This window comes from Strix aluco, chromosome Z (assembly GCF_031877795.1).
Source record: "Strix aluco isolate bStrAlu1 chromosome Z, bStrAlu1.hap1, whole genome shotgun sequence".
Classification (NCBI taxonomy): Eukaryota; Metazoa; Chordata; class Aves; order Strigiformes; family Strigidae; genus Strix; species Strix aluco.
The window spans coordinates 59,492,335-59,636,513 of NC_133971.1; the positions used below are offsets into that span (position 1 = coordinate 59,492,335).

At 44.0% G+C, this 144,179-nt stretch overlaps 1 protein-coding gene and 1 pseudogene across 3 annotated transcripts; both read left to right on the forward strand.

Annotated features, from left to right (window-relative positions):
• Nucleotides 1–4,556: 4,556 nt before the first annotated feature.
• SLC49A3 (solute carrier family 49 member 3) lies at nucleotides 4,557–33,521 on the forward strand. Of its 3 annotated transcripts, XM_074812760.1 has the most exons (10): nucleotides 4,557–4,690; nucleotides 14,500–14,658; nucleotides 15,537–15,756; nucleotides 21,732–21,808; nucleotides 21,926–22,063; nucleotides 22,631–22,747; nucleotides 24,262–24,414; nucleotides 26,211–26,368; nucleotides 27,430–27,542; nucleotides 28,996–33,521. In XM_074812760.1, the coding sequence occupies exons 1-10, from the start codon at nucleotides 4,562–4,564 to the stop codon at nucleotides 29,148–29,150; spliced, it is 1,419 nt and encodes a 472-aa protein (XP_074668861.1). In that variant the 5' UTR covers nucleotides 4,557–4,561; the 3' UTR covers nucleotides 29,151–33,521. The 3 variants fall into 3 exon arrangements, with proteins under 3 accessions (XP_074668861.1, XP_074668862.1, XP_074668863.1); XM_074812761.1 differs by lacking the exon at nucleotides 24,262–24,414; XM_074812762.1 differs by lacking the exon at nucleotides 27,430–27,542 and having other exon boundaries at nucleotides 28,996–29,200.
• Nucleotides 33,522–48,706: 15,185 nt separating this feature from the next.
• LOC141918452 (neuronal acetylcholine receptor subunit alpha-7-like) lies at nucleotides 48,707–104,481 on the forward strand (annotated as a pseudogene).
• The last annotated feature ends 39,698 nt before the right edge of the window (nucleotides 104,482–144,179 follow it).

Here is a 144,179-nt window from a genome sequence, read left to right on the forward strand (position 1 = left end):
TGTTGTCGTTAATGAGTTCTACTCTATCCGAAGGCTCTACTGTGGCATCTATCCTAGGATCAGTCCAGTGATAGAATGGGTTGCCCAGAGAGGTTGTGCAGTCTTCATCTCTGGAGGTTTTCAAGACCAGGTTGAACCCTAAACAAACTGGTCTAATTTCATTGCTGACCCTGCTTTGGAGGTTGGACTAGAGACGTCCTGAGGTCTCTTCCAACCTGAATGATCCTGTAATTCCTACCATGAGTGCTCAATACTGGAAAGCTGCTTTGGATGCAGAATCATCTCCCAACACTAAGTTGTTCCACACCCATTTTACAACCAAGGCACAAGCCTCAACTACCCCATTGCTGGAAAGCTTCTTTCACATATCTACTGTCTCAGCATTTCATTTCATGATAGAAAACAAACATGTTGTCTGGGGCTTTTTTTGTGGTTTTGTTTCTTTCTCTGTTTTGGTTTGGTTGGTTTTTTGGTTTTGCTTTATTGTTTTGTTTTGTTTTGTTTTGGTGTGTTTTTTGTGTTTTGTTTTTGGTTTTGTTTTTTACGTACTGTTTAGGGACTGTTCAGTGTACAAGTTGTGTAGCTGGGTCTGTTCAGTGTATATCACATATGCTCACACATCAGAGACCACAGGTATCTCAGTACCAGTACCTAGAAAACAAGAAACTGCTTAACTGAGAAGCACCTGTGACATCTGGCTTAAGCTGTCAGTTCCTGAAAACAAAACCCACGCTGAAAACAGAGTATAGGATGTCCTGAGGTATGGGGAAGAGAGGGCGACACTGGGGAGAAAGGGACTGGTGGAGATGTATAGGGCAGAATTGGAGCATCAGGAAAGAATGGGGAGGTACAGCACAGATGGGGCTGTTCTCCTTCAATATTAATTCTACTTCTGTCCTTGATGTGCTGCCAGTGGTGCTCCTGTTTGTGTGAGACATGGTATAGAGCAGATGAAAAGTTGCACAGAGCTGCTCTGTAATTTCCTCCCAGATGTGACTTACACAGACTCCTCTGATTATTCTGGTCCAAACAGCAAAGCAGTTCTCTCCTGTTGCAGCTGTCTTTTTCCCTTTCTGTGGCCCTGCTTCACACATACTTTCTGATGTCTGCATGCAAGGTGACAGAGCTCTCAGGCAGCATCTCCTTCACTGTCTGGCTACAACTCACTCCTGGACCCTATTTCAAGAGGAGAACAGCACACCATGTTATGGTTAACACACCACGTTACAGGCTGGAGCGATGGGCTAAGGCCAACTGGAGGAGTTTCAATAAGGCCAAATGCCGGGTGCTGCACTTCAGCCACAACAACCCCCAGAAGGGCTACAGGCTTGGGAAGGAGTGGCTGGAGAGCTGCCAGTCAGAGAGGGACCTGGGGGTGTTGATTGACAGCCGGCTGAACATGAGCCAGCAGTGTGCCCAGGTGGCCAAGAAGGCCAATGGCATCCTGGCTTGCATCAGAAATAGCGTGGCCAGCAGGGACAGGGAAGTGATCTTACCCCTGTACTCGGCACTGGTGAGGCTGCACCTCGATGACTGTGTTCAGTTTTGGGCCCCTCACTACAAAAAGGACATTGAATTACTCGAGCGTGTCCAAAGAAGGGCAACGAAGCTGGTGAAGGGTCTGGAGCACAGGTCGTACGAGGAGCGGGTGAGGGAACTGGGGTTGTTTAGTCTGGAGAAGAGGAGGCTGAGGGGAGACCTCATCACCCTCTACAGCTACCTGACAGGAGGTTGCAGAGAGGTGGGGATAAGTCTCTTCAACCAAGTAGTAAGTGATAGGACAAGAGGTAATGGCCTCAAGTTGCACCAGGGAAGGTTTAGACTGGACATTAGGAAGTATTTCTTTACAGAACGGATTGTTAGGCATTGGAATGGGCTGCCCAGGGAAGTGGTGGAGTCCCCATCCCTGGAGGTGTTCAAGAGGCAGGCTGACATAGCACTGAGGGATATGGTGTAGTTGGGATCTGTCAGTGCTAGGTTAACGGTTGGACTGGATGATCTTCAAGGTCCCTTCCAACCTGGATGATTGTGTGATTCTGTTATCTCAACATAAATAATAATGCAGAAAGGGGCTAAACAGGGCAGTCTTGATTCTGGTCTGTGCTACAAATATGTGCAATTTGAGCTTTTCATGTTATGTTACTAACAAAATGGACAGCAGAGAACAGAAGCAGTAAAGGTATTTCACATGGGACCCTGGTTTCTGCCAGCATTATTCAGACTTCTTTGATGATAACACAGATTTTTGAGATGAAAAGGAATGGACACAGTGGACAGAACATGCGGACAGAGCCTCAGAGAAGTTAATTTTCATACAGGGCTTGCCTAACAACAGGAGAGACTGGGGTGAGGAGGGAATGATGGTTCTCCTGGTAAGCACTGACCGCTGGGTCTTTCTGTGGTCCCATTGTCGTTGTTCAAGCTCAGAGGGCAACTGAGCACCACACAGCTGCTCACTCCCTCCTTCCCCCCTAGGGCTGAGAAGGGGAAAATAAGCAAAGACACCACTGACTCCCTGCTTCTCCCCCCAGCACTGAGAAGGAGGGAAGAAAAAGGCCCAGGAACCTGAGATAAGGACAAGGAGGGATGATCTCATGCTTTAAGGCACAGGCAAAAATCAGACTCATTGCCTCATCAGGGGAAGAAAAAAAGAACATAAAATTTAATACAGACACTAACAACAACACCACCACTTAACAGACAGAGTAGGACCATGAGAAGCATTACCATGTCTTGAAAACACCTTCCCCCATCCCTCCCTTCTTTTGAGGCTCAGCTTTTCTCCCAATATCTCTACCTCCCCCACCCAGCAGCGCAGGGGTCAGGGAATGGGGGGTGCAGTCAGTCCTGCTGCTTCTTCCACCCAGGGGCGGGGGAAACTTCTCCCCGCATTCCTCCCCTGTTCCAGCATGGTCCCCCTCTCACAGGAGACAGTCCTCCACAAACTAACTCTGAGCCAGTCCCACGGGTGTCTGGGTCACCCCCACGTTTTGCAATCCTCACAGCACCGAACAGCAACAGGGGTCTTCTTCCCATGCAGTCCTGGCCTTCTTCAGCTGTAATCACCTGGCTTGCCATGGGACCCCACACAGGCTACAGATACCAAGGAGTTTCTGCTCCATCGTACCTCACCCCCTTCTCCTCCTGTCTTCCACTGACCTCAGTGTTCACACAGATGTTCTCCTCACAACTTCTCCTCACAACTCCTACAACTCCGCCCAGGTTTCCCTTCCTAAATACGTTATTGCAGAGGCACAGCTAATTGGCCTGGCCTTGGTGCAAAGACGGCTCCGACTTGGAGCTAGGGAAGCTTTGAGAAGCTTCTCTCCCCTGCTACCAAAAAACCCGTGCCACTCACTCAAACCAGGACACCCATATACCTGGGACTCTTTCTAGTGTGCTGATGAACAAGTTTCTCTCCATGTGTCAGCACTGATGGGTCAGGAGGGCAGTTAACTCATGCACACAATCCAGGTCACAGCACATCTCTTCAGGACAGAAGATGCTGTGCATCAGGCTACAGAATACAAACATCAGTGTTCTTTCGTCAGCAGCTCATAAGCCAAGGAAACCTGGTCAAGCATTTGTAGACATAGGAACAGGTCCATCTTTAATATTACCCACTTGCTATTATGAAATGTCAACCCCAGTTCCAGCTGAGGGAGACTGGAAGACACTATCAGTCAGTAAAACTTGCTCACTAGCACAAAAAACCTCCATGCTTCTCTCTACCGTGTAACAACAGGCTGGACTTGGGATTGAAATGTTTTCTTCTCCCTCCTTCTTCTCTCTCTCTCTCTCCCCTTCCCCCAGTTTTCTACCACCCCCCACCCCCCCACCCCCCCTCTGCCCATGGAAAAGGAGGTTTTTTGCCTTGGTGTTTTTTTGAGAAGGTAACAGCTAGTGTGGGTGTCTCTGCATTGGAGGGAGAAGATACTGCTGTCTGCAGCATAATCAGTCATATAAAACCATAACCATCATCCCGTGGCTGAGAGACCCCTGTGGGTCTTAAGATCCTCCCTTTATTATTCTCTAGTCCTTTTTCTACTCCAGTAAGCCATCACCCTTGATAGAGATGCTCCCACAAGGCTTCTCCCTCCTACTGACACTAGCATCCCCAACCACTGAAGCTCTCTGGCGCTGCCCCGAGGCAAGAGCTATCGGTGGCTCTTAAGATAGCGCAGAGCATTAGTGATGTTGCTGTTGCTTTAAACGACATGCGGGGCAAGAGGGGTTTTCTCTCCAAGAGCTTTAGCAGGACACTTGCCGAGCACCTTAGAAATCCCGTTTCGAAGCACCGGGCTTTTCCACTCTGCCAAGCGCAACAGGGCAAACCCGGCTTCGCGGACACCGGCAGCCAGCTCCGAGCCTCGCCTAGCACCCGCGGGGAACGGCTGTCCCTCGGGTTGGCGCAGCTCCGCCGGGCGCACCCGCACTGCCGCCCCACGCTACGGGCCGGGCCGTGCCGTGCCAGGCGGCAGGCGGTGGCATGGCCGGGGCCGCCCCGGGGAGGCCGGCGAGCGGGGCGGGGCGGGGCGGGGCGGTGCAGTGCAGTGCCGTGATGGAGGGTGCTGAAGCAGCGAGCCTACTGGGCGAGCGCGGCTTGGGGCGGCTGGCCCAGTTCAAGACCTACCGGCGGCGGTGGATCCTGCTGGCCGCCGTGTGCCTGCTGAACTGTTCCAACGCCATGGTGAGTGCGGCGCGGGGCGGCACCGGCCTGGCTGAGACCCGCCGCTCGCCTGGCTTACCCCGCCGCGGGGAGCCGCTCCCGCTGCGCGGCTGGCGGAGCCCCCGCAGCCGGGGAGATGCGCGGGCCGCGGCCGCGCAGGGCATCGGGGACTCTCCTTCGGAGGGGCAAGGGCGGCCCCGCGCCGGGGGGAGCGGAAAGGAGCTCTAGGGTAGGTCAGTAGGAGTTAGTTCGTTAGTTAGCAGCCCCCTCTCCTGCCTACTTGTGCTGGCGCTCTGGAGAGCAACTCTGGCTGCTGCTGCCGAGGGAGGATGGCGCGACAAGGCTCGCCACAGCCAAAACCACCTCCTGTCTCTTCCTAGAAGCAGCCAGCCAATCTTCAGGGCTCTGCCCCAGTGCCCTGTCTCACATCCACCGCCTCATCCTTGGAGCACCGGGACTCAGCGGTAGTCGCACAGCGCAGAGAAGCCTCAGCCTGGCCGTGCCATAGGGACCGAATAAGCGGCTTTTCTTTCAGAATTTTGTTTCTTGGTTACGCCTTCGGCCTGCACACCTCCCTTTCTGACCGGTGGGATCCGGGACGTAGGGTGGTGAGGAGGGAAGGGCAGGATGGGGCGGAGGATGTGTGTGATCTAGAAGAGCACAGCAGGAAGTACCACAGCGTCAAGCAAAATGTATCCTGGAGCACAGCTGAAATTGCTGCCGTGTCCACTTTGTAGGCCGTGGGGAGGAATAGAAAGTATTCAGCATCTGTGAGGGTCACATGTTTCAAACCAAAGAATAGGAAAACAGTGTTGAAACCCCTTGGGTAGAGAAGCAGAAGTTAGCTCTGCCTTATTGCTGGCCTATGACAGCAGATTTATCTGGTCACAAAAAGCGTCAAGTAGGTTTCCTTTTGGGGTCTGTTGCACATACAGAACAGCATATTAGTGATTCTGCATACATACTGGTATGTGAACTTCCTATTGCTTACAGGTACTTTATTCTGAAAGACCTGAAAAAAGGGAATACCATATCACACCCCACCTGTTGAACAGTTTTACTAAGTTCAGTGATTATAAAGATAACACATAAAGTTTTGCCTTACCAAGTATACAAGATGGAAACCCAAATCTTTGCTTACCAAGTCACTGAGGTCATTTTTGAGACTGTTGAGACTGATGAAGACTTATTCATGTGCTTGAGGATTACCATGCTGTGAATGCAGGCTGTCTGGCAGCCAAGATCAGGCACTGCAACCTGCAAACGTTTTAATGCTGGAAGGAAGAGTAGGTATTCCATGATGCAAGATTGCTGGAGTAGAGAAATGGAAAAACATAGTGAGAATTTGGCTGTATATGGGAAACCAAAAAATGAATGTGCCTTCTCAAGTGAAAGTCAGTGTATCCTTTAAGAGTGTAAAAAAGTGGTCTGCAGAAAAGCAATGTGAAGCCCTGCTGCTTGCTTGCAGTTAAATTGACACAGCACAAGAACATTATGTAGCAAGAAAAAAAAGCCCCACCCTGCTAGAAATGGACAGTGACAGCATGGGTGAAGGAAGCTGTACAAAACCTTTCCAGGGTGTCTTGTCACACTTTGCCTTTGCTAAAACCTTAGCAGTGAAACTGGAGGGTTACTTAAAAAGGTCATTTCAATGCATCTGCAAGTATAACTGTGTCCTGAGTCATGTTGCTGAAAACTTTGTAGCCCTGAAAGATTGTAGTGTTGTCTGTCTACTTGGTCTCTTGCCAACTTCCTGACTGTCCACAATATTATTTTCCCACAGTATGAATTTAAGCTAGAACTTCACCACTTCAAAACTGATGCTTCATAAATATCCTAGGGCAGAAATACTGTTTCTAAGCCACTGCAAAGGTCTGGAATGGCAAGTATGCTGACGTATAAAGTTGTAACCAAACATTTCCTGATGCTAAAGTTTCTCCTAAAATGTTCCTGATAAAAAGCACATTAAAATGGAGGGACTGGTTAAAGGCCATGAAATCAAAGTGGTTGGTTGCTGTTTGAAAGTTCCAGATGGAAAGATTAATTTACCAGTTCTGTGGTGTGAAAATTGGCAGGTTGTGTCCTCAATTCCTGTGCAGATGTTGCTGCCACTTGTATTCCTGTGTCAGGCTGTCTGCATGCAGCGAGGACACATGACTTGAATTGTCTGACTGGGAAAGAACACATGTGCTGGACCAAGCTTCCAGGACAATTCCTTGTATACCCCACTCTTACTCATTCACACATGCAGTTTTCTATTGTATTTCTAGTCTTCAGTGTCACAAAAAGTGGCAGACGGGAGACAATCCTGAGAGGGAGAGACTGTCAGTGTCAGAAAGACAAGGTAGAAACAACTTAATTTCAGGAAAGCACACTTGGTCATGCAGCAAGGGCAGGCTGAGAAAGTAGTATTTCTTAGTTCAGTCTGTTTTAGGATTAAAATTGAGCAAAGCCACACCAGATCATGTGGTGATGAAAGGGGCACTCTTCCCTACTTCCTCCTGGCCCACATCATCATGTGAAATCCCTCTTTTAACCACAGCATAGTGGGGTAAATATGATATAAGAGAGACTTTTACACCAACAATAAGTTGTTGAATTTATTCTTGAATCTTGATCTGAGTTTAAAAGCTTCTGTCTCTCCCTGCTGTACAAAGTGAGTCCTATCGTACCAGGGATTGGTTCTCATTTCCTAAATACAGCTATTCTGGAAATTCCTAGCTGAAAATGTAGTGTATGAAACCCTTGCATTATCTTAAGAAGGCCATAAGTAGGCATCACTGTAATTCACTTGCTGCCTGAAGTCCTGGGCAGAGAGGTTGTTCTGACCACAGCTAAGCTTAGGTGATTGTTTCCCAGCTGTCTCTTGCAGCAGTCCTGGTGAGCGGTTACATAACTATGCCTGCAGTTGCTCCTCAGATTTGTTTTGTCAAATTAATGTTGTGGTTTTGAGAGTGTGGGTTTTTTAAGCTGAAGACTTAATTTTTAAGAGTATTCACAGTGTGTTGACAGCTGCTGTAGCAGTAAACTGCGGAGGCAAATACCTCCTTCCTTGTTGCCTCCTTCCTGTGAAGCTGAACAGACGGGAACTTTGTGTTTCACAGGAGAAACTTTCTAGCCTTAGCACTGGGGACAGAGAAATGCACAGAAGAATGAAACTGAGAGTGTTTCCTGCCCTGTTCTGTGCTTGTCAGCATGAGCAAGCTGGGAAAGAGAAGGAGAGCAGAAGGTTGGAGCTGGCTCAAATTTGGCCAGGTGGTTCCTGACTCACCAGCCTGGAGGACTTCCACCACTGCTAAATGTACTGGGGAGAGGAAGGAGAGCTGCAAAGTGGAGACTGGCATGCTCCAGGGCAGGGTGCGCAGGCTTCTCGCCCACACCTGTCTGTTCCAGCAGTGCCCCTGTAGATACGCATGCACACACAGCTGCTGCTGCCTGGCTGTTGTGTCCTGCTAGTCCTCCTGAGAGCTAAAAGTGACATCTCGGCAGGGATCTGACCTTTCTGAAGATCACACCTCTATCCTAGGCTGCTTTGTCAGCACGGGCACATTCAGTTGAGGCCAGGAGCTGTTTACTTCCAGACTATGTGTCCCTTTTAACCTTGAAGATGAGGAATCAGGTGTAAGAGCTTCATAGCCTGGTCACAGGGGAAGAAAAGGCAGCCTGTGTGTCTCAAAAAGACATCCTACATCATGTTCAGAGCAGTGTCTGGGGGCATTGGAAAGAGCATGCTGCAGGCAGTGCCTGCCTGGGAATCGGCAAGCTCTGCCTGTTACAAAGCAGAAGGTCCCATTTCATGTAAGTCATCCCTCTTGGCTCCTCCTTCTTAAGCTATACATAAAAGGTATTACAGGGGGCATTGCTACACTGTGTGCAGCTATACAGTATGCCAGACAGTGAAGAGCACTCCATATGGCAGCCTTTGCTAGCTGATACTACCATTGATGGCAAAATGGCTTAATTTCCACTCTGATTGCATGTGCTTGCCATTCTGCAAACTATTTTGCTTTTCACTTTTAGAATCTTAATTTGTAGATGAGGAGGGTACACATTGGTTAATAGCCTGTCTTTCATGAAAAATAATATTTTTGGTACTGCTTCTGTCAGGGCTGCACCTGGTTATATGTGTGATGCATCAATATATCATTACTGCTCTTCGAGCTCCAAAAATCCTGAAGCTGTGTTTATTTATGCTGCTTTCTGCAGCTCACACCTATTGCTTACCAAAGTGTAGAGTCTGTGTGGAGTCCTGTCTTCAGCCATCACCTTGCTACCATTGTAGACAGAGTGGCTCACAGCCCACCAGTAACCTCCCAGGGAAGTGGGAGGGAGGTCAAATGTTGGGCTGCCATGAAGTGGGTGGAAGGAAACTGGGTCTTGCAGCTGAAGCAGGTCCTGGAGAGTCTGTGCAGGACTAAAAACATTAAAGGCAATAGGCTAAAGGAACTGAACCTTGAGAAGATGGAGATAGAAGGGTAATGAAAGCAGGAAGAAAACTAGAGGGTTTGGGCTGATTATGGAAAGAAGAGGGCTGGATCCATGTCTGAGAATCAGTTAAGGGTTTATAAGGGTATCAGAGCAACAAAGAAACTTAGAAATGGGGGCAGGATGAGAACAGCTGTAGCCTGTTCTTGGTAACAGGAATGCCTAAGCAGGCCTGCAATTAAAGGGGAAGGGAGCAGGCAGTCTCTCAGAGGTGCAGAAGAGAAAACAAAATGTCAGCTAGAAGAAAGCTAAAGCAAATGGAGGGAGAGCTGAAAGTGGAGCTGGTACCCCTCCAACATCAGTACCAGTCAGATGGTTTGAGTTTCAGTGCACTTGCTTCCCTGGTGGTTGCACATGCTTCACTGTTAAAGGAGGTGTGGAGGGGACTCTCCTGTAACTGAAGATATAAATAGACTGAGTGGAAAACATTTTCTGTCCATTTTCTTGTCACCATTGCAAGTCAGGATGAAACACTGACAAGGGGCTGGACTCTCTCAGTTCTTCTGTTGTAACATCCATTGAGCTGCCTTCAGAGGAGCACATATGGACATGGACGTAGCAGTGCAGTGTGTAACACAGACTCCCCTTGACGCCTTCTAGGGATGGGGCATGGCTATCCAATCAGCCAGCTGTATGGTGAAAGCAGGGAAAGCTGCTGCTGTAGTTCAGTGCAAGCTAGAACAGGTTCACAAGGTCTTCAAGGGACCTGCTGTCCTCTTCATCAGTTGCTGTGCCCACTGTGTAGAGCACAAGTTTTTGTAGTGAAGAGTTTGTGCTGAGGTATGACTTCCTGCCCAGACTAGCATGCACTGGAGCTTTTGCTGCCTCTAAACTCAGAAATCACAGTGAGATGAACATGCTTCCAAGGCTTAAGCTTAGGAGAGGAGAAGAATGTGGGAACTACAGTTCTTGCATTTGGAGAACAAATGGTGTATGTTATTACAGCAGCTATTTCGACATCCTGCTAGATGCATATCTGAAGGGTGGGAAGAGTCCATCCCAAATGCTGAACGATCAAATACTATGGTCTAAAACATGAGTGATGATGGCCAATGATACTGGATTATGCTACAGCAGGAGCTGTCATTTGAGAACAAATAATGCAATACCTGTGAGATAATGCTGGGAAGTGATTTTGCCACGGGGCAAAACTCACTTCCCAGCATTGAGGATTGGGCTAACAAACCCATTGTGGTTGTTTGGTGTTCAAAGGCAAGAGTCCCTGTGCTTGAGTGGCTCTACATGGTCTTCTGTGTAGACGACTTGACCTAACTATGCTGTGGCCCAGAGAGTGGACTCCTGCTGACCTCCAACATCATCCACTCCCAACTTGTTAAACAGCCCAGTTGTGTTCTGCTATGGGGACTGCACAAGGTAGTTGTTGAGCAGTCAGGGTGTGGGACCCTAAGCTGGGTGCATCTGAAGCCTCAGAGACAAAGCATGCCTGATCTGTGGGGTGCCAAGCTGGGAATTTTGTCCAAGTTTGCTAAAAGGTTTTGGTTAATTGTAGCCCTGCAAGTCTCAGAAGGGACCTAAGGCATAGTGGGTGAATAGAATTTGCTTGTCACCATTGCAAGTTAGGAAGAAACATTGACAAGGGGCTGGACTCTCTCAGTTCTGCTGTTGTAACATCCATTGAGCTGCCTTCAGAGGAGCACATATGAACATGGACGTAGCCATGCGGTGCATAACACAGACTCCCCTTGATGCCTGCTGCACCTCTAGGTCTGTGTGACTACACAGGCAATGGAGTGCAGCTTGACCAGATGACAGGGCATATTTCCACAAAGTGAGGCTTGTGCAGGGACTGAAAAAGTGTGCAGACAACCCTGCAAAGACAGAGGTGTCTGTCTGTTTCTCCTTCCTTTATCTGTCCCAGGAGCAACCAGCTTTTGGGGGCTGGCATCCTGCAACCCCACACATTATCTCTTCTCCTGAATCTGTCTCCATGATCTACAGCGAGGAGCTTTGGTACTGGTTTTGTTGTGCCGAAGCTGAGTTAAGACAATGACCCTTGGGGAGTGGAGGAGAGAGGAACCTCTCTGTCTCTGTTCTACATTTTCAGAGGTTACAGGGCTTAGACCTCACCAGGAAAGAACTGCATCATCCTCACCCTGTTCTACCTGAGGGAGACATTTATCAGGGCAGTCCCTGACTAAGTACTAGCCATGGCAGTGCAGAATTTCACAAACATGTAGGATAAGGGCTCTAGCTCCCAGTGGAAGGGCTTGCTAACTACTGTGGATGAAGTCATCGTAGCTGGGAAAACCAAAAGCATACTTGCTTAGTATAGCAATTTCCCTAGCAAAATTCCACAGTGACATCTCTTTGTGGCAGGGGCAGCCACTTTGACCACATCTACACCTCAAGCTCCATTGCCCAGTTCTTAATTTCTCTGTTAGAGCAACATATTCCCTGCCTGAATGGAGGCAGAAACATACTTTTTCTCTCCAGACACATAAAAAGAAACCCACTTCCTATTTTGAAGAACGAACTCAGGCTTGGACAGGCTGCAACTTCCCACCTTCTGTGCTCTCACACACATACACCAGACCTGGAGCTTTTGCTTGGGATAGAGATACAGGGCAGCCCAAATGCTTGCTTTTCAGCAAGGAATGGTTTTACTAGGTCTAATGGAAACATGGCAGAGTGCTTGATACCAGCTTGCCTAAGTATATACTGGCGCTGAATACAAAATGCTGTGCTCTGGCTTGTGGCATCACTTTCCTAATGATGTCATGCATGGGTGAGCGTGGTATGTGGAGAAACAGGAGGGGCAAAAATGTACTCCAAGACAGTTTACAAAATGTATCATCTCTTTAATTACACTGTTTCCTGGTAGAGTGTTTCATCACCACCACTCCCACGTGGAAGGCATCAAAGAACTGAGAATTGCTGCTGCTAGAAATACACAGCTGGGTTTTGTTCAGCAGCAGTTTAGCATCCTATAATCAAACTAATGCTTATGCCTTAGTGATGCTTGTAACATTTAAACAGATAGATTAGCATTAAGCATTTAAATTCCCATTCCAATCTGATGGGGATCAGTTCTGGAAAAGCAAAGCTGGGTGAAATTTCTTCCTGAGACAAGACGGTAACACCATTCCACTATATTATTTCAAGGAATTTTTTAAAAGCTCATTTTATTGGAAGTCTGATGCAAGTCTCCCAGTGACCTTGAATAACCTCCTTGTTGTCTAACAAAAGTACAATTCCCTTCAGCACCCATCATCTTCACTCACCTAATTGTAGAAGCTGAGTAAACACCAAATCCACCCCCTGCCGGACCTTTGACTGATCCCACATGGGTATGTCTGAGCCTAGCATGACAGTGTGAGCTTCGTGTTGAAGGCAGGAGATTTTGCATGTCAGCTCCTTTCAGAGAAGAGGAAAGGGCTGATGCCAGCGGTCCTTGCTAGGACACTGATAATACATTCATAACTTCTATGTTACTGCCACGTACTCATTGAATCCCTGCTAGGAGAAAAGCCTATCTAAACAATGATTTGTGTGTGGCTATTCTCACACAGTGACACTAAGAAAGAAAAAAATCCCATCTCCCCTTCTGTCTCCCCTTAATGTGGAGTTTTTATGGTCTCTAGCATTTAGAAAGTGAATAAGAATACTGGAAATAACAAGTAGCAAAGTGTAGGGACACACCTTCCTCTGAGGTTACCCAAGCCCTTTTTTAGTTACACATTAATGCAGCAGTTGATGCTGTCTGCAGGAGGAAGGCTGTGAAAACTAGTGGTGGCAGAGAAGGGTACCTGGAAAGACACAGTGGCTAGAGTTCTTTTGTGGCAAGCTATAGCTGAAGGTTTTGTTCATGTTTCTATGAAGTTTATCATCCTGACTATTCAGTAGCTGTGTCATAAATACAGAGGCAGAACTGGAATATAGTTTTATAAATTTATTGAAATAAGAACAAGCAAAAAAAAAAGGGCTTGGTACGCCGAGGAGCAGGGGGGACTTTCCGCTCCACACCGACGCACCCTAGGTGGAGCTATTGGAGACTTCTTTTATAGTCTATCCTATATAGTCTATCCTAATACATATTCACAAAATGGGCGTATTTCTCCCAAAAAGTTTCCACCTCCTGGCTGCGCAGGCGCAATAGAGTTTCTCGAACCTTCTCCCAGTCTGCACATGCGTAGTAGAGCTTCTCAAACTTTCCCGGGTCTTCTGGTGTTGCTAGGGACTTCTGATAGGGGTCCCTGCAGTACTTTTCCACTTGCACAGTAAGAGTCCATAGGAGTCTGTGTTTACAGGAAAAAAACCCCTCCAAACCATTTTAACAATAAAACCACGGTAAATCCCCTTTAACTTATATACATTGTGAAATACCTGCAGCACACCTGCTCCTCACATTAAAGTCACTATATTTTACAACACGAATCACCATCATATTCTTCACAGCTGCAAGATCATATTCTAACAATGGAGTAGCTTACATCCATGTAATTGAAACCTGTTCTCAGGTTAGGCCAGTCTTTTCAAGAAGCACCAGAGAGGGCATCTTCACAAGGAATCCACAGAAACATCCTTAAATTTGCAGTAGTACCCTCATTTCTTTCTTGTGGCCATGATCTCAGGACCTGATTTGAGGATCAAAGCAGGCCTTGTCATTCCCCAAAGAAACCAGAAGCAGAGAGCAACCTTATTAAACCAGTACCTTAAACAAGGTTTAGGAAAATATTTTCAGATATGGCACTGGAAGGAAAAGATAGATAGTTATTAAAGTACTTCTTGTGTTTCCATGTATGTGTTTTGATATATTGAATAATGCAAATTTCTAGGCCTCTCCTAACTGTTGAGTGTGTGTAGGACAGCATGGAATAATGTCTCTCTTGGCTGACACATAGCAAAGTTGTTCTTACAAGGCCACAACCAATGCAACCATAAACACCAGGCTGAGTTTAAGAGACTTTTAGTTGCAGAGAGGAGATGGCAGCCTCTGTTTTGTTTATGCTAACACAGAAGGATCACTTATGGTTAACATCAGGTAAATAAGTGCATCAGGGGCCAACGTGTTCAACCTGGGGACACAAAAAGGTACTGACCTCTGCTTCTGCCAGCTCCCAGCAGCAGGACTAGGGGACTGAGGATGAGGTAGTGAAATGGATGGGGTGTTCAGGGCCAAGATAATGATGATATCAGTGGTAAAATAGTCCTAGCCTGTGTAGCTGCAGACACTGGGTGCTTGAATGTTTCTTATCAGCCTTAACATCCTAAGTTCAAGAAGAGACTAAGATAGTGAGCCCTTTCACAACTCAGACAGTTTGAGGGGATGCTGAATTTCTGGTAGAGGTGTTCATGCTTACCCATCTTTGCTCTCTACTCTGCAGCTGTGGCTGACGTTTGCTCCTGTGGCTGATAAGACAGCTGCCTACTTCCACATTTCCCTGGAGATGGTCAACTGGCTCTCAATAGTGTATCTCCTCATCTCAATCCCATTTGGTCTGGTGTCAACATGGGTTCTCGACAGCGTGGGGCTCAGATGTGCTGTGAGTTGAACTGTTCTGTTTCACTGAGGGCATTTCACCTAGAGACAACAGTAGCTGCACAAAGCACTAACATGCATATTGTAAATGGGAATCTTCAGTAATAGCTGTCACATCACCTCTGAGGTGGGGAGCAGTGGGAAAAGTCAGAATAATATTGCATCCCTACTTGCCTTTTCCTGCTTCAGTTTTTCTTGTGTTAGCCAACTGACAGGAACAGATGCTGTGATCTGACTCTGTGAAGAACTTGCTGTATTTGGGTATGGTTTGCTATGGAAAAGTGTTAGCACAGCTGTTTTGTTTGTAGGGCCAGTTTAAGGAGCAGCAGGGAAGGGTGCAAGCAAGGGACCCCTGTCAGCTCAGACTTTGGTCTGTGTTAAGCCAGCTTGGGATCTTTACACAGTCTTCCCAGAAGCATGGGTGTTGTGGAATGTGGCACTGAAACACTAGCATGCTAGTGGTATAGCAGAGCATTTGAAGGACCCGTATGCTGGATGACTCATTGCCATGATCTTTGTATTGTCACAGCAAAATATGGGTGATGGCGCAAACTTCCAGTGTAGTTAGTGAACTTTGGATTTCTCATCAATTCCATGACAGTGTCTGAAGTCTTCCATAAGCCACATTGTGGTGTAGTTCTCATGTGGGGCCAGGACAGCCACCTTATTCCCTAAGGAGACAGGTAACTCACTGTTGGATCAAGAGCATCCTGCAGTGGCCCAAAGGGGTGGGGGTGGTCTGCAGGCAGCTATCCATGCAGTGATTACTAACACCCAGCGCCTCTTATAGGCATCTGAGACCCTGCTCATGCTACTCTGTTGCATTAAGTTCTGCCCTTCAGGCTTTAGCATGCAACCCCTGGCTGTTTCTGCTTGCTGCAGGTGATCCTGAGCGCATGGCTGAACATGATGGGTAGCATCATCCGGATGTTCGGCATCCTGAAGTTCCTGAGCTTGGGTTCCCAGAGTTACTGGTACCTGTTTATTGGGCAGTGCCTCTGTGCACTGGCACAGCCCCTTATCATCTTTTCACCGACAAAACTGGCAGCGCTATGGTTCCCAGACCACCAGAGAGCAAAAGCAAATATGATTGCATCAATGTGTAAGTGATAGCTGCAAGTAATATTGCTGCCTCCCAGAACTTGCTAGGATTTGTTGCCAGGAACACCTCTGTAGTATAGCCATTTGCCCCTGCAAATACATCTCCACCCAAGAGTCTCATAGCCATGTGCAATAAACCAGTGCCTTTAAGGCCCCACAAGACAGGCAGGCATTTCCATGCTGGGGAGCAAGAAGTGGACCTTACCCACATCCAGGTGCAAAGTTCAAAGTAAGCCACCCAGGCTCCCAACCTTCTTCCTCTCTGCCATGATGAGGTGATCATCTTTGCCTAAATACTGTAGAGATTGGGGACAGCCCTCAGCGTTACTAAGTCTAAAGTCTTTAGTGGCCTTAATTCTGCATCTTGTTAAGAAGGTGTCCAACTTGCATGTGATACCAGTGGTCACGGTTGCTAAATTCTGTAACTGGATAGAGGTGAGGCTGCTGCAGCAGTTTTGTCCACCAGTTTGTCCAGTAGCAAGGCTGAGCATGTATTCCTAATTGGTATGTATGCAACCACAGATAAAATATACTCAGTTGGCCACATAAACATGTTGGGGATGCTCAATGCAGCAGACTACCCATGCAGAAACCACATCTGCCTTACAAAGTGCTTGGAAGCTGGGAAGCTGGAGGGGAGGCACCAGATATGCTTGCTCTACTCTCATTCCTCTCTTGGCTCCTTTGAGCCCTGCTAGAGACAGGATACTGCACTTGACAGACCTGTTTCCTCCCCCCACGTGACATTTTCCCCAGCAGACAGAAGAGATCTTTTCCTCCTTTCTCAAAGAACTCAAAAGGTGCCCTAGAAACTGGGCTGGCTCACTGGCTTCAGCTGGGAAATCTCACAGTACCTACATGTGTGGGGGATCCCCACCTGCCCTTCCCTCAAAATAGCCAAAAATCACCTTCCCTCCCCACTGTGGGAAAGGGAAGGCATGAGGAAAGGGCAGTATAGGAGCACCCCTATACATCTTTCCCAATGCTGTTGCAAACCCAGAGCATGCTAAACTGTTGTTTAGCAAGAATGGATTTATGGTGTCAGAACAAATAAATTCTTCTTGCACTACCTTCCCTAGAATAGGGGTGGATCTGATGGCTCACCATGTTTCCCATGACTGAGACAGACTTTCACCTTCCCAGCTGGAGAAGAAGCTCTGTTATCAGTGTGGTGCAGTACAAGTACTACCAGGGACCACTAGGCACTTAGTCCTTCACTGCCCTGAAGGACCCCATCCTGCAGACAGCTTCTGTTTTTTTAAGTGAGACAGCAGTCAGAGCAGCCAAAGAGCATTTCTTTCACATAGTGTCCTCAGTCCTTACAGGACCGAATTGATCTAACTATGGGAATGAATAAAACTGAAGAGCAAGGAACACTGGAAACCCAAGAACTGAAGCTGTTGAATCTGTGGCATGTTGAGATATCAGTGTGAGGACTGAATGGGCTGTGATGATTATCTGCTGCAACACCTGCATATTGCGGTCTAAAGGACTTCTATTAGTAATGTCTGGTTACACTCACTACTGTCTGCTGTACAAAAGCAGGATTTCATTTCAAGAAAGTTTAAATATTGCCTAGAAGAAGCATCTGTCACAGCCCCCGTCATTTACTCTAGTGGTTAATTACCTCACTGGCAAATGTCTACATGTTACTTCTTGTCTTGATGCTCCTTATCCCCCAGCTATTCAGTCTTGTGGCACCTGTTTGTCAGGTAGTTATGGTCAGTCACCTCTTCTCTCCTTTGTCTAGAAAGCCTGAACAGCTCCAACCCAGTCACTTTACAAGCGCATTTCCTTTTGCCTCTCCCCATGTCTGCCTGTTGCTCACATGAGCTTTTTCTCTCAGCTTGCTCCAGTTTTTCAATATCCATTTCCTGTGTTAATGCCAGAACAGCCCTCAGCTTTGTAATGCTGTTGGTATCAGTGCTGCACACAGAAATTGCCCCTACAACCTCCTGTCAGTATCCCCACAGCTCCTATTAATGCCTCTGGGTAGGCTTCCCTGTGCTTGTGTGCAGGCAAAAGTAGACCCTGCACCCATGATCCTGCTGAGCAGCTGAAATCACTATGTCTCAGCTGTGCTTTTGAGTATTTATTGTATCTTGGTCCTCCCCATCACTTGTAGAGACATACTCACAGAGAAGCAGTGCAGGGCCAAGAACTGATCCCCCATGAAAACTGATAAATTCTCCTGTGTCAGAAGAAAGACTTGCCTGAGTCCACTGAAGTGGCCTCTGCTTCATCCGTGGGATTCTTCATTTGCTGTGCTCTATCAGCATGTCAGCATTCTTCACCCTGTAGAGTTTTAGTGCATCAGCATCACTGTCCACAAAATACACAGCCCCATTGCAGAGTACTGCAAGCTAGGACCCCTGGACCATAATGTACAGTTGATTAACTCCAGTGATCTCCTTTCCATTCTTAGTCTTGGCTCATATAATTTTTCTTCCCAGGAAGAGAAGGTGGCTGAAACCCTAAAATTACTCAGAAATTCTCACTTAGTCTTTTCAAATTTAGCCAATGCTTGCATTTCCACCCCTCATCCATACCTCCTGGAATTGCTTCAGCATGCTGATAGTTCATGGAAACACCTGACAGTAGTTTTCAGGCAGTCCCCTACAATGCCCAGGTGCATTTTACTCCAAAGGAGAAGCTTTAATCCATTTCCTTGGAAACTGTTGTTCAATTGTGTTCATGTACTTAGAAGCAGGTAACATTTCATCAGGAGCATAAGCTAGTACTTTCCCAAGTACAGAGCAGAAACACTACAGTTGTGTGCTATAGCACTATTAATGATGCCTCAGCAGAATCACAGAACAGACAAGGTTTGAAGGCACCTCTTGGGATCTTCTCATCCAACACCCTGCTCAAGCAGGGTTGGCTAGAACTGGTTGCCCAGGGTCATGTCTAGTCAGGTTTTGACTATCTCCAAGGATAACTCTATGTTGCAACTTATCTGAGCAACTTGTTTCAGTATTCAACCACCATCACAGTAAAAAAGTTTATATTCAGACAGAGTTTCCTGCATTACAGTTTGTGCCCACTGCCTCTTATCCTGACACTGGGCACCACTGAGAAAAAGTCTGGTTCCCTCATTGCAATCTCTCATCAAGGTTCTTTTCTCCAGGCTGAACAGTCCCAGATGTCCCAGCATCTTTATACATGAGAGATGCTCTGGTCCCTTAATCATGTCTTTGGCCCTTGACTGGGCTTACTCCATTAAGTGTGTATCTTTCTTGTATTGAGGAGCCCAGCGCTGGGGTCAGCACTCCAGGTGCTTCTCACCAGGGCTGAGTAGAAGGGGAATGATCACACCTTCCATCTGCTAGCAGTGCTCTTCCTAATGTAGCCCAGGATGCTGTTGCACACCTTTCTGCAAGGGTGCATCACTGGCTCACGGTCAACTTGGATACCATGTCCTTCTCTGCAAAACTGCTTTCCAGCAGCTTCTCCAGGCTGATCAGTCCAAGCTCTCTCAGTCTCTCCTCACATGACAGAAGCTCCAGTCCCTTAATCACCTCTTTGATGATAAGTCTGTGTCTCCCTCATACTGGGGAGCCCAGAACTGAACATGATACTCCAGATGTGGCCACACTAGTCCTGAGTAGAGGGGAAGGATCACCTGACAACACTCTGTGTAATGCAGCCCAGGATGCTGGTGGCCTTCATCATGAGGTTGTGCTGCTAGCTCATGGTCAGGTTGGTGTCCACCAGGACGCCTACCCCCAACACCAGGTCCTTCTCCACAGAGCTACTTTCCAGTTGGTCAGCCCCAGTGTGTACTGGTGGATGGGGTTATTCCTCCTCAGATGCAGGACTTTACATTTCCTCTTGTTGAACTTCACAGTGTTCCCCTCTGCCCATTTCTCCATCCTGTTGAGGTTCCTCTGAATGGCAGCATAGCCATCTCTTCTATCAGTCACTTCTCCCAGTGTCATCATCTGCAAACCTGCTGTGGGTGTACTCTGCCCTATCATCCAGGTTTTTCGTTAAGGTTAAACTGTATTGGCCCCTGTATCAACCCCTAAGGTCCACCACTAGTGACTGGCCTCCAGCTGGACTTCATGCCAGTGATGATAGTCCTCTAGACCCAGCTGTTTAGTTGACTTTCAGTTAATCTCACTGTCTATTTATCTAGCCAGTACTTTGTCAGCTTGTCTGCAAGGATGTTATAGGAGAGAGTGTCAACAGCCTTAGTAAAGCTGAGGTGAAAAAACATCCACTGCTCTCCCCTCATCCACCCAGCCAGTCACATTACTGTACAAAGCTATTAGGTTGGTTAAGCATTTCTCCTTTGCTGACTACTCCTGTGCACATTGTTGTCCTTCATGTGACTGGAAATGGTGTCCAGAATTAGTTGTTCCATGACCTTCCCAGGGATCAAAGTGAGACTGAAAGGCCTAGAGTTCCTTGGATTCTCCTCCTTGCCCTTCTTGAAAATAGGAGTGACATTTCCTGTCTTCCAAGCCTCTTGGAACTGCCATGGCCTTTTAAAGATAACCAAGAATGGCCTTGCAGTGAAAACACTGCACACTTCCTCACTTGCTCACTTGCAGCGAAAATAGCCTCACCTTGCAGTGAAAACCCTCAGCACTCATTGGTGCATACCATGAGTCCTATGGACTGGTGTATGTCTGGTCTATTTAATGTTCCCTAACCTAGTCCTCCCCTGAGGGCGAATCTTTCTTGCTCCAGACTTTACCTCTGGTCTCAGGGCTGAAGGCGGTCTTACCAGTAAAGACTGAGGTGAAGAAGGCATTGAATACTTTGGTCTCTTCCATGTCCTTTGTCAGCAAATCTCCTGCCCCACCCAGCAGCAGGCCCACTTTTTCCTTAACCTTCCTTTTGCTGCTAATGTACTTGTAGAAGCCATTCTTGTTGCCCTTCACATATCTCACAGACTAAATTCCAGGTTGGCTTTGGCTTTCCTAACCTCATCCCTGCTCACTAGTAGAAAATCAACTTCACTTGTTTGACCATTTGCAGAACATTGCCTTAAAGTTAAAAAATTGTCTCTGCAATTTTGGATGTTCCCAAGCTGAGTCCCAGAAGTGCTGCTTCACACACTGCTCAGCTGCAGCTCCACAACAATGCAACCCCCTACTCGAGTACAGACAAGTGTCCAAGATTCTCTTCTGCCATGTAATTTTTGTAGTTGGTAGCAGATATCAACTTGATGCCAGCTTGGGCTTTACTGAGGAAATGCATTGGCTTGAAAGGTGTCAGGAATGACCTAGTGTCACTTTAGAGAGCTGTCATAGGGCTTTCCTGCTTTTCATGCCCTCTTGGCAAAGATGACCAATTGCATCCTGGTGACCATTGGGAAGAGCATTGCCAGCAGCTTGAGGGAGGTGCCCTGTCCACATCTGAAGACCTGTGTCCAGTTCTAGGCTCCTCAATACAAGAAGGACATGGACATATTAGTATAAGTCCAGTTAAGAGCCACTAAGAAAATTGAGGGAATGAGCATCTGTCATGCCAGCCGAGGCTGAGAGAGCTGGGACTTAAGAAGGCTCAGGGGGATCTTATCCACATGTATACATGCCTAATGGCATAGGGGGAGTAAAGAATGAATGGAAAGCACCTCTATTTGTTACTGTTGCCATATAACATCAGGACAGATGATATGGATTCATCCATCTTCATTCTATCCCTTCAGCTTAGCATTTACTGAGTTGGCCTTGTGAGGGTGAGGACACTGTAATTCATAGATGAAAATCAATTTAGAGGAGTTAGGGGTTGTAGGGAAATGGGTTTATAGAATGGGGGTGAGAGAACAAATGTGGCAACAGTAAGACCACACAGTCAACTTCTCCAAATGTTTCCCTCCTGGTTTCTCCCTGTATATGCCTTGTTCTGTCCTTACTCATTGCTCTGCTGCACACTGCAGCTCTGGTGCTGACTGGCAGTAGAGGTGGACACATGATTCAGACTGCTTGCATGAAAAAAGTGTCTCTCTGTTTTATTTCCTTCCAGCCAATCCCTTGGGTGTTCTTATAGCAAACGTGCTGTCACCTGCACTAGTTCCTGAAGGAAAGCACATCCCATTGATGGTAAATGAAAACTGCATTAATCAGCCAGATGGGCTGATTGGGGTCCAGCTGATTTATTGATTTGGAGGCAGTGGACCTGGAAAGACTGGTAACATGTCTGTACTTTGTGTTGTGTAGCTGGGTGTTTATGCTGTCCCAGCAGTAACAGCCTGCGCTCTAGCTACTGTGGGGATTCACGAGAAGGTTCCTCCAACGCCTCCTTCGGCCAGTGCCACTACCTCCACCTCCCAGCCATTCCTCATGAGCCTTAAAATGGTAAGTGCCGTAGCACAGAGACCAGTGCTGGATTGAGGGATGCAGTCCCGTCAGACAGGGATATGCTGGGGAATCTGCTGATAATGCAGACTCTGAACTCCACTCCACCAAACCCACCATGGAAAGCCCCCTGAAGGAAACCAGGATCCTTTCCTTCCTCAGCAAGTGGAAGCTGCTCACAGCAAAGCTACGAGAGATGCTATCTGACCATTCAGCTGTGGGCTGATTGCTGTTCGGCTAGCTCAAACAGGCACACCTGGGCTCATCCAAGAGGATGACACAACCTGAGCCTTCTGAGCAGATATGATAAGAGGTAGGAGAGCATATGGCAAAGTGAAGGAAGAATTTGGGCACTGAATAGGTCCTTCCTTCCTATGTGATCCCCATCTTAACTTGTCCTCTGGCTGAACTGACAGGAGAGAGCCAAACTCTTCTAACGATCACAGGGTTGCCCCGTCAACATTTCCAACTGAGTGGTTAGAGCCACTGACCCTCAAGTCTACTGTCACATCCAGGCCTTTTTTCTCCCTCCACTTGTATAAATGATATGTTAACTTCTTTCTCTAGCTCCTGAGAAACAAGCCATACATCATCCTGGCAGTGTGCTTTGGAGGAGGAATTGGGACGTTCACCTGCTTTTCAGCTCTGCTAGAACAGATCCTTTGTGAAAAAGGATATTCAAATGTGAGTCTTCCTCCTTTCCTCCCCATTGTCCACATCATCTGTGATACAATCAAAATTATTTTCCCTGATAGGGGACTCAAAGCAAAATGAAGACTGTTGAATATGCTGCACTATTTCATATTTCTTATTTGCTCACATAATCTAATATGGATTAAGCAGTACATTAATACAGAGCACAGTCAATCTCTCAGTATAATGGGTGATCTGCATTTTATCACTGCCTATGGCCAGGGTCCCTTTTGCAAATCAAAAACATTTACTCCTCAAACACTTTTTAGGAAAAAAGAGTATTGTGTTTTTTCTAAGCCACTCCAGAGCACTGATATCTATGCAGCCTTCTGACACCTTTCCCAGAGTAGGATGGGGCCCAGGCAGGCCCTAGATTGAAGCTGAAGGCAGGCTGAGGCCATTTTCTCTTTGCACAGTCTTATATGAAGCCAGGACAGCAGAGAACTCAACAGCTGGTTCTTCCTGCTCTGTCCCTGCAATAGCAAGAGGCTTGCTCCAGTTCCTGCATTTCCCCTCAGGCAGGCAGCACTTCATTCCTGCTCCTTGTATCTCCATTGAGGTCCTCTTAAAACACCTCTCCAGGTGTTACGTATGCACATCTACATGTCTGGTCTCTGTCCACTCCCTCTCAACTCCCAGGTCAGATACCTGGCTCAATGCTCCATAGCCAGGTCACATTTGCACACTCCACTGGCTTTAAACTGGAAGGCTTTTAAACTTCGCAGCCTTGCTTTCTGTGCATCATGATACATTTGTCTGTGTGTGACTGGCTTGCCCTGGACCTTTAGTCCACAGAAACTATTTCAGATACCCTTTCCAGTCTGCCCCCAAGGCTCCCAAATTTGTGAAAGCTTCCCCACTTTTAGGACTGGTGTCTACATTTGAATTCTTACAGAGCTGAAGGAGTGGACAAGCAAAGATAGTCACTGCATGCAACAAAGCATGTACCCTACCCTAACTACTGCTCACTGCCTCTCTAATTAGACCTCCTTGCTACAGCCAGGAAATTCTGTGCCTTATCTAACATGCTTTGGGGCTGCCAGCCTTGTGGAAGGCATTCCACCAGTGCAGGTCCCTGGTAAGAAAAGGGCCACAAGCATGATTATAAACAAGAGCAGATCCCAAGGCAGTTGGACCTGTTGCCATCAGTGTGGACAAGACACCTGATTGGCCCCTGGAGAAGACAGGAACAGACTTATGCCTGGGCTGGAGCACTTAATGCCAGAGAACTGCTGCTGCTCTGCACCCAACCTCCCTTGCCAGGTGTGCAAAGACTTGTCATTCATTGAGACTGTGGGAGTGCTGTGACCCTGCTGTCCCCACATTTTTGTAGCAGCACCTGGGCCCTGTTATTTGCCACTCCGAACCCTGTGGAGGCCTCAGCTATTGCAACAGGCAGGGAAGCTTTTCCCAGTAAGTGACCCACTAGCAGGATGCAGATGGGTCAGTGACATTAAAACCTTCCTAACTGCTTTAGGTGCTCAGTTACTTGTTCTGCCCTCCAGGAATTTGCTGGCCTGAATGGTGCACTGTTCACAGTGTGTGGTTTGTTGGGTGCTTTCCTGCTAAGCCTGTATGTCGACCGGACAAGGAAGTTCATAGAGTCCACCAAGATTTGTTTCTGTCTGAGTGCACTTGCCAGCATTGTGTTCGCAGTGGTGAGTTCTCCCTTGCATTGCACCATATCTGTGGGCTTAGTTCTGTTGCCATCTGATAAATCATCAACTCAAACCAAGGTCATTTGGTTGTCATAGTATTTATTAAGCCATGTGTTTTGCCTTAGGATTATTCCTCTGTGCGAGGAATGTTTTAAAAAAAGTCTCTTTACTGAGGATTTCACAATCACTGTGGAGCCTGAGACAGTCTGATTCAGGATATAAATAAATTGGCATAATTTTACTTCCTTACATTAGATCACCATGTTTGCTTACTGTCCCTGAGACAATTTTTTCCAGAAATAAATGGAATTGCTAAATATCCGTCTTACAAAAATGAGCAAGAATGCCATAGTTTTCCCAAAACCTGCCTTTAATGGTGGTGGCTGCCAGGAGTGTAGGACCTAGTTATGTGCTGCAGTGGTTCCTCAAGGAGGACAAGACAAGGGATATGCAGAAAAGGGGGACACTTTAATTCAGCCAGGAGAGGAATGCAGAACCTGGAGACTTTACACCCATGGGGCTGGAGTGCAAGAACTGCATTCAAGCAGAGTCATTGCCAATGGGAGCCATCACCCAGCAGGAAACTGAGCATGGACACAGCAGGACTCCTAGCCTCTGCTTTCCCAACAGGCTTGTGCTGGGCATTTCTCCTGTGTGTTGAAAAATCCAGATTTCCCAATAGTGTGATTACACCTCCCCCTGGGCCAAGGTCCCCGTGGTGTTAGCTCCACTTTGAAGGGACAGACAAATGCAATGTCTTTCTCAGTGTAGGACAAGGTGCCTAAAGCAGACCTAGCATTTCTCCCTTTAGTACTCTGGCATTTATTGCGGGGATGCTCTGCATACAAGTCATCATGCCGGGGCCCAGGCAAAGTACAGAGCAGGCAAGAGGCTGTGTCAGGAGCAACAAGCAAACCTCTCCCTCCTCCCCTTCCCTCTGTCCCCTTCATCCCATACAGATGAACTACTAGTTCAAAGTAGGAACACTATATACCCATTCAAATCTGCTTGATGCCTTGATCCTTTGAACTCAGATTCCAGACACACAGAGTTTTCCTTGACTTTAGTTCAGCTGGGCCAGGACTGCTGCAGCCATGCCAGGACAGACACCTTGTGTTCCTCTGTGGGAATTTATTACATGGTTAAGGAAGGAGATACCAGCACTGCAGCTGCAGGATTTATGCCTTTGACTTTACTAGCATTGGCTGGACAAGGCCATGCTTTTTCCTCCAGTTAGGGACAAGGCTCTTCTAGGCACTAAACTAATCTCCAGGGACTGTGAATGTTTCAGGTTGTGTTGTTTGTTTTATGGAGTTGTTTTTGTGGTAAAACCACAATGTTACAATCTGATGTCTGACATGATAAGGAGTAATCTTATCAGTGAGCTACAGCAACCCACTAAATTCTCCTATGTAACCCAATGCAGACACCACTTCTGAAATGTTAGCTTGCACTGGGAGGAAGGTGTGTGTTTCACTTGGTACTGGAGATATGCTGAGCACACTCCTGGTAAGTTACTGACCAGGAAGTCAAGTCACTGTAATATAACCACACCAGTGCTTTTCAGGTAATTCTGCTGATCCTCTTCCCCCTTGATTAAATTCAACAGATAAGTCTCCATCGTGTAGCCATTTGTTGACTCTAGAGGGCTGGAGGTAAAAGAGAGATTTCAGGAACAGATAGGGAAGGTACTGGTGAGAACAATGAGCCCTTGGGACTTCCTGCAGGTTATGGGTAGAGACCTTCTGTGCAACAGTGCAGACACTGAGACTTTGGTGTTGCTTTTCTGCCTGCAGAGTTCTCGGTTCAGACATCAGGCCATCACGCTGGCTATCACCAGCTCACTCTTTGGATTTTTTGGTTTTGCCATCTACCCCATTGCCATGGAGCTGGCTGTGGAGTGCTCGTACCCTGTGGGAGAGGGCACATCTACAGGACTGATTTTTGTTGCCAGGTAAGCAGGCAGTTTAAATCCAGTTGACAGATAAGCTTGGGTTCAAACACACACACACACAAAGGGGTGTGGGTGCAGATAGAGAAGAGCATGGACATCAGTGCTAGCTATCTTGCACCCTTCTCCTAGCACAATTCTCTCTGGTGTCTCTGCACATGACCATGGCAAGGGGCGAGCTAGCTGGCTGAGCCTCAGAGCTGAAGGTTTTGAAGCATGGAGGAGTATGTGGAATCGGTGTGAGAAAAGCAAGAAGGAAGATGAAGGTCTCCCTTGCTTGGCACAAAGTGAGATTTAACCATGCCCAGCATCACCTACTTTTGATGCAGATGGGGACTGTATGCCTGAGAAGGCCACCCATTCCCATGGCAGTACAGGTTGTTGTCAGGTCTCAGTGCTCTACTGAGGGACATGGGGCTCATCACTCACAGGGCAGCTGGCCACAACAGATGGGGCAGTGACAGTCCTTCCTGTGATCAATTTACATGCCTAGGATGGCACTAGACTGCAGCAGGAATGACTTGTAGCCTTAAGCAGCGATATACGTAGCCTGCTGCCATATGTATGCATCAGGTGGAGCTGCAACAGCAAGAAACATTAGTGGAAAAGGGGCATTAGACTGCCTTTGAAGGCTGTTGTCTGCCACTGGTGGTGGACTTTGTTGCTGCTGCCAGCCAGCTATGAATGAGGAGGAGGCTGAAGTCAGTCTGACTTTTTCTCATCCTCAGCTCTGCAGAGAGAGGTATTTCCAAGTCTCTGCCTAGTGACTAAGCCTCATCTCCTTGACAGCTATAGTTCAACACCTACCTGCCTTCAGAGGGAGTATATAGTGATCCTGATATGCTGGCACCATGCTTGGGGGTTTGCTGAAAAGTAGACCTGGACACCCTGTGAGCCAGGGCCAATTTATCAAGCACCTGGGTCAGAGGAAGCCATCAGTACCTTTCTCTGCTACAAGGACCCAGAATCAGGCCTCATTTTCTTCCTGCTGAGGAAGCTGGACTTGTCTGCAGCAGTGATGAATTGGGCCAGCACCATGACTGCCTGTTGGCTTCTCCCCACAGCCAGATTGAAGGTGTGATTTTAATGATTCTGCTACAAGCCTTCACTGTGCGTGTTTCTGAGGATCCATCCTCCACCTGTGCCCTTGACCAGGATGGAGCCCTGGACTGGACAAGTAAGTATGTTCTTGAGAAATGATGCTGGACACTCAGTTGCACTCCACATAACCCCCACTCTCCTGCAGGTCTCACTGTGAGGGAGCCTGCAAGACTGATTCCTATTGTAGCATATCTCTTAGCCACCTTTCCCAACCTGATGGTGCACTCCTTGCTGCTCCTGCTAAATCAGGCCTGCAAGATTGAAATGAGAAGATGTCTAAGTTGCCATGAATGCTGCTGCTGGCTCTGTGTTAAAATTTCTCTCACAGCCACCCTGCAGAGACCTGAGCTTCACCGAGCTAGAAGGCAGCTGTTCTGGGGGAAGACACTGTCCATGTAGCACAGCCTGCGCTGCTTTGCAGTGTGGGAGGCCAAGACTAGACTACAAATGCATTGACTGAAAGAGACTTCCCTTGCTTCTGCACACACAGCTGCCTGGGTTTGTAACATGCCAGTACAGCTTTGTTCTGATTTGTTCCACATTTCCCTGCCTTTCCTAGCTGGTCAGGAGAACAGACAGCAACTGAGCTGAACAGGAGCACAGATGTGTTTTCACTGCAGGCTAAACCCTGGTCTCGAACTCTCAGCTGGTTCATATTTACGTAATATTGACACCAAGTCCTGGGGACACACCATAAGACAAAGGCTGGCAAACATCTTTTAAATATAACCATCTTGGCTGAGCAGAAATTCCCCAGAACAAGCTCCACTAGCTGACAGGGAACCAGGCTTCACAATAACTACTTTCAAAAAGCAAGTTGACTGCTTCATGTCCAAAAGTCCACAATTCTCCATCTTATCAGATCAGAGCTGGATCTCATGGTTAGGTACCCATTCCTACTCATTTTGTGGTCTGATACATGCAGGGACATCAGTGGAGAAAGGCATGGAGATATTTATTTGAGACACTGCTGGAATAAGAATGTAACTACTTCTAGGCCTTGTGCATAGCCTTTTAGATTTAGTTTTTTTGTTTTCAGAAAAGGTTCTTTCAACACAAATTTTTCTTTGATTAAAGTGAACCTTTCCTACATTTTGATCTCAGACAATATAACAAGAAGCACTACCTGTGTTGACCTGTTCTCTTAAGAAGCTCAAGTGTTTTGATTCAATCTTTCTTGTAACTTTCTTTACCACCCCTGACACACAAATGTGCACACATACACAGAAACACATGCTCCCACAAACACACTGCGCCAGTGTAAGACCTCCAGCCTGTGGGGTCATGCAGGACAAGAGTCCTGGAAACCTTCCACATTTCACCCAAATCCTCTTCCTATGTCACTGTTACGTGAGATAATGTTTGGCTGTTCCTAAACTGGCATTGCCCCACCGTGAGCTGCACGCTGTCCTCAGGGGTAGCCCTCGGGAGACCACCCAGGCTGTGCAGTTCCTGGGGAGCTGATCTCTAGACTTCTGCACCTGTGGAGAGTTGTGAATTCACCGTCTAAAAGTTTATCTTCCTTTCAGCTCCGGTACTGGTGCTGGCTGGCCTCTGCAGTGCTATGGCTTGTTTCTATGTCATCTTCTTCCACACTGACTACAAGCGGCTCCATGCTGAGACAAACAGTGGTGATTTGGTCAAGGCAGAAGATACAGCAACAGCAGATGTTCCTGAAGCCTAACCAGGCCAAAAAGGGATGCCAAGGGCCCAGTAAGGGAAGGACTCAGGACTGTGGGCAGGGACTATGACTGCAAATGCTCAGCTGGCACACTGGGATAGGTGTGTCCTGTTGCAGAATAAGCAAGAGCTAGAGCAGAGTCACTGGGACACCTTTGCTGTGCTTCCCTCAATATTGTATTTATTTGTGAGTCTGGGCTGTAAGAAAGGCTGTGCTGCCAGAAAGGTCAAAGTGGGACTGGACAACTATGCAGGTAACAGGGATTTTTAGCTGACTTGATTCAACCTAAAGAAATGTTGCAGAAGAGAGGATCATCATATTTTAGCCATTTTTTCATTTTCGTGTACTTGGATCAGGGATGAAGCTTTCAGACAGGTGGAAGCCATGCTTATCACAAACCTAGTGGAAAACTTCTAAGGACTGTGGTTCTTGTATAGCATAACAACTCTTCCACTTTAAGACTAGAGCTAACTGTGCCTCTTAGCTAAAGGGTAGTAGGAGCTAGAGCTAGAGGAGCAGCAGGGAAGCATAGGTATGTGATCTGTAAAACAAGTCTGTTACAATCAGCCACTTTGTCCTCTCTTACAAACAGGAAAAGAAAAGCCCTGCCTGCAGTGCTGCCTGTAAAAGAAAATACCCGTAAGCAGCAGAAGTTAAACATGGCAGTATTCTTCACCCTTCTGGTCCCCTGCCAGATGCTGAGACATTTAGGATAAGCTTGTTTAACTTGGGCTTCTGTTGTTTCTCCACCTTTCCTGCAATTCCAGTGGTTAAGTTTTCCACAAGAAGATGTACCTGATGGTGTAAGATTAGGGTAGTGTACCCTCCCCAGGCCAAGTCGTGCTCTCCTATAGGGGAAAACTAGAGGGCAGCTCACTTTTTGAGCAATGACACAGCAGTGCCTGGTGTGGTGGAAGCTGACAGAACTGGCAAAGGTAACCACTATTGCAGGGACCTGTGCTAAGTTTCTGAAGATGATAGGGGCTTTCTGGGGAAGACCGAATAGGAAACAACATCAACAAGCACCTTCCAGTTCTCTCTGCAACTGTTCTTTGGTGTTAGAAGAGATGGGTAGTGACACAAAAAATCCCATCTGAGGTTCAGTTACAGAATCACAGAATCATCTAGGATGGAAAGGACCTTGAAGATCATCCAGTCTAACCATTGACCTAACATTGACAGTTCTCAACTACAACATATCCCTAAAGCACTATGTCGACCCGATTCTTAAACACCTCCAGGGATGGGGACTCCACCACTTCCCTGGGCAGCCCATTCCAACATATAACAACCTGTTCTGTAAAGAAATACTTCCTAATATCTAGTCTAAACCTTCCCTGGCACAACTTGAGGCCATTACTTCTTGTTCTATCGCTTATTACTTGGTTGAAGAGACTCATCCCCATCTCTCTGCAACCTCCTGTCAGGTAGTTGTAGAGGGTGATGAGGTCTCCCCTCAGCCTCCTCTTCTCCACACTAAACAACCCCAGTTCCCTCAGCTGCTCCTCGTACAACATGTGCTCCAGACCCTGCACCAGCTTTGTTGCCCTTCTCTGGACACGCTCGAGTAATTCAATGTCCTTTTTGTAGTGAGGGGCCCAAAACTGAACACAGTAATCGAGGTGTGGCCTCACCAGTGCCGAGTACAGGGTAAGATCACTTCCCTATCCCTGCTGGCCACGCTATTTCTGGTACAAGCCAGGATGCCACTGGCTTTCTTGGCCACCTGGGCACACTGCTGGCTCATGTTCAGCCGGCTGTCAATCAACAACACCCCCAGGTCCCTCTCTGACTGGCAGCTCTCCAGCCACTCCTCCCCAAGCCTGTAGCCCTTCTGGGGGTTGTTGTGGCCCAAGTGCAGCACCCGGCATTTGGCCTTATTGAAACTCCTACAGTTGGCCTTAGCCCATCGCTCCAGCCTGTCCAGATCTCTCTGCAGAGCCTCCCTACCCTCGAGCACATCAACACTCCCACCCAACTTGGTATCATCTGCAAACTTACTGAGGGTGCACTCGATCCCCTCATCTAGATCATCAATAAAGATGTTAAACAGGAGTGGCCCAAAACCGAGCCCTGGGGGACACCACTCGTGACCGGCCGCCAACTGGATTTAACTCCATTCACCACAACTCTTTGGGCCCGTCCATCCAGCCAGTTTTTTACCCAGCAAAGCGTGTGCCCATCCAAGCCATGAGCAGCCAGTTTTTCCAGGAGAATGCTGTGGGAAACGGTGTCAAAGGCCTTACTAAAGTCAAGGTAAACAACATCCACAGCCTTTCCTTCATCCCATAAGCAGGTCACCCTGTTGTTGAAGGAGATCAGATCAGTTCCCCTAACAATTGCAACGGGTACAACTGGATTTTTCATTTCACAGTACTTCCACAGCAGTCCAGTGTCCTGCTTTGGTGTTCAGGTCTAGATGTACAATCTGAGAACTTTTTATCCTATACCATTTCACTGGTAAAAAAATTAAGATAGATGGGACTTGGTGATGCTTCACACCATGTATCTTGTAAGGGTATCTGAGTACTTGATGATTAAGGGAACCTGATGCAAATTGTACCTGTGACCAGCTTTGTCCAGTCCAGCTAGAGGATGATCCCAAAGCAAAGGATGCACTTTCCCTGAGGAACACTGTACAGAGGAGTTCTCAGTGCCTGAATTCTCTTCCCCATCAGCAACTGGAAATCTCTCCCTTTGCAAAACACCTAGCTGCATCTTTCTAGGGATCCTGCTAGTTCCTACAGCTCCAGCCTTGCTCGCACCAGTAAACACCAACGTTTGTCAAAAGGAGCAGGAAGGAAGTCTGAATCTGAGGTGAAACAACATCAGTTTGGACCTGCCAGAGGAATGAGATTAGTTGTCTTTTGCAAAACTTGCTGGTCAGTTCTGCAGCCCTGGACCTAATACACAGAACAGATTAACACCAAATTTACCTGCCACTCCTGAGTCCTACTCTACCAGGAAGAAAGAAGCACTTGCTACTTTATAATTTTATATATTTACAAATACTTATATTTTTTAATAAGGGGTGGTTTAAGAAAAGATTAATCTTGTCTCACTATATTAAACTTTAAAAAGTATTTTATAGATGCAAGGGTGCATCAGATCTGCTATGTAGCACAAACCAAAGGTTTGTATTTGACAGATGTGCATTAAATTGTGTTCAGAATGATGATGTAAACTGGTATCCAGATCCTTAAAATCACAGTGTGATATTAGCTGTAGCTTTAACTATGGCTAGCTCTGTTTTGAAGGACAGGTTAAAGGAGTGAGGAATACTTCTAGCAAACGTCTTCAAAATCTGCCATTGCCCTGGTCAGAGAGTCTGCCTTGCACCAGCTGAGACACTCTTATCTTTATCCAAGCATATAAAAGAGATTTACAAGGGGAGATTTTTCTCTCTACTAATGTATCAGACATATAGGTGCGTGAGGCTAATTCTGAATTCCTAATGTGTAATTGCTCACTACACTATACATAACAGGGTTTGTCATACCCTGGCAGCATGCCATAGAGGTGTGGCACTGCTAACAGTGAGGCCAGGTAGCTCACACAAATACCTACCTTGCATCATCAGCTGTTTCCGCTGGCTCAACTAGCTTCACATTTTGTCTTTAGAACAAAAGAGGCTCAAATTTCCACGCTAGTCGATAATCACCACCGTAGCTGAAGACAGCTTACTGCTGTAGGCTCTTCTCAAGGCTGTGTAACTCATCTGCCTCTCACAGCTCACTTTTAGATGTGCCTTCCCCTGGAAAATCTATGGAAAGCATGAAGCTGAAATCTTAGCAAGACAGAGGGATTTTGACGTTAAGGGATGGGCCTGGTATGCTGGGCGTGGACCTATGTCCTCTTCCTACCAAAGGAGTGGTCTGGCTGCCTTAACAAGCCTTCTGTGACACCAGTAACCCCAGCAGAAGCCTCTACAATAGATCTGTAGGGGTCACTAGAAAACTGATAGTGCAGAAAGCCTCCTGCAAAGTAGCAAAACTAAAACCAAGCTAAACAGTGTGAGGAACAGAGAAGCCCTCCACCCCATTTTGGGAGAGAGGCAATAACATAAAAACATCAGGCACAATGGAGGAAAATCAGAAGAGATAAGGCAAGCTCATTTAAATCCTGACCTGTCTCCTCAAAGAGCTTTTGTACTTTGTAACCTTCCCCTCTGTGACTAGAAGTCACTCAGGACTGTATCCAATCATGCTGAAGAGATGGCATCAGCTCCATGGTACTCACAAGTTATTGAGCACAGAGCTACAGAGCCACAGGGTGGGAAATGAAGAGAGGATGATGAATATCGTGTAGGAATGAATCATTAACAGGAACTGTATCCCCAACTGATAGATAAATACACATGTATTCAGGCATCAATCCTGGCTTGGGTTGTTTCATTGGCTCCAAACCTTCCTTCACAGATCTCCACGCCTCTCCCCTTTGGAAGTCGCTACAGGACACGTTCTCAGAAAAAATCTGGGAAACCTGACAGCCTTCACTGCGTTTCCTCTAGCACTGAGGAAACACAAAGGAAAAGAAGCCGTGAGAGATGCCGCTGTGCCTGTCACACAGCCTCACCTTAGCTGCTTTCCCCTTGCCAAGTAAGTTGTGAGGCAAAAAGGAGAGGTCCCACTCCAGGCCGCTGTCTCTGGGAGCATGTGATATGCAAGGGGGAGACGTGAATGGTTGCCAATGGGCAGTGTCTGGTGTCAGCACTGACAAGCCAAAGGCACTCAGGCTGGGGCTGTTTAAGTCAGCTGGACCCCATAAGAGAGGCAGGCCTCAACCTCTCAGTGTCACCCAGGCAGGGGTGGCCTGTCCACCTATATAGCAAGGCAGAGTTCCCAGCTGGTGCTGGGGAGAAAGGGGCTCTTCTCCCCAAACAGACCTTACTCCCTGATGTGGTGGCCTTGCAGGCATGCAGAAGCTTACAGGCCAGTATCCTGAAGGTCTTCAGGGACTTTGGCTCCCTGGCCACTCCCACCAGGAAGCCTGCAAAGGAGCTGGGGAGGCAATCAAAAGCTGTTCCTCTGTTGACAGCCTTCAGGCTTTCCTGGGCTCCCTTGTGTTGTCATGGTGCAGGCAGCTCCTGTAGCCAAGCAGCAGACTCTCCGTTTTGATGAGTAGCCCCTGCATGACAACTGCTTCTCCTCCCCTTCCCTGTCCTGCCCAGCACTCTTCACCCTCATTGCCCTTGCTTGTCCACAAGCAGGCAGCACTTCCTACTTGTTTTAAATTGATGCCTTCTATTTGCATCAAGAACACAGATTGTGTAACCCCTGTGCAATCCCATTGATCCTCTGGATGTGGCAGAGATGGGCGATGCTACACAACTTGGGGAGCTCATCCCCCATCCTCCCCCAAAATGAGTGCCATGACACCTTGCTTGGAAGAGGAAGACTTAAATAAAATTGAGCAAGTTACACATCCAAAAATCAAACAGTTATAGCATAAGCATGCTTGCCTAAGTCTCACTCCACAGTAATTTCAAGATTCCGTAGTAGCTGCACTTCCTGTGGGTCAGAGCTTCCCAAAGGCTTTTAAGTCAAGGGCATTGCCATCCCCCTCCAGAAAGCAGATGGACAGCCACCTCCAGCGGCTGGAGGTGAGTACAGCTACCTGAACTGCAGTAGCTGTGCCCACTGGTGAATGCCTTCATTTTTAAAGAAATTAAAAAAACCCTCGAAACCTAAAAGAAAAAAACGTGGCCAAAACTATGGTCCATGTACTACTGTGGGGAGGTGAGGGGAGCAGAGGAGGAGGAAAAGAGAAGGAGGTTTTGGTACAGCTGCTCCCCAGCCAGCACAACCAGATGCAGGAACAGGCATCCCTGCTGTGACCCAGTGGGCTCAGCCCAAGTGGCCTCCCCTGCAGGGATGCGTGATCACATATCAAATTTATGGAAAAGTTCCACAGAACCTGCCAGGTAATTGTAAAACTTTATGGCCACTGTGACCCCCTTTTGTGGAAAAGCAGCACACCTCAGTGTTGAAAGCAGTCCTCTCAGACAATCTCCCTTGAAGTCTAGGGAAGGCAGGTATTGCACAAGCTCTTTTAGCAGAAAGACCACATTAAAATGATGAAATCGTCAATGGGATGGAGGGACTTAAGCAGAGTTACATGTGGCACAAAACCACTCCTTCAGACTCTGCTGCTCTTTGCTCTTAAAGACTGAACTTCTACCCTACTGCCTGCCCCTTTGCTGCCTCCACAGGAACCGTGCAGTGACTGCTCTAGTGCAGGGGATCGTGGTGGAAAGTTTCCCTGTCTCTGCAAGAAACCACAGCTTTTAATCACTGCTTGCAATCTGCCTCCATGTACATGCAAAGCTTTGTCAGGCTACTCTCAGCAATTCCCATGTGTTGCACACTACTAAGAGAAGACTGAGACCTCATCTGCAAAAGCCAAAGCCTCCAGTTACTTAGAATTAGCTAATACAAAATGAAAAGGCGGCCAACTCTTTTGGGTTTTGGCAGGAACGCCCAACTCTCAAATACATTGCTTTTCCAGGCTGCAAAGCCTGGCAAGAAGACAGATGATGCTGGATGTCCACATCAGGGCAGTTTGTCAAGCCATGCACTGCTCAAAGGACTAGTGTTGCAGCCAGGAGGCTCTGGAGTGCTCGTGCTGTTCCAAGCCTTAAAGCAGCATTTGCTCTGCTTAGCACCAGGGCTCACCTCAGACTATGCTGCAGCACATGGCAGTGGTCACTTCAGGGGGAGGCACAGCCAAGAGGTCCAGGGCAGCCAGAGAGGCTGGGGGCAGTGTCTGCAGTAGTCCCCTCCTGTCTCTATGTGCCCACATAGACCTTGCCCTCCTAGAAGGAGCTTTTCCCTTCCTTCCAAACCCCCAGTTCATTGCATGCTATCCTCCACAAAGAGGAGTCCCAAAAGCCATAGAACCAGAGCTTCTTGGTGCTGGGAGACCCCCTAAAGACTCCTCAGGCTAAGAGCCTAGCAGCAGACCAAACCTGGCCGAGACCATATGGTCATGAGCCCTGCAAGGCAGCAAGGTGCTTCTGCAGTAGAGTCTATTGCTGCTAGATGTTCCTAGGGCATGTCTGCAAGGAGACATAGGTATGGGATGTCAGGTAGGTGTGAGCAGCCTAGGGGGGCAGGAAACCAGCTGAGCACCCCACTGCTGAGTTCAGAGGAAGGTGTTTGAGGACCCTGAGGCAGAATTCTGGGTGATGTGGGGACCCTGGGACAGGTTTTGGCAACCAGTGGCAGGGTTGGGCATCTCTAGAGACACTTGGTCACTGTTTGGGATCTTTGCAGGGCCTGGGATATAGTTTGGACAGGTTTGGAGGAAGCATCTAGTTGCAGTGAAGCAGGGTTGGGAGTTCTGGGGTTTGGGGGTAGGTTTAGGGGTGTTTGGTGTCTTTCAGGAAGGGTTTGCCAGTGTTGGGGGACCTGGGGCAGAGTTTGGTAGTAGGGGCCACTTAGGCTAGATTAGGGGATGTTTGGGGAGCTCTGGGGCAGAATTTGAAGCTCATTGGTGACAGCTGGGCAGAGTTTAGGGATGGATGACTTTGAAAGTACTGAAGCAAGTTATCAGAGTGTTTCAGGACCGTGATGCCAGATTGGAAGAGGTTGTGGGTACTTGGGCAGCGTTTAGGGGGGTCTTTGGGAGCCATGGGTCAGGGTGTGGGTTAGGTTGCAGGAAGGCTTTAGAGGACCTGAAGTAGGGTCTGAAGGTATCTGGGGGCACTTGGGCCAGGTTTGGGGGGGGGTTGTGGCTCTGGGGTAGAGTCTGGGAGTCTTTGGGGTAGCTGTTGTGTTGTGGCCTGTAGGTTTTTGGGGATTGGGTGGACACGCAGTCAGGGTTTGGGGGTGTCCATGGTCTGACAACACCTCTGAGATAGGGTTTCGGGTCTTTAATGGTCCTGAAGCAGGTTTTTGTAGTGGTTTGCAGCCCTTGCGCAGGACTGTGGGACACTGGGAATACTTGGGCACTCTGTGGAGCAAACGGGGTACCTGAAGCACAGTTTGCTAGAGCTTTGGGGAAGTCTTACAGTGACCTGAAGCAGGATGCAGGGGTCTTGGGAAGAACTTGCATAGAGTTTTCAGGGACTGGGAATGCTGGGACAGAGTTCAGGGGTGTTTGGGAGAGATCTTAGTAGCCTGTGAAACTATTTGGTTGGGCTTTTTTTTCCAGTACTGGGCCAAGTTTCAGGGTCCTTGGGACATTTTGGCAGGCTTTGGGGGAACATGGAAAAGGATCTGGGTGCTGGAAGTCCACTGGAGGACCTGAAGCATGCTTTTTGGTGCTTGTGGGCCCTAGGGCAGGTAGGAAGATCTTTGAGGACTATTGGCCAGGGTTTGAAAGTCTTTAGTAGACCTGGTCATGGGTCTGGGTGGGGGTCAACTGAAGGTATTTTTGGGTTCCTGGGGCACACTTTGGGGATTTTGGAGCACAAGGCAGGTTTGAAGTCTAGGGTCACTGGGAAGGGTGTGAGGCTTTCAGCATTGCTAGATTTTGTGACAGCATTTGGGGTCCAGTGGTAGGGTTTTGTGGAGGTCCTGAAGTGTCTTGAAGTAGGACAAGCTCTGCTTGGGGGCCTGGGGCAAATTTTGGGTTCTTTGAGGAAAACTAGGCAGGGTACAGGGTCTCTTGGAGACAGCAAGAACTATGGCACATTTGGGGGTGTAATAAAACATATATGGTATTTGTTATTCAAATCTCAAGGGGAAAAAGAAGTTGTAGTCAGGATGTTGTGGCCGAACAGTTTTGTAATTCTCTTATGTAAATAAGATATATGTATATAGTTTCTATTGTTAAAATCAGTTGTTAGAAGGGAGCTAAAATGGCCCCCATCTTCAAGCCACTACAAAAACACCTGTGCTGAGTCATCCCCCCTTCTGTGATGGAAACCGGAGAAAAGCCTGAGAAACTTGTTTACACCTTTGCAGACCCCTCAGGGTACGCCCCTCATGAATATGGATGAAGCCTACACTATAAAGGGACTCAGTTCTGTCCTGTAAGGTGTGTGTCTTGGTAGAGCAGAGACTCCCGGCACACCCAGCGCTGTTTTGCTCACTCGCCACTTGCTAATAAAATTTTATTGATCACTAAAAATTGAGAAGTGGTTATTTCCCACTAAATTACAATTAATCAATAACAAATTTGGTGCCGTGACTCGGATCCAGATCTTTTGGTGCGAAACCCCAGATAGGGGAGGCGCCCTATCTTCGGATAGCCCCAGTCTGAGGATCTCGTGGCCAAAACGCTGGATATCCGAACCCCTTTTAATTCGGACTCGGGAGTGAGCAAAAGAATCTGCAGAACCCCTTAAATTTTGTGCACGAAGACCGATCGAAGACTCCGGGGAGGAGTAAGTATTTGCGTTTGTGCAGTTATCCATTCGGTTGGGGTTGGTAATCCCAGAGTGCGAGTGAGTGAGAGATCTTGAAGAAATCACCTGAGTGCGGACCCTTTAGTAGTGCAGTTCTCGTAGCCCGTGAGGGAGCGAGTCACGAATAAGGGGAGCGTGTGTGTGTGTGAAAGAAGGCACTCTGGAAGATGGGACAGAGGGAAAGCAAGCCCTCTGGATCCATGGGTGGGGGCAAGGAAGAATTGTCGGATATCCCACTAGATAGTCCTTTAGGAGTTATGTTAGAGAATTGGAAAAATTCCCCAAGAAGTCAGGACATCCACCTCCCCCCCCCAACTCCCCGGGGCTGGGGAGCTCCCCCCCGCAGGGCACCGTTGCCTTCGGGGTGGGGGCAGGTGAACTCCTCCCGCTGCTGGCTCCAGCTGGGACAGGGCTTGTTCCCGGGGCGCCACCGGCCCGACCGGAGGAGCGTGCCCAAGCCGAGCCCTGGAGCAGTGTCGCGGAGCCTGGCCCAGCGTGGGGGAGGGGGGGGGCAGAGCTGCCCCCTCCCCAGCCGGGAGGGCCCGTCCCAAGCACCCAGCTGCCCCGGGGGGGTTGGGGCTGGGGCAGGGGGCACCGAGCGGCCCTAGTGAGGCTCTGTAATGCCAAATTAGCGTTTAGTTTTCTGCTCAAGAGACAGGCTGCAGTAAACTGTCTCGAGGGGGCTCTGTGCTGAGCCCCCCCCCTTCTAATCCGCTCATACTTGTAACCAATGATTCTGACCCTGAATCTCCCGGACCCCCTCAGCGGGTTACCCGAAGCAAAGTTAAGGAAGGGAGATTATACCCCCTTAGAGAAATGCTTGTGCCAGGAGTGGGGGCACAAGGGGAACCGGGAGTGGGGTATGTCGCTGTTCCCCTCAACACTGGAGATGTGAGAGATTTTAAAAAAAGAAATGGGGAACCTATCAGAGGACCCATTTGGCGTAGCCGAACGGGTGGACCAATTTCTTGGCCCAAATTTATATACCTGGGATGAATTACAATCTATCCTAGGAATTCTATTTACTATGGAGGAACGAGATATGATCAGGAGGGCAGGTATGAGACTTTGGGACCAGCAACATCAAGTGGGTCCCACAGCAGATCAGAAGTGGCTGTTGGTAAAACCCAACTGGAATAATCAAGACCCAGGCCACCGAACCCACATGGCAGATTTAAGAATGATCATAATTCAAGGAATTAGAGAGTCAGTTCCCCGAGGGCAAAATATTAATAAGGCTCTTAGTGAACAACAGAAGAAGGACGAGAAAAAGTTTACAGTTGTACTCGGGAGTAGATCCTGCCACCCCTGTGGGGCAGGCATTATTAAAGACTCAGTTTGTGGCTAAGTCTTGGGCAGATATTAGGAAGAAGCTAGAAAAGATCGAAGATTGGCAAGGGAGAGGAATAGATGAATTGCTGAGAGAAGCTCAGAAAGTTTAGGTGGATTCCTACTTGAAGTGGTGGTATTGTTCTCGTTATCAGTTTGGATACCCAGATAATGATCTATTTAAATGTCATTTCACTTCTTCCTGACTCATTTATTATTCAGTATACCTTTACCTGCTTGACTTGGTGATCAGAAGGTGACAGCTTATAACTTTCTGTCCTCTTGGTATTTTGAGGACTGTAGACAAGGATCAAAAGATACTGTGATAGATACAAGCCCTTGGCTAGCTTCAGCAGCCTTTTTCTTAGCAGTGATGAATCAATTTAAATAAAGAAAATTGGAGTAAAACATTATCAGAGTGAAAGCAATAGTCCAAGAGGGAAAGAAGTGAGCAGATCTGCAGCTTAATCTGGCTGCCTGTTCTTCAAGCAGGCAGCTCTCTTACATCATTGGCAGGAGTTGAAAAAAAAAAAAAAAAACCCACCAGAATCAGGGTTCTAGCATACAGGCAGGTATATGGGTTGGGGAGCCAAGTTCAAGCTAATTTGCCCCCGGACCACATTCTTTTGGAGCTGCTAATCTGGTTTGTACTTCTTAGCCAAAAGACGGGGAGCTGACATAATTGTAGCGCATTGACTAGACAGCTCATAAATGTTGTGTCTTTTCCAAAGAAGGAGGATGCTGCTGTGCCCTTTGCAGACTTTCTCCTCAACAGGCCGTGGCCTAGAGCTTACCAGTTTTGTAATTTGTGATGTGCTATGTAAACACCGCGCAGCGTGTGTGTGGTATAGCTGCCCAGATGCTTTATTTGATTGCATCTGGAAGTACATGTGCAACAGTCTTGGTAGATTTAAACTACCCTTGCTCTAAATGTCTAGACCCAGTAGGAGTTTCAGGTTGAGAGGAGGCAATGCAGAGTGTGTAACAGCTCAAACATGCAGCAAACTGCATTATTTTAGCCTGAAAACTGTTCTGTGCATTCCCCAGTGCCTGCATGTAATAAAGCTGTGCAGAACATGGATGTTTTATGTGATGTTTACCTGGAGGCCATGGTTTCTTTGGGATCAGAGATTTTCATTCATTGAATGGTTCTGCCTGCTTTATCCTGTTGAAAGGATCCCTGACCATACAGCTTTTGCATCAGTTGGGATTCAGTACACGAAGGTGTTGGCAATGGCCGTAAGGGAGGGACAAAAAGGGGCTTTAGCAGCAATGAGAAAGTCTGTAAAGGATAAATGCCCCTGGAAAGGAGGCAGTCATCCCTCCGACTTGGAGCGTAAGAATATGAAGGAAGTGGAATGTTTTTATTGCAAAAGGAAGGGGCATGTAAAGAAGGTTTGCTGGAGGAGAATACAAGATGAGAAAATGTTTTCTGAAGATTAGTGGGGTCAGGGGCTCTATGTGCTGGGGACCCCAAAGAACAAAGAGCCCTTGATAAAACTTAAAGTGGGTCCTCAGCGACAAGAGGTAGAGTTCCTTGTGGGCTCAGGAGCTGAAAGATCTACCATTCAGGCTCTGCCTCCAGGCTGTAAAGTATCATCAGAAAAAATCAGTGTAATAGGAGCTAAAGGTGAACCGTTTCAGGCCCCGGTTCTTCATGATGTGATTGTTGAATCAAAATGAAAATATGTGATTGGAACATTTTTATTATTACCAGAAGTAGATTATAATTTACTTGGACGGGATCTGATTATAGAATTGGGAATTAATCTGAAAGTAGAATAAAGAGAACTCAAAGTCAGATTATGCCCCCTCACAGTGGCGGATGAAGAAAAGATTAACCCAGAAGTATGGTATACCCCAGAGACAGTGGGTAGATTGGATATCACCCCCTTCGAAGTCACTATTAGGAACCCAGAGATCCCGACTAGAATGAAACAGTATCCCTTGCCGCAAGAAGGCAGGAGAGGCTTGAAGCCTGAAATAGAGAGACTCCTTAATCAGGGGAATACTCCAATATTGTCCGTTAAGAAGGCAGATGGAAATTATAGATTAGTGCAAGAAATCAACAAACGAACTGTAACCAGATTTCCTGTAGTAACAAACCCCCATACTACTCACTGGGGAGTACAAGCGTTGGTAAAATACATGTGCATAGGGATTTATAATGTTGCTAAGGGAAATATAAAAAGCTGTTTAACGTGCCAGAAAATTAATAAACACCAATTAAGAGAAAAGATTCAAGGGGGATGAGATTTGGCATACAGACCATTTGGAAGAATTCAAATCGATTTTACAGAACTACCAAAAGTAGGACGGTACAAATACCTCCTAGTATTGGTAGATCATCTCACTCATTACGTGGAGGCCTTTCCCACCACTCGAGCTACAGCAAATACTGTGGTAAAAATACTCTTAGAAAACATCATCCCTAGGTATGGAAATATAGAAGTAATCAATTCGGACAGGGGTCCCCACTTTGTGTCTAAAGTAATCAGAGAGACATTGACTTCCCTGGGCACCAAGTGGGAATTCCACACTCCCTGGCATATGCCCTATGATATGGAATTTCCCACTGATCACCCAGTATTGGAAAAAGACAATTTGCAACCATACTTAATAAACCTCATGAATAGGAGAAGAGAACTACACAAAGAAGGGATGGTAGTACAGAGACCTCCATTAGAAATTTGTTTGCACTCCATAAGACCTGGAGACAAGGTGTTAATAAAAACTTGGAAAGAATCCTCTCTTACCCCTCGTTGGGAGGGACCGTTTCTTGTTATACTCACAACAGAGACTGCTGTCCGGACTGCTGAAAAGGGATGGACTCATGCTACCAGAGTGAAAGAACCCTTAACGCCTGATCACTGGGAAGTAGCTGAAACATCAGGAGATCTGAAGCTAGTGTTGCGAAGGAATAAGGACTAAACGAGTAATATAATATTTTGTAAAACCCCTAACTGTGTTTGTTATCCTTTTGTGTGTTTTAAATGCACTATTTGTGAGGAAAGTTGGTGGGCGCACTGCGTCCACGGCTATTCCCCAAAGGAATACTGTGATCAGTGCTATATAAGAGAAAGAAAATTAACCAGTCAAACCTTACGAGTGGGGGTATCAACAGTAAAAATTGTAAAGGAGTCCCATAAATAGTGGACTATATTTATAAAAGGGATAAATCCTAAAAAAGGGTGTGTGCGTACCAATGAACCTAAGCCCCATAACGTGAATATAGTACAAACTCTTTGCAAGTTCCAAATACTCCAAGTGCCCTGTACGATCCCACAAGTAAAAGCCCGGAACTGGGAGGCGTTTTGGTGTCGACAATGAGACCCTAACCCCAAAGAATACGACTGCTGCCGAGAAGATGGAAAGCCCCGCTGCTCTAAGGAATAGAGTAGGCGGAGGAGGCAGAGACGTATGGAGAGAGGAAAATAAGAAAGGCCTTGAAGCAACCAGTTCAGGTGATTGTTGTGACAAGGAGAACTGGAAAGTATGGGGAAGGAAAAGATCTGAGCATGCAAATCCTGTGGCAAGACAGAAAGGGGACACGTTTGTACAATTAGCTAGTAATTGGAAGATGAACCCACCAACTCTCCTCACTATAGTAGTCATTTGGGCTGTGAGAGGAATTGCAACCCCAGCCTATACTCAGGCCTTAACCCACCAACCGATACTACCTCAATTAGTAAATACTACCTCACCAAGTTTGCCTCAAGAAAGTGGGGCAAAGCATTGTTAGTTGTGTTTTGATGTTAAACCTCCATTTTATGAGGCCCCTAGTGTTATTATTAATTGGGTTAACTTTCGGACCATGTATATTTAACAAGTTTGTGATATGTTAAGGAGATCTGAAAAACAAAATTAGTTAAAAGGGGGGAATTGTAATAAAGCATATATAGTATTTGTTATTCAAATCTCAAGGGGAAAAAGAAGTTGTAGTCAGGATGTTGTGGCCGAACAGTTTTGTAATTCTCTTATGTAAATAAGAAATAAGATATATGTATATAGTTTCTATTGTTAAAATCAGTTGTTAGAAGGGAGCTAAAATGGCCCCCATCTTCAAGCCACTACAAAAACACCTGTGCTGAGTCATCCCCCCTTCTGTGATGGAAACCGGAGAAAAGCCCGGGAAACTTGTTTACACCTTTGCAGACCCCTCAGGGTACGCCCGTCATGAATATGGATGAAGCCTACACTATAAAGGGACTCGGTTCTGTCCTGTAAGGTGTGTGTCCTGGTAGAGCAGAGACTCCCGGCACACCCAGTGCTGTTTTGCTCACTCGCCGCTTGCTAATAAAATTTTATTGATCACTAAAAATTGAGAAGTGGTTATTTCCCACTAAATTACAATTAATCAATAACAGGGGTATCCGGAGTTTGGTGGGAGCCTTGGGAGAGTGTTTGGACCCTCTGGCATGGCCTGGGAGAAGTCTGTGAAGCTTGGAAGCAGGGTTTAGGGTGTCTGGGGCTGCTTAGGCCATTTTAGGTGGGTATTTGGGGGCACCTGGATTTGTTTTGAGATGTTTTGCTGGCCCAAAAGCCAGGTTTCAGGCTGTTTGGGGGAAGTCTTTACGGACCTGGAGGCAGGGTTTGGGGATTTTGGGGGCACTAGGACAAGTTTGGGGTTGTTTGGTGGCTCCTGGGAAGGACCTATGGACATCTTGTGGTCTAGAAGAAAAGTTCACTGTGGTGTGCGTTCAGGGACTGCTCTGTACCCTGAGGCAGGCGTGGGAGTCTTTTAAAATTAAGAGCTCAGTGCTGCTGGGACATGTTCTTGGGCTGGCTCTGCCACTTCCCCGGCTCCCGGCGGCGACTGTCCTTGCAGCTAGAACACACGCCGACGCCGGCGGCCGCCCGATGGGCGGCGCCCGCCTCACCAGCGCCTCGCTTCTTGGCGCCCGCCTGCTCGCGCCTCATGCCGCTCCCGGGCGTGGACCCGGCGGCCTACCTCCTCCCGTATCGCGCCTGCGCGGGCTGTAGGGGCGCGCGGGAAACAGGTCACGGCTCCCGAAGCGGCGCACTTCCGCCGGCCGAAGGTGCAGGGGGCGATAGCCTGGTCTGTGCTTGGGAGGCTGGTGGCCGCAGAGGGGCAGTCGTGGTGCGCGGGCACTGCGGAGCAGCTCCGGGCCGCACTCACTCCCCGGTGACACCAATCCTCGGAAATGCCGTGCTGCCTGCCAGCGAGGGGTGGCGGCGAGGACGGCGGCCTCGGCCGGTCACTTTTTTTTGTTACCGAAGCGCGGAGAAGTAGTAAACTCGCCCAGTCGCAGCGGGCGAACGGGAGGCGCTGGCTGTTGTGCTGCGGGATAGCCCCGGGGTAGGGCGGCGAACGGCCAGATCACCCGGAACGGGGAAGCGGGCTGGGTAGAATATCCCATCCGCGTACGTCATGGCCATGGCCACGGAGCTGCCGGGGGGATAGTGCGCATGCGCATTGATGGGCGCTCGGGCTGCGCGGGGCTTGGCGCGCGGGCTGCGCGGGGCCTGGAGCGCATGCGCATGGATCGGTCTGCAGTGCTACGGGGACGATGAGGGCATGCGCATGGCGCTGCCAGCCGGCCCGTGGGCTGAGGGCAAGAGGGACAGTGCGCATGCCCAGGCTGGCGTACCCGTGTGCATGTGGGAGGCGAGGGGCAGGCGGCAGCCTCAGCTTGGGGGAGGGAGAGGCCGGAGTGGGCCGTGGAGTGAGTGAGAGAGAAGCACTATGCGGGGCAGGACTGCCCGTCGGGAAGCAGGCCACAGTGAGAGGGTGAGAGCAGCGGAGTGGGGAAGAGAGGGATCAGGGGAGGGACAGAGGGGTGGGAAGTACGGGTGGAGTGAGGATACTGGGACCAAGGGTGGGAGAGACCAGGAGAGGAAGAGGGATGGTCAGACAAAAAATGAGATAGAATGAAATAGGGGCAAGGAATGGAGGAGGGGGTGGGGGGAGTGAAATGGTGATGGGGATAGAGAAAGATGGGTGGGGAATCAGGAAGAGGAGCCGAACAAAAGGATAAACAAAAAGTCTGAGGGCCTGGCAGAGAAAGAGAAAAAAAAATGGGTTGCAACCAGAACAGAGGGGCTAAGTGAGAAAACCAGAGAGTGGGATAAAGGGAAGAAAAGGGAGAGCAGGGAACACCAAGATTGGGAAAGAAGTGTAGAGATGGGGAACTGGACAGATACGAAGAGATCCCCCGTCCTGGGGTCCCTCAGGGGCACATGGTCCAAGGCCATGTCCTGGGGTTTGAAAGAGGAGCTGCTGAAGTGTACTTGAAATTACAAGACCAGTACACCTCACAAGAGCCCCTGATTTTTATTTTTGAATTTTACTGCAATGTATATCACTTCATTTATATTCTTTTCCTAGCTACGCCCTGTAGTCTTACCCATTTGTAAAATGTCTTGAAACCTGCCCAAATGGAGATAAAACAGACCTTGAACAGTCTGGTAAACTCCCTGAGTGCATCCTTGATAACAGGAACCTAAAAATGCAAGACAAGTGCCTGAGAAGATGCCAGTGTCAAGGTAAGTGACTGGAAGCCTGTTTAAACTAACCAGCTTGAAGTAAACAGGAGCCGAAGGACAGATGAGCTAACTCCATGACCATATGTGGACATGGGAAGCCTGAAATGCAACTAGGGGACAGTGTGAGGAAGTCCATGTGGACCTCCGGGAGAGGGGAAGGCCCTCACTCTACTACGCATGCTTGGACTATGTAAATGAATTCTAAGAACTCATTAGCGTAGGACTGCCTTTTCCAGGGAATCTGATGAATATGTATGCTTTTTGTGTATATTAGAGTGTTAGTAGTTGGAGCACTCATGGAGTAAACCCCAGTGCTGCTCAGCGCTGCAGTAAAGAATACTTGCTGAACAGTTATATTGGATACTGACTATTGAGTTAACCTCTTTGTTTCAGGTTCACCACCCATTTCCCCTTCAACCCAGGGTAAGGACTCCCTTCCCTTCTCATCACCCCACACAGGCATCAGGGGAAGCTGTCTCTCCAGCTGCCCTTGGCAGGTGAGGCCAGGAGGAAGGGATGGAGCTTGGGGCTGGCATGGCTGCGGCACAAAGTGATGCTGCATCTTGGACAGTGTGTCCCTCTCCCACAGGTCAATGGAAAGCAGGAATGCTTTGTGGGCCCTGCCACCTATCCAGGACAGCCAGGGCTGACACCAGCACAGGCCCCCTGCCTCTGAACTGCACAGGAGCACAGCACCCATCTTGACTGGACACTGCCCAGACCCTCACCAGCTGTGCTTCCACCATCCCCAGCAGTGCAGGCCCCAGCACCTCTGTCCTGTGCTCTGTCTGCTGCTTGCTGCAGTCCACAGGGCTTGGTTGGATGTGTACCTCCATCACCAGGGGGTCTCCTCACTGCCACGTGCACTCCCCAGCCTCATGTAGCACAGCTGCCCTGGCTACCCATTCTGAGCAAGGGGTCCCCAGTCCCCACTACACTGGGCACTTTCCAACTCCTCTACCTCCGCTCACAGGTGGGCTAGGGTGAGAGAAGGATCCAAGTCCATATGGCCACTGCAGCCTTCCACCAAAGCCTCCGTGCCCCCATTCTGGCCCACAGGGAGCAGGAAGCCCAGGAAGAGCCAGAAGAGGCTGTGTCAGGGCCCTGCACATGCAGCCTGGGCAGTCAAAACTCACGCGGGTGGCCCCGTGAGCCCCAAAGAGGAGTGCTGACAGCTCCAAGGATCCTTTCTAGCCCCCCAGGAAGCCACCCCATAATCAGTGAGACTGGGAGGGTGCCTCAGGGGCCTGCTAAACCAGGGCCAGTACGCAGCTGGGGCACACACCAACCCTTTGTGGTCCTGGGCCCCAAATCTATTTAACACTTAATAAAGGAAAATGAAAGCATTTAAACTGCAGAAAGTTTCTGTATTACTATCAATCCCACTGGTGTTGCTATCCCCACCTGTGCTGCCTTCTCCCCCTTTTCCTGGTGTGATGGCCACTGTTTCCTCATGTGTCTGCTGGGTCCTATGGGCTCTGGGGTCAGCCTGGTGGGAGAGACGGTGCAGTGATGCAGCCCCTGTCCAGGGGAAGTAGAATGTTGATGCTGATGGATCCTTCTACATGTACAGGTACTATTGTTCTCCCAAAAGCATGTGCTGCCCAGCTCCAGGTCTGCATCTCTGCAACTGGTCCCAGGGCTGATGTTTGCAGCCGAGGAGTCTCCAGTGCCAGCCCGTGCCCCACCACTCATCATCCCAGGCCCTCCTTCTCACCATGCCCTCTGCCTCCACGTCCCAGGGCTCTGCTCTCCTACCAGCCCGCACTGCCCAGTACAGCCTTGCTATGGCAGTGTCCAGATCCCTCATGCACAGAGTCACAAGTTGGTGCTGCTCTCTGTGTCAGTCTAGGGTTGTACCCTGCCAAGGCAGGAGTCCCAGGAAGTTCAACAAGGGGAAGTGTGAAGTCATGCACCTGTTTTCAGTGAAAGAGAAGTGGGTGGGTGTGGAGAACAGGCAAAAGAGTAAAAAAAGGCCCAAATGATGAATATCATGGAATGTATTTAAGCCTCTCCCTTGCCTTGCCTTTGCCTGGCTGGTGAGTAAGATGGAGTGGGGAGGTAGAGGAGCGGTCCCAGGAGAGTCAGGGTGTATGCAAAATTCCACAGTGAGGAGCTGGCAGTAGTGGGCAGCTGGGGAAGAGGGCACTCAGAGCAGTTCCCTGCCTGTGGTGGAAGGATTGCATCAAAAAGGACAGGAGACTGGCTTGTTTCACCTTCCCCGGCTTCTGCCCTGTTGAGTCTCCACAGCCACCTCTGCTAGGAGAAAGGGCAGGTGCATGGCAGAGGAACCGTGCCACAGGTGCTCGCTGCAAGTTGCACTGGCAGCTGAGAAAGAGCAGAGAGGAATGCAAACTCATTTTGCTGGGAAATGGCGCTAGAGGCACCCGAGCGCCAGCGTTGGAAGTACTGCAGACGTGCTGTCTCGGGTTAGGTGCAATCTGTGGGGATGTGGAAGCATCTCCCAGGCAGCACACTCCCTCTCCTTGCAGTACACACACAGCTGTGTGCGGGGATCGCTAGCATTTGCTTCTGACCAAGAAAAGGCCCAGAGTGCCTGGGAATGTGAGTCCCAAGCAAAGTAACCAGCCCCTTTGGATTTACTGACCCAGTACTGAGCTGGTTTGGCTCCTGGAGAAGCATGCAGGCAAATACACCCTCTCTCCTGGTGGGAAGCTGTTTTGATGCCTTATTATTGTATCTGCCAAATCCATCAGTCATTGCAGGCTTCATCCACTTTCACCCTCTGCTAAGGAAGATTAGGCAGCCTATTTTGACAATGCTAACAGAAGAGTGTTTGGGATTTGTTTGTTCTGGACTATATCTCTGGGCATCCTTGTTCCTGTCTTTCTTTAAAGGTAAGCTCACCTGTGGTTGTCCAGTTTTGGGGATTTTTTGTTTCTCTTTATTTTTCTCTAAACTCTAGTCACATCATACCCCAACTTTACGTTCAGAAGGACTTGTATCTGCTTGTAGTTTAAACTTAGTCAGAGTCCAGTGCTGGTCCCACCAAGTTTTGTAACCAGTTTTAATAAGTTTGTGGATCTTACAGTGCTGGACACCTTATTTTAAGAAAGAAAAAGGTGTAGGTTTTTTTTTTTTTTTTTTTCCCAATGAAAAGTAATTTTCACTTTCAGAAATGAATTGAAATGATTGTGTTTCAAAAGGAATATATTCTTGCTTTCCTTTAAAAATTTTACCTATGTGTGCTTTTCTGGGAGTGGGAAATTATAACTCCAGGCTGCCCAGGATGGCTCTGAGAACTCTGTAGGTGTGCTGGTGAAATGGTATTGTTATAAAAAGAAAAATGACCAGAAGAAAATTCTGAACTGTTTACTTTCTGTGCATCATATGGAGAGATTTATAGCTGCATAAATACATACATTTACTATTTCTGGTCTCTTTTTCTCTTCTAACTTTTAGTATATTTAATAAAAAATCCTTCTAGGCAATGATGGGTATAATTTGGAAACATCTAATAAAAATAATAATGGACTTCTGTAGTCTAAAGTAGCGCCTCTGACCAAGCTATCTTCTGAAATTTCAGCACATTACAAAGAGAAGAAGGAACTGTGTGATACTTCCAAAACATGGAGGATTGCAAGGCTAACAATAAAGAATTTTTAAGTGGGAAAGGAGGTTGAAATAGCCCCAGTCCTGAAAGATGTTCAGGATTCTACACAAAATGTGCTTTTATTGCTCCCTAACAGCTGAAACATACATGCCTGCAGCAACTATGAATTCTAAAACTGAGTATTCCAGGTATGAGGAACCATGTCATGTTATACACAATTTATGCATAGAGAAAGGAAGATTGTCTTTTTAAAGCAGAGAAAGTGGTCCACATATTTCAGAAGTGCAGGGGCACGGGAAACTTACATATGTGTGATGTTGCACTGGACTATTCATGTCATGCAGATTAGTTTATTAGTTTATCTGAATCTGCAAAACCCATACATTTAATTATTACAGCTCCACATTTCAGCTGCGTAATGTAGCAATGGTATTGCAGAAGAATGTTTCCACACCTTACTAAATTAAGAACGTTGTTATCTTTGTAAGATCTTTCTGTGCTACTTCAGGAGCTGAACTAATAGGCAGGTGATGGCAGCCAGTTATGATATAACTCACTTTGTGTGCAGTCACATTTTGAGCAGTTGTGTATCATGTAAATACTGCCTTTTAAATACTGAGTAGTCATTAATTCATCAGCAGGGATGCTTAGTTTCTCTGAGCAGCACATGAAGACACAAACTGCTTTTATAAATAATTCAGAGGACTTTGTTAGGTGCTTTTGCCAGCAGTTTACAAGTGTGCACTTTTACATACAACAGCTAAAGCAGAATAAAATGTACCTCTGGTTAAGATGGTCTGTATTTGACCTCTGCTTTGTGGATAGCTTTTTTTCTTTTTAAAGAAAAGGCAAAAAAATAAAAAAGAAAAACCCTGAGAATTTTGCAGTTGGTGCAGAAAAGAAAAAAGGCAAGATAATCTTAGCATGTTATCAGTAGCAGAGTCTTTTAACAGTAAGGTCCAAATGAACTACCCCAGGATTCCTCAGTATACTCACATAGAAATCACAGCAAGTCCATCATAACTAACATCACATAGTGCTGAGTTGTTTCAAAAGAATTCATAACAATTTCTCAACTACTGAAAACTCCTGCAGGACTGTTTGACAGAAAATTTGTGACAAAGACTAGGTAAAAATCAAAACAAAATATGAGGAACTTGGTAATTTTTTCCAGTCCTTTCCACAGATTTTTGCTTCAGCTTGAACTCTGCTTGCACTACTGCTAGGAGTCCTGCTATGTCATTCATGTTAGGTCATTGCATCACTCCTTCCTGAAGATCCTGGAGTCAGTGACGCTTTCTTGGGGCATGGGCCCTAGGGAAAATCGGGAAACAGGTTCTCAGCCTCCCTGGATCCCAGATGAAATCTGCCACAAGTGCAATCCTTGAAGGAGCACTCAGAGGATGCAAGGACCCTGTGAGTCTCAGCAGCTACATAACAACCTCAGATGGAGGGGCTTGAAAACCCTGCTCCAGGGAGAGATTGGAAGGGAAAGGATCAGAGCCACTCCTGCTCCTTTCTCTGAGCGTGGTGCAGTCTGGGAGCCAGGGTGCAGACAACCTTGCAAGGGAGGTCTCCTCCTGAGAAACATGTCCCAGTGACCACATGAGCACCTAGCCTCTCTGAGGAGTGTTACCTTCAGCTCAGTGCACAGGCCATTGCTGGGTGTGAACATCCAGAGAAGTTAAACATGCACTTTACTAGTGTCCAGTCAACCCATGCATTCTAATTACTGTGCTTTATGTCCTTTTTTTAAAGTGATGCCACTAAAGTGGACACATGCCACACAGAGCAGAGTCAGACCTCTTAGCTGCTTTGCTCTGTTCAGCCTGACATCAGAGTCATACTCTGGCCATGTGGCTTTGAAAAGCCCAACAAAAGCAAAGGCAGGCTGAGGACAGAACCCCCTCTCTGCAGTCTGTTGGGAACGTAAGTGCTCAGCAGTATGGGACAAATCCTATGGCAGGGGATGCTGGAAGTGAGCTAACAGCTAAAAGGTGTAAATTATGAAGTAACTCAGCCTGACTTGGTGTACCCAGCTGGTGAAAAGCAGCTTTTCTTCGGCTCACTCAGAATACAGAGTTGAATTCTCACACTACGCTCAGTTCATGCTTTCTCACAGTTTTGCTGATTTAGATGAGCTCTAGTGATCACATCAGAACACAACTGGTGATCTCTAGGAGCAAATCCTCACAAAGATACTGTTCTTGGTTCACTTCCATGCAAACAGGTGCTGTTTCTACAGCAGCAGTAGCATTGGCAAGATAGTCTCAAAAGGTCAGATTCTGCTGCTAAGCTACAATTTCTCTAATGTAAGCTAGTTAGACTGAGGTAACATGAGTTGAGAGATCTGTGTAGCTGGAAGAACCAAGGCTGGTACTTAAATACCTATATATGGAGTCTAAACTTCAGGCCTCAGCTGGGTGGGACTGATGGAGCTGCAGTGAGCTGTGTTAATCAAACTGGCTAAGTCCAAAGAGACATTGTTGAATAGATGTGAGAAGTCCTGTGCCTTAACAGAGTACAATGTAATGTCATTGGTAATTTAGGTGGTTGGTGAATGAGCTCCACCTTTATATCTCATAAATGTTACCAGAATAGAATGAGGAGTTAAAGTCAGATCATTTAGAATCCTTCATACTCTTAATTTGAGGTCTGAAGGTCATATACACCTCACTTCCCCACATTCTCTATGTTGATGCATTGAGTCGTGTCACCCCACTGAGTGATACACAGTTTCAAAGATAACAATGCAGCTGATGCAAGTTCAAAATAGAAAAGATATGAGGAGGACCTTTGCTTGTACAAGTAGGTCTTTTCTTCCATATTAGCTAAAAAGATGCCACACATGCACCTTGCAGAGGTGTGAAATTACTGCCAGATCCCTGCCATTACTATAATGTCTGGGAGTACAGACACCAGAGTCTGGTCACTCTGGATGCTGAGAGCATGTCAAGGCATCACAAACACATGAAGTCAGTGATCATGAAATAATAGAGTTCTCTATTCTTAGAGAGGCCAGGAGAGGGCTAAGCAGAACTGACATCCTGGACTTCCAAAGGGCTGACTTTGTCTTGTTTAAGCACCTGCTTGACAGGATCCCTTGGGAGACAATCCTGAAGGGTGTAGGGGTCCAGGAAGGCTGGGCACTCTTTAAGAAGGAAGTGTTATTGGCTCAGGAACAGGCGGTCCCCAGGTGCTGTAAGAGAAGCAGGCAACAGAGAAGACCACCCTGGCTGAACAGGGAGCTTTGGCTGGAACTCAGGGAGAAAAGGAGAGTTTACAGCCTTTGGAAGAAGGGGCTAGCCACTCACAATGATTACAAAGAGGCTGTGAGGCTATGCAGGGTAGAAATCAGGAGGTCTAAAGCCCAGCTGGAAAATACCCTGGCTTCAGCCATCAAGGATAACAAGAAATGTTTCTATAAGTATGTCAGTAGCAAAAGAAAGACCAGGGAGAGTCTCCATCCCCTGCTGGATGCGGGAGGAAACATGGTAACAAGTGATGAGGAGAAGGCTGAGGTGCTTAATGCCTTCTTTGCCTCAGTCTTTAATAACAAGACTAGTTGTATTGAGGGAATCCAGCCTCCTCGGCCAGAGGACAAAGACTGGGAGAACGACCGTCCCACATTCCAGGAGGAGACAGTCAGTGACCTACTGCATCACATAGACACACACAAGTCTATGGGACCTGATGGGATACACCCGAGGGTGCTGAAGGAGCTGGCTGGGGTGCTCGCCGAGCCACTTTCCATCATTTACCAGCAGTCCTGGCTGACCGGGGAGGTCCCGACAGATTGGAAACTGGCCAATGTGATGCCCTTCTATAAGAAGGGTCGGAGGGATGATCTAGGAAATTACAGGCCTGTCAGCTTGATGTCGGTGACCAGGAAGCTGATGGAGCAGCTCATCCTGAGTACCATCACACAACACATGTGGGACAACCAGATGATCAGGCCCAGTCAGCATGGGTTTATGAAAGGCAGGTCCTGCTTGACAAACCTGATCTCCTTCTACGACAGGGTGACCTGCTTATTGGATGAGGGAAAGGCTGTGGATGTTGTCTACCTTGACATTAGGAAGGCCTTTGACACCATTTCCCACAACATTCTCCTGGTGAAACTGGCTGCTCGAGGCTTGGATGAGCACATGCTTTTCTGGTTAAAAAACTGGCTGGATGGCCGGGCCCAAAGAGTTGTGGTGAACGGAGTTAAATCCAGTTGGCGGCCGGTCACGAGTGGTGTCCCCCAGGGCTCGGTTTTGGGGCCACTCCTGTTTAACATCTTTATTGATGATCTAGATGAGGGGATCGAGTGCACCCTCAGTAAGTTGCAGACGACACCAAGTTGGGTGGGAGTGTTGATGTGCTCGAGGGTAGGGAGGCTCTGCAGAGAGATCTGGACAGGCTGGAGCGATGGGCTAAGGCCAACTGTATGAGCTTCAATAGGACCAAATGCCGGGTGCTGCACTTCAGCCACAACAACCCCCAGAAGGGCTACAGGCTTGGGGAGGAGTGGCTGGAGAGCTGCCAGTCAGAGAGGGGCCTGGGGGTGTTGATTGACAGCCGGCTGAACATGAGCCAGCAGTGTGCCCAGGTGGCCAAGAAGGCCAATGGCATCTTGTACCAGAAATAGCGTGGCCAGCAGGGACAGGGAAGAGATTTTGCCCCTGTACTCGGCACTGGTAAGGCCGCACCTCGATGACTGTGTTCAGTTTTGGGCCCCTCACTACAAAAAGGACATTGAATTACTCGAGCGTGTCCAGAGAAGGGCAACGAAGCTGGTGAAGGGTCTGGAGCACATGTCGTACGAGGAGCAGCTGAGGGAACTGGGGTTGTTTAGTCTGGAGAAGAGGAGGCTGAGGGGAGACCTCATCGCCCTCTACAACTACCTGAAAGGAGGTTGCAGAGAACTGGGGATAAGTCTCTTTAACCAAGTAATGAGCGATAAGGTAACGGCCTCAAGTTGCGTCAGGGAAGGTTTAGACAAGATATTAGGAAGTATTTCTTTACAGAACGGGTTGTTAGGCATTGGAATGGGCTGCCCAGGGAGGTGGTGGAGTCCCCATCCCTGGAGGTGTTTAAGAGTTGGGTCGACATAGCACTTAGGGATATGGTGTAGTTGGAAACTGTCAATGTTAGGTTAATGGTTGGACTAGATGATCTTCAAGGTCCTTTCCAACGTAGATGATTCTGTGATTCTGTGATTCTGGGATTGAATGTACTTGTCATAGCACATGTCTGTTTATAGGTGTCACTCTGCTCTGTGATCAAGAACACTAGAGGTGAAACATGTGTCAACACATTTTAAGACAGGCAAGCAGAGTCCTAGGTAAATCTCTTATTTCCTGTGAGTTAATGTCTGCTGCAGTAACTTGCTGTACATGCTTTCGTCTTGAGATTGACTTTCCATTTCAATGAACCAGACTTCCTGTTCAGTCACTAATCTTCTGTGTGCCTTCACTGGCACAGACCTAAGGTTGCTCTGTATTATGTTAGGCACAGTTGCAACTGTGGAGCTGGCCCAAGCTGCTGAGAAGTCACCAGGCTCCAGGAAATCGAGGTATTTTCATGCACATTTGCTGATAGTGATCTGGGCTAAATCTTCTTGTGTTAACTCTCCTCAAATCTCAGTGGAAAAAGTGGGAAGGTCCAGAAAAAGCACCTGGGCCCTGACATCACCGGCACCTATTGTTAGATGCACCTGTTGGTATAGCACTCTACATGTAGATAGGGACCCAGAAGCAGATACAGTGCATGAGAAAGTAGCATCCATCTGGTATTTAGGATGATGCCACATGGTGCCTTGGGAGCTTTTATCCTTGCTCCAGTGCAGGGGCTCTTCTGATGGTCTCAGAGCAGAAGTTCCTATTCCAGGCATAGGACTCATGTCCTAAAGACAGCTCCAGACCTTCTTTTTCCCTCTGGTTTATTCTCCTAAGACATGTGAAGGACAACATGAGTTAGTGATGTTGGTAACATATTGGATGATTTTGTCAGCAACTGTAAACTTTTCCAAGCAGTGAAAGAGGTATTTTATGTCTCTGTGGTGGAGAGAGAACAGTGAACAGCAGCATCCCTTCTCACACCTGGATGGTGAAGTAACTCTTTCCAGAGTCTAAAAATGGGTTAAATCAGTCACAAAAGAGGAAATATTTCCATCTGAACGTGATCATTGTGATTGTCCTGGTTTAGCCAGGATAGGGTTAAGTTTCCCCAGCAGTGGGGGGGAAGCTCTAGCCAGGTTATTCATATACCATGCTGGCGTCACATCCTAGCGGGAGCGTGGGAAGAATCGAATTGTGCGCGATGGCTCAGCCGGTTCTCTCACTGCTGTATCGGTACATATATACTTTGCTCTGCTCATTGTTATCACTGTTATTCTTATTGTTATTGTTTGTTGTGTTGCTGTTGCTCTGTTGTATTAAACCTCTCCTTATCTCAGTCTCGGGGCTTTGTATTTTACTCCCTTTGTGGGGGAGGGGCAGCGGCCGCGTGGTCTCAGACCCCGGCAGGGATTAAACCACCAGAGTGATTTTCAAGGAAAGGCACGTACCCAAATCTTATCAATTTCTCTGTACATCCTGAACAAAGAGTTAGTGTGAAATTTCATATGTATGTCACATAATCACAGAATCATCAAGATTGGAAAAGACCTTGAAGATCATCTGGTCCAACCATTGACCTAGTACTGACAGTTTCCAACTACAACATACCCATAAGCGCTATGTCAACCCAACTCTTAAACACCTCCAGGGATGGGGACTCCACCACCTCCCTGGGCAGCCCATTCCAACGCCTAACAACCCATTCTGTAAAGAAATACTTCCTAATATCCAGTCTAAACCTTCCCTGGTGCAATTTGAGGCCGTTACCTCTTGTCCTATCACTTATTACTTAGTTGAAGAGACTCATCCCCATCTCTCTGCAACCTCCTTTGAGGTAGTTGTAGAGGGTAATGAGGTGTCCCCTCAGCCTCCTCTTCTCCAGACTAAATAACCCCAGTTCCCTCACCAGCTCCTTGTACCAATACAGCAGTGAGAGAACTGGCTCTGTTCATTGCTATTACTGTTACTGTTATTGTTGTTTGTTGTGTTGCTGTTGCACTGTTGTATTAAACCTCTCTTTATCTCAGCCCTGGGGCTTTGTATTTCACTTGCTTTGTGGGGGAGGAGCAGCGGCCACGTGGTCTCAGACCCTGGCAAGGCCTAAACCACCACAACTTTTGGTGCCCAACGTGGGGCACGAGAGGGCTGAGATAAGGACAAGAGGAGAAGGTGTGTTAGAGCAATCTGTTAGGTGTAATTTTTCTGTTTTTATTTATATTTGTTTGATAAGAAACGTTTGCAATGCTGACCAATTTGCTTGCGTGGTGGGGCTGGATTAATCCTTATATCCATTGTGCATTCCCAGTACTGATGTTTGTTCTTGGTGGAAAATGTGTCAAGGGTCTTGTTTTGTTTTATTGGCTGCAAACTGCTTATAATATGGTTGTATCACTGCTTGTGGGGGTGAACCGGTACCTGTTTGCTGCCTGGGCTTTTGTTAGGGGTCTCACCCCCTCTATGGGTGAGCCAGGGGAAGAGATCCTCTCGGTTTTTGAGAGTTTCAGCTATCCCTGGAGCATCCTGGGCAGTGTGCTTGTAGCACTGTGCTTTCTAAATGACTGCCAGATCTTGTTTTGGGCCATGCGGTATTCCTCCAATAATGGCACCACCCAGAAACCTGCCCCGAGGGCAGAGAGTTATAAATGGCAAGGTGTGTGGGAAAAGATGGGCAAGTGCCTGAGTCAGTGGTCACCCCCAGTGCTTTGGGATTTCACTCCCGAACAAGTGCAGAGTCCTGATAAACTGGTGGAGTGTTTGGAAAAGGTGTGCTGCCAATCTGACAAATGCTGGGAGACACAAATCCTTGCGATGTGCTGGGGATTTGCCCATGCTTACCACATCGCCCTTAACACTGATCACTGCCCTCAAGGGGGAGAAAGGGCTGCATGGTCTGAAAGTGAACCTACTGGTACAGCAGCTGGGCCAGAGGGACAGGCAGTGCCAGTACCAGTCACCTCCACCAGCACAGCAGCTGAGCCAGAGGCACAAGCAGTACCAATATCAGTCACCCCGATACAAAAAACCAAATATACCAAAAAATCCCCCAGACAGAATAGAATGGCCAACATTATGCTTGACCCTCTTGAAGAGACCAGGAAGTCATTCTTGCAGGAGTCACTCTTAGATCAAGTGAGTGATGGTGAGCAGGATTAGAGAGGCCCTGCCTCCAGCCAGGTGGAGGAAAGGGATAATCGGATTTAGATGGCCTGGCACATCAGACCCACAAGAATATAAGGTCTTAGTAGACACTGGTGCACAGTGCACCCTGATGCCATCAAGCCACAGTGGGGGCGAATCCATCTGCATCTCCGGAGTGACAGGGGGATCCCAACAGCTGACCCTCTTAGAAGCTGAAGTAAGCTTAACTGGGAAGGACTGGCATAAGCACCCCATTGTGACTGGCCCAGATGCCCCGTGCATCCTAGGTATAGATTACCTTAGCAGAGGGTACTTTAAAGACCCAAGAGGGTACCGGTGGGACTTTGGTATAGCTGCCCTGGAGGAGGTTGAGCAATTGTCCACCTTACCCGGCCTCTCAGAGGATCCCTCAGTGGTGGGTTTGCTTAAGGTTGAAGAGCAGCGAGTGCCAATTGCCACCAAGATGGTGCACCGGCAGCAGTACCGCACTAACCGAGATTCCCTGGTCCCCATCCATCAGCTGATCCATTGACTAGAAAGCCAGAAGGTGATCAGCAAGACTCATTCACCTTTCAACAGCCCAGTATGGCCAGTGAGAAAACCTAATGGTGAATGGAGACTGACCGTGGACTACCGTGGCCTGAATGAAGTTACGCCAGCGATGAGTGCTGCAGTGCCGGACATGCTAGAGCTCCAGTATGAGCTGGAGTTGAAGGCAACCAAGTGGTACGCCACAGCTGACATCGCTAACGCGTTCTTCTCCATCCCAATAGCACCAGAGTGCAGGCCACAGTTTGCATTCACTTGGAGGGGGATCCAGTACACCTGGAATCGATTGCCCCAGGGGTGGAAACACAGCTCCACCATTTGCCATAGACTGGTCCATACTGCACTGGAGAAAGGTGGGGCTCCAGAACACCTGTAGTTCATTGATGATATCATTGTATGGGGGGACACAGCTGAGGAAGTCTTTGAGAAAGGAAAGAAGATAATTGAAATCCTCTGAAGGCTGGTTTTGCCATCAAGTGACAGAAAGTTAAGGGGCCTGGAAAGGAGATTCAGTTCCTAGGAATAAAATGGCAAGATGGGCGTCGCCACATCCCAATGGAGGTGATAAACAAGATAACAGCTGTGGCCCCACCAACCACTAAAAAGGAGACTCAGTCTTTCCTGGGCGCTGTGGGATTCTGGAGGATGCACATCCCAAACTACAGCCTGATTGTGAGCCCTCTCTACCACATCCCCTACCATGCACCAGCCTCTGGGAAGATCGAGAGCTACAATAGACTGTTAAAAACTACATTGAGAGCAATAGGGGGTGGAAACTTCAAACACTGGGACACACATCTGACAAAGGCCACCTGGTTAGTCAACACAAGAGGATCTGCCAATCGAGCTGGCCCAGCTCAGTCAAAACTTCCATGTGTTGTAGATGGGGATAAAGTCCCTGTGGTGTGCATGAGGGATGTGCTGGGAAAAATGGTCTGGGTTAGTCCTGCGCCGGGCAAAGGCAAACCCATCCACGGGGTTGTTTTTGCTCAAGGACCTGGTTGCACCTGGTGGGTGATGCAGAAGGATGGAGAGGTTCGATGCGTACCACAAGAGGACTTGATTGTGGGTGAAAACACACCATGAGTTATACTGTGCTTTTAATAATTTTTCTTTGTTAATGCTAATTGCTAAATGGCAGCTGGATGTGATGCACATGGTATAGAATAAAGGGGTGGATTATGTCCTGGTTTAGCTAGGATAGGGTTAAGTTTCCCCAGCAGTGGGGGGAAGCTCTAGCCGGGTTATTCATATACCATGCTGACGTCACATCTGGGCGCCAGAGCGCGAGAAGAATCGGTGATCGCGTGGGTTGGCGCAGCCAGTTCTCTCACTGCTGTATTGGTAGATATCTTGCTCTGTTCATTGTTATTACTGTTATTCTTATTGTTATTGTTGTTGTTTGTTGTGTTGCTGTTGCACTGTTGTATTAAACCTCTCCTTATCTCAGCCCCAGGGCTTTGTATTTCACTCCCTTTGTGGGGGAGGGGCAGCGGCCGCGTGGTCTCAGATCCCGGCAGGGACTAAACCACCACAACCTGTCACAAGCAAGGAGGGAGATACAAAGTCTTTTCAGCTCTAGGATGTGATTAAAGTAGATCTGACCCCTTTGCATCACTCCTGACATGGTTGTTCAAGGATACCTAATGTCTAGAGATCCTGCATGATCTAATTCAGGAAGAGAACAAATCTGCCTTAGACAGGTAGGGTTAGCACTTGCAATCATTAGCATCCATGGGAATGAAAATGTTAGACAGGAGTTCATTGCTGTTTTGGGACACACTCCTGAGGAAATATGGTTGAAGAGTTTTGCTTATCAAGTACTTTCTGCATTGACCAAAGCAGCTCATAACAAGGCTGAGACCAGAATCAGATGATAAGTTTGGAAATAACAGTCTTTCCACCTGGAGCTTGCAATTAAGTCAGCATATTGAAATGGAAAGAGAACTTGTAGTTAGCATGATACTTGTGCATGTCAACAGTGAGATGCAGATGACTCTGCCCTGTCTTGCTATCAACTGGCTTTGTTCAGTTAAAGAAGCTGTGGTTACCAGAGTGCTGAAAAGGATGTCTGCTATCCTTATCACCTTCCAGAAATGGATGTCTTCAGTACAGATTGCATTCCAGAATGTTGCAGAGAAAGCCATAGTCTTCATTTCTGACCTTAATGCAACATAGATCTGGACAGAAAAAGGACTTAGAGGGAAAAGGAAGGCTTGGGTAGATCTCATTTCACATTGAGGACAAACAGCCTAAAGCCAGTTTGCAGGTTGGGCTGACAAGACTGTACACAGTGTTTCCCTGAAGCTCAGCTGTGGCTACGTGGAGAAGAATGTCTGGTCACTTAGATCTCCATTATGTCAAGAGAGAAAATTAAGTTGTAACTTGGAAAAGATATGTCTGTGGCAGCTGAGGTGAAATAGGATCTGATCTATACAGATTCATAGACTGGTAGAGTAATTTGGCTGGAAGGGACCTCCAGAGGTTGCCCAGTCCAACCCCTCTTCTCAGAGCAGGGACAGCTCTATTAGGTTGCTTCTTGGGCAGTCAAGCTGGGAAGATCTCCGAGGACAGTGGTCTCCCCTGTGGTGAGTATCCTTCAGAGGAAAAAAGTCTCTCCTGATACCCTGGCAATGCCCATGTTGCTATTGCTGTCTGAGTAGTGCTGAGCCTGTGCACCTCCCAGAAGAGTCTGGCTCCTTCATCATAGAGCCCTTCCTCATGGCAGCTGAAGGAAACCAAAACAACTCCCCCTTGCTTCCTCATCCCCAAGTTGATCAAAAGCATGTCTCTCCACCTCTCATCAAACATGCTGTGACCCAGCAGTCTGTCTCAGTGGCCTCCACTTGACTCACTCTACAGGGTCAGTGTATGTATGTGTTGTGCTGCTCTGGAGAGGCGCAGAGCTAACTGTGTGTCATGCCGTGACTGATGTTCAATATAGGCTGGCTGTAGGGGATGCTGCTGCTTGGTGTTTTCATCAGCTCTGAGTCAGTAGGTTTTAGAAAAAAACAAAAGTAGGAGGTCATATAATGATGCAGAAAATAAATTCTGTAATTCTTAGCCATCTTGTGCTCTTTCTGGAGAACTTCATCTTGAGTCTGCAAAGTGACAGAGCAGGTCATGACAAATGATGTAGTACATTCCCTTGAATACTGTGTCATTTTAGAAAAATAATCAGCAAACTGAAATCTCACTTAAGCAACTATAACAATAGGAAGAGGAGATTAAAAAAAATAAATTGTTAGATGCTTTGCAGTTGTCAACGTTTCAAGTGGCAAATGTGCAACAACTTTGAATTGGACATATTCTTGTTCAGGCTTCACACACAATTCATAGAAGGCAATTGGAGAACTTCAAGACCTCTAAGCAAAAGACTTGCCTTTCTAATATAGCCAAACAGTTATCCTGCACCTTATTCTCTGCATCAGTGTTTCCTTCATGGTCTAAGCCTTCTAATGTAGTCTCTAAAGATATTAAGTCCCTAGTGTCCATTTACTTCATAATTTGAATTTGTTGGATTGGTATCTCAGCCCAAGGACTTCTGCAGTCCTGCCATCATCAGATATACTTAAGCATTGCAGACAATGACAACAAGACTGCAGGATGATAGAGAAATGATAGGTTGAATGGGAACAAGTCTATGGGTAAGGAGAGGAGACATCCTTCTCCAGAGGAGGCCTCTTCCCAAGTGGGCAAATAATTTCCACTTTGGGTCAAAATACTCTAGCAGACTCAGGAACTCTGTATGCTGGGGAATATAAGAGGGCAGGCCAGATAGCACAGGGTCACTTTCTGATTTTCAAGGCTAGTTTTGGTCTCTCTCAGACCAAGCATCCTGCATCTGCAGGTATTGGTACTGTAGCACAAGATGGCAGTCATACTCCACCTGGACACGTGGGGCACTAAATTAGTTTTGTTTTGTTTGCACGGACATAATTCAGGAACATTAGATTGAAGTTGTCCAAGCTTTAAATCAACAGAGTAAAGTTAAGACAAAATCAGTCTCCCCAGATCGTCATTGTCTGGAAGTACCTTATTTTCACTGTAGTTCATTTCTGCTGTTAGTCATGGTCAGTGACTCAGTCAGTGCAGGCTTGGCTGGCAGCGTGCAGCAAGGAGATCCACATATTTCATATCCCCACTGATCCCAGCAAAAACAGGTTTCGAGGCCTGTGCCTGAGGAAAAGTCAGTAGCATCTAGCATTCTGAAAACAGACAGATCAAGTCTAATCAATGCTTACTGAGACCTTGTGACATTCAAAGTCTGGGGAAAAAAAACCAAACAGCTGTAAACTTCATGCTACAGACCATGCTCAGCCACTTTATATGCACATAAGCAAATCTGGGCTGAATCAGCCAAAACAAAGCACTTGTTACAATTTCAAGTGTCCTAGGTCATCTCCACAGACCTTGTTTGTTTGGTCACAAGTCTAATTTTCTCAGAGTCAGTCATTACCTCATCAAGACAGTATTAGAAGCAGCTTTTGTCCTCAGTGTGAAATAATTTCAGATGCTGCTGAGAATGTTCATGCCTCTATTTACAGCTCCCTTTGTCTTTGAAGACCCGGACCACCAAAGCCTCAGACTTTTTTCCTGTGTAAAAAATCCCTTGGTAGCAGCCACTTCTGCTGCCAAAACCTCCCAACTATCACCAGCCAGCTAGTAGCACAACATCTTTCACATAGACAGGCAGCAAGTTTATCCTGGTTTAGTGAAAGCTCATCAGTGCTGCTTAAAACAAGGCTGAGTCTCATCTATAGATATTTTATGTAAGTTTTGCTTCTCAAGTGGGAAACTATTTCAGATTTGGGAAAATGTATCTTCATATTTCCCAGTTCAGGTACTAAGCACTGAAAAGGAGGACAAATAAGCAGCCATTCAAGATGCAGTCAAAATTTTCATCAGGGTAGCCCACATCCCTTTCACAGGACTCTAACACCATATTTCACATCATCCAGCATTTGAGTTTCTGCTATTGGAAAGACAAGCTTGCAGCTTTCTCTGCACTCCCAGATCCACATGCACTTTGGACATTTGTGCCTTGCCTGTGTCTTGCAGTCAGGGCAGCTCTCATTTTGCTCACAGGCAACAGCTGAGGCTTGAGCAATATGGGAAGAAGGCAGGAGGAGCCCTCACGAGCCTATTGCATCCTCATTCCGTTTGCTGCTTAGCATTGCTATGCAAGTACGGCTGGCATAGCAAAAGTCCGTTTTCAGGAAACAAGCCATCTCTGGTATCATAACCATTGTCACTGACCAGCACTGCAGAAGGAAAAGGGGAAAGAATCACTGCAACATCTTCGGGCACACTGGGTGGTTCATTTCCACAATATTACTGTCTGTAACATTTCTACTCCAACCTGTCCTCTGCATTGCCTAGAGAAGTTAAACAATATCACTACTGCTTTGGTAACAACACACTGAGCCAATGGTTTTGAAGCACCCTGAACTACGAAAAAAAAAGGAACAAGCTTTCTCTGCCTAGTAAAGGCATGTCTGTGACTAAAGAATAGTGCTTGGGAGATGAGTTTGTTTTTTATCTTTGCTCTCTTCAGTGTTGGGGACAAAATTACATTTTTCTCTTCCTGGGAGGTTATCTTATCTTCCTCCTTTTCCAGGGTCCTGCTGACCCTGCTGTGGGCTTCTTTCTAATTGTATTTTGACATTTTCAGCATGAGAAGTAGACCCTGAAGAACTGTGTTGCACAGTAAACTGAAGATTTCATTGCAGCCTCTATCACTGTTATTATCTGCACTGGGTTTAGGAAAAAAACCCTCTTCCTACCTATCGTCTTCTCAGCCCTAACCAGACTTGCCTATCTGTTTCCACTGAAATCATTATTACACCTGTCTGTTCACATATGTCTTTCCCAGATCTGAGCTCTCCACATGTGCCTGGCATGGTGCTGAATGGGCTTTTGATGGGGAGGTGTGGATTCTCTGTGAAAATCTTCAGAGCCATCTATGAATGCTGTGCAGATTGCCATGGTTATTGAAGTTCACAGTTCATAGCTTTCCCAAGAAGGGCTCTCCCTTGGTTTACTGGTTTGGGTGCTGGAACATGTAGAGGTGAAGGAATGTGACAAGCTGCTCTGCAAGCCAGTAGGAGCAGGGAGTACAGAAGCCCACTTCAGTACACTGATGACCATATTATCGGTATCTCGCTTCTGTCATATGACTTTGTTTCTTTCCATGGGCTTCCATTATTGCTCCTCCCCACAAATCCCAGGATGCCTGGCAAGAGCCACCTTCAGACAGCTCTCTGTAACAAGGAGTGTCCCCCTCTTCACCACTGTTCCAGCTCCCTCCTCCTGTGCTCCTTCCACATCTAGTATTGTAGTAATTACAGTTATATTGCATGAAGTTAATGTAAACTAACATTACACTAAAAATTCAGGTTTTTTCCATTTCTGCCTGTAGCCAGTTATGTTTCTTACCTGGAGCAATGAGGCGGTTTAGATAACTATCATATATTTGAGAGGTATCCCACTGTTCATATCCTAATGTTTATCTCTTCACTTTACACACATATCTCAGCCTTTAAAACATCTGCACCAAGCTAGCAGGACCAAAAATATCATCCCATCCTTTCATTATGTAATGGCCTATATTCTCTTTTTAGCATGTTGTCATGTGCCTAAAGTATTTGAGATGAAACCTTTCCTAGAATAGCCTTTAATACCCATCTCTGCTGGGAGCTCTTTATCTGCTATGAAAGAACAGAAATGACCAGTATCAGGAAGATTAGGTCCTTTTTGCCTAGGAAAGCATGGCATTTCTCATATTCCTCTGCGTATTGAATGAGGTTTGTGTGTAAAATGCAGAAACAGTCTGCATAGCAAGAGCCAAAGATTAGAGTCAAAGATTACCCAGAAGGGAAGTAGACTAAAAAGAGGTTTTAAATGAGAGAGGTATTCAAATACGCAACATGCAAACACACAGACACAGACACACACAGAGTTGAGGCAGCTGATGTGATTCCATTGTTTCTTATGTGAGTACCCTTCCCTGAAGGTGTGATGGCATATATTTTAAATCAAAGGACATTGAAAGTAATAATGCATTTGCAGCCACAGATAAAAGCAACAATGCTGCATATAAGAACAAAAACATATGGGACACATCCGGGCCTCTGGGGTTTAAGTGACGCATAGCAGTGACATGCTTTACATTCTCAGAAATCCAGAAAATATACAAAATAAGGTGGGTGGGTTTTTATAGCTACCAAAGCATTAGAGCATTCCACATTTTTGTAAATGTTGTTGCCTTGCCAGTTCTTTATGCCGATGAAGTTACCTGTGAAACAACCTGCCTTTCTTCTGATACTACTCCTGTTACTTCCCCCATAATTCATAGTTGCATATAGTGTGTGTGTGTGTGTGTGTGTCTTCCTGTGATCATTCTATTTGCATTCCCAAAGAAATAGCTGAAACTCCCTGTAAGACTACAGTGATAAACTAAAAAGAAAATAATAATAGGAACTATGGCAGAAGACTCTGCAGGTTGTTAGGAAAATACTTGAAAGTTCTAGGATTTAGCTCTGATACCCACAGGTTTTCCTAATGGCTTTTTGCTCTGCAAATGATCCAATTATAACAAGATTGTATACAATCTTTACACAACAAAATATAACAATATGTCTCAGTATAATGTTATTGTTTTTCAAAAAAGGCCAGAACTCCACTCAGTTTCTTTTAGGAATCAGTAAAACAAACAAACAAACAAACCAAAACAGAGGGAAAGTGGCAAAGTAACAATACAAAAATGACATAGATGTGGTGAAATACCTGCAGAAGGTACAAGAAGAGTGAATAAATACCACAGCCACAGTATTGCTGCAGTTTAGGGCCTTTTATGAAGTAGCAGGGGACAAAATATTTAAAAAGCAACAATGTGATGGACCAGGAATATGCTGTTGATTTTAACTTACTCTGCTCTGCAAAGTGGTTGCATATGCAAATGATTCTAGGAACTGTTTTTGAGAAGGGAAGGAAAAAAAGTCATGTTTTGTCACTCAGAGACATGTTAACATGAACATGTGTGAATATAAAGTGACATGGGAAAAATATGATATTTGGTCTGAAAACCGTTGGTCCTTTAAGTACCAATAACTCCCATAATCCTATATGAATAAAATAATACCTTGTGTGTAAGGCTCAGGCCTCTGCCAAAAGAAATAAGCATCAGCTAGAAAACATTCAGCTAGCAGCTGGCCTGAGAAAAAGTTCAAAGATGGTGAAAATAAATCCAGGGAACACTATGAGCCAGAGGTGGAATGGTCAATAAGTACAGGTACCATGGCTGAAAACCTCGTGGAAATCCATGTCCTTCCACTTACCCTTTTGTTAATATTTCATTATTTATTCTTTACCATGCACAGCAAGCTAGAATGTGGCCCACACCAGGGATGCTCAGCCAAGGAGCTGACCACTTTTGGAGCAAACCTGGGGAACTCACAAGGGCTGGGCTCTTGCCTTGTAGCTCAGGGAGCTCTACATGCAAAGCAGAACAGGAGGATTGACCAGCTGAGACTAGACATGACAGCACAGCTCCTAGAAAAGGAGGGAGCATCTGGCCTTCCTGGGGATGGCATACAGAGAGTCTGGCCAGAGCTAACTGCAATTTTGACAGCCATTGCTCCCAGACAATGCTGAACAGCCTCCAGCCCCAACAAACACTTCTCTGGATCTGAACCCAAACCCACAGAAGAAACAAGGAGTATTATGGTGACAGAGTGGGGAGGACAGGATGACGCTCAAGCATGGAAGAGGCAATCCATACCCAGAGTATCCCACCTGAACAGAGAAGGTGGAAGAGGTTTGTTGTCAGCCTGCAGCCATATGCCTAGAGCCTTGTGTATCCTCAACAGACAAAGCAAAATTGTAAACAAACAAATCAGTGCAACCAGTGAAACCACACGCAGCACACAAAGAAGGAGGAAGGACTTTGCTAGTTTTAGTCAGGTCTCTTTCTCTTTCTCTTTCTCTTTCTCTTTCTCTTTCTCTTTCTCTTTCTCTTTCTCTTTCTCTTTCTCTTTCTCTTTCTCTTTCTCTTTCTCTTTCTCTTTCTCTTTCTCTTTCTCTTTCTCTTTCTCTTTCTCTTTCTCTTTCTCTTTCTTTCTCTCTTATTTTTTCCTTCTCCTTCTCCTTCTCCTTCTCCTTCTCCTTCTCCTTCTCCTTCTCCTTCTCCTTCTCCTTCTCCTTCTCTCTTCTTCTCTTTCTCTTTTGCATTCTTGTTCTTTTTCTCTTTCTCTCTCTTTTTCTCCTTCTCTTTCATGTTATTTTTATTTTTATGCTATTTATTTATTCAATTATCTCTTTCTTTTTCTCTTTCCTTTTTTTTTCCTATCCAGAGGTTTGGGATATTTATTTTATTTCTAGCTTTGCAGCCAAAACAGACACCAGAGTTACACCAAGATCAGCACGCCTTAGGTCATCATAAAACACGCAGGCCAATTGAGGCAGCTCTCCTTGCCACCACTGGCAACAGGACATGAGGAGTTCAATCTAAGCTTGAGCATGGTCATACACAGCTGCTGACTTGGAGCTGACATCAGCCAGTACCAGCTTGATCTAATTTAATTGCAGTGTCCCACTCCTTTATAGATACCATGAAGGCTCACAGTCAGTGTGAGACACCATCCATGCAAACTTCATCAGAGGTGCGTCTCTCCCTCCAGCTATGAGTCCACACTTTGTCCAAATACATGGACGTAGTTTCTAGACTTGCACATGGACTTGCTTCTAGGCTTGCTTTGAGGAGTTTTTTGCAATTTTTAAAAAAATATACAGTTATCCCATGTTTTAGTCCTAGTCTCTTGGCCTAACCTGTCTGGGACATTGCAACACACCTGCATTTAATAAAGAGTGTGAAATCTCACAGGCAGACCATGCGTGTGGAAGGAAAGGCAGAGCTCAGACTGAAAGCTAACAGCAAGGTGATTTGCTTTATTTGTGCTGAAATAATTCAAGGCAAGCATGTTGTAGGGGAACAACGGAGATGGACAGCTTTTCAGATATGTTTCAAAAATAACCCCATAGGGAAGGTGCTATCTTCTGTTTTCTTGCTATATGTTCTTCCTTCACATCATAGGACTCCCTGATCCAGCACAGAGGATGTCACACAGTACCACCCTACCTGGGGAGTTTCCTCATCTCACAGCAATGCATTTGGAGGACCCACATTTTCTTGTTTATCCTGTTAAAGGACGTGGTAGCATTCTGCAATAGAGAAATAGCTTCTAGGCAGGTTACCTTGCTGTGTAATTCTCAGCAATTCCATCAGAGAAAGAAAGATGAAATTAAACGACAGCATGTATGCCCAAGACATTCATAGCCATTTATAGGTCATGTTGATCAATCAGAGGGCTTGTTGTAGGCTTCTTTGCACATGCAGAAGCATGGGAGGAAGTTTAGAGAGGTATTTAAGAGTTGAATGTAGTTCATGAATACTTCTGTTGTCCATTGAGCTCTTCACAAACCCACCAGGGGACTGGTTGCCTTGTGCATCTCACTTGCCTGCAAACTTCAGAAGCAGTTTAGGGAACCATTTCAGATTATTCAGAGTAAAGCTTGAGAGACAATCTAGTCCTTGATATAGTAACTTCATGTCTCCTTTGTACTGAGGAGCCCAGAACTGGACCCAGCGCTCCAGGTGTGTCTCACCAGTGCTGAGTAGAAAGGAAGAATCACCTCTTTTGACCTACTGGTGAGGCTCTGCCTGATGCAGCTCAGGATGCTGGTGTCCTTTACTGCAAGAATGCATTGCTTGTTTATGGTCAACTTCACATCTGTAAGGACCTCCAAGGCTTTTCTGCCAATCTGCTCCCCAGCCTATTCTGGTGCTTGGGGTTACTCCTCCTCAGGTGTAGGACTTTGCACTTCCTTTCACTGAACTTAATCAGGTTCCTGTCAGACATTTCTCCAGTTTTTCAAGGTCCCTCTGAATGGCAGCAAAACCATGTGCTTTGTCAGCCACTCCTCCCAGTTTTGTACCATCTGAAAACTTGCTGAGGGTGCACTCTTCCTCATCATTCATAACAATGTTAAACAGCATTGGCCCCAGTATTCAACCCTGGAGTACTCCACCACTGGCTGGCCTTCAGCTGCATTTTTTACTGCTGATTACAACCCTCTGAGCCTCACAGTTCAGCCACTTTTCAATCCACCTCACTGTTCACTTATCTAGCCTGTAAGGCACAGACAAGTATCTATGACAGTGTCCTCAGAGATGGTGTCAAAAGTCTTGCTAAACTTGAGATAAACATCATACACAGATCTTCCATCAAATTTTAATGAGATTGTATGTTTTCCTACTGCTTCAAAGGTAATTCAGAAACAAGGGACACACTGTCTGAGGCAGTGGGACATAAGAGGCTTTCCTGATCAAAGATCCTTTATCTAGAAAGCATCATGCCCTTTGCCAGTTATTTGTACTTTCCTGTAACATACATAGGCAAGTAAGTCTAGCATTGCTTTTGGGATACTGACCTTGCAACCTTAAATATTGATGTCCAGCTTCCAGCCTAGTTTAAAAGATGAAACAGTGCCACTGCTTTAGATTTCTGTGACTGAGGGGTAGGCAGTGGTAAAGCATATTCTACTACTACTCTTGAGAGATTCAGACTGCCCCATCACCAGCAAACACTTCATTTACCACACAGAAATGTAGTGTCACAATGCATTAGCACAAACATTAGAAGGGAAAAAAGCAGAAATCTCTCTGGACTATGAAACATTAAGTATTTGAAGATTACAATTTAAAAAAAAAGGTCTATGAAAATACAAGTCTGACTTGTCACCCACCTCAGTTCCTTCTCCAAAGCAGTTGTAGCAGAGATGGCAGTGTCATTAGACAAGCCAAGTCTTTGTGGTACCAACAGCTGCTGTGGCTATTTGCCAGGACATCCCAAAGGTTCCACTGCTTCTGAATCTGTGTAATTTTGTAAGAAAAACGATGCTACACACAAACATGTGGTCATCAATGTCAGCTCGGCAGGCTGAGAATATATCAGCTAAGGTTATGTTAACAATTTCAGATACAAGAGATCACAACGTAATAGGATCACATTACGGAGGGGAGAGTTGAAGAAAGGATGGAAAACCAGGTGCAAACCATCCAAAAAATGCCTCTTGGCCAAGAACATGGTTTTCTCAGAGAGTGGCTGCATTGGTCAGGCCTGCTCACAGCTATAACATCAAAACCAAGTTTCAGGATGCACCTGTCAAAACTGGAGTGCTGTCTGGAGAGGCAAGGGTCACCTTCCCATGATGTGGAGACAGCTGGGCATACAGTGAGACAGCCCCACTGAATACCCCAGTCTCAGCTCCTGGGAAGTGCAGGGCATGCTTGTGGTGGTATTTGGAGCTGTGCCAGGCAGGGGTGTGGGTCTGGGTATCTGCACCACAGTAACTCTGCAGCCCTGCTTCTCTATCCCCACTGTGCCAGTAACACCACAGGGTCCTGCACCTGATGGCTAAGTGCAGCAAGCTGCGCACCCTGTGGTTCCCCAAAGCACTTGGAGACCAATAGAGTGAGGGGTTTCTTTGTTTCTGAGTCAGAGCTGCTTTCCAGTGGGCTCTGCATGCAGGCATCTGAACATACAGACTCCTGATCTGTGCAGGCGCTGCTTGAGCTCCCTCTCAGGCAGCATTTGTGTTCTTTTGCCATGTGCTAGCTTTTGCCCAAGGCCAGCCCTTCCTTCCCTTTCAGCCTGAGCTAAGCCACATAATGCCAACACTTCAGAGGAACAGCGCTTCCAGGACTGCTTCACTTGTTTTGCAGTGGCAGCAAAATGCAACATAAAATCTCTCCAACTACTGTATGTTGTGTGGTGCTGGAAATCATGTTGTTTTGACCAAGTAGCTAGAAGGAAAAACTTGTTCTTTTGGTAAGTGGTCTGATTGTCCCCTGCAAAGTAAGAGTGATTATCCTTTATTTTCATTTCTGTTGTTGATCAGTTATGATGAATGCAGGTCTGTAGGTTTAAAAGATAGAGAAGAGCTATTCTTTTCTGGACCATATAATGCCGTTCAGTGGTTTCGCACTGAGCTCACAATCTACTCTGTAAAGTTTGTGTTTATTTTCACTGAGTATGAGTTTTCTAAAAGAAACAGAAACTCTTCCACCTGTAATCAAACTGTACTTTGAGTCCCATCCCTTTTACTCTTCCGTTTCCTTCCCCCTTCTGTTCAGAGGATGAGAAGAATCAAGTGTTGATCACAAATGGGTGGGTGCAGATGGTGAGTAACCTGTGTCAATAAAGAAAAAGCCCCTTTCAAATAGCAAACTACTGAATGTGATTTCTTAGCTGAAAAGCAAGATTGCTGTCTTTTAATTTGTAATGTGTAACAAGGAGACATTCTGAGTCCTTGAAATTTCTCTAGTGCTCCTTTTAGCATTGAAAATGAAATGTAGGAGACTACATTAATCCTTTGGGCAGACCTGTTGATGTTTGGAGAGTGAAACCAACTGCATTGTTCAGCCAGTGGATGTAAGGCTCTAGTAACAAAGAGCCCAAAGTTAGGGTCCCACCATAGCTGAAGGAGAGATTCTTCAAGGGGCTCAAGGCCCTCTCCTAGGCCAGTGGCAGGGATTTGTTATGAAGGAGCCAGACATCCAGTAAAACCCAAGTACCATGCACTCATAGTTTCTGGGAAAATCCCCACCTCTGTCTGAAATGGGGAGCCAGGGCTGCCTCTGTGAGGAGCAGGGCACAAAGATACCCAGCACTTGCCCACAAACACAGAAGTGATGCAGCCATGCTTGAACCACGTGGAGACTGCTTGGGCTGTGTGGTGGAGTGGCCAGGGACTGCAAGAAGCCCCATGCTGCATTGCTACTGGCAGTGCCCAGACAGGTCAGTGGTAACACTGCCTTCCCTCACACTTTACAAACCTCATCCATAAACATTCCTCCTCCCTCTTCTGCAACCTGGTCCAGCTGGGTCATGCAGGATAAACAAAACTGAAGGCTTTGGGGGAGGGAGTTTCCCATCAGGTCTGCTGCTGGCTGCGTATGGTGAGATATAGTCTTTTCTTATGGTGCGTAAATCAATTTCCTTAATGGCTTGCACAGTAAAGATGCAGCTCTGGAAGGAAAAATCCGTGGGAGACTTGAGTTATTGAACTAATTCTGATTTGACTTTAGCAGCCAAACACTATCTCATGTTAATGGATGACACTGAACAGGCTGTTTCTTCCTCAGCTACCTGCTGGGATTTGCAGTAGAAATGAGTTGTTTTCTATTGCAAAAACTAACCCAGACCAACCTATAGGACTACAGGACTGTTAGGACAGAGCCTGTGGGTATCCTGGCCCTTGCAGAGGTGTTCTTCAATTATAGCACAGATAACTGTTTCCCTTGCAGCCCTCCCACAGAGCTTTGCTGTAAGTCATAATGTTCAGCACAAAAGCTGTGCCTGCACCTTTCTTGAATTAAGTGTTTATGTTAAGGTGAAGGAGAGTGAATCAGAAACAACCGCTTGGGATATAAAGTTCACTTACCTATCTCTCATAGCAAGGTGTTTATTAAAAGAATCACCCAATCTTTGTAACAGATTGAATTATTTCCACTAAAGAGGGACTCTCAGATGTGCCACTGATGATACCCAAGTCATTCAAACCACTTCAGCTCAGAACCAGCATGTCTCATGGAGGTGCCTAGTGCCAGTGTTTCTGCCAGCCCACTAGAAAAAGTTTGGGATGCCTGGCTTCAGGCCACAAGGTGGAGAGGTTAGACACTAAATTAAAACACCATTCACAGCATTCAGTCATCACACTGTGGATTCCTCTGTATACGTGCCAACATTTCTTAATAATTAAAAGTTGAGCATTAAACTCATGTACCATACTACTGCTATCGCTATGGGCAAAATCCATGCTGTTCCCATAATATTCCAGACAATTTAGAAGACTTTTACCAGATCATATAATCTGATGTATGTATTTGCCAACAATAGTGGGTTGATGTTTACTTGACTTGGGACCAGTATGAATACCCAGGGGTGCAGAACTTGCGATTTCCAGCTGACCAGATTTGAGTACCAGACATTCTTCTGTATAACAGGTAAGCAAGATGCACAACAGCTGGTGGGAGCCTAGAACTAGAACATTAGGTTCTGGAAAGCAGTCATGCTTCATTGATATTCTGGGGCTTTTGCCATCTGGGGATTTGTCTCTTACTCTTGAAACATTAACAATAAAAGCAAACAAGCGCCAGCTCTAAGATTTTTCTAGTAGTCAGTCTAAGTCTTCCTTTCTGTAGTTCTGCAGATGTCTTCTTTACCTTTTCCCAGTGAATTCAGAGAGGAAACAATTCATATTCTCCTTGTTATTACCATGGCACTTATGGAAAATTATTACCATGTCTCTGCCATAGTGTTCCTGCCTGAATTAAACAAATGAGTTTTCTTCTCACTTTCCTCATCACTCATATTTTATAAACCTCTCCATCATTCTTCTTCCCCTCTGAACACTCTCTAATCTGTTTTTCTTCCTCCAGAGCTGAATTCAGCTCTCTAGCCAGCACTTCTGCAGTGTTGAATAGAGTAGAAGCTCTCTAGACAGATGTTTCCTTAATGCTTTCCAGGAGGAAGGGATTTTGGTTTTGCTCTGACTAACATCTTAGTTTTGGACTTATTTTTTGATCTATCACAAACTCAAGATGTTGTACTTCAGCCTTGCTTTCTTACTAGATTTTCACTGATCTGTCTTTCTCTGACAGTTTTAAGGGTAATACTTTTCTAATCATCCAGACTGAATTTCATTCTTTTGGTTTCCCCAGCTCACCAGGATCCATTTTCCATTCCAAGCCCTCACTACGAGGTATCCGAAGGAGTATTGGAGTGACCTGGATTGTTCAAGTGTTCTTTATTTCAGTTTTACTCCTCACAGACTCCTTATTCCTCTTCAGTCTCTAAAAAGGAGGCATATAGCCTCGTCCATATTACTGTGGTTTGTTTTTAAGTAACATGATGTGACAAAGGCTTTCTGAAGTTCAGATATATCACCTGCCTCCTCATACTCAGTAAGAAAATTAGATCGATTTGATGGAGTCAGCCCTTGACAAATCTGTGCCAGCTCTTTTTACCTCGTTATCTTTGAAGTTAGGCTGATGTGTCTGTAATTTCACCTCTTAAAAAATATCAGAATCATCTTTGATCTTCCCTAATTCACCAAACCCTTCCCTGTTCTCCAGGAGCTCTCACAGATAATTGTTAATGCTTCAGAGGGTATTTCGGCCAGGCTCTTCAGTTCTCAAGAGTAAATTTCATCAGCCCTGCTAACAGGAATAATTTTTAGTTACACTTCTTTAACCTGTTCCTCCCCTATTCTTCCCTGGACTCCTACCACCATGTGAGAATTAATTGTGGTGAGCCACAGTTTGTGAAGAGTGAAGCACAGAGGGTGCAGGATGCTGCAGCTCTCTGCATCCTGTTGTTTCCTTTCCTTTTCTTCAACAGCAAGTAATGGATCTATCTAGTCCTTTGTCTTTTCCTTGATTCCTTGCATTTATAAAAAACTTTCTTACTGCCTTTTATGTCTTTTGATAGTTATCACTCGTTCTGCACTTAGTCTTTTCAATTTTATCCCTTTGTTTTGTGCTGGGCACAATACTGAGGACTGAGGACTCAGAGATAAATAAAGATCAGGTCACAAAAGGAATGGAGGGTCTGAATTTTCCATCTGGTTGTGAGACAGGGTGTGTTAGATGGTGTAGTCATTCAACACAGACCTGCACATAGCCATGACAGGCAAGGCTCTACAGCATCAGCCAGGGGAACCCTCTGTAGTTAATATCTTCCCAAGAGACTCCCTGGAGCAACCCACCAGGCCTGCTACTTTGAAGAATTCTTGTCCTTGCCTGGCTCATTGCTCCCTTATTTTTCTCAGAATTGCTGGAATCCTAAAGAAATGATCTTTTCTTAGTCCCTTTCACCTGGTTTCTGCTCTTAGAGTCTCAGCAAATATCCTCCTACAAGCCCCAAATCTAAAACAACTTCCCCCCAGTGCCTTCCTCCATTGCCTGAAGCAAACCCTTGGCCCCTCTGAATCCTAAGACACTGCAGAATTGTTACCTCAGGCCACCACTACTGTTACAACAAATATCTGGGTAACACATACCTTGATTTACATTGTGAGCTGCCTGATTCTGACAGCAGCCCCAGAAAAGCCTCATTGTTCCAACTGTCCCATTTTTGGATACAGCTGCTGTGACAATTTTGTTCCTTTCACTTCTGCCTTTGCTCTGAGACATTGAACAGCTCTGCCTCTCACTTCTTTGAGAACATTGCAGCATGCAACCAGCATGCCTGGATGCAGGCCAACAGTGTCTATGAGAAGCCAAGATACTGATCGAGGGCGAACTCTTCATCCAGGCATAGGACCTTAATCCAGATATTCTGTGAATTAAATTAATCCAGAAGATTATTTTTATGTTGACAGTTACTACATCTTAACTCAAATGTCAGCTTGCTTTTTCTTTGTTTTGTTTTGTTTATACTATGTTATAGTGCAGATGAAAGATTCAGTGTGACATTTCACACAAATGTGCTGGTGAATTACTCTGGATCTTGCCAATATATTCCACCAGGTAGGGCACATAGAACATTTGTTTGCTTTAAGTCAAATAAGTACAAGCAGTTTTCCTTCATGAATGAAACCAAGGTGTTTAGAAGCAGTCTGTGAAGATCTTGAAAGTTGTGTAATTATGGGACAGACCCACTGAAATCATTTAGGCCCGTTATTAGTGGTACATTTCTACTTCACAAATCAATAAACCACTTTCCTGAGCAGTTTGCTTAGGACATTCAGAGGACCAACTGAGGTGTCATCTAGAGAATGGTGGTGTGCACCCTCACATCATGTTTCATGTGCAATCCAATTAGGTCTTTCTTGAGAGTAGAGAGGCATGTGACCACAGGAGACCCTGAGAGCAGCACTTCCTCTGCAGTGAAGTTCTCCCTGTCAGGCTGAGGCTACAACTCTAGGTGAAAAGACAAACTGAGACTGGTCTCAGCCAGCCAAACTTGAGTCTCAGCCTGCTTTCTCTCTGTATTGCTGATTCAGTGCCTGTAGGGCCCAGCAATCAGGACCTACCAGCAAACACACAGGCTATCCCCACAGTCACTCACTGTGGTGGACAAGAAATGTCCAAACTTTGTGTCATAGCTGCTGGCAGACTGGCGCCAAGTGTGTCCACAGGGCCCACCAGGGAACAAGTGGGTCTTCCCTAGTGGCTAGTTCTCTGTTGATCACTACCCCTGAGACCCCTTAAAGCATCACTGTGGTTTCACTGGGACAGACCCAGTAAGGTTGCTCTCCAGGGAGCAACAAGAGACAGGAATAAAATTGGCATGTACCAGAGCAGAGCCTTCTCCTCCCCTCCAGGTAAGGAGGTGATGCAGAGGGTGACTATATGGGCAGATCTGGTGTCCTGCTTATCTCTTGGTGAGCTATGAACTCCATGGTGGAGAACTGGTTACTTAAGAACCCAAGGAAAGAGTAAAGAGAAAAAGTAGTAACAGAAATCTGTTGTGTAAAGTACAGGAATTCCTTTGTTACAGAGATTTAACTGCTGTCAAAATACTTTGCAAAATTTTAGAAAGAAAGTTGATAATCAGCCTACTGACTGGCAACAAGGGCTCACAGAAGCAGCTAGATTAATAAAGACATTGAAAAACATGGATGAGTGGTAAAGATGGTGTTTCCAACGCTTCATGAATGTTTTATTTCCCATGATTCTGAGAGCAGGCTGTACTCACTGCTGCTCTCCATTAGAGAAAACAGATAGGTAGAGGAGGAGAGAAAAAGGATAAGAAGGGGACAGTTGTCTTCTGTTAAGGAAAGGAACAGAGCCAAGATTCAGGAGAAACGGGAAGAAAACCCTCCATGTAGCCCATCCAAAAATGGCCATGACAATGGGAGTCAGACCTTCCCAAATGTAAAGGGACAAATGAAGGGAACCCAGCCACCCCAGAGCAGCAGTGTTTGTGCAGGTACATGGTCTTGCACACATGGTTTTGCCACAAGGTGCTCAGCCTTTGCAGCAGCAGGCAAGGACAGTAATCAAGGATCTCTGTTTTGGGGATTTTATCTTCAAAACGTGTGGCTCAAAACTTACTGCAAAACACCAAACTCCACTCATTTAGGTGACTCAGAGCTGGGGTTCACATTAGTTGGTGTTTTAGGGAGCATACAGAAACAATTACAGCAAACAAGTAGGATAAGTGCAGCATGGGAGATAATTTTCCAGTTAAGGAGGAGCTCCCTCTCCTTCACACAGTGCCTCTAAATGGCCAGCACGCAGTGAGCTGGTGAGATAAGGTGAAGGCTGCAAAGCTGCAGGCCCACAGGGGTGAGAGTGTGCAGGGGTGACTTCTGTCCTTTGCCACCAGCTGCCAGTGACACAGGCTGTGCAGATCATCTTCCTCACTCCCTTAGCCCTCCATGCTGCTAGATTGCTGGGGAAGGCCTACAGAGACACCTGTGGCCCCAAGAAGAAAGTTTGGAGCATCCATTATTTTTTTTTTCTTCTCTCATCTGAATAACAAAAAAAAGAGGAATAATTAGTTTGAATTAATATACAAGTATTATTAATTTAACTAATTTAATTTAATTAAGTAAACTGCTTAAAATGTCACATGAAAAAATGATAGTGGACTGGACACATCCAAAGTAAAACTCAAGGCCCAGGTTAACATACAGAAGACAAAGGCCTGCACCAAGCAAGTTTTAGCATAACAATGTATTTTCAAGGGACTGTGGGTCTAACGCAGGGCCTGACAAGGAACACCTTTCAAAAGGTTTGTCACAGTTCTTCCAGCCACAGTGCATGGATGCCTATGTACTCTACATTCCTGTCAGGCCCTTCAGCACTGCCTGTGATCTACTGGGGCCAGCCAGCACTAAGAGACAGGCTGAGCTGCTCTTCAGTGACCAGAGTGTTCTGGGCAACCTACCTCAAAGATCCAGTGAAAAATAGAAGGGGGTCTTCACTGGTGCCCCAGAAAGGGAGATTATTCCACTCATGACAGCATATTCCACATGTGCTACTTGTTTGGTTACCCCATGACTACATCACACAGGCTTTTGGAGAAGAAAATTGCTCAGTCAATTGGGCAGATAAGAGTAGAGATGAACTGCACCCTGTTCATGCTTGATTCTGACTGATTTCTATCCACAGGCATTTTGAAAAGCACACGTTACATGATGTCTGCTGGTTCCCCTTTAGTGTACAGAAGTGTGATTTGAAGTTTGGCTCCTGGACTCACAGTGGCTGGTTGATTGACCTACAAATGCTCGAGGCTGATATTTCCAACTACATCTCAAATGGAGAATGGGATTTAATGGGTAAATCAGCTGCCCTAATAATTTTCAGTACTGTAATTCTCAAAGGCAAACCCCAAATTTTTAGAAATTATCAATCCCACTGGGTCATGAAATACGGGTATTAAAAGTTTCTATGTAAGAGGCAGGAAAAAAAAGGAAAAAAATCACAGATCAGAGACAATCTTTCAGCTGCATTCTTTGAACTGTATCTGAAAACACTGTGTTCTGAAGCAATTGCCTGCAACTGCATCTGAGCAGTTTCTCCATATGAAACTTGGATGTGTCTCATGTAGGTGCATGGAACACTACTGTCACATCTACTCTAACATATCAGCCAAAAATTGATTGGTGTAATAAAAAACCACTATTTCAGCAAAACTGGAATGAGCTTTTACAGAGATAATCTCTCTCACCCAGAAAACCATCAAAGTGTCTACCCATTCATAATAACTGAAAATAACTGCAGTTCAGTATGACTCTCTTCCCTTCTGTGCTTTGGAAGATACCTGTATTTTTAAAAGAGGAGTCCATGCCCAGAACTAGTTATTCGGAGTGAGCTCCTAGTGAGTTATTTTGAACTTATTTATGTAGCTGTATGTCAGAAGCAATGTTAGGGAAATTGATAGAATATAGACCACCCTAAGGAGAGCTTGCAAAAGGAACTTTTCATTTTCTAGTCTGGATATGTAGACAAGGAAATAACTCTCAATGACCAACTGCATGCAGTAGTTTTACCATTCAGGGCATCTGAGAAATAATACAATAAGAGACATAATCAGTATTCAGTTTCATGAGAAGCTGAAGGACTCTGTAAGGAAATCCTCCTAAAGTCCATCCATTTCAGAGCACTCCTGACTTTACAGTGCACCTTTATAGTGGTTATTTCTGTCCAGTAACTTTGCATATCTGATTAAGAGACAGTCCTTTAACCATGACCAGGGGTAGACAAAACAGACCCTTATCTAGCTCATACAGCAAAAGTATTAACACCTCAGGCAAGCCATGGCCATATCCTTTATGGAGACTTTGCCATGCTCCTGTACAAAACATACACATTGTCACATCTTCTGTCATGCTCACAGAAACAAAAAAGAGGTGAGAAATGATGTCATGAAAGATACAAGGTGATGAGTTCTTCCAGCTCCCCGACTTTTCCTTTGCTGCTGCAGTCCCTGATGTGCAGCATCTCAGACAGTCTACTGCAGCTGGGTCACCATGGCCAACCCTGCAGTACAGCTATATTGGACAACTATGTCTCTTAACCTTCAGATATGACAGACTTTAAGCTTAACTTGACATCCCTTTTGAAAATTAAGCCATATCCTGTTTGGTTTTCCTGACAAAACAAAGCAAATGTGTGTGAGAGAATACAGAAAAATAAGAACTGGTGGCATCTGTCACACAGAAAATCTGCTGCATGGGCTACTGAGCATGACATCAGCTGTTTGTCACCATTCCCTGGATGTAAGAAGGCAGAATGCACATTTTACTGAGTTAATCTTTGGCACTGCAAATTGTTCCTTGTTGAGGTTTGGATGCTCAGCACAGTTTTGATATGACCCAGATGAGCTTTCTTGGCTAAGCCAGGTTCTAATGACTCACAAGGCATGAAAATAAACCCTACAAAACGCAGAAGGTAGACTAGGAAGAGCAGACATCTTGCAATGTTGCCTCAGACATTGCTGAAGCCAATGAAACATTAAGAGTTGCCTTGGTTGATTTAACCTTGTAGTGGTGTATTTCAGCTTTCAAACAACATTGAACTGAGGCATGCTGTCCTTTGTCCCCTTTAATCTATTCATCCATGTGTGTATCACTGGCCACAACTGTTAGAAAATTACTTTTGCGTGGTAACTGATTTGGTGGTGTCTTTTCTCCCTTATAAATTGCCACAGGACACTTTGAAGCACTCTTCAACACACAATGTGTGGCAGAGGTGCCACACATTGGCTCATAAACCATCAGTTCTTGGCCCATTCCAAGAGGATAACTGTGGGTCCTGCACCTCTCCCCACTGCTCTGATCTCCCTCTCTGTATGTGTCCCAGGAAAGAGGAATGAGATGTACTATGAATGCTGTAAAGAACCATATCCAGATGTGATGTACACCATCACCATGTGTCAACACACCCTCTACTATGTCTTGGACCTACTCATTCCCTGCCTTATCATATCTGGCTTGGCACTGCTTGATTTCCTTTTGCCAGCTGATTCAGGGGAGAAGATTTCTTTAGGTAAGTGCTAAAGAATCCATTTATTTCATAAGCATTTCCCATAAAATGGAAAATAAATACCTCATGGTGCTTGATGAATAAAGATTTCCCTGGAGGAGTAATAGAAGCACTTGTTTGGTTGCAGAAACCATGGTAACAGCTTTCTGTATGGCATTCACACATCCTGTGCTAAACACTTCTAAAATCTTTAGGATTTTACCATAGGATGAGGCAGAACTTGTTATTGGCACAGGCAGCACTCTGCCATCCCTGTTCTGTTCTTTTGTACGTCTCAATGCGTTTCATAGCTGATTAACTCTGTTTTTCAGATAGGACATACCAAGACACAGAGTGAAGAGTTGTAAGCAGCAGCTGCTGGGCATTGGATTTTCACCTTCCAGGTTCAGCTCCCAAACCATCAAGCCATGAGTCCCCCATGAATGAAAAGCAGTGACGCCCTAGGAGGGGCTAAATGAGATTTACTATTGTGTGTTTTGATAAACACAGGAGGGGTGCTTCCAAGAGAAAACAGGGGAGAGCTGGAAATACATAAGACTGGCCCAGGTGAGACCTTAAGAATTAATTATGCACAATTCCAATCAGGACAGAGAGCTTTTAAATCATGTGAAGTGCCTTCAGTGTTAGTAGAACAATCAGGGATCTGAGCAGCCTGTCTTACAACAAGTAAAATGCAGGCTAGGAGGGACTCAATTGCTGTCTGTGAAAGATAGGATGGAGACAAGAAAAGAGTTATCTGATGTTGACACAAAAATGGGAGACAATGTGCATGCAGTGATATTATGATTTCTCAGTACCAGGGCAGTTAGGTTTAGCAACAGTCTTTGCAGAGAGAACAAAGAGCTTCTTTTAAAACAGACTCCAGCTCTTTGGAGGGTGTTATATAATATGCAATAACGAGAAACTAGGCTTGTGTCTGTGCAAGTATCTCCTAGCACTTAATAACCATCTGGGCTTTGTTTGTGTTATGTTTTGGAAAAGCATTGCAGTTTTCCGATTCTGTAAGCTTCATTTCACTCTGCAGGAAAGATTTCTCCATTACTTTAAAAGGAGTAAGGGTTTGGGTGTAAGTGAGAAAAGTGAAAAGACAGCAGATAAAGGTGCATCCCGAAACGCTCTCACTTTGTGGAAGTTCTCATCTGACAGACATAAAGTCATGAGTTTGGCTTAGCCATAGATCAGGACAGGGTTATATTTAACAGCAAAGACATCAGAAGAGCAGCTGCAGAGTTCATGTTCCTCATGTTCTTCCCCTCCATGTTCACTTCCTGCAGGTATCCCTGTCCTGCTTTCCCTGACTGTATTCATGCTGCCTGTGGCTGACATCATGCCTGCAACTTCTCAGTCCCACTACAGGTAAGTTGACTTTCTCTGCTCTGTGCACAATGTATGATGCTTCTCAAGAGCTCTTCAAAGCCTATTTGAGGACTGACTCTTTTTGTTACTATAGTTTTGCATTTCAGCAATGTCAGAAGTAAATCTCTGCCTGGGCTTTACTGTTTTCATGTATGAAAAGAGCCTACATGAGGGATTCAAAAAGGCTCTGGAAATATCAGATAAACTGGTAACTGCAAGGATTGAGAAAACACAGAATGTGGAGATTTGGGTAGGCAAAGAACAAAGTCAACACCACCAGTACAGGCACAAGTGGTACTGGAATACTACTCAGTATTACTCAGAACACTACTCAGCCCTGGCTCTGGATTCATTGCGACTGTCTATAAAGTCCCTTCAACAGCACTTTGGATGAAGCTGTGTGCACAGAAAGCTTTTGAAGATCTCAGTGCTGTGGTCTAGAGAAAATTAATCTTTCTTCTTCTGCATTACACACCCTCCCTGCTGTTATGCATCTCTTCCCCACCTGCTCCCTTCTCCTTCTCTTTTCTCTCTACTCCAAGAGCAATTCAGGACACTGCAGTCAAAAATTCAAATGTATCACTAGAGCATTTTTAACTTGCTGAAAACTATGAGACATTATAATCTTGGGAACATGAGCCAGACAGGCATTGTTAAATCCTCTGTTTTCATAGGACCATCCCTTTACCTTGATCTCATGGAGCCTCAGTTTCTCAACTATGAACTGGAGAAAATGTTATTCTCTGATGTCATAGCAGGGTAGAGAAAATAAATCTGTTCTGGTTTACAAAATAAAGAAGTATGAACACCACAGGAAAACTCAGAATCTGTTTAATTATCATCTCCTGAGCTAAGGCCTATCTTTGCTTACAAATCATTACTAAAGTACACATTCCAGACAGTAGAAATAAACAAAATATTCAACAATATATCTAGGTGGTGATGGAAAGTACACCCCACCATTGTATAATTAAAGCCTCACACAAGTTATATCATGAATAGGACAAAAGACCATTTACCTAGACAACTTCTTTATCTCACTTCAAGGATTAAAACCTCAGACCTAACTCTGGGGAAGGAGAGTGACTGTGCAACAATAAGGGCAACAATGCCCATAGGCAAGAGTTTCTGAAAGTCTCCAGATAATTTGGGCATCTTATTGAAAGTCAGCAGGACTCTTGCCTCTGAGTCACACAGGAGCTTCCAAAAAACTAACAAAACCCCTCTCTGAACATATACCTAGGACTCCACAGAGGCAGATACAATTTTAAGAGAAACTTTGTGTGTAGGAAGGAGACACAAGACATCTTGGACCAGTCTTCACATAATTTTGCTTTGTATAATACATAACAAAAGCCATTTGGAATTAGTAAAAGAATGCACTTACTTATGCCCAGTCCACTAGCTTTAACCAGACCAGTTTCTACTGATACACTCCCCTATCATAGAAGGTAAGATTTGTACCAAGAAAAGCTACAAATAGTTATGTATTATTACAGATTTTCATGCTGTAATAACAGATTAATTTCTACTTATCACAGAATAGCTATGTGAACATCACATATCAGGAGAGGGTGAAGGGCAGTGGTGTTGGGGAATCCTGTTGCACCAAGTCCCCCTTCTCCAAGTGAATATTGACTCAACTTTTAGGACCTCTCACATCTTTTCCCTCTTTTTGAATCACAAATTCAAGGAGATGATAAGGGAGTCTTTTCTCACAAGTATGCCTTGTTGACAGTATGTATTGTTGCAAGGCTTTTTTGAATGCCTAAATAATTAGAGCATATCGAATGTATTAGAAATGCACCTCTTGAAGTTATCATGTAGGTCAAACACAATCTGTTTCTTTCATCTGTTCATTAAACAAATTTTATACTGTGAAGCTCTCTAAAAGAATAATCTTTGCACATGGATGCTCTGTAACACCCTGGAGACTGACTTCAGACATCCAGACGAGGGATGTCTAAGGCAATCCTGGGGCTACTGTCATCTGATACTTCCCTGTTACAGCCCAAAAACAAACTGAACCTTGATGCTCTGGGGTGCACTCAGGCTGCATGCTCTGAAACTAGACCATTCCCGTGCAATGGAATCTCTTGTTTCCTAGGATCACAAGATAGTTCACGTTGGAAAGGACCTCAGGAATTGGAAGACTGTGTCAAAAGCCTTGCTAATGTTGATGTTCTTCTCATCTGAAAATACTGTAATTTTATTATAGAAGGCAATCATGTTTGTCAGACACGATTTATCCCTAATAAAAGCAGGCTGGCTGTTCCCAGTCCCCACCTTCTCCCTCAAGTGGCCAGAGATGTTCCCCAAGGACTTGCTCCCCAGTTTACCCAGGGACCAAAATCAAAATGACAGGGCTGTAGTTCTCTGGATTGTCCTTTTGGAGTTCCTCAAAGATAGGTGCAATGACTATCTTTCTCCAGTTGTCAGGGTTCTTACCCCACCTCTGTGGCCTTGCAACAATACACTTAGGACTCTTGGTGAAACCTAGCTGGTACCACAGAATTGGGCAGCTTCAGATCTCACAATCAATCCCCTCATCCACTGCAGGTTGTTTTCATTGTCCTTGAACCATGTCTATAAGCACAGAGACGTAGGAGACCTTGATGGTGAAAACTGAGGCAACGTACACACTGTCTTGGCCTTATCTCTGTCCACTGTCACCAAATCATCCTCTCCATTCAGCAGCAAGCCCATGTTTTCCTTGTTCAGCTTTTTACTGATTGTGTAGTGGTAGAAACTCTTCTGTTACCTTGATTCCCCTGGCAGTCTCAACTCCTGAGCTTTAACATTCCCAACACCAACTCTAATGACCAGGCAATGCTTTCAAATTTTCCTTTTGCAGCCTGTCTCTGCTTCCCACATCCCCTCCTCTTCTGCACTGGGGCTCCACCATGAGTTCCCAGCTTAGCCACACTTATCTCCCTATGTGTTTGCTTATTTCTCTTAGTAATAGAAGGGATTACTATAAGCCCTCAGAGTTTTCTTGTGCTGCTTTATCTTTCAGAGGTTCCTCCAGTAGGATCCCAGCTACTAGATTCCCAAAAAATTAGAAGTCTGTTCACCTGAAATCCAAGGTCTATACTCTGCTGTTCTCATTCCTCACTCCCTTCATGGTCTTGAACTCCACTATTTCATAATAACTACAGCCTAGGCTGCCATTGATTATCATATTCCCAGCCAGTTCTTCCTTGCTAGTGAAGAGCAGAGCCAACAGTGCACAACCTCTGGTTGGCCTGTCCTGTACTTTTACTAAGAAGTTATCGCTGACATCCGTCAGAAATCCTCTTGACTGCTTGCATTACACTGTGTTGCCTTTTCAGCATATGTCAGGGAGGTCCAAGTGCCCTGTCACAACAAGGATCTGTGATACAAAGGCTTCCCTGTGTTCCTTTAAGAAGGTCCCATTCCCATATCCACTGTGTTTGGATGGTCTATAATGTACTTCTACCACAGCATCACTCTTGTTGGCTTCTTCACTGAATCTGACTCACAAGATCTCCAGCAGCTCTCATCCATCCCACAGAGGAGCTCTTAACATCCAAGTGTCTCCTTCACATAGAGGGCAACCCATGTTCTCTTCTGTGCCTGTTTCCCCCGAAGAGCTTGTACCTATGCATCAGAGCATTCCGGTAGCGAGTTGTCCCTCCACATCTCAGTTGTCCCAGCAACATTATTGTTTCATGACCACATACAGAGTTCCAGATGCTCCTGCATATTTACCAGACTTCATGAATTTGCTCACCCTGGAGGTGAGCACCTCCACCTTGTTTCACCATTCCTGAGGTCTTTCTTGCTTTGACCACCCAGCACCATTTTCTTTCCACTCTTGTCCACTGTTTCTCCATTTAAATTTGGACTGTAATGTCCCTTTCACAGTATTCCTAGTTTAAAGCCCTGCTCCTAACTCCTTGCTCCACTCCAAATAGGCAGGGAAAGACTGCTCACCCATTTAGCTTCTGCACCCAAAAAGCCCTTGATTAGCAAGTGCTCAAAGCTCAGCTGTGTTGTTTTACATGATCTTGACCTGTGAAAACTTTATCCTTACTCTAACAAGGTATCACAACATAATCTTTTCATGATTTTACAGGTGATCCCAAATGGGATATTTTAGCTGCTGCACTAGATATACCAGGTCATGATTACAGCTCTTCAGTGTGATCTCTGGTCCAGTTGAAAATCCTCAGGAATGAGCGTGAGGAAAAAGAGGACACTTGGACAACTTGTTCAAGTTTTGGAGAATCAGCACAGTTGGCACTAGGTTACAGGAATAAACAAACCTTGTAAAGCATGTGGTTTGAGAAGGATGCAAGTAATCTCATTTTGAAGTCAAAAGACCCATTGCTGGTCTGTAGAAAAGCCACTGTCACTGGTCTTCATGTATGTGGGAGCACAGATGCTGTGAAAACATGACCTCATGCACTTTAAAAATCTGCATTATATTCTTAGGGTTGGGATTTTTGAAAACAAAAATGCATCCACACCTACCTAGACCTGAAAGAACACTCCTAGCATTTGCTAGTACAAAAACAATAGAGCCTAACATGCTATACCTTTTACATTTCTCTGCCTTCTGACCTCAGCTTTAACTAGTGAACTGTAGTAACATGAGGAATTCTCACAGCTGCTGTTTGGCGTGTCTTTGTTGAGGGAGCAAAGGAAAGCTGGTCCAATATGACATCAAGAAAAGATCTAGCTTCTGAGGTCTAGTATATTTGCAAAGAAATACGGAAATCATATCCTGATTCTTCTTAGTTGAGGCTACTCTCCCTTGACCTCGATTTACATTTACAACAAATGAAGCACCTCTCAGCCTAAATAATAACAAGGAAGCAGGTGGGCAAGACACATGCTTTTTTCTACCTCTCTGCAAAGTGACTTCCACCTTCCTTGGTATGTCCTCTGCATTCTCTGTCTGTTCATAAAGATGCCCAGAGCAGACACTCTCTTATTCCACATGTGCAACTTCTCCACACAATGGGACTCTCATTTCTATGTAGCCTACTGACTGCTGTGTTAATACATGTTAAAAACAAGCCAACTTCTTTTCTGTAAAGAGCAAGTGATAAAGCTTGGCCTAGAAATCAGCAGCAGACTGCTTAACACATTTGAGCACCAGGATCTTGCTACTTCTCTATACTGCAGGGTGATGGGTAGAGCTTTCCTTTCCACAGTGAGGCAGCCCTTTTCCATGTCAAGAAATGTTCCAGTTGGACAGGCTGGGTCACTACATTTGCCCCTGCTTCCACTCAGCTATCTTGGGACTTGCATTCACATCAGCAACTAACTACTCCTTGCCCAGCAGCATGTCTGCTCCTATCCTTCTCCAGGAGAGCCTCCCTTTTTGGGGGAACAACGTATTTCCAAAGCCCAGTTTTCAGCAATGTGCAAAGCAAGGCACCGCAATCTTTCAGAAGTTGAATCCTGCCCTTCTGCAAACTCATCTGCGATGCCAGTGAAAGGAGAAGTCTGGAAACCAGAGCACAATGCCTCTGTTTTTGTTTAAAACGTTAACCACCCACTTCAACAGAAACCAGCTCAGCCATTTGGATCAAAAGCATTAAAGTCCCATAGCATCTACAAACACCACAGTTTGGCCAGAATCCAACACAAGTCTACTATATGAACAAGGCTTGTTTCACTACAGGGTCCTGGAAGTCCCTCCTGGCACTTAAAATCTCCTAAAAGCTCCTAAAAGACTTTCAGACCATGACTATACAGCAGCAGCTGTGTCCTAAACTTACCCTTGCTAGTAAAACTTAATCATGCCTCACAAGAAGTGTGTCTGCCTGCACTCGTGATTTGACTTACTTTTAATTTCTCTCTTTAAAAATACTTTCATCAAGAGTCTATGTAAATAGACAGCTGGAGTTCATTATTTGAGGAAAGGATATACGGAAATGTAGAGAAATCTGGATGTGTTACACACCTGAAATTACTGGTCTGAGTGCACTAATCACTGGGTATAATCATAAAACCTGTGTGATACAGCTCAGGTATATGACAACAATTGTTCTTTCTACTTTTAAAAACCTATGCAATTGTGCACAGGTTTGTCTCACACTACAAATGCCAGTAATTTCATGGGGATTTCATGCACCTTCCTTCCCCTACCACATAACACCATTGCACCCAGTCTAGTGCATTATGTAAGAAGGGATATCCATGTCCCACTGTGTTGATTTCCTGGTTCAGTGACCAAATCGAAATTAAACAAATACTGTTATTTCAATTAGAGTTTTTGTACAAGCTCAGGTCCTGCCCGTTGAAATTAAAGTCTTGGGTAATTCATCTGAGAAGTATGTTTGAGGCATTTGGATTTCAATTGAAAGAGCTTTTTTTATTTCTATAAAGACAGTGTGATCCATGTAAATAGCACTGGATAACCAGGTCTGGTTTTGTAATGGTTTTATGACCATCGCTGAAGAAAGGATGAGTTCCTTCCTTATGGAATAAACATAAATCTGAATTCCTCTTTTTAAAGAGCACTGTGCCTTCCTGTTTACAGTCTCCATAACACTGACCTGTTTCATTAAACTGTGTTTTCCATTTGAAAGCAACCTTGTAATTAAGGCTAGGAAATCATGCATTAAGAAGTCACTAAGGAACAAGCTCCCCTAAATTAAGACAGATTCCTAACTGTAACTCTTCCCATTCATGACTATCCTTTGACTAGAGCTTCCTTAAGATTACACAGTAGGTGGTCATGCTTACCCACATCCAGCAGTATCTAATAAAGCAGTGACCAGAATCTCATTCATCTTGCACTGCTGTAGGAATGTCTTCATAAATCAATACCTCAGTACAAGCTCATACACATAAAAAAAATCAGCTCCTAATGTAATGTTTAGTTACTACCAAAACCAGCCAGTTTTTCAGAAAGACAGATCAATCCACAGCCCATGTTAAAGTTAGACATGGCCAAAAGCCATTGCTCTGGAAAATTGAGAGCAACACAGTTATGAGCATAACCAGCACAACTTCCTGACTCTTTTTTCTCCCCATCTGCAATATCACTTCTGGATGGGAAAACATTCGGAGCCATATGGCACTGCTCTCTCTCTGTGATCCTGGCTGCTTCCAGGACCAGATGTTTTGTTTTTAAGAAAACACCGTTAAGAACCCAGCCCTACTAAGCAACAAGTTCACCTCTTGTTCCACTCTGCAGTGAGACACAGGCTGTGGGGTCCCTCCATCACCCACCCATATCCACCATACGCTCACCTCTGGTTTACTGTGCTGCAGTCCCACTGCTGTGAGAACAGGGTGACACCATGCAGAGACAGACCCTAAAATGCTTACTTTGAAAACTCCACACAGCTCTTTACTCTTGTATTGATCCAGAGTTACTGCAGTCTTTGAGTTCAGGCCCCAGATGGCACAGAAAATACGGTCACACAGACAAACAGCTAGGAGCACCCACAGCAGAATCCTTTCAGCTTGAGACCAAAGCTGCGATAAGCTCTGAGTTGGCTGCTCTCCCTCCAACCCAGCCAGCTCTCTGAGAACGTAGTACTTTCAAAGTACTTTGTCAAAGCAGATAAGGCATGCTTCTGCCCAAAAGCCAAATCTTAAAATGAAATATTCAGACCTCTCAGGCCACTCAGATGATTTTTACATTTGGTAATTCAAGGCATCCCCTTGCACAGAAGTGATTAATAATTTCTGTTTTTTTTTCTATGCCCAAATAACTCCAAAGAGCTGCAAATCATTATTTCCTTCCATGTCCCTCCAAAATAACACCACTGGTTTTGAATCAAGAATTTGTGTTTTGCTCTAAAAGGAGGTTTATAGCAGAAAGTGTGGAACACCTGAAAGCTGGCGTGTGCAGAGAATGTTTGAAAGGGGAGCACAGGGTTCATGAATATGAGGAACTGTCACTTCCTATGATTAACATCCACATGATGCTTGACACCTTGGCTGGACATATCAAATACCACATAATAAAAATTATCTTCACCTCCAGATAACAAAAATGCATTTCTCTCTGTCTTCTTTTGCTGAGCTCCTCTGCTTGCTTCTTTAAAAACCACAACACTTACTTGCGGCTTAGGGCTCTACTATCACAACTTATTTTCAGCTGTGTCCTCTCCTTGCCATTCTTTATCATGCCTACATTATTTCAGTAAGAATGAAGGTTTTGTACTATGAATAAGTACATTTGCAGCAGACCCTTGGGGTGATTTCTTGCAGTTAGTCATACAGCAAACAAGGCTGCAAGTTACTAAGACAAGGAAGCAATGGGGTGCTTTGCCACCTTCAGGAGTTATAGATTGTTTTAAGTTATAAGGCATTAACAGTTCTGACTAGAGAAAGAAAATGAGATTAATTTCCCGTAACACTTTCTGTCATCTGCCTGTATGTTTTCAGCTGCTGCCTCTTCACTTTATTTTGTCTCTTTTTGATTTTGTAGAGTGCTTTTTCCCCCTCCCTTTCATGGCACTGCCTGGTATCTTGCTGGTGCCATGATCCTGATGAGCCTGTTCTGTGAACCAGAAATTGTCATTCACAGCAGTCCTTACAGTTTCATGCTCTGTGATCAGTGGTGCTTTTCCTAAAGCCATGAGTCTTGGCCACTTTCTTTATTAAAAAAAAGTGAACAGTTTTACTTTTCAAGCACCCAGTTTTATTCTTCAAAAGGGCATGGGAGGAGAAGAGATTGAAAACACTGCAAAAACACTGCCCCTGCACCCTCTATAAGCACCATAATCAAAAGGTAGACACAGTGTCCAATCCTGAAGTCTCTCACTCTTTAAAGACATTTCGTGTTTATGAGGGACCAGTTGGACTGGGATGATGCTCTTTGCTTTCTACTGTCACTGAGAGTGACACTAATCCACTAATGGATTGCACAAGGTGTCACAGCAACAGTAAATCTCAACAATGGTGGAAATTACTTTCCTGCCTATGTCCTCTCCTGTGTTTCTTTGCTGTCTACGTACAATAGTAAATCAGCCAGCAAGGGAATGTGTCTACATTTTCGTTTCCTTGGTCTCTGAGAAACTACTTGCTGTAGACTGCAACAGCGCCTGCCCAGCACCAGTCCTGGTCCTTGCCATAGGAGAAAAGAAGGGTGGTTGGAGGCCCCTCTGCTGGTGTCTGAGGTTTCCTGCATCCTCCACAGGCTTCAGTTCATTAACCTGGAACATTTGCACAAGGAGGAGCATTGGATACTTAATTTTGAGCATGCTCTGGGACATTTCTCCCATTTTCTGAGAGTTCATCAGAAGCACGAAGCACTCAGCACTGGCTAACTGAAATGACTGGACTTAGAGCAGCCACCATTTCATTCATCACCAGTCCATCATTTCACATGCAAAACCTGATGTTTCCTGCAAAGAAGGAATACAAACAGGAACACCAGTGGGAGGTATCCAACTTGATCATTGTGAATACCTGAGCATGACACATTCCTTCTTCCCCCACTATTTCACAGGAACCGCAAGACTGTAACTGGTCACAATGAAGAAGATGGATAATATATACTGCTTTCTTGGTCAGTGTTCGGTGATAAAATCAACAAGGCAAAGCATCCATCTGGAATCATCTTGCTCCTCTTAGGGTTTCTGTTTTATTTACCCTGCTCCTAATCAGTCCTTAAAGTCAATCCAGTTCTAATCAAGCAGCAGATCTTTCAAAACATCACTAAAATAATCCTAAAGTGCTTCTCAGATAATGTGACCAGCAGATAATGGCACGGAAGGTCCAAAAATGGTACTGGAAACCCCTCAAGTTATGAACTGCAAGTCATTGCCATCCTTTTGGTATAGGTAATTTCAGAGGATGCCTGCAAGAACAAATAGATGTTGTTGCTGATTTATAAAAAATATTTTCTAGCTATCTGTGGTTGTATGAGATCCATATTTGCTATGACAACAGCACCTGATCATCTTCTGACGGTGCTGAGACAGAGGCTGATAACTTCCAGATGTTAAAACAGTTGTCCAGGTAGTATGTGTTACATCATACCTCCTTTGGCTAAGAAAGGGAAGAAAATCAATTGTAGAAGCTCATAGACCTCATACTTGAAAGAGGTCAACCGAGCATCCAAACCAGCTTTTCCATTCACACATAACTGCTGAAGAAAGCAGCATGCGGGTTTGAAAACACATGAAGAACATCTAGCAGTGACCACTGCAGATCCCTCGGGGAATGTCGCTGTGTAAGTCAAGGTCCCTTTCCTGGCCTGTGGCAGCTGTCTAGGGCAGAGACTGCAAATGAGACACCCTCCAGATGGGGTAGTCACTTCTCAGCTGTGCCTCAGAGCTACTGACATACAGCAACCAGGCCCCTGCTCTTTCAAATGCACTCAGGTCTGGGATTGCTCTTCCTAACACTGCCTAACACTGTGAAGTAATTTGTTAAAGACTCCAAGCTGACTCATCCATACCAGGGACAATCTACCAGGAACTCTTAAGTAGGATACAGAGAGATGCTCATTGAGAGTTGCTGAGCATTTCCCTTCTGCATTTTAAATTAAAGGGGCTGAACTTCTTTGTAAAATCAGATTTGCATTTATCCCTGCCAGCAGACACACGTCAGCATAGGATTTTGTAGGACCGGCAGCTTCAAAGCCCTAACTGCATAAGTGCTTGTAGGCTTTGGGATGGACCCTAAAATACTGTCAGAAAAAGTCTGGTGACTGGGCTGTAGCTGCTGCTTGGGAGACCAAAGCTCAGTTCTCCCTCCACTGCTTATCTTCCGTGCTGCATCTCACAGGAGAGCATCCTATTTCTGTGCTCAGCAACATCAGTGAAGGCCCAAGAATTCACTAATTTATGATTCTGTGGGCCTAGAGTAGGGTAAGTGAAGACTGCAGTCCCATAGCTCCAAGGAGTTATCTATGCACATTGTAGCCCAATCCTTTCAGCAGCTAGGCTCCTCTGCTCACAGGGTTGCTGAAGAAGGTCAAGTCATGATCATATCAGAGCGCTGCTAGAGGTGAAAAGGGACAGCAGCCCTTGTAGCTTTCACCAGTGATGGGTTTGATCTGGGTGGTGTGAGGGCTAAAGACTGCCAGCAACAGAGATGCTAAGCCAACAGACTGGAGGAGGGTTAAGCCATGTTTTTAGGGAGGTGCATGGGAGACAGCACACGAGTCTTCCCCACCAGTTGTCCTGACTGCTGCAGGAGGACCATGGTTTTTTGGTGCCAGGAGAGAGAGGAAGTAGGATTAAACCCTGAAGGAAAGATCAGAAAATGTTGAGGGAGTATGGATACCGTTTCGGAACCAGCACCATTTTCCCTCGTACCCACTCAGTTCTGGGGTCTTTCCTTCCCTTACTGGTGAACCATCACTGAATTCAGGCCCAGCTAGGTCTACCCTACCTCTGGCTCTGCCCCAATGTAGAGTTGAATTGCAAGCACAAAGTCATGTTTCCAATCAGAGACCTATGGGCAGGAGACCTAGGAATTCCTTTGTGACCAAGGCTATCAAATCTACCTTGTCTTGCCACAGGAAAGGAAGCAACAGCCTTCATCACAGAGCCAACTAGAGATGTGAAAGGCTAATGTAACAGGTGTGCCAGCCATTGCTACTTCCTTCTTCCCCTTTCACTGCTGGTTCTTCAGGGCAAAGCAGGTCTGAGCTGCTCCAGGGCTTTGGGGTTTTTTTTTCCCTGAAATTAATTCAGCACCTGAACCTACCTGGACTGCATAATCTACCCACCAGTTTTCATTTCACAAATATCTTGTGACATTTGATTGCCTGATACTGATCATAGGACTGAAATACCATGCCTTTTTTCTTCCATCCTTACTTTCCAACTGAAAACATCACTGTACCTGGAACAGGAGAGTCCCCCTCAAAATGCAGATGGTGCACACCGAACCATCTTCCTTGCCTATTAACATGTTACCATAAAAGCCAGCAGAGAAACTCTCTAAGACTCGTTTTGGAGTTTTAGAAAGCAGGCATTCTTTATTGCAGTGCTAGGCACACATGTAAATAGTTTTGCAAAGGTGAGCACACCCCATATCTATAAGTGGCAGCTAATGTACAGTGAGATTATACCTATTAATAATATTTCCAAGAAATGAGTTACATATGCATTAGATTTCCTGGAACTAATTACAGTATCTGCATCCTAATTACACACTCACTTTCCTGCTGAGTGGTGGTCTCAAGGGGTCCCTGGTGGTCGTTGGTAGCCTTCCTCACTGTTTCTGCTGATTGACCTCAGTGTTCACACATGATCACAAAGGTCTGTTTAGGAGGTGTTGTACAGCTGTGTTGTATCTTGAGCTGGTTTGTTTTAATTTGTCCTGACCTTGTTCCTGTTATCTTCAAGAATAGGCCCCAGCTGTCTTATTTATTACTGTCTTATCTTCAAACTCATTTCTTCTTCACAAAAGCACTAACCTTCAGCTGTGTCTGCACATTCTAGAAGCTACATTGACACTGACCTAATTTATTCTCAGTAAAATAATGCTTAGCAAGATGAAAAGCAAGACAAAGAGGGAAAAAAAAATTGTTAGCAAGACATTTTGGCTTACAAACAGTGAAAAACATAAAACATCTTTCTTTATGGGTCCACAGGCCCCCTACAGTTCCCAGTCTGTTGCTGAGAGAACTGTTTTCTCTGTTCACTAGCAGTTCTCTGGAGCTGTTTCCTGACCTCTGTTCCTGGGTCTACAGCACAAAAACCTGTGAATTCCTCTGCTAATTATCAGCTGGGATCTTGAGTCAGATAATACCAAGTCATTTCCAAGTTCAACCAGGTGACTAATTTTCCAAGCACCTGTGAAAAATCCTAGCCAAAGCCATTGTAGATTACTTCAGGCGTTTGAAGTATGATGGCATCAGAATGCATAGAATTTATGAAAGTTACTGACTTATGGCAGGAATTAAATCACCAATATCAACATTGCTGTTTTTCTGTTACATGGAGCATACTGGTATCAGATCAGTCAGCTTCCCTGAAACCTCAGTTCCTGGTTTGCTCTGCTTCTGCCTGGCTGTTGACTCTGTTCTTTCATGAGTAAGTGGAACAGAGGTTTTTCAGTTCACCTTACCCTCCTGACTATTCTTCTAATCCAGCTGCATAATTCATTTTGCAATGTGTCCTGGTTTAGCCAGGATAGGGTTAAGTTTCCCCAGCAGTCGAAGTTCTAGCCGGGTTATTCATATACCATGCTGACGTCAAGTCCGGGCGCCCGAGCGCGGGAAGAATTGGTGAGCGTGTGGGTTGGCGCAGCCGGTCCTCTCACTGCTGTATCGGTACATACCTTGCTCTGCTCATTGTTATTACTGTTATTGTTATTGTTTGTTGTGTTGCTGTTGCACTGTTATATTAAACCTCTCCTTATCGCAGCCCCGGGGCTTTGTATTTCACTACCTTTGTGGGGGAGGGGCAGCGACCGCGTGGTCTCAGACCCCAGCAGGGACTAAACCATCACACAATGGAAAGCCATGCCTGCCTCTTGAAGCAATTGCAGAATTGGTTTCAAGAAGGCCTGAGTACTTCATTAATATGAACAAGCTTTTAGCTGCTGAGGCAGTGGGAATCAGTATTAAGAAACAGAGCTGGAACAAAACTTACCTTGGAGCTTGTATAGAATTTTTGGCTTTCCTTGCAAGCTGCAGGAGAGAAGGCTGGGAGTGGGAGGGGGCTGCAGTCTGGGGTAGTGACATATGCTCTCCCACCTCACCCCATTGTATCAGCCAACAGTAATGCTCTCTGGTATTTTGCCACAGAAGTCTTCAAATGTCATTAGCCCAGTGGGTAATTCCGTTTCACACTCCAGTGCATCAACATCACTCCTGGCATGAGGAAGCTGTACTGCCACTTAGAGGATACAATTTCAAGTCTCAGTTCTGGCTGTCAGGATCTTTTCCCTGTATGGCAGGCTTAAATTTAGCACTCAGCAAGTGTGTAGTGTGCTTTCGTATGAACCAAAAGAAGTGGTCCTGAGGGCTGAGGAGGGTGCTGAAAAATATGTCTAAGCCCTTGTGAGCAGTGGTGGGGTGAGGGAGGGGGTCAGCTGACACTTTCTGAGGAGGTTCAGTGACACCATGAGGAGAGCATTTTCCTCCAGCACTTCTTCTGGTACCATGGGGTGGCCCAGGATTGGGGATGCTGGTGTTAAGTGGGTCTGGTCAGCTCAGCTTCTTGCTGTCCTGGGAGCAGGCAAGGAGCTGGTCCTTAGCGGGGGCCCCACATTCCTCTCTGAGAGTAAAAACCAAGCAGTTTATGCCTTTCTGATTCTAGCCCTTCCCTTACTGGAGAAGAGGGAGCTGAAAACCTCAAAGGCCTCAAATGCTCTAGTGTGGAAAACCAGAGAAAATGATGTTTGCATGTGATACAGTGCTTCTCAAATGTAGATCTCAAGGCATGGCCAGGGAATATTATTTTCCTTTTGTTTGTTTTTTCCCCTCCTAACCAAGTCCTTTTACTTGCAGCTCAGTATTTCGCTAACATCATGGTCATCATTGGTCTGTCTGTGGTGGTAACAGTTCTGCGGTTTCACCATCATGGCCCACAAGCAGGAAAGATGCCCAGATAGGTAAGCAGCTTTGGTGGTAAATATTCCACAAGCTACTGAAAGAAAAAAATTACCTAAAAGCTATAGTAAACTAGTTACAGAAGATGAACAGAAGTTGCTCTCCATTAATCTGAAGAGTCAGCAACAGACAGTATGTTTGAGACATTTGCTCTTGGAGGGCAACAATATACATACTAAACTTGGTTTTCTGTTCAAAACAATATCTATTATTTGGGTTTTCAATTAAACTTACAAACATATAAACTTATAAACATACATGTCATACGAGGAATGGCTGAGGGAACTGGGGTTGTTTAGTCTGGAGAAGAGGAGGCTGAGGGGAGACCTCATCGCCCTCTACAACTACCTGAAAGGAGGTTGCAGAGAACTGGGCATGAGTCTCTTCAACCAAGTAATAAGTGATAGGACAAGAGGTAATGGCCTCAAGTTGCACCAGGGAAGGTTTAGACTAGATATTAGGAAGCATTTCTTTACAGAACGGGTTGTTAGGCATTGGAATGGGCTGCCCAGGGAGGTGGTGGAGTCCCCATCCCTGGAGGTGTTTAAGAGTTGGGTCGACATAGTGCTTAGGGATATGGTGTAGCTGGAAACTGTCAATGTTAGGTTAATGGTTTGACTAGATGATCTTCAAGGTCTTTTCCAATCCAGATGATTCTGTGATTCCATGAATGGAATGGTTGAGTCATGGCAGAGTAACCTTGCCCCATGGGCAACACCCTTGGTTTCTTATTCAGCAGACACCAGTATTGATAAAATGTGACATTTCAAAGCACTAAACACTTATTGGTCTCTGCTGAGCAGTTAGTCTGTTTTGTTCCCTTACAGAGGTTCTCACTGCAGCTCATGACAGCTGTAATCTCCCAAAACAAAGACAGGAGGTGAAGCTAATTTACTTCTGTCTTGGAACTGTTCCAGTTATGAGCTGGATCCCTGAGTTGCTGGAAGATCAAGAATCCCAATACCTCAGTGTAGTGATGGTGTGGAGTACTGAGCCCAGCTTGAAGCTTCTCAAACTTCCCAAAGCTTGAAGCTCACTCCTACTGTACCACCAGCAGAAACAGAAAGCCAATGCTGTTGGAATTCTGGACCCCTGGACTTCCCTGGCTTGTAAATCTGCCTTCTGCTGAAGCCAGATCCACTTATCTGTGTGGAAAACCAGTTTTGTCTCCTGCTATCTTGTTTTTCCAGGTTCTTTACCTGGTATGCAAAGAGCCAATTACATACAGAGTTGAGATATTTGTGGTTTTTATGTGGATGTGAATGCATGGGTGCCTGTCCCAAGACAGCATCTCATGGTCCCCAAAACTACAATTATTTATACACACAATTTATGCATACTCAATACACTGATACATATCTATTAAGTGATTAGTTATAATCTCTACACTTAGCATGTAAATTAGTATGCATGCATAGTTTGCCATCTCCGCCTACTTCTTTTGGGTTGCAGGTGTAATTAGAGTCAGTGGTCCATGGGTTGGTGATCATGATCTCTCCCTGCCGGAATTACATTCTACCTCGTTTCTTCATAAGTTGGCAGACATGGGCAGTTTATTGCAGTTCACTATCTCTACTTCCCATTAATCCTACCTAGGCTCCTGCTTTTTGACATGCATATACAATAGCGGATTGTTTCAGAGTTAATTATCTGTTTTGACTATTATTCTAACCGCTAATTGTTTGGTTACATAGTATGATCCTGATCTTCCTCAGAAGAAAACTTCTGAGCTGCAAATCACGTGAGAAATATTGGGTTTTGTCATTTGGTAAATTTTTGCTTTTTTATCCTTTTACAACAATCTGATCACTTCTCAGTGCATTAGCATGTGGACCCTCTTCACAGCAGCAGACTGCTAACCCAATGAGGTCTAGCACCAATGCCAGCTGGCTTTCAGGAGGAATGTGTTTCCTTTAGTTTCAGGTTAAAGGAAAGTATGCTTTTTTTGTTTTTCTTTCTCCTTTTCCTAAAAACAGATTTTAGAATAAGCAAGGTGTGCTTTGTACTTAGAAAAAGAAAAGGAATGAAAGTAAAAGCAGATACAAATAGTCACAGTCAACTATATACCCACCCTGGTTTCAGAGAAGCCTGGTTGCACAGCATCCTCTGGTATCGCATTCATCACATTTGTCATGCTAGTCAATTATCCTGGCATGATGTTGAATGTCACATGGTTATCAATGTCAGCCTGAGTACAGAACAGCTTTCTAATTTAGCCTCTCTAAAATAAACTGCAGCATCAATGCAGATTAAAAAAAAAGTCCAGTAGCAATTAAGCTTACTAACAATTATTTATTAAAGTGCTTATAATTTAGAATCATCTTACTTTCAAGACAGCAGAGCATACAAATTCTGGATGAACCTGCATGTAAGCAAGACCTGAAGGTACAAATCTGGGTAAATATGCTTCACATGTCTACATGGACAGGGTATACAGTAGCGTAACAGCTCACATGGGGTTTTTATTGTTTCATCTGCTTTTTGAGGAGCCTAGACACAATGGCTCATGTTAAATCTGCTCGTAGGCCCTGCAAGTCAATTCTTGCTATCAGTCTCTTCCTCTCTTGTCTAGAAACACAGCATGCAATGAATTCTTACTGTTAAGGAACCTTGTTCAATGCCCTGACAGCTGAACCGGCATACATTAAAAAAATGCCATCAGGAAACAAAGACTGTGGAAAGCATTACTGGAAAGTGCAGAGATAGACTGTGAAAGCTGTAGACCAGGCAAGCTGACAGGGATCTCAAGAGAAAAAAGATGAATGCCATGTTTGTAGAGAAGAGGCTGACCCCACAAAAGTGGTCATTAGTCCTCTCCAAGGCACAGGCAAGGCTCAGGTTCATGGGAAAGCCTCCATTTTATTTTTTTTTTTTATGTTCACCTGGCACCCTGAAAGATTTTTTGCTCAATATAAAAGAGGAATCTAAGCCATCTGCAGAAAGAAGGTAATTGCTTACCTGAAATTTGTTCTCTGCAATCCCAATCCCAGCAAATGTCCCTACCATCTACTTACTCCCCACACTCTTCTCATTCTGGCAGAGCCAGACATTAGTTTATTGCAAAGCTTTAACCCTGATTAATTGGATTACAGCATTGTTCTCACCTCCTGCTTAAATGGAATTAGTTGCTGGAGTAAATTGCAGAGGAAGGCAGTGGATTTATGTGGGAGCTGACTACATTGCCTGAACACCTGCTTTCCAAACTATTTAAAGTTGAGCAGCTTCTTTTCCCTGCCTGTCAAGGGCTCTATGCTTGGCCTTTGAACCAGAAGAAGGAGATGTGCATGTTAGTATGTAGCCTTTCTGTAGGTGCTCACTTCTTCCCTTATTCCACTGTTGAGAACTGTGCCTTCCTTTCTATTATCTTTGATGACTTACTAAAGACAATTTTTTCCAAGAGAGAAGTTTAAATCTGAGGTTTTCAGTCACAGTATTTGTTTGCTACTCAACTGAGAATTGAGAGCTGCTGGCTACTTGATACTTTTGATAATGCCTGCTGAGGTAGCTTGAAAAAGAGCACTAAAGAAGGTCCAGCTAAGGAGCAGTTTGGGAGTGGAAAATGTCAGGCATGGGTTACAGCTCCAATGACCTACCTCTGCTGACAAACAAGACTGTTGCATAGGCGAGAGATATGGAGAGACCAAGCCCAGAGAGAAGAAAGGATTTTGTGGGAAAAGGCAGGAGCACTCAGGCTATTTTCTGTGCCTAAATCAGGTTCATTAGGTTTCAAGCTTTTCTTTTGATATGCTTTAAACCTGGACATGCAGATTTGCTCAGGTGCTGATTCCCCTTATCAGGAGAGCTTTAAATAGAAACTCTCCCTTCCAGAGTAGGCCAAGCAGGTGGCTGTGATGGGAGCTAGCAGTACAGCTGTATTATGGTTAAGGGAGGACCTTGGAGGAGAGGGTCACAGCAGGGTTAGGCTGTTGACCTCTGGGGGCTGCTGTACCTGTGTTCTTCCTCCACAGAAACCCAGATATGATAAGGCAGGTGAGAACATAGAATCATACCATTGTGCCCAGGCTCTTTTGCAGAAAGCCCTATGCTGCTGCTGTCTCCTGAATTAATTGGTATGACAAGAACAGACTGATGACTGAGTGTCTGTGGTTTTTAAGGAAACAGGGCATTTGGAAGTTAAAACAAATTAAAAGCTATGTTGCTTTCTTCCGTGTATTTATTTTTCTATGGGAAATGGGTTTGGCTGTATTTATAAATGTAATTTGCCTACAGAGTAAACACTTTCTCTTGAAAGAAAAAGTAGCATTCCTGTAGAACAGAGCTTTTTCACCTCACATCTCCTAGAGCTAAGGCAGATACATTATCATTTTCTAATAAGAAAGTTTGTCTGGCTTAGTATTTTGGAATGTCATGGCACTGGAGAATTAATTTCTCTCTTCCCTTTGCCACTAACACTGTTGAAATACTGCTAGAAATTAAGACCTTTACTTTGTTCTGTAATGTTACATTTTGTGTCTGTAAGCAGTCAGAGAACATTGTAATTGAGAAAGTTCAATCAAATGCAGGATCAATATTTTATGCTGTTACATTATAGTTTTCTATTTATCTATTGTGACCATGGAGGAAATAATGAAATATATAAAGACTCCAATGAAAGCAGGATAGTATGAATCACAGGAAAAGTCTTTCAGGATGAAGAATAAAAGATCCATTAGTGGGAGACAGGCTCACAGAAAATGACACAGGTCTGTGACACAGAAAAGCTTGCACTGCAGAATTTAAAGATTTTCTGACCATCTTCCACTAATTATTGAGTTTGGCTTTTACAATTATTATTTCCACCTGTGGTAATTAATGCCTCTTTCTTTCTGAAATTATGCTTGTCATTACAGCAGCAACTCAAAGTGCTAGCTGTAATTTCCCCATCCCTGCATCAGTACTGTGCAAACACAGGAGACAACTCATCCTGCATCTGAAACAACTTTAGAGGCAAACTGTGGTCCTGAGTCAAACATAGCCGAAGTGACTGGAGCAGGATCATACATGGAGTCCTGGGCCAAGGTTTGGAGGTGAAACCAGAGATCATGTCTTCTCTCTCCTGGGCATCAGATTATTTGACTTGCAATCAGAATGATAAAGTTATTAAATAGGCCACATATCTTCCTGGAGGAACTCTCCACAAGCACATTGCAAATGTCTATTTTGTATACATAATACCTGAAGGACTTGATAATGACAAGATTTTACTGATTTAGTTTGCTGCCTTTCACAGATGTTACTGATTTCACAGACTTTCTACTGCCTTTCACAGCAAACAATGTTAACAATAGGAATCACAGCAGGCTCAGATTTCAGAGAAGACATCTGAAGACCAGTTCATTGGGAAAAAATGCTGGATGCACTCTCTGGAGTTAGCTTATCTGATGACCTCGACAAGAAACCTATGGGGAACAATCTGCCACGTGCACCTTCACAGTGTGCCAGAGCAGTTGTACACCAGAGCACAGGGAAATGACAGCAGTTAATAGTAGCATCCAGATTTTGAACTGCCTAATTTAATTGATTTACTGTTATTCTTTTGAAAAAAGGTTTGCTCTATTATGTGGCTGAACTCTTCAGAGGAGTATTAAAATAGCTTTCAAATAAAAAAACCCCGAAAGGCTGTTTATTTAGGCTTAAACAATAGAGATGGGGGTGGGGAATGTGCTAAACCCAGCTGTTAGTTTGTTGTATAGGGGTTTTTTTCAACAGAATATAAATATTTCCCCCCCAAATATTTAAGTGTATGTCTTTCCATACTACCTGAGAAATGGTTGAAAACCATGCAGCAAATTTTGTGCCCTTTGCTCAATTACAGAGATCTGGGATTGTTTACTAAAGAGAGGACTTCAGGAATCATTTTGTAAAGTAAGATTTTACATCTCTTTTGCTTTATAAGCTAAGTGGGCATTGAACACCCCTATGTTAAAGACATATCTAAAAGAAGTTCATCCTTGGGAAGAAGCCAGACCCCCCAAAAAAACATTTGAAAGCAGATAGCTGGAGAACACAAAAAGCAGTCAGTCTTTCTAAAGGACCATACAGACTAACTATAATAGTCACAAAATATTTCACACACTCTTAAAATGCAGAAAAATTCCCTTTATTTCTCTTATGATCACTCTCTTTCAGATCTGTGTCATCCTGCGGAATTGGTGTGCTTGGCTTTTACGAATTAAAAAACTTGGGGAAAATATAAAGCCCCTCTCTTGCAAATATAGCTATCCCAAGCACCATCTGAGCGTAAACAGCATGGAGATGAACGTCCTACCCGGGCATCAGTCCAGCAATGACAACACGATCTATAACATGATGGATAATCTGTGCTGCCCCCAGAAGAATGTACTGGGTAGCAAGAGTGGAAAGATTACTTGCCCCTTACCAGAAGATACTGAGCTTGTTCAAAAGAAAGCTTTAATGGATACTATTCTGGTGATTGTGAAGATCCTGGAGGAAGTTCAGTTCATAGCAATGCACTTCAGGAAACAAGATGAGGGTGAAGAGATCTGCAGTGAGTGGAAGTTTGCAGCTGCTGTCACAGACAGATTATGCCTGGTTGCTTTTACTCTTTTTTGCCATCGTTTGCACATTTACAATACTCATGTCTGCTCCAAATTTTATAGAAGGATTTTGTATAAGGATTTCAAAGATGAGCACGATAATTTAAAAGTGAATATTGCCAGTAATTTTGTGAGATAATTTAACTCAAATAGAGAAGTGTACTTATATGTGTTAACATACACAGAAGGGGATGAAAATAATTTCAGGAGGTAATTATTCCTGATGTTAGTGATTGTAGTTACTGAATAGTAAACACATTAAGCTCTCTTAATTATTTCATAGACTAGTGCCAGGTGTAATCACATCATGATCTATGAGAAATGACAGACAAGAATCCAAATCTGAAATATATGTATTAAAGTTAACACTAGTATCAATGTGTTGCTGTGAATTTGTGAACTTTAAGGTATTGTTAATAATTTAAATGATCACTGATGGTTATAAGCTTTACAGCACTTTGTTGTTTTCAGTATATTTTTATAAGTTTGTTCAGTGTGGCTGTGACATTCACTTCTCAGATTTGACAGACATATCTCCACAATCTTACAATGCTGTATATTGTTTTTATGAAAATAAACTATCATCATGTTAGCTCTTACTAGTGCAGTGACTGGAATTTTTCTCAGTAAATATGTTAACAGAATGTATTTTTCCCAAAATATTACTTTTTTCTTTTTTTTAATTGGGCAATGTTGGTTGTGAGTTTGGAAAAAAAATTCATTCTCCATTTGTCAATCATATATATCATTAAAGGTGCCTTAGCTCTCCCACTGCTTAACTGTTGCTGTCAACTTGAAACTCTACTTAATTTGAAATATCTCTGATCTCTTGGGAAACGGTTACCAACCTAATACTGACTAATTGTAATTAGGACAAAAATCTTGGCTCTGCATAAATTGTAGGAAATTTGCCACTGATTTCATTGTTCTCAGATTTCGTATTTTGTCTACACCACTGAAGCAATATTTTTTCAGAATTCTATTAGTACAGTCCCCTTTCCAACTTGGTCAGTATGACTTTGTTAAAAGGAGTGTGTAAAAGACTAATTTTGCTTTGCTAAATTGCAATGTAACAATGTTTGTTATCAATTTGCTGTCCATGAATACTCTGTCTATATGTAACAATGTTTATTATCCATTTGCTGTCCATAAGTACTCTAATATGACGTGTATATATGTATTACTAAAAAATAATCCAATTATATCACTTCCCCAAAAGATAAGGGTAAAGAAACACTGTTCCCAATAGCAGCTTCTTTCCACTCACTACTGTGGGTGGGAATGACACCGCTGTTAGTGTGATTTTGTCTACTGATCACAGCAGAGCTACAAACGGTCCTTTCCTCTTTGGGCTAACACAGCACTTCTCTGAAAGTTCACTAAAAGAAAACAACAACCTATTATCTTCTCTGGCTGACTTTCAACTTCCTGTTCTTCCAGTGTTTGTGTACCAAAATTAATGTTTTCCATATCAGTGTGATGGGATCCTTCTCACCATCGCTGATGGAGAGAGAGAAGCAAATCATGACATTCTGATTACTCAAACAGAAAGTATTTCCATCTAAAATGTGATGGTGAAGCTGGTAGTTCTACAGACTGAAGGAATGTGGAACTATTTCTTTTAGGATAAGGTGCTCGTGCTCTTCCACTGTAGCTCTTCATTAGGTGGTGATGGCTCCCTTCAAGTAGAGACTTCACTGTAATGAATGTTACCTCTGTAGCTGTAAAATGAGATCAGCACACCAATTAATTTATCACACTACTTGGAGTTATGTTTGAAAAAGCACCTAAAAGCTATTGGAGTCTGGACTACAGTGACCTGTTTTTTTTTCACTTAGCTTTTGCGCTTCTTGTGGTTACTTGTGCGAGCAGCTCAAAGGGATAGCAATAGTTTATAGTAAAAGCCTCTACTGAAAATTCAATCCATATTTCAGAGAGATCTTGTTTTTCTTCACAGGAGCATTAGTGCTCTAAGTAGCTCTTTCTGAGCCAGGAGAAAATTCACATGATCTCTGCTTCTTTCTCCTGCCCATTTTGCTGCTTCTGCTGGCAAAATTGGCCTTGCTGAGGTACAAAATACAGTTCAAGAGGGATGTGCCTAATAGAAACATCTAACTGACAGCAGAACTGGTCTAGGGGTTTGGGTTAGTGATATCAGACTCTAATCTTGGACAGCAGCTGAAAGGCTCATTGTAATTTACTGCTTTAGTTATGGGGATAACCAATACATAAAAAGTCTAAATATCCAATTACTTCGCAGCTTGTGATGCAGGATGCTTAATGAACTTTAGAACACTTGTTCAAGGACCACTAATATTTTTGCTTGAAAATCACCATTTTTGAAAGTAATCACCAGTGACAGGATAAAAAGATAAAGCTAATGTTAAAGCACACAGTCACAGTAATTTAGCATCCTAATGTAAAGCATGCTTCCTTACATGAAACACAGAATTGTTGTATAAGAGTATTTTTAACTAGCTGCATACATCTTAGGATCAGGAGGAGGATGGAAACTATCTGAAAACAACAGCAGAAAATTAATTTCAAACACTTTTTTATTTTATAAAAGCCAGTGCAAGAAAAAGATAATCATTTATAGATTTTACTACCTTATACTGTGGCCAAGGCTGGGTTGTCTCTTACAGCAATGTCCTAAAACTCAAATTGTTTTAGTGATAGGCAGTTTACAAATCCTTACACTGGACTGAAACTGCTTACTGCTTACTTTTTCAGGTTACAAAGTAAAGCAGATCCTTTTGATATCCAGTTGTCACTTAGCCTTTTGGAAGGTAATAACATTGTTACCACAAAATTTGTAGAATGACCTAGTCTAAAATGGCACAGAAAAAGGGTTACTGTACATAGAAAGCATTGCAGAATAAAGTGTGAGTGCATTTAAGATTTTCCTGAGAACTACAGTACGCTTGGAAAGACTGATCCATCACCTCTATATACTGATTCACGGGTCTTCATGGCATCACTAGTTAGTGTCACAGAGATCTGTCAAGGTATTACACAATTTGAAAAGAAGGAAAAATTCGCTAATTGATTACAAAGGGTAAATGGCAACAAGAAACTAACCCATAATATCCTTTACAAAATCCAGGAGCTTAAATAAACAGTGACAGTCTTACCCTCCTTTGGTAACAAGGGAACATGATAGTGTTACTGATTTGTTATTAATTTGAGCTGATTTTAATGATTTTTTGTGATTTGGATTTAAATAAGGAATGATTTAGAGTAACCATACAACCAGTTATGCTGCTACAAAGTCCTTTGCAAAGTCCCAGGGTAAGGCCACGTAGGCTGGTAATAATCATTAACCAGATTTCTATTCAAAGAATAAGACTCATGATGAGGTACCATTGTTAAACTGTTTGGTAAGGACAATTTATTGCCCTGTAGACCAGGTGTTCTGAAAGTTACATTATGAAAGGGCCTCAAAGCATGTTAAAATCACAATGTGAGCCAAAGTCCTTGAGTCAAGGGCATTGGAGGGTCTTTCTTTTAGGTCAGTAGTCCATGGAGGTCGCAAAAGCAGCCCCTTGACTCATTTTAGGACTCACGTGCGCATGACCGGAAGGGAGTGGGAATAAGAAAATGAGTTATGGGAATTATCATGTTTATGTATGAGAACTTGATTAACATGTATTACTATATCCTACATAATCAGCATGCTACACAAGTCAGGTGTGTGTTGTTGGTGAGATGATTCCCCTATGCATCAAGCCATTAATAAAGGAGTGTCTGCTTATCTACATCACATTGGTGTTGATAAATTCTTTTATCCCGTTTTGGTGACAGTTTGACATCCTAGCACAGGTTTAGATTTGAACTTTTGTGCATGCAAAATGTTCATTATACAGCCTCAAAAAACTGATTGTTTTGAACAGAAAAATGGAATTCCAAAAACATGCTTACCTGTCATTGACAGTGTACCTGCTCTGGCCCCAGTTATAAAGTGCTGAATGGTACAGTCGTGGACCAGCTTCATAGTTCATCTGAAGTTCAAAATAGATCAGTGGTAACAATGGATTCATTTGCCTAGGCAAGGCATCGCTTATAACCATTTCTTCATCATCCCAAGGTCTTACAGTCAAAACCATCCCATGAACCAATACACCATCTTCAGGACATGGCCACTGATGAGAACATCAACAAGTGAAAACAATGAGTAAAATGTCACAGACAAAAAAATCCACTCAGCATAAAATACTGAGGTTCATGACAGAAAGGAAAAGGACAAAGCCACAGAAACCCTAAAAACAGATTTAACAAAATTATTCTAAATTTCATTTTAGTTAGAAAATATTCTGATGAAAAACTTTCCCTAGTTTTTATGAGCTCTAAAAAAGACATAAGATCTGGAGTTAAGAATTTATTTTTAATTGATTAGCACAGTCAATTTTATTTTATTAAGAAAAATTACTCCTTGATAACTCTGGTAACAAATATACTCCAGCACAAACAGATGTAACATCAGCAGAAAAGACTGCCAGAGTTTCAGGTTCTCAGCAGGGGATGTTTGAAAGGCAAGTAGTGTTTGTGGTAATGAGGAGGACAGCTAAAGAATTAGGTGTCTCTAGTTATCTTAAAGTGACATTAGCTTAACTGGAATGCTGCTGTGAGAAACCTGCTTGACCACATGCCTAAGAAAATGCCATTAAGCACATACTATTCAAAGAGGGAAAGGGAACAATAGCCCCAGACAGGTAAAACAGATGAAGGGAATGATCTGATCTCAGATGTTGGTGCAGTGCAACCTGGAAGGCTCAAGATGTGGAGGTGCTTACTATCACATGTGCCACAAGAGCTGTGCTTCAGCACGTTCTTTCCACTGCCCAGAACTCTTTGCCTTGAAAATTAACAGCAGATTAAAACCAGGTGTCCAGGAGCATACTTGACTAATCACAGAATCACAGAATTGTCTAGGTTGGAAAAGACCTTGAAGATCATCCAGTCCAACTATCAACCCAACATTAACAGTTCCCAACTACACCATATCCCTCAGTGCTAAGTCGACCCAACTCTTAAACACCTCCAGGGATGGGGACTCCACCACCTCCCTGGGCAGCCCATTCCAATGCCTAATAACCTGTTCTGTAAAGAAATGCTTCCTAATATCTAGTCTAAACCTTCCCTGGCACAACTTGAGGCCATTACCTCTTGTCCTATCGCTTATTACTCGGTTAAAGAGACTCATCCCCAGCTCTCTGCAACCTCCTTTGAGGTAGTTGTAGAGGGTGATGAGGTCTCCCCTCAGCCTCCTCTTCTCCAGACTAAACAACCCCAGTTCCCTCAGCCGCTCCTCGTACGACATGTGCTCCAGACCCTTCACCAACTTCGTTGCCCTTCTCTGGACACGCTCGAGTAATTCAATGTCCTTTTTGTAGTGAAGGTAATGTAATGGTAATAAAAAATAGCAGACTTTTCAGTGGGTGTGCTGTGTCAATTTTAGATTCTGGAGAAAGGACTACACAGCAAATTTGGGACAGCCTCTTCTTTCGTGTTTCTGGGCAGCTCCCATAGTTAAAAGCTGAGAAAGATCAAGTTCAGCATGAAATTCATGTACCACTTAGAAAAGTTACCCTTAGGACAGTATCTTGTACCCAGCTTCCTAAAGGCTTCAGAGGATATGCTGCATTGGCCCACAGAGCGTCACCCTGAACAAGAGCCCTTGTTCAGAGCTGCTCAAACTGTATGTACTTACTACCCATGGGAAAGAATGTATTGTTTACCAGGAGTTGTAGGCACAAAGTGTTTCTCATTGCATGTTGGAGGCCCCACAAATGCTTCTCATCACACCCAAGGCCACTTAGTATGTATTGTTATCCAGACAAGTGATTCTCATCAAACACAAGAACAAACTGGATGCACCAGATAGGTCAACCTGTTCCTCAAACTGTCAACAACAATTAGAAAGGAATTTCTAATCAGAAGCTACAGTCCTTGAAGAAAAGAAATATCCTGGGACCTGGAAGCTTGTTAAAATTGTCTTACGTAAGTAAGCTTAAGTCCCCTGCCCGGATACAGACCCTCACCCTTAGCGCCTGCGAAGAAAGTTGACAAACCTACTATATGCTACTAACCAATAAAGAATAGGAGTGATAAACAACTAGCCAATAATCATTATAGAAAATGTGTAATCACATAGTTCAGAGTGTATAAATACTTTATAATTCTTTGGTGTGGTGTGTTTGATTTGTGGATGCTTTCCACCTAGCACCCTGCACAGAATAAAGCAATATCTCCCCTCTAAACTAATCTTTAGTTCTGAGAGTCTTTATTTCAGGTAACAACAGCAGGAACCTGATAGTTTAGAAAACTAGTGTAGATGTTCTTCACCTCTTCTGACATAACCACATATAGTTTTTTTGAGGGTTTCCAAAGAACTCTAGAAACAAGATTTAAAACTGTTGTCACAGAATTGGAAGTGGACCACTTATCCCTTATTCATAGCTATGTTTTTGTAATGGTTGACTTTATAGTATAAGAATAATATACTTTTTATGCAAAAAACAGTCTCAGCTTTTGGTATTTGAGTATTTGTGGAGGATGTCAATAACATGAAACAGCCAGATTTACACCATGGGCAACTAAGAGTCAGATTTAACAAATACAATATTGAGAACTTGGATATGAACAGCTTCTTAGTATTTCTTTACAGTGTTCCTTTGTGGAATCAGAGAGTATAAAACCAGTAGCCCATGAAAAGTGATTGATTTGTGCAAAACCATTGATAACATATATGTTAGTGTATAACATACAATGTATAAATAATAAGTAATTCATTAAAACATGAGTTTATAGGAAATGGGTTGAAGAGAACATCCAAGAATTCTGTTACATACCTATGCGAGAGAAGCCATATTGGGCAAGATGGTGCTAGCATCAGACATTCCTCATTATTTCTGCTTAACAAACTGTGATTGTTAAATCAAATTTGCCCTTCTAGCTACAAAGTAAATTAATTTAACATAATTAGTTTAGAAATATATTTAAGAGAAACCTACAAACCTGAAACACTAAATTGGTGTTTCCATCCAATCTGAGAATTCCTGGTTCAATAGTCAGAGGAAGGTTTCAATGTATTCTTTTAAATCTTGGAAAGTGTCATCCACATGAGCAAAATACATACTTGTTGAAGAAATATATATATGATATACATATTAAAGCATTTTCTTGTGAGTTAAATAGGTAAAAATGAAGTATCAGGCTATACATATAACGTATTATCAATATAAACCAAGGATGGTCTTTAAAGTATCTGAAGATATGCATAATTCACCATAAGAACACATCTGTAGGAATGTAAGCTGAAACGTCTTGCTAACTTTTTTTTTTTTCATCTTGCTTTTTTGTCTTGCTAAACATTATTTTACTGACAATAAATTAGGTCAAGTGTCAATGTAGCTTCTGGAACGTGCAGACACAACTGAAGGTTAGTGCTTTTGTGAAGAAGAAATGAGCTTGAAGATAAGACAGTAATAAATAAGACAGAGTCTATTCTTGAGGATAACAGGAAAAAGGATGGGATAAATTAAAAAAAACCCAACGACTGCTCAAGACACAACACAGCTGTGCAACATCTCCTATATAGACCTTTGTTAGTGCACGTGAGGTCAATCAGCAGACACAGTGAGGAAGACTACCAACGACCACCAGGGACCCCTCGAGACCACCACCCAGGAAGAAAGCATATGTATAATTAGGATGCAGATATTGTACTTAGTTCCAGGAAATCTGATGCATATGTAACTAATTTCTCAGAAAAGTTATGAATATGTATAATCTCACTGTATATTAGCTGCCACTTATAGATATGGGGTGCGCTCACTTTTTGCGAAGCTATTAGCATGTGCACCCAGCGCTGCAATAAAGAATGCCTGTTTTCTAAAACTGCAAAATGAGTCTTAAGAGAGTTCCTCTGCCAGCTTTTATGGCAACAAGAAGACACTTGCAACTGCACTTCGATGGCAAACATTTTCATAGGCAGTGACAGATCCGTATCAGCTTTTGACATCCTCAAATTAACATAAACAGTATTTAAAAAATATATTTCAAAAAGTTTCACATTCATGTATAATATATTAACATGCATTAGCATTTCAGGAAAAAGATTTTGAGACAGAATATTTCATCCCTCTTTACACTTCAGAACAGAAATACAAATTGCTGCCTGAGGGAACAATGTGAAAATAATAGTTGGATGCAAGATCTGGCTTATGATACCATTTACACAGAAAAAATCATACACAAAATAAAAAGAACAATACAGCTTTCCAAAGCTTGGCTACTGAGCTAAAAGCCTGACAAGAATCAGCTTGTGTATCTTGATCATTCATCTGCTTTACCTTCCACATCAGCTTGTTACTGATTTGTTATTAATTTGAGATGATTTTAATGTTTTTTTGTGATTTGGATTTAAATAAGGAATGATTTAGAATAACCATACAACCAGTTACGCTGCTACAAAGTCCTTTGTAAAGTCCCAGGATAAGGTCACATAGGCTGGTAATAATCATTAACCAGATTTCTATTCAAAGAATACTATTCATGACCAGGTACTATTGTTAGTGTTCAGTAAGGACTCTTTATTGCCCTGAAGACCAGGTGTTCTAAAAGATACACTGTGAAAGGGCCTCAAAGCATGTTAAAATCACAATGTGAGCCAAAGTCCTTGAGATAAGGACATTAGAGGCTCTTTCTTTTGAGTCAGTAGTCCATGGTGGTCATAAAAGCAGCCCTGTGACCATTTCAGGACTCAAATGCACATGGCCAGAAAGAGGAGGGGATAAGAAAATGAGTTACAGGAATTATCATGTTTATGCATGAGAACTTGTTTATTATGTATTACTGTATCCTATATAATCAGCATGTTACACAAGTTAGGTGTGCATTGTTGGTGACACGACTCCCCTGCGCACCTGGCTGTTAATAAAGCAGTGTCTGCTTATCTACATCAAATTGGTGTTGATAAGTTCTTTTATCCCGTTTTGGTGACAGGATGGGTAGACAGCTGCTGTCAGGAAGCAGTACAGCTGCTTCAAGACAAGCCATCACCTTCATGATCCACAAGTCCTGTTCTCATGTTGTAGCCATGTATTTCACATACAGAAAGTCAATGATGTGCAGTGACTGCAACTCCACTCTAGGTAGTATGTACCATGTCAATGTTTTGTAGGGCTCTGATGCTTTAAGAGTATCATCTCCCTCTGAAGTTGACCAAGTCAAAGAACAGATGCATGAAATGAGTGCACTGGTAGTAGGATTCAGGGATTCCTGAATCTTGTAGGAATATGTAATCTTTATAGCTATTCTATCAGGATTTCTAATGACTGAAAACAATGTGTAATGTACAATAATCTTTTAGTATCCATACAGCCTGAAGATCTGTTAACTTTTTTCCTGGTTTTCACATCATGTTAGCTCTGATCTGTGATGTTGCTCTGTAAAACCATCAGTGAAGTATCATACCTGCTGCATACAGTTTTAAGTTTTCTAGAATAGGTAGTCTCAGAATGCAGCCTGAAAGGGAGAGGTTCATTCCCCTTTCCCACCCCAGCTGACTTGCGGAAAACAGACTCTATCACTCAGAGAGTTATAAAGCAGGTATGTTTACTCCGGCGCGGGGGTGCAAGGAGATTTCTCCACAAAGCTTACACACCAACAGCACATTTTACCAGAAACTTATAGAGTGTGGATATACATATTCATTGGATTATATAACACATACATACATATGCATGAGTAAGGCTGGGTTAGTTCTAGAAGCTGGTGTCAGCAGTTTACGTTATCTTTGCACCTGCGCATTGTGTCCTGGTGGTTGTCTTCGGGGGTCTTTGGGAGGAAGGCTCGTAGTGTTTCTCACCTTGTACTTTTTCCCGGAGCATGTGCAGATTCTCTTAGCCAATTTCTTGAATAACAAGAGTGTTTTCAGCCGTTTCATTCACTCTATCTTATCTAAAAGTACTAGTGTATCCACTTCTACCATCCATATATGGTATTCATATATGGATGGTAGAATATCTTATTCATTACCAAGACTAAACTAGTTAGAGCACATCTGTTTCCCAAGGACAAAAACATAATATTTTGCTGAACACTACAGTTCTTGGTAGATTTTCACAGTAAACTGCTTTGTTTTGATGAATGCAGTAGTCCTTGGTAAAACTCCACAGAACAGTCAGGGCAAGCAGGATTATTAATCAAAATTAGCAATATTCAGAAATCATTATAAGTTGCTATAAGTAAATAAGTTGCAAAGCAGGTGATCATTTCCTTGTATCACAGCTGTCATTCTGGAATACTGTGTCTTGACTATGGAGAACAATATGAAGTTTACCACTCTGTCACACATATCAACTCTTCTGCAGACAACATACAGGTAGCATAAAAGATTTAGAAATCCCAGGATCTGTTTCAAGTTTTAACACTAAAAATTAATTCCCACAGCACAACTGAGCAAAATGAACCACCTGCAGTCACTGAAAGGGAGGGAGCTTATTTATTCCTCTTCTATTCTCTGACATGAATAAAGAAATAAGTAAAACAATTAGGTCAGTTTAGCTATTTGCAGCTAATACTTTACAAAATAATGCTGAAAGAATCTACAAGCAAGATTCATGATAGAAAATTACTAAATAATGCCAAACTTGAGTCAAGTGACTCTTTGCAACTCTGCCTGCTGATCAGAAAGCTTTGCATGAAGGGACACCATCAATATTGAGATGAGGAGCTAGGAAATTAAAATAGAATATAGAAATTAGGCACTCAAGAAGTGAAGGTATAACTTAGTTTAGAGATAAAGATGGAAGACTTAGAGATCAGGCTAGGGCTGGAGGCCCATTAGTTAAAAGATAACTAAGATTGAATAGGATAATAGATCATAGTCGATGGGCCAGAGAACAGAACAATATGGAAACCTTGATTAATGGAAGCTGTGAGGGAACGCTTCCTGGTGGAATAGGAAGATAGCCCTAACAACTGGTCAAAACCAACCCTATGGTCTGGTCTGAGTCCAGGAGGCTATAGAGACCGTGCAAGGAACGGAGGTAAAAAGTTCAACAGTGAGGAAGAGGAGCTACTTCATCTCTGTGACCCCAGCCCATGACCACATGGACACACTGCGCAGACGCAACTAGGAGGAGACCGGGGCGGAACATATGAAAATGACTTTCAGGCTCATTATAATACGAAGCGGGAATAGGGCATGCATATGTATAGACGTATTATGAATATGTGACGCTTTGTAGCATAAAGCCAAGACAAGGTGCCATAAGAGGTGTGCATGTTTGTGGTGGAGCGATCCCCCGTGCAACTCAGCGCTGAATAAACATACCTACTTTATAACCTTATATGTTGTGGGGTCGTGTTTCCGCAAGTCAATATCATTCACCATAGAAAATAATTTTTCTCCATAAATATTCATAAAGAGTTGAACTGAATTTCAGCACATTGTGGTGGTGCAGTTCCTGCCCCACCCCCCACTCCTCCCAGGCCACATACCAAACTGGGGAGATAATTACTGCTGATGGCAGTACTTAGACTATTAAGATGCCCCTTTGAGGAGCCTAGATCTGCCCTCCTCATCACTTGGGAACGGTTATAACAGCCCATCACCTGAGAGAACAATAACAGAATTGAACAGCCATCAAGTTCTTGGTAACTGTCCAGAACACCTTATTGTACAAGGCCAGAGTGAAAAGTATGTGACAAAAGTCAATTATCTTGGACCCTATAAACAGGCCCCGAGTGAGACACTTTGAGCTCTCCTGGACTACAGTGGGCCTGTGACCAGCATCTGCCCTGAGCTGGTGTGCCTCTCAGGCATTAAATCCTTGAAGGACCGTCCACTGATAGAGCTGACAGAAGGCCAGGATGAAATTGACCTGCTCGAGTCTCAATTATTGCCTCCTGAGGAATGACAATGCATTGTGAGTATTCACTCTAAACTCGAGAAGAGGGGAAATTTTTACTTTGAGCTAGCTTCTCTTTCACCCACTCGCTCTCTGCTTACCAATGTGTTTAGGTATACACAGTTATTTTCATGAGTGTGGGGACATACATATTTTTACTGTATCCAAATGCTTTTGTCTGTCCGTATGTTTGTATGTTTTGTATTTGTGAATGCACAGGTATATATGTATAGATTTAAGGTAGTAAGTTAGTGTGAATCTTGTCATTTTTGAATCTGTTGTTAAGTGGCTATTTCAATCCTAACATATTTTACTTAACTATTTTGTAAACCTTTAAATTGGTTAATGATTAAGTGTTAGTAGTCATTAATAAATTTTGATTTGCTGCTAAATCATTACGGTGTTAATACTTTAATGTGTGACACGTATTGCCTAGATGCATAGAATGAGCTTGAACAGACTCGAAGACTATCGTTTCTGTATAGCACGTAAAACAGACATGGAAATACACAATCATTCACTTCCATGGAGCACCTGAGACTGAACGAATTCTACTCAGATTTTCAGTAAACTGAAAAATTTTCATCCTTTCTTTGAAATATGTTTACCTGATTCTATATGTTTGTTGTAATTTTTCAATGTGCTAGCTGTGAGAAATGCTCAGTTGCCAATTATCAACGGCTCAGACAGGATGCGGTGTGAAGCACTCTTTATTATGTTCTTGCAAGACCAGGCGCCCCCATCAAGTGAACGCACCTAACAGCCATCGTGCAATGGTTTATATCCCTTTCTCCCAACCGCCAGTTCCCTCCCCTGATTCCTCATTGGCTGAGTACTACAGGGTGTACAGACTTCCCGAACTGCCTACCGATACGCCCCTTCATGTATGTGTTCATACGTTGCATGTTCATGGAAATGAACCTTGGCTTTCTCCAGGGCGGAGAAGTTAATATGCATGAGCTCATCACTCAAGCGTACTAGGAAAAGATCGAAATTCAGGTTCCCCAAGTCTTTCGATATCTACATCCATCTAAAGCCAGTTCCAAGTACTGGGTCATCACAGTTGACAAAAAGACCACTTGTCTTCTAGCCCTAGGCCAGGGATTTCAATGGTTGTGAATTGCTCTTGTTGATTGCTTTGGTGAATCGCTCCTGCCCTTCCCATCAGGCTTATTATGCGAAAACAACATTCTTTCCCTTACACTAGCAAAAAAAATCTCTTTAAGAGTGTATGAAGACATCTCTGATTCTAGCTATCAGTACCTTGCCCTCCTGAGGTAATTTCAGCTACAGTATTGGCAGATTTCTACTGAATATTAAAATGCACAAAGAAATAATATTTTATACTTCTAAATCTCCTGTTTTCTAGAATCTAAGGGAAATTGAACTTTTTTTTTGTCATTGTGCTTTCATATCCTAATCAGTTCCTTTCAGTTGTTAAAGTATAAAACAGTACTAGCAGTACTAGAAAATATTTATGTCAAGCAGTAAAAATCATTTAAATATTGGATTTTCAACATCATACAGAAGCAAATGCAGGCCTGATTTGGTCATTGCTGCAGCTGCATATGTATACTGTGTATCTTTTCTTTGTCTCATTACCCATGTAGATGAATCACTAATTTTGCCCATCTACTTGCACAAGTGCCCAATTTCCTGTGTAAATAGAATCAATGCACATGCAAAACAAAGACTTGATCTCACTTTTTCACTTGCAATCTTGAACTCTGGTCCTTAGTGTGATCATCAACATTCTTGAACTATTTTTGTCTTGATTTCAGAGAATGACTGTATAAAAAAATGGTTTCAAATTCCAGTACTAGTAAGTACTAGAAAAGTACTAGTTTCTCAGCAAGAGATAAATAAAACTTACTAGACACAAAAACCTTCTAAAACCAATATTACATCATCACTGTTTAATAACATAGTGTACGCAAACAGCGTCTATCAAAGACATCAAAGACGTCATTTAGCTTGCCAGCTTAAAAAGGAGAAACATTTTCAAAGGAATAAGAAAAGTGAACACAGGTATTGTTATGTGCTCTGACTTTTATCTCAAAGGGCAAACATCTGTGACACGGTAAACAAGAATTAACAGTTAAGAAAGAAGTGAATATGAGGAGGCTAAAAGAATGTTCTGTCTCCAAAGCTTGATAGAATTAATCTGATTTTTAGACCAGTTCTAGAAGCAGAAGAAAAACAAAGGCAAGAAATCTTTATATCGTTTGTAGTCAATTGATGTGCAGAAACAAACTCTACAACTCGGAGGGAGTTGTAAAGCAGGTATGTTTATTCCAGCGTCAGGGTGCAAGGGGATTTCTCCACAAAGCTTACACACCAACAGCACATTTTACCAGAAACTTATAGAGTGTGGATATACATATTCATTGGATTGCATAACACAAATATACATATGCATGAGTAAGGCTGGGTTAGTTCAAAAGGCTGGTGTCAGCAGTTTATGTTATCTTTGCACCTGCACATTGCCTCCTGGTGGTCATCTTTGGGGGTCTTTTGGAGGAAGGCTCACAGTCTTCTTCACCTTGTACTTTTCCTTGGAGCATGCGCAGATTCTCTTAGCCAATTTCTTGAACAACAAGAGTGGTTCCAGCCTGTTTACCACATCTATCTTATTTAAAAGCACTAGCTTATTAGTTTCTGCTGTCCATATATAATCTACAAGGACCCAACTTGCTAGAGCACATCGGCTTTCCAAGGACATGTCTCTTATTTTTGCCAAACATAGTAATTCTTAATAAGATTCCACAGAAAACTGCTTTGTTTTGATGAATACAGTAGTCCTTGGTAAGTTTCCACAGAACAGTCAGGGCAAGCAGGATTATTAAGCAATATTCAGAAATCATTATAAGTTGCTATAAGTAAATAAGTTGCAAAGCAGGTGATCATTTCCATATATCACAATAAATATGCAGATGTTTTGCAGAGTTTGTCTTCAAGGGCTGATACACCTCCTTCTTAGGAGCTAATTCTGTTTTACCTTGTGGTTTTGCTTTTCCACACTTTTTTTTCCCTGGCATTAGCTGCTTTTCCACTTTTCAGGGTCTGGAAATTAACAAAAAAACAGATTAACAGAGTAGATATTGTCATGGATGTAGCATCTCTTTGAAATCCTTGGGTAATGCCTAGAAACAAAAGCTATCCTTTTTCTCTAGACTAGTTTAGGCATTAGCACTACAGAACACCAAAGTAACATGGTTGGCTAGTCATATTTCAAAAGGGAAAGGGACAAAATAAAAGGAAACAAACAAACAAAAAGAGCTAAATTTTAAGATTTGAACTGAGAAAATTTATTTTGCACAAGAAATATCATTAGAAGAATCAAATATTCATGCATATAAGCTCTCTAATACAGTAAAAAGATTGTCAAAGGCTCAAAGGTGTTGTAATGTTGGTGTCAAAATAAAATCAGTCATCTGTAAACAAGCATTTACTATCTGATGGTGAACGAACAAATCTTTTGCAACCCATATTGGGCTATAGTTTGCAAATCAAAAGGGATATTGCTTAGGAGTAGTGCTTGAAAGTATATGCTTCCATTTCAGCAAGTATATAAATGTCTTAATCTTCAGCTTTGCAAAAGAGTTCAGAACAATATGCCCAGTTTTGGTTTGCGTTTCTTAGTGTATAGGGAAGGTAACTACTATAAAATATGTAAGACCTGATAGAAATAGAACTTGAGGTGTCATAGGCAGGTATCTTATCCTTTAAAGTATTTGCTTTATGGAAAAAAGCAATTTCAGTGTAATGGAAATATAGAAAAATTACAGGGCTTTTGATAAATGCAGGATTATATAAAAAAGTACAAATCACAACAAAGTAGATTTGGAGAAAGCACTTCCATATTTCAACAGAAATCCAGGAGACATATTTGAATAGAAGATCTGTTTCATCAGACAAATGGGCATTGCCTTGAATCTTTGCAGTTATTTTTATCTGTTATAGTAAATTCCTTTATATCACATTCCACTCTTCTCTTATTATCACAAGTTGCCAAATTTGTTTCCTGTGCTTGATACAATGCAAAGTAAAATCTATTAATCACAGCTAGTCAACATTGTAAAAAGATATTTTCACAACTAATTTAATTAAAATTATAGTTAATTGAGACATAATTAATATAACACCTACATAATTTGCCTCAGTCTTTAGCAGTGGAACTGGCTGTTCCTGGACACCCAGCCTCATGAGCTGGGAGATGGGGAGGGGAAGCAGAATGAGATCATCACAATTAAAGAGGAAGTGGTCAGAGACCTGCTACACCGCTTGGATGCACACAAGTCTGTGGGACTGGACAGGTTACACCCAAGGGTACTGAAAGAGTTGGCAGATGTGCTCACCAAGCTGCTTTCCATGGTTTACCTGAAGTCATGGCTAACTGGGGAGGTCCCACTGGACTGGAGGGTGGTAAATGTGACACCCATCTACAAGAGAGGCAGGAAGGAGGATCCAGGAAACTATAGACCTGTCAGTCTGACCTCAGTACCAGGGAAGGTCATGGAGCAGATCATCTTGAGTGCCATTACAAGTCATATAATGGACGACCGGGGGATCAGGCCTAGTCAGCATGGGTTTATGAAAGGCAGGTCCTGCCTGACAAACCTGATCTCCTTCTATGACAAGATGACCCAACTATTGGACGAGGGAAAAGCTGTGGATATTGTCTACCTGGATTTTCAAAAAGCATTCGACACAGTTCCCCATAGGTTTCTCATAGAAAAACTGGCTGTTCATGTCCTGGATGAGCGTACGGTCTGCTGGGTCAAGCACTGGCTGGATGGACGGTCCCAGAGAGTGTTGGTCAATGGAACTAAATCCAGCTGGTGGCCAGTCACAAGTGGTGTTCCTCAGGGCTTGGTGTTGGGACCATTTCTGTTCAACATCTTTATTGATGATCTTGATAAGGACATAGAGTGTATCATCAGTAAGTTCGCAGATGACAAGTTAAGCAGGAGTGTCGATCTGCATGAAGATAGGGAGGCTCTACAGAGAGACTTGGATAGGTTGGATCGGTGGGCCAACGTTAATGGGATGAGCTTCAACAAGGCCAAGTGCCAGGTCCTGCACTTGGGCCACAACAACCCCATGCATCGCTACAGGCTTGGGGAGGTGTGGGTGGAGAGCTGTCTGCAAGAGAAGGATCTGGGGGTTCTAATTGACAAGCAGCTGAACGTGAGCCAGCAGTGTGCCCAGGTGGCCAAGAAAGCCAATGGCATCCTGGCCTGTATTAGAAATAGTGTGACCAGCAGAAGTAGGGAGGTGATAGTCCCCCTGTACTCTGCATTGGTGAGGAGTATTGTGTCCAGTTTTGGGCACCTCAGTATGATATCGAGGTGCTGGAGCGAGTGCAGAGAAGGCAACGACACTGGTGAAGGGCCTTCAGAACAAATCCTATGAGGAGCGATTGAAGGAGTTGGGACTGTTCAGTTTGAGGAAGAGAAGCCCAAGGGGAGACCTCATCACTCTCTACAGCTACCTGAAAGGACATTGTAGAGAGGTTGGTGCTGGTCTCTTCTCACAGGTAATGAGCGATAGAACAAGAGGGAATGGCTTTAAACTGCAACAGGGGAGGTTTAGACTGGACATTAGGAAAAAAATTTTCACAGAAAGAAGTGGTCAGACAGTGGAATAGGCTGCCCAGGGAGGTGGTGGAGTCACCATCCCTGGATGTGTTTAAGGGTGGTTTAGATGAGATGTTGGGGGATATGGTGTAGGGGAGAACTTTGTAGAGTAGGGCTGATGGTTGGACTCGATGATCCCAAGGGTCTTTTCCTACCTGAACGATTCTGTGATTCTGTGATAGCTGAGGGGAATATCCACAACAGTGATACTTCACTTTTGTGCTATAATGAATATAAGATTGACAGTGACTCATGGGAGATTCAGGACTCTCTGAATTACAGAAAGCTTTTCATAACTAGAAAGAATGCTGCTGCAGAGAGGATTTAGTACTATATTTAGTATTTTATAACTTAATAAATATTTTTTAACTTTTCAGTTCGAAAGGATTCACTATTTCCTTCATTGTTAAAGAAGAGCTTGAACACCTTTTGTTTAGTATACAAACCTTTATCTCTGGATACAACAATGTACAAAATCATGTCAAAGAAAATACAGCTGTAACTAAAAAAGTAGCCTGCAGTGAATTTTCTATCGGCCAAAGGAGAAGTGTCCTTTTGCACACTTATTAAGGCAACATAGTGAATAAAAAAGAAAGTGCAAGACATTATTTGTTTTAGGAAAAATGCCACATTCTGCAAACTAATGATGAATTGATTAATAACACCTGGAGGGATAATTTTGAAATTATGTTAAATAATGAGAGGTGTTAGAGAAATTAGGAATGAGAATATGCTGAAAAGAGGTATGCAGAAAGAAGAATTTGCAGGAACACTTATGAAAATAAAAAGGCAGAACAGCCTTTGGCTATGTAAGATGTCAGGAGAAACACAGAAGATTAGGGAAAGAAAGGCTCTGTGGTGGTTTAGTACCTGCGGGGGTCTGAGACCACGCAGCTGCTGCCCCTCCCCCACAAAGGGAGCGAAATACAAAGCCCTGGGGCTGAGATAAGGAGAGGTTGAATACAACAGTGCAACAGCAACACAACAAACAACAACAATAACAATAACAGTAATAACAACTAACAGAGCAAGGTATGTACCAATACAGCAGTGAGAGGAACGGCTGCACAAACCCACGCGATCACCGATTCTTCCCGCGCTATGGGCGCCCGGACGTGACGTCAGCATGGTATATGAATAACCTGGCTAGAGCTTCCCCCCCACTGCTGGGGAGACTTAACCCTATCCTAGCTAAACCAGGACATAATCCACCCCTTTATTCTATACCATGTGCATCACATCCAGCTGCCATTTAGCAATTAGCATTAACAAAGAAAAAATAACAAAAGCACAGTATAATTCACGGTGTGTTTTCACCCAAAATCAAGTCCCCTTGTGGTACGCATCGGACCTCTCCATCCTTCTGCATCACCCACCAGGTTCACCCAGGTCCTTGAGCAAAAGCAATCCTGTGGATGGGTTTGCCTTTGCCCGGTGCAGGACTAACCCAGACCATTTTTCCCAGCAGATCCCTCATGCGCACCACAGGGACTTTATCCCTGTCTACAACACGTGGAAGTTTTGACTGAGCCGGGCCAGCTCAATTGGCAGATCCTCTTGTGTTGACTAACCAAGTGGCCTTTGTCAGATGTGTGTCCCAGTGTTTGAAGGTTCCACCCCCCATTGCTCTCAATGTAGTTTTTAACAGTCCATTTTAGCGCTCGATCTTCCCAGAGGCTGGTGTGTGTTAGGGGATGTGGTAGACCCACTCGATGCCGTGTTCTTCTGCCCAGGCATCTATGAGGTTATTTTGGAAGTGAGTCCCATTGTCCAACTCAATCATCTCTGGGGTGCCATGTCGCTACAGGACTCGGTCTTCAAGGCCCAGGATGGTATTCTGGGTGGTGGCATGGGACACTGGATAAGTTTCGAGCCATCCAGTGGTTGCTTCCACCATTGTGAGCACGTGGCGCTTGCCTCGGCGGGTCTGTGGCAGTGTGATGTAGTCGATCTGCCAGGCCTCTCCATATTTATATTTCAGCCATCGATCTTCATTCCGCTGGGGCTTCACCTGTTTGGCTTGTTTGATTGCAGCACACGTCTCCACATCCATGGATGATCTCTGCGATGGCGTCAATGGTGAGGTCCACCCCTCGATCTCGAGCCCACCTGTATGTTGCATCTCTGCCTTGGTGGCCCAAGGTCTCATGGGCTCACCGGGCTATGAACAGTTCACCTTTACGCTGCCAGTCCAAGTCCACCTGAGCCACTTCAACCTTAGCAGCCTGGTCCGCCTGCTGGTTGTGTTGATGTTCATCAGTGGCCCGACTCTTGGGTATATGGGCGTCCACATGGCGCACCTTCACAACGAGGTTCTCCACCCGGGCTGCAATATCCTGCCATACTTCAGCGGCCCAGACAGGTCTACCTTTGGGTTACCAGTTGCTCTGTTTCCGTTGCTGCAACTACATCCACAGGGCACTTGCCAGCACTCACAAGTCAGTGTAGAGATAGAGCCTCGGCCACTTTTCTCACTCAGCAATATCCAAAGCCAATTGGGTGGCTTTCACCTCTGCGAACTGGCTCGATTCACCTTGTCCGTCAACAGCTTCAGTGGTTTGTCGTGTGGGATTCCACACAGCAGCCTTCCATCGTTGATGTTTTCCCACAATGCGACAAGACCCATCAGTGAACAGGGCATATCATTTCTCCTCCTCTGGCAGCTCGTTATATGGTGGGGCCTCCTCAGCATGTTTCACCTCCTTTTCTGGTGACATCCCAGAATCTTTGTTTTCTGGCAAATTTATGATCACTTCCACTAAACCTGGGTGGTTGAGGTTCCCTATTCGAGCCCGTTGTGTTATTAATGCAACCCATTTACTCCACGTGGCATCTGTTGCATGATGTGTGGAGGGAGCCTTTCCTTTGAACATCCATCCCAGCACCGGCAGTCGGGGTGCCAGGAGAAGCTATGTCTCAGTGCCAAACACTTCTGAGGCAGCTCAAACTCCTTCGTGTGCTGCCAGTATCTCCTTCTCAGTCAGTGTATAGTTAGCTTCAGAGCCTTTGTATCCCCGGCTCCAAAAGCCTAGAGTTCAGCCTCGGGATTCCCCAGGTGCTTTCTGCCAAAGGCTCCAGGAAGGGCCGTTGTCCCCGGCTGTGGTGTAGAGCACGTTCTTAATCTCCTGCCCTGCCAGGGCTGGCCCGAGGGCCACTGCCTGGGTAATCCCCTGCTTAATTTGTTCAAGGGCTTGTTGTTGCTCTGGGCCCCATTTAAAATCATTCTTCTTGCGGGTTACGTGGTAGAGAGGGCTCACAATCAGGCTGTAGTTTGGGATGTGCATCCTCCAGAACCCCACGGCACCCAGGAAAGACTGAGTCTCCTTTTTAGTGGTTGGTGGGCCATGGCTGTTATCTTGTTTACTACCTCCATTGGGATGTGGCGATGCCCATCTTGCCATTTTATTCCTAGGAACTGAATCTCCCTTCCAGGCCCCTTAACTTTCTGTCGTGTGATGGCAAAACCAGCCTTCAGGAGGATTTCAATTATCTTCTTTCCTTTCTCAAAGACTTCCTCAGCTGTGTTCCCCCATAAAATGATATCATCAATGAACTGCAGGTGTTCTGGAGCCCCACCTTTCTCCAGTGCAGTATGGACCAGTCTATGGCAAATGGTGGAGCTGTGTTTCCACCCCTGGGGCAATCGATTCCAGGTGTACTGGATCCCCCTCCAAGTGAATGCAAACTGTGGCCTGCACTCTGGTGCTATTGGGATGGAGAAGAACGCGTTGGCGATGTCAGTTGTGGTGTACCACTTGGCTGCCTTCGACTCCAGCTCATACTGGAGCTCTAGCATGTCCGGCACTGCAGCACTCATCGCTGGCGTAACTTCATTCAGGCCACGGTAGTCCACGGTCAGTCTCCATTCACCATTAGGATTTCTCACTGGCCATATAGGGCTGTTGAAGGGTGAATGGGTCTTGCTGATCACCTTCTGGCTTTCTAGTCAACGGATCAGCTGATGGATGGGGACCAGGGAATCTCGGTTAGTACGGTACTGCTGCTGGTGCACTGTCTTGGTAGCAATTGGCACTCGCTGCTCTTCAACCTTAAGCAAACCCACCACCGAGGGGTCCTCTGAGAGGCCAGGTAAGGTGAACAATTGCTCAACCTCCTCCAGGGCAGCTATACCAAAGTCCCACCGGTACCCTCTTGGGTCTTTAAAGTACCCTCTGCTAAGGTAATCTATACCTAGGATTCACGGGGCATCTGGGCCAGTCACAATGGGGTGCTTATGCCAGTCCTTCCCAGTTAAGCTTACTTCAGCTTCTAATAGGGTCAGCTGTTGGGATCCCCCTGTCACTCCGGAGATACAGATGGGTTCAACCCCACTGTGGCTTGATGGCATCAGGGTGCACTGTGTGCCAGTGTCTACCAAGGCCTTATATTCTTGTGGGTCTGATGTGCCAGGCCATTGGATCCACACCATCCAGTAAATCCGATTATCCCTTTCCTCCACCTGGCTGGAGGCAGGGCCCGTCTAATCCTGCTCACCATCACTCGCTTGATCTAAGAGTGACTCCTGCAAGAATGACTTCCTGGTCCCCTCAAGAGTGTCAAGCATAATGTTGGCCATTCTATTCTGTCTGGGGGATTTCCGACTGGACACTGGAGCTGCGTTTCTCTTGGAAGACTCCCCTTTCATGGTGGTCTTCCCTTTCAGCCGCTGTACTCGTGCAGCTAGGGTGGGAGTGGGCTGTCCATGCCACCTCCTCATGTTTTCCCCATGGTCGCGGAGGAAGAACCACAGGGTGCCCTGTGGTGTGTACCTTCCACTGCCCTTCTCTTGGGTGGGGAAGTGCCTGCTTCTAATAGCTGAGACATCGCCCCGTGCAGGTGAAATGTAGGACATGTCCTCTTCCATTTTCTGGAGCCTCTGAGCCAGTTCATCTACAGCTGAAACCAAAGCGTGTTGGGAGGAAGGGAGATTTCCCTCATGTTGCCGAAGCTGGCCAATCACTTCATCTGCTGTTTGACTCAGGGTGTCTCGCCACCAGGACGCTACTGCTAATGCTTTGGAATGTGCCTCTGGTCCACTTTGCAGGAACTTCCGCCACATCAACTGTGTGCAAGGGGCCTGATCTGGATCCATTGCTGACCGCTCATCATTCAGATCACCATAGACCATGTCAAACACAGCCAATTCCCTGAGGTTTTGAATGCCTTTCTCCATGTTGGTCCACTTGCCTAACTGACATAGAACATCATCCTTGTAGGGGTACCTCTCCCTCATAGTGAGCAGGAGTTGCCTCCAAAGGCTGAGGGTTTGAGCCTGTTTCCCTGTTGCCTTGTCAATACCAGCCTGCTTGGCTAAAGGTCCCAGCTGTTTGGCCTCTCTCTCCTCCAATTCAAAACCAGCAGCTCCACTATCCCAGCATCGAAGCAGCCAGGTGCAAATTTGCTCGCCTGTAATGCGATGGAAATCCTTCCGCATATCTCACAACTCACTGAGGGATAGAGATCAGATGATTACCTCCAGCTCCTCCTCCTGTTCTCATGATGGGCCTGGTTCATCATCACCCTGTACACTGCGAGGGGATTTTTTGGTATATTTGGTTTTCCGTATTGGGACGACTGATATTGGTACTGCTTGTCCCTCTGGCCCAGCTGCTCTCCTGGTGGAAGAGACTGGTACTGGCACTGCCTGTCCCCCTGGCCCAGCTGCTGTACCAGTGGGTTCACTTTCAGATCTTGCAGCCCTTTCTCCCCCTTGAGGGCAGTGATCAGTGTTAATGATGACACGGTAGGCATGGGCAAGCCCCCAGCATATTGCAGCAAGTTGTGTCTCCCGGGGTTTGTCAGATTGGCAACACACCTTTTCCAAACACTCCACCAGTTTATCAGGACTCTGCACTTGTTTGGGAGTGAAATCCCAAAGCATTGGGGGTGACCACTGACTCAGGCACTTGCCCATCTTTTCCCACACACCTTGCCATTTATAACTCTCTGCCCTCAGGGCAGGTTTCCGGGTGGTGCTATTGTTGGAGAAGTACCGCATGGCCCAAAACAAGATCTGACAATCATTCAGAAAGCATTGTGCCACGAGCACACTGCCCAGGATGCTCCAGGGATAGCTGAAACTCTCAAAAACCGAGAGGATCTCTTCCCCTGGCTCACCCATAGAGGGGGTGAGACCCCTAACAAAAGCCCAGGCAGCAAACAGGTACCGGTTCACCCCCACAAGCAGTGATACAACCATATTATAAGCAGTTTGCAGCCAATAAAACAAAACAAGACCCTTGACACATTTTCCACCAAGAACAAACTAGGAACACACAATGGATATAAGGATTAATCCAGCCCCACCATGCAAGCAAGTTGGCCAGCATTGCAAACGTTTCTTATCAAACAATACAAATAAAAACAGAAAAATTGCACCTAACAGATTGCTCTAACACATCTTCTCCTTTTGTCCTTATCTCAGCCCTCTCATAGCCCCCCGTTGGGCGCCAAAAGTTGTGGTGGCTTAGTCCCTGCCAGGGTCTGAGACCACGTGGCCGCTGCCCCTCCCCCACAAAGGGAGTGAAATACAAAGCCCCGGGACTGAGATAAGGAGAGGTTTAATACAACATTGCAATAGCGACAAAACAAACAACAACAATAACAATAACAATAACAATAACAATAACAATAACAGTAATAACAATGAACAGAGCAAGGTATGTACCGATACAGCAGTGAGAGGACCGGCTGCGCTCACCAATTCTTCTCACTCTATGGCACCCGGACGTGACAGCAGCATGGTATATGAATAACCCGGCTAGATCTTCCCCCCACTGCCGAGGAAACTTAACCCTATCCTAGCTGAACCAGGACAGGTTCCCAGGTATGTTTTGAATTCTATAACATTTTTCATCTGAGAAAAATGGGGAATGAATGGGGTGAAGGCTTTGCAATGTCAGTTTTTAAACATATAACTAATATCACTCTGGGAAGGAACCATCTCAGATGCTTCAGAAATTATTAAAAATCTTCTCAGTGAAATTTCTGAAATCTTAAATGGATAAAGAATTTCATCCTGGGCATTCAGCACCTTATATGTACTATGCACTCCTGTTGACAAAACTCACATTTTGTTAATGCTTTGAGAGAATCTGTTAAAGGCATACGGGTATCAACTTAGAAAGCTAGAGAAATGTAATAGAAGAATGAGTCCACCTTAGTCAGGTCTATGTAAGGAAAAATAAAAAAAAAAAAGGAGTGTTCATATCAAAAGGAAATGGGCTAAAGTAGAAAATATAGACTAAATTATGCTACCTATTTGAAGTCAACACTGAGTCTTTTTAGTGTTTTCACGATGCTAGTAAGAGAGAAAACACAGTTACCTCAGGCTTTGAGGTTTACTTACCGTTAGTATCATAGGTGGAAACTATGAATCCAGTGGAATTTTGGACAGTAACTGCAGTCTTGAGCAGCCTGAATTTAGCATCAGTATTTGTAGGTATGAAGACTATGATAATTGAGAGGAGTAATACACCGCCAATTCTAGAGCAAAATGTAGGAGAGGTGTTTGTAAGAGTGAAAAACTGCAATTACCTTGCACAAGTGACTGCAGTACTGTGAGTGCCTCCTTCAGTAACTTGTGGTAGCAGAAATAAATTGTATAAATTTGTTCATTGACTGTTTCAATATATGGAACAGATGCCTGGTCAACCATGGCAGAAAAAACTTCAGGCATACAAATAAGCAGATAGCATTTCATTGCAAATGCAATAAAGGTATGAAGTCAAGCAGTTGTGGGTTGCTCCTGTTGCAGAGGGTGAGAGTGTACTGCTGCTATCTACTCTGCAAAGATATGAAGACTGCTATCTGGTGGCTCTTTCAGTGAAAACAAGAAGGAGATATTCAGCTGGGTGATGGCTAACACACTCGGTGGACGAGATAATAGTAGAGTTCAAAGAGGACAGCAGTATGGACTGTGAAAACTGTGAACTATGAAAGCTCCTTACTGTAAGAAAGAAAATACATCATTTTGTGTTAGAAGATAAAAACTGGATATTTACTTTTCATCTTGGAAAAGGGATGGATGGGGTATAATCTGAAGAAATGTTATCTGTTAATGTGAGAAAATTAACTTTTTTTTATATACTTATATCTGGATAGGAGACTTCAAGAAGAGTACCTTTGAGTTGATAGGCAGCATGTAAAAGTCATGAACTGTTCTGTGTATGAGGACTGTATGTCTACATTGACTGGAGTCTTTAGATTAGAAAGCTCTTCAACTTCCTGAGGATGAAGTTTAAAAAATCAGAATGTTTGAGTGGTATTAAGAATATTTCAAAGCCACTCTTTCTTTGCTCATTCATCCATGACTCAGATCAGCAGTGATTGCAGCCCCTAGACTTCACTTACTATGCCCTTCATTTCACTTGTATGCTTCAGATTTAGAGAGTAGGTGGAATTCAACTCACCTAATTTTAGCCTTCAGAAAGTAAGGTGCCTTCTGTTAGCATGCTATTTTGAATCCTTCCCAGTCAATAGAGAGAGAAGAGCACCTCAGTAAGGTAATCATCTAATAATAAAACAGGAAGAATAGCTAAAACAGGTGGAATAAACATGTGAAACAGGTGGAATAAAGTTGTGCCTACAGAGTATCCGTCTTTTCCCCTTCCTCTCCCTCTACCTCCTCTTACAATGGATCCTAGAGGCATAGCTCAGAGACTAGACCTCTAACTTTGTGCCACAGTTAAGTGAAATAATCCTGCCTGTCAGAAACTAACACATGCTACTTTTGTGCCATGACAAGCCACGTTTAGAAGACAAAAATGTCTTTGGCTTCTGCAAGTGCTTTACAGCTTCAACTGGCAGCCAGTTGGCCATGTGAATTCTGGATCTGAAGTGCTAAGGCTTGGACAATAGGCTCAAGCCAGAGTTGACCTATAGATGAATCTTGTATATTTTATAACTGATAACCATTGTGCTAACAGGTATTATAATAACTTATAACAAAACACCTATTCTGATGTGTATTGAAGCCTGAACAACAGGCCCTGAGCCGAAGCTGCTAACTCAGTATGTAATCATTAGTGAAATATGTAAGGAAGATGTAGCTGTCTTGAATGTATCTTTATCTTTCTTTGTATGTGGATAAGATAAGAGGGTCATGGAGACCACTGTCTGTCACTGTGGCCTGATGTGAGACCTTGCGCCTAATCCAATTAGATAAGCAGAGAAACTCCCTTAGATTCTCCCTCGAGCCCTGGCCAGGCTCTGGGGGAATCTAACGTGAGATTGAAGCCAGATATTTCCACTTAAAACAAAGGTGCCAGCTCTTCTGGCTTGCTGATTTTTGGGTATATAAGGCTGGACCCACTCACAGCGACTTTGGAAGCCTCACCTATGGGTGGACACACCGTGTAGGATTTCCCACTTGCCGGGACAGGCTCTCCAAATCCTCGCTGTAACCGGGGCTGCCCAGCGACTGCAGATCTGGATGATGGTAAAGTATGCAAGTGGTGATGGATCTTTCTTAATCACTATTCTCTCTCTCAGGTAGTAATGATTTGATGCATTACCCTGTATTTTCCTATTTGTTTGAGTGCACTATTCTGTCTTTTCTTACTGTATGTTTTCTGTATTATTCTGTTATATTATTTAGTTATTTCTAGTAAAAAATGCCTGCTCTTTTCACTCTGGTGTCTGAGTTTAATTGGTATCCCTAATCAGCAAAACAGGATCACATTGTGTAACACACAGCATGCAGAACCCATCTTTCTGAGAAATGCCAGAAGCAGCCATCCATAGACATGCAAGTACTGTACCTGTTATCTAAGTGAGGACATCTCATGACGTCTCCCCACCTTGACAATAAAGGTTTTAGTAAAGTATCCCTGTCATTAAATTCACACTAGATGTTCCAAACAAGAGATGCCAACTTCCTCTCCTACATTAAATGCACAATGTAGTAAGTTGTTCTGTGGATTTCTAAATTCTAATGTAAATGTGTAATTTTAAAAACATATATTGATGGAAGCATAGATCATACCTTGTCCCCTAAGTCAGAAAGATGTATATCTGATGATCTCTTTATGTACTTTGGCTGAAAACACTAATGCTCAGAAAAATTCCTCTGAATTGCAACTACATTTAATCTTGAAAAAGCTAAAGCTAACAGTTCAGTACTAGGAAAATTACTTAGAGGGGTCATCGAACTCTGAAACCTCTCAATCTCTGCATGAACACTGATCACTTGGATTGGATTCTGAGATAATTTTTCATGATTCTTAATAGTGGTTTCTTTTCCTCATGATTTCTAATCATCCTTGTTGGAAATATTCTGTACATCTATATCACACTTTTTTCCAAAATTGACTCTAAGATTTTTTTCTAGGTTGAATGAATGCAAATGATCATGCAAGCATTCATTAAATCTGACAGCAGCAACTTTCTCAAGAAAATACTTTTTAAAATTTAGAAAGAAAAGAGATTTTTGCTTCCAGCTTCAGTGCACAATGAGATAAGCAATGTGAAATGTTTTGAGAAAGGGATTTAAGTTGAAACCAATGGCTTTTAGTATCTATTTTCTGTCTTAAAACACATATTTTAGTTTGGCAAGCTTTCATTGCATTGCTGAAGAAATACATTTTTTTCTAACTATGAGAATTAATAAGAGAAATTCCTTTCAGTTTGGGATGAAGCTTAGTAAAATTATATTGGTTCTTTTACAAGTAAACTCCTGTTGACTTTAGTGGAAATTGGTAGTAGTGACTTACTGCAAAATCAGTAAAGGAACATTAATGGTATTCATATTTAAACATGCTTTCAACAATCAAAATGAAAATAGACTAATTATGGAAGCATATATATCCATGTGTCCACTCACAATCTGTGAGCTTAAACTTCATATATGTAGTTATTCATTGAACTACTTGGAAACAGAGATGACTTTTTCCTTATGTGTTTTATTCCTTTGTACTGTATGTTTAAAAGTTGCCTTTAAGTTGTAACAAGTTTTGCATGGACCTTTCTGCTGAATCATGAATAATCCAATTGATGAGAGGCTTTGTAGTAATAAAATAAATACAGTATTGATTCCTTTAAACTAGTCACTATATAAACTTTCAGAAAATGTTGTTATGGCTGTGAAATACTCCTTAAAGAAATATGCTAAATATGTGAGACAGGCAGAACAACTGTCTTTTACAACTGCCTCTTCCTATGTGCTCCAGTACCATCAGACAGACCCAGATAACAGCATGAAAGAAACAAATGCCAAAAATTATTTTTCTCTATGTTTTGTGAAGGATATTTTCTTTAAAAAATACAGCTGTCATTTCTGTGAATGTTCACCTGATGTCTGCATGAGGTCTTTTTGCAGGTTCATTGGTTATCTGAATTAAAAGAAAAAAACACTGGCTATATATTCAAATTTGCTTTCTGTTTTTTACTGTAGTGCTGTGAACAGATGGGCTCTAGCAATATGTAAATTATATTTTCTGATTGGTGGAGATTTATCTACAGAAAGGTTTAGTGTTTAGTCAGATGAACATGCTGATTATATAACAAGTGAAATTAAAAATTTGTGAAATTTGAATATGGAAGAGATTTGGAGCCGGAAAAGATGTAAAAGAAATGGTCTTGCAGAAATGGATATAACCATGCAATAAATTAGCTGAAAGTTGACTGACTACATCCTATTGTAATTTAACTCTTTTGTTTAACTATTATAATACGCCATTTTCAAGTGCTGGTGAGTTAGCACACAAGTGATGAAAAGAACACTTTTTTCATCCTTGCATTCCTCTAAAGTTTTGGGGTAAATAGTACTGTGTCCTTGTTACTTGCAACTCACAAATATATCAATGTGTTCTATTCACATCACTTCTGCCAATACAAAAATTTGAGATGGATCAGAGAGGTTAAAGGTGGGTATTATTCACAGTTCATCCACCATAAGTACAAATGCAAAGTGCAATTGATGTTTTCTGTCATAACCATTTTGTTCTTTGATCATTAACTTGACTCAAGATTTCTACTTCTGGTTTCTGATGTGTTTGGAAAATGATCTTATTCATAATTTTTTGTCTTTGCAACTTCCTCTGCGGTACTTTGAGACACACCCACAACACATTTTTGAAAAGCAAAGGAGGATAGGAGTTTATTCTGCATTTCTTCAGAACCTACATTTCCATTCCTAAGACTTGATACAGGTACGTGTTTAATAGTCATATTTACAGGCACCACAATGTAAATAAAACACTAAATTTGGAAAATGATGTGATTTGTTGGAACTTTGGATTCTTCAGGTCTTCGCTAGCATTTATGCTGTTAGGTAGTTCATTCCATTTCACGAATTTATGATTAGGGTGTGTCTTATGTCGTGGTTTGAGCTCAGAGGGCAAGTGAACATCATGCAGCTGCTCACTCCTCCCTTGCCCTCCAGTTCTGGGAAGGAAAAAATAAGCAAAAGGCTCAGGAATTGAGATAAGGACAGGGAGGGATGCACTCACCCATTATGGTCTGTAAGGAACTGAAGGAAGTAATGCCTTAAACATTCATCAACACAAAAAACCTCAAGGACAAGCTGTGGCCTTTGTGATTAGTCTAAGGAATGTCACCCAAGGAAGCAGGAGTGTATCAAAGGATGCACCCCCCACTCCCTCGCAGTTGTATTGACAAACTCCTTAGCTAAGCCTCAAAGGTGGGAAATGTGGACTGAGTGAAACCAAATGTTTCCCATCAAGCACAAGGACTGATAATCACTGGCTCCATTACATAAGCCTGATACCTTGTGGCTCTATTGTGTGAACCAGACACCATGCAGGCCTTGCTAACAACTTTGCACCTTCACCATTGAAGAGGTGACAAGAACTGATAAGAGATGATCATTTGTGCCCCAGGAGCTGGATGATTGCTCAAGAAGCATGAAGTCAGCAAAATTCTGGGAACTGAGAAAGAACCAAAATATGCTAATCAGCTGATAAGATGATCTTAAAAGGCAACAGAAACTTTGCTGTGGTGTGCACCCACCACCCAAGATTACTGGACCTGAGACAAGGCTGGATCCAGGGATGATGATCCAGATTTCTTTGACTCTCTTTCTCTCCTTTCTTTTTCTTTCCTCTCCTTTCTTTTATTTCTTATAGATTTATAAGAGACCACATTGTTTATTATCCTTTTCCAAGTTGGTGTCACTCCACCTTCATTTAACCTGAGGGGATCACAGAACCATTGCAACTCTCTGGGCTTCCAATCCAGGTCATGACATGATCACAGGCAAAAGACAGACTCGTTAGGGGAAGGGAAAAGAGCATAAATTTAATTCAGACACTAACAACAAAAACAATTAACAGAGTGGGACAGTGAGAAGCATTACCACATCTTAAAAACACTTTCCCCAACCCCTCCCTCCTTCCCAGGATCAGCTCTGTTCCCAATATCTCTACCTCCTTCCCCACCACAGTAGCACAGGGGATGGGGGGGTGTGGTCAGTCCTGATGTTTCTTCCTCCTCGGTGGGAGGACTCCTCATATTCCTCCTGCTCCAGCATGGTTGCCCTCTCATGGGAGACAGCTCCTCTGTGAACTTTCTCTGGTGTGAGTCCTTCCTATAGGCTGCAGTGTTTGCCTAGCTGCTCTGGCATGGGTCTCTCCCATGTGCTGCAATCCTCCCAGCCCTGAACTACAACAGTGGGGGCTACTTCTCCCCACAGAGTCCCAGCCTCCTTTGGGTGCAGTCACCTGCTCCATTGTGGGGTCCTCCACAGGCTGCAGGTCAGCATCTGCTCCATCATGGACCTCCATAGATGGCAGGGGGAGCAGCCTGCCCTCTCACGATTCGTGGAAAACAGACTCTACAACAGGTATGTTTATTCCAGTGCCAGGGTGCAAGGGGATTTCTTCACAAAGCTTACACACCAACAGCACATTTTACCAGAAACTTATAGAGTGTGGATATACATATTCATTGGATTGCATAACACAAATATACATATGCATGAGTAAGGCTGGGTTAGTTCAAAAGGCTGCTGTCAGCAGTTTATGTTATCTTTGCACCTGCGCATTGCCTCCTGGGGGGCGTCTTTGGGAGGAAGGCTCGTAGTCTTTCTCACCTTGTTTTTCCCTCGGAGCATGCGCAGATTCTCTTAGCCAATTGCTTGAACAACAAAAATATTTTTCAGCTGGTTTACTCATCCTATCTTACTTAATGGAACCAATGAAACTTCTACAATCCGTATATGGCTATCTTTACTCATTACTGAGGCCCAACTAGTTAGAGCACACCTGTTCTTCAAGGACAAAAACATGATTATTTTGCTGAACACTGCAGTTCTTGGTAGATTTTCACAGTAAACTGCTTTGTTTTGATGGACACAGTAGTCCTTGGTAAAACTCCACAGAATAGTCTGGGCAAGCAGGATTCTTAGCAATATTCAAAAATACTATAAGTAATACTATAACTTGCTATAAGTAAGGAAATAAGTTGCTAAGCAGTTTTCTATAAGTAAATAAGTAAATAAGTCTTAAAACAAGTAATCATTTCTCTGTATCCCTCACCACGGGATACATGGGGGGGTCTCTGCTCTGGTGCATGTCCCCCCCTTCCTCCTCCTTTCTTCCACTGACCTCGCTGTTTGCATAAGTGTCCTTCTCGCAACTCCTCCTCACAACTCCAACTCCTCCTCTCATGTTCCCCTTCTTAAATATGTTATCACTAATTGGCTCGGCCTTGGCCAGAGGCGGGTCTGACTTGGAGCTGGGGGAGCCTCAAGAAGCTTCTCACAGGGGGCCACTGCTGTAGCGCCCTCACATGCTACCAAAAACCCCCACCACACACACAGAGCCAGCACACTTACAACAAAGAAAAAGAAACAGACACATATCAGCATGTAAAACCAACACCCACAAGTATATTAATTAGAAAGCAACATAAATATCTTATTTGAGAGATTCTGTAAGGAAATTGTTTTGTATTTTGTTGTGTATTTTCTGAACATATTACCTTGGAAGGGTGTGGCAATATAGAGGCAGGAAATGTTTCACAAAACATAGAGCTTAAATGAAGCTGGAAGCTCTCATCAACTGAAATATCTGAAAAAAAAGTAACAAATACTCTAGCTTGTAAGTGTGGAATTTTTAGTGCAATTTATAAAATACTCTTTTAGGGCATTTTAAGTTTGGTCATGCAAAATGCTGTTTTGTTAAAAGATAGATTAAACTAACCTGCTTAGAATACTTCAAAGAAAACTGATACATGGGATCTGTCTCTGGCAGACTTGCAATTACAAAGTATGTAACAGATCCTTGAGTGGTGACAGCCCAGTGTTTCTCATGAGCAGCACTTGTTTTCTGTTACATTGCTTCCATCTCTTGCAGCCTTGCAGTAATGGTACCTGATGTAACCTAAAAAAAGTACCTTTTTCACCGCATTTTTGCAACTAGGAACTGAACACTGAGGACAACGGAGAAAACTTTCTCCTTTCTAGGCTCCAGTGGTTACAGGGACAGCTCCTCTGGGCATTAACTCTCTGGTGGTATGTAAATGTTATCTCATGCTGAAGGAGACCTGACTTCACTTCAAATGCTGTCTAGCTCTTCTGTTCAACCACAGGCAGAAGATTAAGACCAAGGTATATTTTTGTCTTGGATATTGTGCACTTTCATTACAGAATAACAATATAAACTTGAAAATAAGAGGACTCTGTAGCATTTTGTGGATTCAGAGCTGCTCAAGTTAATCCCAAGAAAAGGGAGTAGTTAGTATTTTTTCTACAGGTACTATCCCAGTAGATTGTGAAAACTGAGTCTGACTTTCTGATCAAAAATTCTGATTAGAAGACAGGAAAGTATGTAATATGTTCAGAATGTTTTAAAAATAATCAGTAGATGACTGCTGCTCAAGTAAAGCAACTTCCTAGCTCTGCTTTCTGAGTGGTGTAGAGATCTCAAAGTTCTTTTTAACTGCAGAGGGCCAGCATAAATTTTCAAAATGTCAATTAAATTATGCCAGATTATACTAGTTGTGGAATGCCTTCTATGAAGAAATCTAGGAATAACTATCTGCAAATATGAGTGATTTTCTGAGAAGGGGAAAGGTACCTAGCTCGTTAGGACTCCCTTATTTATGTGGAAGCTATACACAAGCTGCGTACCTCTCTTGGTTGGAATGACTTTATAGTGCAGACTTTGGTCTATTAGGAGGTTATCATAAGAGTTCTATAGCAAACAGCCAGTTCTTTATCATAAATACCACAAAAATGTTATGTTTACTCTTATTTTGCCAAAAGCCCTGTTTGACCAATAAAATAAAGCTAATGATGAACAATCATGGCAAGAATAAAACTTACTGAGCCTAATAAAGCCACAAAATAAACATTGTCATTAATACAAATAAAAAGAGAATGTGAAATTGCAATTCAGATATAAACTGGCCATATGAAAAGTTTTCATTTTTGAACAGGTTTTAGAAAACTAACAATTTTTCTCTGTTCTGAGGAGGAGCTGTCTTACTGCATATCATAAGCTACTGTAACCACTGACAAATACTGGTTTTAATAACAATTGCATCAGCATATTTGAAACCTTAAATGTGAAGATTTGAAAACATTAATAAAATACACAGTAAGGAAGCACTGTGTGCAAATCATGCTGATTTTCAAAAAGAGTTTTATTCTAATTAGTGGTATTAACAGGTCATATTTTGAAAAGCTGGATGATACTTCCTCTGTAGAAATAGTTCTATCCAAGAGAAACAGGAAATCAAAAATCAGCATATCAGTCATTTATTCTGATTTCTGACCAGGAACTGCAATCATGTCCCCTGCATTTGATTCTTGCAGTGAGTTGATGAGTTTGTTATTGTCCAGGGTGTTTCCCTGAGAAACAAAGCTTTTTGAGAATTTCATCTTCAATGACCTTGATTTTTATATTTTTTTTGTCAGCTTTGGTGCAACCATTGATTTGACTTCTTTGACCTTCGAGCTCTGGTTCCTACAGATGCACAACATAGCTAGGGAACATTTGAATTTCTGTTTGTTGCTTTACCACTTGTGATCATTGCTTTGCTTTTCTTCAGTTCAGGGCTCCAGCAATTCTCTGTTTCTCACAAAAACTAAATGAGAGTCTTTTCTGTTTATGTACCTCTTAAGTGTCACAGCAAGGAGTGTCTCACCACCGTCTCTTGCTACTTCATCCTGGTGCTGTTTCAGGGCTCAAGCTCAGCCCAATTGGAGGCTTCATTTGACAGAGCTGTCAGCCCTTGACAGCTGCAAAAGCATTGCACCTACTCCATATTAGTAAATCTGCAGATGGAGCAGAAGCCAACCTCCTGATGTCAGAACTCGTAAACTTCCACCCCTTGCCATAATGAGAGTGTCTATTTCCCAAACCAGTAAGTACAGACTACCTGCTCTGCATTCAGTACACTTTCAGGTTCAGACTCTTGAAGCTGCAGATCTTGGAGAAGACCTGCTCAATCTCTTTCTCATCATCTCTGATGCTGCACAATCTACTGACCTTCTCCTGCAGCTTCTTTACTTGTCAACACTGTTTCTCAACAAGAACGCATCTCCTGCAGCATCAGAAGCCTTCTCCCACTGCCCCAGCCACAGCAAGAGGCCTCAGGCTCTTTTGAATGACAGCATCCACCCTCCAGAGCTCCAACTGTGCCAGTAGTTCAGATGCTACAGGGACAGTTACTCCAACAGCTGTTGGGGACCATGTTCTGTGGTGCAGCAACATAATTGCTGAGGACATGTGTGCTTTTCTAAGCCAAACTGGTGACCCTCGTTTTGTGCACTCTGCTGTGAAAATGGCTGCATTTTTTGGCTGCCTCTCATGCATAATTTGTAAAAAGTACATCAACTAAACAAGCAGCAACTCTGTGAACTACATCCTTCATGTGCATACAAAACTTGTGTCAAACATACTAAAAACGTTACAGCATTAACAATAAAATTAAAAACAATTAAAATTCCATTAAAAAATTGGAAATACACAGCATTAAAAATCATCCATAGCAATGACATAGGAACAACCAATATGCAACATAACAGAGTTAGACATTAAGAAGTGATTTATAGATAATGGTTAGGCATAAATGTGCTGTAAAACCTTTTGTTTTAATTCCCAGAAGTTTCATGAATGTCTAATCATGCTTGTTACAAAGCAGAAAAGTCTTTTTTCATACTAAAAATTATGGAGTTTACATTTCTTAAAAAATTCTTACAGACATTTTAAAAACTGAATAGGTTTATGTGAAAACAAAAGAGCATCCTACTAATTGTGAGAAATCACTATCAAAATAAACATTGTAAGCAAGTAACTCAGTCTTAAATTAGATACCACTGTTGCATTTAAAAATACTTGGAGTATGTAGTTTATGGATAGTTAAACTGAAAAAATATAGGAAGCTTCAAGAAAGAAAAACCACTGCTACACATATTTTAAAAAGGGTCTTCTATAGTCTCTGATTTTATTGTTTCTGTTCTCAGTTTTGAAAAAAATATATTGTTTACCATATCCTCAGTTAAAAACTATGTCTGCCCTTTGTTTTTTAATGACACTTTCCTGACACAAAAGGTTTGCTTACCTCTCAGATGCTGGCTGTAATTTTTTCTTAAGACATTATGTCAGTACAGTCCCAAATGACTGCTGATTTAGAGCAAGAAAGTGGAGCTGAGTGCATACAGATCAAATTGTAAGACTATTTAAAAATGTTATATATGAAAATTAATCAAAACATGACAAAACAAAATGTAACAAACATCAATGCATGTCATACACATTTAATTTTTGTAGGTTACTCTATCTTCTTGTTCCTATTTAGCCCTAGAAATTAGAGAGGAAGGTAAGCCACAAAGTTGGCAGCTTATTCTGAATGTCTCTGAAGTTCAGAAAGCCTGCATATCTGAGTGAGGCCAGTTAAATGCCAATACTGAATTTCTTGTAAGTTCAAAGGCATTCTTCACAGGAATTTTGGTCCAGGAATAAATGAACATGGTTCGATGAGCATGGTGAAAAAACATCTTTCATTTAAAATGGTTAGTGGGTATTTTGCTTGGAGAAAAATAAATATAGGATGACTAGTATTTTTGCAGTGAAAAATTTTGATAGACACTAGCAGCACACTAAATATAAAGGTGATTGTCCAATAGGAAAAACAGGAAAGCAATAAGAAATGTTGAACAGCTATTTGGCATTTAAAAGAATACAAGTAGTTTACATTACTGTCATGACAAGAACTGGTGGTTTCGTAAAAACTCCAATTTCAGAAACACGTATTCTTTAATGAGTCAAAAGCCTTATTTACAGCCTCTAAAGCTGGGACAACTTCATCTGCATTTCTTTGAGCATCTTTAGGTATTACTTGAGGGTCTCCTGCTTTCACTTTAGCAATAGCTTCATTTTCCTGAACAACACAACCTGAAATTATATGTGCAGTAAAGAGTTTTCAAAATGTAGTATTTTATAGAGTTTATCCTTCACTGTCCATTACTCCACTTAGTGTACAGAAAGAGATGGGAAACAACTATTTACTTTCTTCCACATGCATATCATCAGCCACTGGAGAGTTACATAGAACCATAGAACAGCCCAGGTTGGAAAGGACCTCAAAAGATCATCTGGTCCAACCTTTCATGGGAAAGGGAGCCTAGATGAGATTATCTAGCACCCCATCCAGTTGCATCTTGAAAACCTCTGGTGATGGGGACTCTACCACATCCCCAGGGATGTTTTTCCAGTAACTAATTGTTCTTCTGTAAAAAATATCTTTCTTATATCAAGATGAAACCTCTCCCCTTTCAACTTGCATCCATTGCCCCTTGTCTTCTCCATGTAGAGCCTTGTGAAGAAAGAACCTCTACCCTCTTTGTAGCCACCCATTAAGTACTGAAAAACTGAGATGAGGATTAGGATAGAATGCTGTTATTTCACAGCATTAGCAGCTCTCATGCTTGTTAGCTGGTGGGGAATATGACAAGAAAATTTTGTTGTACAATTCATGTAAGCATGTGTCCATGCATATAAAACCACAGAAATAGAAGAGAACGATATTACACAAAGCAAAAAAGGTGTGGGTTATGAATTTCAGGATAATATTAGCAAGATGAGAATGTTTTGTTGTTATATGCTGAGCAACTTAAAGAATGACCCTTAGCTGGTCTTGGAAATTTCTCCTATGCATCCTTTTTCATATTCAACCTGACTCAACACAGGTAATTTCCATCAGCTTGGGAACAGCCAGTCAAATCCCCACTACAGACACACAAAAATAAGAGAGGTAGGAAAGGGCTAGTTGAAAAAAAGAAAAATCATACCAAAAAACTATGTTTAAAAAAACCAACCAAACAAATCTACATATTATAAATAGCTTTTTCTTGTTGTAAATTATTTCTTGCTGAGAATTTTTCCGGTTATTCCCAAGCTCACAGAGGGTAGCAGGTGGCAACCCTGAGAAGGCTACAGGATCCTTTACAGAAGAAAATTCCTCTACTTTGTTTTCCGATATGTAACAATTACATGGGTTCATCTTGATAGTTTTATCTTGCCAGTGAATAATCTGTTCAAATGGTCTTGTTCTTTTAAGTATCTGTGGGGTCCTGTCACCACTGCACATTGCAGCTAAGATTTTAATGAGCTTCAATGTCCTGTTTAGGATTGACCACACTGTCCCCAACATGACAACTGCAAAGGATATGCAGTCCAAGCCAAGTCCTCTGTACCTCACTGCCTGTTCTGCTTCAACAGCATTTCTTTACTGGCAGGCCCAGTAAAGAACACATATTGAAGATAATGTGAAATTTTTTTGAAAGCAGCATTCTGAAGTCTGTCAGCCTTTCACAGGAAGAGACATGCTGATAGAAACAGAAGCACAGAAAGAGGCACTATGATATCTAGCTGCCTTTCCCTCCCAGAATCCCATGCCAATCTTTACTCTTATTGACTTTCTTTTCTACTATGTCACAGAAAAATGAAAAAACATATTGCCTAGAACTACTGCTTCTTAAATATAAAATTTCAGCTGTTAGTAATTGAGCAGTAATATGTTATAAATAATAAAAGATAGTTCTTTGTACCTGATCAACATGTTCTTGATCCACTGTTAGTTTTTCCATCAAGGCTTCAACATCTACTGATTTCTCTTTGAGGACTGTCTTTAAAGCTGAAAGATTTAATTTAATTATATCTACAAGATTTTTGTTTCCAACAATTTGGATAAACAACTGTTCACAGCCCTGTTCCTAAAAGACAGGAAACTTATGAAGGAAAATACTTCAAAAACTTCCAATTTTTTCCAGCTGCTGATCTGAAATATATTAAAATTTATTTTTGTAACCTTACCAACTACATCAGCTGCATGGTATGTAATAATTTCTGATTTCTGTAATAGCTTGCTGTTGTAAAGCTCAGATTGATTTAATAGATTTTTAATTGGCAAATGGACATTATAATATATTTATTTTAGTATTCATTCTGTTAAGTGTTTTATCATGACCGATACTAGACATATCTTCATGTGAGGTTCAAAAAGTCAAAACTGGATTCATTTGGAGTTAGAACTTCTGCTTTACTGCATTGTACTTTGAATTTTACACCATAACACAAACATAACAGGAAACAAAATGTATGGTATTCTTCTACTTTTATTTGCTGATGAGAAAAAAAAATCTGTCACATAACTATTTTACAAAACTCTTGTTGTCATAATTGTTGATGTATTCTTTACGGGTACATCTTTTCAAACTGCAGCAAAGGAATTGAAGAACAGTACAAAAACTGGTGAGAAAACAAACCGACAACTATAGATGGAAAAATTACCAAAAAGTAGAGCTTGATTAATTCTAAATATGAAGTGGATGTTGTATAATATTGTAGTCAGAGTTCTGTATAAAATCAAACTGCCATTTCAGTCACACTCATATGGATACCCACATACTACAAATAGTTTCTCTTTTATATAATCACTTCCAAGATCAACATTCAACAAAAATGTCCTTGATAAGACATGAAAGAAGTGTTTCTCTTGGCAACTGCAGGGAGGAAAAACTACCTCAAGAGCAGATTTTCTCATGTGCCTAAGCTCAAAGAATATTCCGGTTTCATGAAAGGTTGTGAAAAGGGCAAAATTCAGAATGCAAAATACTATTATTGGAGAAAACAAGGGGTTTTTTTGAGACATGCTTATTAATCAGCTTGCAAGAAATTAGTAAGTCAAAAATATGTTGTGTTACATAATCTTATCTGACATCTTGGGACCAAATATTTGTTTATTCTGTTATTAACACAAGAATGTACATATAACTGATGTTGTTTGCTGTTTGAACACCACAAACATCGCTGGGTCACAGTAACCACAACTCTGTGTGAACCAATCTATTGAGCAATGGACCTCAAGGGGGAAACATTTGACATTGTGTATTAAAAGTCTCTCCTATAGGGCTTATACAAAGAACAAACTAACTGGATTAAGAAAGAATTTAAATATCTGTTCAAAAGCAAGCAGAAATGTTCACAGTCAAAATAGGGTGGTAATAATTAGATCATCTACTCAGATGAAATCTTGTCCAGCCATACACTGCAAGGAGCAGTACAATGTTGGCTCATTATCTAACAAGCTGTTTTCCATTGTCAGCATTTACAAGCAGCTGAACATGAGCCAGCAGTGTGCCCAGGTGGCCAAGAAAGCCAACGGCATCCTGGCCTGTATTAGAAATAGTGTGACCAGCAGAAGTAGGGAGGTGATAGTCCCCCTGCACTCTGCACTGGTGAGGCCACACCTGGAGTATTGAGTCCACTTTTGGGCACCTCAATACGAGAGAGATATCGAGGTGGTGGTGTGAGTGCAGAGGAGGGCAACAAAGCTGGTGAAGGGCCTGGAGAATAAATCCTATGAGGAGCGATTGAAGGAGCTGGGACTGTTTAGTTTGAGGAAGAGAAGGCTGAGGGGAGACCTGATCACTCTCTACAACTACCTGAAAGGACATTGTAGAGAGGT

Excerpts from the sequence above, each read along its gene's own strand:
- SLC49A3 (XM_074812760.1), top strand. The coding sequence starts at position 4,562 with ATGGAGGGTGCTGAAGCAGCGAGCCTACTGGGCGAGCGCGGCTTGGGG. Across the intron at positions 4,691-14,499 it reads TGAACTGTTCCAACGCCATG|CTGTGGCTGACGTTTGCTCC; the intron begins GTGAGTGCGGCG and ends TCTACTCTGCAG. Across the intron at positions 22,748-24,261 it reads GTGAAAAAGGATATTCAAAT|GAATTTGCTGGCCTGAATGG; the intron begins GTGAGTCTTCCT and ends TCTGCCCTCCAG.